General features: G+C 39.0%; 1 protein-coding gene and 1 non-coding gene across 3 annotated transcripts; both read right to left on the reverse strand.

Moving 5' to 3' along the window:
• Positions 1-566: 566 nt before the first annotated feature.
• TMTC4 (transmembrane O-mannosyltransferase targeting cadherins 4) lies at positions 567-83,664 on the reverse strand. Of its 2 annotated transcripts, none has more exons than XM_054574355.1 (18): positions 83,372-83,664; positions 80,239-80,454; positions 76,385-76,500; positions 75,055-75,271; positions 68,515-68,602; positions 44,591-44,688; positions 39,675-39,767; positions 39,282-39,446; positions 38,293-38,495; positions 36,826-36,997; positions 36,608-36,739; positions 25,307-25,386; positions 25,038-25,145; positions 24,789-24,930; positions 10,915-11,029; positions 9,786-9,898; positions 4,881-4,950; positions 567-1,832 (listed from the first exon to the last, which is right to left on the reverse strand). In XM_054574355.1, the coding sequence occupies exons 2-18, from the start codon at positions 80,398-80,400 to the stop codon at positions 1,684-1,686; spliced, it is 2,223 nt and encodes a 740-aa protein (XP_054430330.1). In that variant the 5' UTR covers positions 80,401-80,454; positions 83,372-83,664; the 3' UTR covers positions 567-1,683. The 2 variants fall into 2 exon arrangements, with proteins under 2 accessions (XP_054430330.1, XP_054430329.1); XM_054574354.1 differs by having other exon boundaries at positions 568-1,832; positions 83,486-83,664.
• On the reverse strand, positions 76,072-76,174 carry LOC129071232 (U6 spliceosomal RNA). The gene has a single exon (XR_008529232.1). It is a non-coding gene; the product is annotated as a U6 spliceosomal RNA (small nuclear RNA).
• Positions 83,665-144,179: the final 60,515 nt, after the last annotated feature.

The raw sequence follows: 144,179 nt of genomic DNA on the forward strand, positions 1-144,179 counted from the left end.
AAGACAGTCTTCCAGTTGAGTCTCCTTAGGGAGGAAACCAAGGAATGAAGAGGGTGTCTGTCTGAAGGTGGAAAAGAAGGAAGAAAAAAAGAGAGCCAGCATGGTGCATATCCAAAATCTGCAGAGTTAGAAATAGTTTTTCTTTATCCTTAAAAGAAAAGTACTGTTTTAAAGAAATTTGTTTAAAAAAAAAAATCAACAAGCATATAGCGTACCTATTATCTGCCAAGCTAAGCATTATAGGAACCTAAATAAGAGTAAGACAGCTCCTGCCCCTAAGAGATCTATATTTGTTACTGTTATTTGGGACCATTTAAGAAATGTTTGAAACACAGCACTTTCTTTTCTGATGTAACTGAAGCATCTTGAGTTATAATTACTGATTTACAAATCTTACGCAGATCTGCACTCCCTCCCCCCCAAAAAGTGTAGAGAATCAAATTCATCTCAGTGTGGGATCTATCTACCCTATTCTCTGAACCTGGGTAACTCTAGAGTGAGGTTTTATTAAATGGTCCTAAAGTTAAATAGAAGCCATGTACTAGAAAGGATTAATTGGTCATTTTAATTTCATTTTAAAGGGAATGAAAACACAATCATGAACTTATCTATTAAAAAGGCAATATAACATTTTTATCAGTTTGTATAATAATTTTACTGCATAAAAAAATTAGAGATCACATAAATCATAAGGTCAACAACATATATAGAAGAATGAAACAAAACATGATTATTATGATCAAATAAAATGGAAAAAATAATCCAATTCTTAAAAATACCACAAATGTGTTTTCTTTTCAGAGAAAATTTACCTCTAGTGTTTCCTGGATATAGTAATGACTGTGGTTCCATTAAGCCAAATGGAAAACTGCTTTACAGTTAAAAACGTAAAAAAGCAACTTAACATAGATGTGTAGCCCTCTTAATACTGGATATAACAAATAAAGACATCAGGGTCCCTGCTTTTGCGTAAAGCATAGCTTGGATTTTCTATTAAAAGTAACAATTCATGAAGAATACTAATAATTTTCTATGTTATGAAACAAGTTGGAGAATCCAAAAATTATTGCAGGAGTGAACATCTTCCTATGGGGGAAAAAGGTATATAAATACACTAAATGTTAACATTTCCATTTTCATTCAGTTACTTGCCCTGTTCAAAACACAAAAGCATAATAAATATTTCCTTACAAATGATGTTCCTAGTACATTGTTTAAAAAAAAGATTTAAAAACCAAATATCTTAATTTACCTTTTGTTGTCATTAAATAAAAAGTCTAATATACAGACACATTTGATATTTATATATTGTAGGAGTTAGTTTGTCATTTCTTATTCAAAGTAGATGTTTAATAGTACTAGTCTATACAACACGGCTCACATCCAAAATGCAGGGTAAGTTCTACTGTAAGCTGCTCAAGATGATTTTTTTCTCTTTTTCTTTTTGATTAAAAAAGACATTCTGAGAATTTTAGAATTTATATTTGAATGGTCTGAAAAAAAAAACAACCACGTCAAGCGTTCAAGAGAACATTGCTGGTGCTGTAATCTTTTTGCATGTCTTTGTTTTCACAGAAAGAAAATACAATAAAATAAACACTTAAGACTTTAAAATGTTTAAATGTAACTACATAATATTCATGCATACACACATATAAACTAAAAAAAATGGAGGAAAAAGGATCAGACATCTTTCTTTTGCATTTGTTCCATCTTTCTTCTCAGGAGACCATAATTCTCCTTAGTCCCTGATGCAGTGGGGTCAAGTTGAAGAGAGATTTCATAGTGTTTTTTGGCCAAGTCTAGATGTCCCCAGCGATGATAGAGCACAGCTGAAATAGCAATAGATGAATTTCATTGGAAATGTCTCTGACTAACTTGCAGTGTTCCCAACCATTTGTACAAAGAAATAATAAAGAGCCTCTGAAACCATTTTCAAAAACCATTTTCATTGTTTAAAATAATATTGTTTATGCCACAATCTTTATTTATTGTAATCACACTCCCATGTGATTGTTTAACCACCCCCAGTTAGTCCTGGAGTTCTTTGTATCATTAGACATGACCCATCTCCCTACAGCAACATTATTACATAAAGTAAAAGGAAGAGGACATTAAGCTTCTCAATTCTGCCATGAAATTTCCAGGAAGCCAGACTGAATAGGGCTGGGCTCCCACACTGCTTGTAGTCCTGACTCTTTAGAGGACCAGTTGTTTACTTTAAATAAAGATTCCCCTATACCTTTTGGCAAAATAATGGCTTGCTTGTTGTCAGCTGAAAATAAGGGCTCTCATATCAAAACCTGACCATAAAATGATAGTTAAAATAAATCTCAGTATTAGAATGGTGAGCCTCTGGAGATTATAATGATTTTGTAAGTAAAACTAATTTTCTAGATGGGAAAAGAGCAACGATCTATGTGTCGACTTTTTGCAATGAGAAGCTACGGTCTGTAGGAAACAGATTTGGTAAAAAAGAAAGAAAGTCACATGACTGGGCATTCCAAACATCAACATACTGTGCTCTAAAAATATTAATTATTGAGATGTGTAATGGAATAAAGGAATTGTAGGAAATATATTTTTGTAAATGCATTTTTAGCCAATGCATAGGAGAACATAAAAAAGCTAAGACCAGGCTAGAATGGAAGGTCCACTATGGAAGGTGAGAAAAGGATGTAAGTTAGACAGCAAACTTCCAAAGCACATCTCAGTTTAACCTTGTTAGGATCCCTCACACAAAGAATGAATATCTGAGTTTTATCATTGGAGTGGGTGATTTGGGGGGTTCTGATTATATAATTAAGATTTCTGGCTTCTGGACAAGATGGAGGCATAGGTATATACGCTTCCCCTCACTGCACAACCATTAAGAAGGAACACAACTAACTTAAAAAGAAAAACACCCAGAACTGCCAGAAAATCAGCCAGAAAAATCAGCCAGAAAAGCACCCAGAACTGTACAGAAGGCTGACAACCAAGGATTTAAAGAAGATATATTCATCCACACAGGTAGGAGGGGAGGAGATGGGGAGTCTCAGTGGCGTGATGTGGTGGTGGTGAGCCGGTGGTGAGATGGCTAGGTGGCAGCAGCCAGCAGAATGGGCAGTCCCACATTCACAAGCAATGGATAAAAGTCAGGGAGACATCTTGTGAGCAAGCAATCCCAACCCAAGGCCACTCCATGCTGCCCAGGGCTCCAGTGCTGGGGAAAAAACAAAGCCTCATAACTTCTGACTGTAAATCCAGTGGGGGTTGGGGTGGCAGAAGAAACTGCAGGTTACTCAGGAGAGCCTAGTACATAGCAAACCCACCCACTCTGGGAACCACAACCAGGACAGCAGCTAGAGGGCCACCAGTTACATATGGGAAGTGGCAAAGTGACTGGAAAAGGGCCAAGTGCCAGAGAAGCCCCCAGAAATCAGCCGGTAGTGGCATTGTCCCCTCTTTGACCCCCCCCCCGCCGGCACAGAACCACAAAGCAGTGAGGCAGGTTTCCCCACCCTGGCGAATACCCAAGGCTCTGCCCCATACAACTTAATAGTTGTGCTAAGACAGGGAATCAAAAGCATAAGGGAAGAAAGGAAGGCTACACTAAGGGAAATAAAGATAAAATCTATAGAAAACTAACAGTGAAGAGAAAGAAGTCAGGATTCAAATCAATGACTTGGAACATAAGGAAGAAATAAACATTCAACCAGAACAAAATGAAGAAACAAGAATTCAGAAAAATGAGGAAAGTTTAAGGAGACTCTGGGACATCTCCAAAAAGGCCAACACCTGAATTACAGGGATGCCAGAAGGAGAAAAGGAAGAGCAAGAAATCAGAAACTTATTTGAAAAAATAAAGACAGACAACTCCCCTAATTTGGTGAAGGAAATAGACATACAAGTCCAGGAAGCACAGAGAGTCCCAAAGAAGATGAACCCAAAGACGTCCACACCAAGACACATCATAATCAAAATGCCAAAGGTTAAACATAAAGAAAGAATCTTAAAAGCAGCAAGAGAAAAGCAGACAGCTACCTACAAAGGAGTTCACATAGGACTGTCAGCTGATTTCTCAAAAGAAACTTTGCAGGCAAGAAGGGACTGGCAAGAAGTATTCAAAGTGATGAAAAGCAAGGACCTACATCCAAGATTATTCTATCCAGCCAAGCTATCATTTAGAATGGAAGGGTCATTTACCCAGACAAGGTAAAGCTAAAGGAGTTCATCATCACCAAGCCCTTATTATATGAAATGTTAAAGGGTCTTATTTAAGAAAAAGAGGAAGATCAAAACTATGAACATTAAAATGGCAACAAACTCACAGCTATCAACAACTGAATCTAAAAAACAAAAACAAAAAACAAAACTAAGCAAACAACCGTAACAGGAATAAAATCACAGATATGGAGATCATTTGGAGGGTTATAAGTTGAGGGGGTAAGGGAAAAAATGGGGGGAAAGTTGCAGGGATCAAGAAGCACAAATTGGTAGGTACAAAATAGACAAGGGGATGTTAAGAATGGTATAGGCAAAGGGGAAGCAAAAGAACTTATATGCATGACCCATGGACATGAACGAAGGGGGTGGGGATCACTGGACAGAAGGAGGGTACCAGGCAGAGGAGGTCAAAGGAGGAAAAATTGGGACAACTGTAATAGCATAATCAATAAAATGTACTTTAAAAATGATTTGTAAATATGATTATTATTTAGCTACCTTTTTAGTGTAATAATTTCTTTTAAAAAACCACATTTTGAAACCAGGTTATAAAGGACAATACAGGCTAGATTTGAAAAACAACTCTTCCAACATCGATTTTATAGAAATATACCTATTTCATCAAAATTACATAGAATTTCAATATGATTCAAATTGAAAAATTTCCTTACCCAAATTGCCATGGTAACTTGCAGCATTTGGATGAGCTTTAATTGCTTTGAGGAATAATGCTTCAGATTCCTAAAAAAAGAAATACATAAAAGGTAATGGACACGATACAACAACCACTGCACAGTTTTATTGCCTTTGATTTTCAAACTCTTAATATGCGCTTTTTTTTTGTACCATTGCATCCTTCGTCCAGAAACACTTGGAAGGAGCGTCCAGAAACACTTGGAAGGAGCGGCAGGGCCACATCCTGTTGAGAAAGCCTTGGAAGGGCGATTAGGGAATATGTGACAGGGCTACAGTGACTGGGCAGTAGTTGGTGGATGTGAAGCAGTGAAAACGAATGCATCTATAGAGAGAATGAATGTGCTAATGAGCTCTGCCACCTCCCTCAATGAAATGACTGGAATTCTGTGACTTCAAGCAAGTAGTTTGGTTTCAGGTGCAGTGGAGGGTGAGTGAAGGTCAAAAGACACCCATCGAAGTGTTATTTTCAGTCAGCATCAATGAACTCATTCCCAGGATACTTAAGGTAGGATTTGGGGCCTATTTAATCTTCCTCAACAATTCACAACCCCCTCAACAAGCTAGAAGCACTGGAAAAAAATGAGCAGAGAGAATGAGGAAGAGACAGCCAGCCGCCTTTCACTTAAGCCGTTGCAGCATTGTATACGACCATGACTAAATTCCCCTGATGTGTGGGAACTGATTCTTCTACAGACTTGCAATTCTTTAATATAGCAGTCACTTTCAGTGGGGTCACTGAGAAGCACAGCCAATTGTTTGCTACCTGATCATTACTGGCCATGGCTGGCTGGATGGTCTCTTTCTACCAAAATGCTGGGAAATACAGATGCCTAATGGTTCTCAGTAACCCCTGCCAGGGACACCTATTCACACCATCTACATCCTGTTCACAAAGAGCCAAGTACGCTTTAATGCTCTCATCGTGTCAAATGTTTTAATCAGTGTCAAATGCTAACTGTACAACTGAAGTTGGTGGTTTGGGTAGAGGTTTGCTCCTTCTGTCTGTACCCTATGTGTGTTTTTTTCAGGTGGGCTTCCCAATCCAGGATCCTGCATTTTATGAAGTGTAAGAAGACCAACTTCCTTGCCCCATGGTGGCCTGTGGTACTCCTGAGAAACAAACTAGGAATTTGGGTAAATATCCCTGAAACCACCACCTTTTCAATAGAACTGGCAGAGGAAAATGTGTATTTTAGAAGTACTGTCCAAGAGGAACCAAATAAAGACATCAAAATAACAACATATAGGATGTCAGGAAACATCATTCTCAGAACTCAGCTCAGAGTCAGTGCCTAAATTTCAGGTTTCAGGAGCTGAAACTCCTTTGAGGAAGCCCAAGATTTTCCTGCTATCTTAGGCACACTGAAAAAAAAAAAAAAGAAAATCAATTGGATTGTATAGAACTGTAGTGGTTTCTAAGTAGCAGTGCTGTTTCTGATGATTTTCAAATATTTCCATTTAAAGTGTAAAATTTGAGAATTAAGAGAGCAAGGGAATCCAAATCTACTCTAAAATGCTCCTCTATATGCAAATGTGCTAACTAGAAAAAACTGACAGAGATAAAAATCAACTCAGGAGTTCTTGGAGGATGCTAGATACGTCACTTGATTCTTTTAACTAATTTCTCAAATTCCCATAAGTGTGGACATCATTTAGGATGATGTAAAGCCACAATCAGGTTTAGGGGATGTAGTGGGATTCAGGGTGGTGTACACAGGGAGGGGCTTAGGGCTTACACCTCATTAGGAGGCTGCTGCTCTTGGCCAGGCAGGGCCTGAACCCTGGGGGATGGATGAGGAGGCTGGGTGGGAAGGAATGGGAGACATAGGATGAGTGAGGTAATGGGGAGGAAAAAGTGGGTCACAGTTTCTGAGCCTGGAAGACAGAAAAATAATAACATGTTGACAATAGAGGAGGTGTCGGGAGGAAGAGCAGGTTTAGGAGGCATGGTGAGTATGGGTTAGACATGCTCCTCTCAGGAAGCAGTGGTGCAGCCTTGAGAGGATGCTCAGCAGCTCCTGGGAGGCAAAGCAAGCCAGGGCAGGAGGCCTCTAGAATACAAATGTCTGTGGGTATTCAAAGCTCATGAAATGTTCATCTATTAAATAGGCTGTTCAGTGGCCCTGTTCCAGAAAGCAATGAACTGTTTATAAAATAATCTTCTGTGGAGGTGTGCAGATGCATACAGACGCAGGTAACATGTTGATTTATACCAAGGGATAAACAAACTCACATTTTAAATCGGGAATGTTTTTTCATCAGCAGAAAGGGAAATAATGTTATTTTCTGAAGTGTATTAGACAAAATGTATTTGACAAAGGTTTAGGGCAACATGTGAGACAGAGGAAGGCCTTGCACAGGAACAAGTGAGTGTATTTATGTGTTGATGGAGAGGACGAGGCAGTCAGATGTCATTTCAGCCACATGGGCTGGCAGGGCAGCATCTATAAACCAAGGACAGTTTTACGAGGGACATCCTGGAGCCTGCTCCAACCAAGGAAGGTGATGTAGGCAGTCCAACATTAAGCTGAAACCACAAATCACATAGGAAGAGAGCAGTTCCCTCTTTAATTTGCCTTCCTTTCTTCTGGTTCATTCCACACAGAAGTCTCTGGTTGTGATTTGGGGGTCATGGCCTCAATGTCTGCCAGTCTCCCTTTGAAGCTAAAAGAAGATGAACCTCAGGTTCAGAACCTTAGCCAACAGATCTACCTGAGATTTAGAAAAATTATTTTCAGTTACCTTACAGTTATAGTAATAGTGTTTCCACTTTAATATATTTATCTATGTTAAAAATTTAAAGAAAGATAAGTAAGTAAGTAAGACAAGTAGTATGTAGATGTAGCCCAAGAAATTCATGAAAGTGTGGCATAAATATCTGGAGTTGGGGAAACGGCACTATCAATATAACCTGCTTTAAAACTCAATGGAACAATTGCTTGTCAATGGAACAAGCAATAAAGAAAGAGGAATTAGTCTGAGAGGCAATATTTTAAGTATTAAAAACATTACTTTTGTATTTCTGCTCTACCACATTAGCCATAAATTGGAAATTAAATGGCCACAAGTAATATAAATTCTAATAGGTTTTAATGATCCTTAGAATTTCATTGAATAATCACTGAACTAAAATTTTTATGTGCGTGTGTATATATATATATATATTTACTATTTAATTGTTATAAATTATGTTCTTGTGCATGTTTTCTTATCACCACCTCCATTGTACAGATAAATGAACTGAGGAGTGGTTAAGTGATTGCTGTTAGGTAAAAAGGGCTGCTTGCATAAAAAGATACCCCATAATCACATGGGTATAATGAGAACACTCACTCTGCACATTAAAGTCTCAATACAAATTCTAGAAGCTTGAATGTTTCAGAGCCAAATGTGCGATGCATTCAGTTATTTACTAATGGGGCATTTTAATAAATGCCCATCACCCAGCTATAGAGCAATGGAGATGGAAAAATAGGGCTTAAGACTCTGAATTCAAGAAGTCTCCAGGCTCACTAAAGAGATTCATCAAAAGTTAATGAGGATCTAAAAGAGCAAATGCTTAGGAAGAAAGGAAGTTGAACGAGCAGCAGACATCTGTCCTGATGGAGATGATGGCTGAGCTGGAGGGACTGTTCATTCCACCCCTACAAGCCACCACCTCATGTGCCTTTCCAGAGCATTCCCACCCAGGGCTCACAAGAACATGCTGCAAGCAGCTGACCAATAGTAAGAGGTATCATTTCTTTATCAGAGAAAAAAACTAAATAGTCGTTTAAAATTCCAAATCTTGAATTAAAAAAATATTCTAAGTGAGAGCTTGGTGATGCCATGGCTTACAGTGTAACATCACATCCCTCCTTTTGGCATCTCTGGAGTAAAATCTAGAAATGCAAAATGTATACCAAAGCTATTAAACAACCTGACATTCAAAAGTGAGAGAAATACACGAAATATATTACTGTTGTTATAGGAAATGATATGTAATGAGCAGAACAGGAGAAGTAAATAATATGGACAAATAGAAATTAATCACTGTCTTTAGGCCTCGTGTGATCAAAATCAGATGTGGCCTCTGATTTTGAAAGAAAATATTTCTCTCAGGAAAGGACTAAGGCACTGCTTCTAATGTGCTTTGTAACGTCTGTGTTAGATAGTCAGGATGTGGGTTAAAAATGTACATCCCCTGACCTTATGCAACCAGCTAAGTCCCTCTCATGGAAAGGATGGGAGGCACCTGCATTCTAACCCACTCCCTTGGAGATTCTAAAATACAGAATTAAAGCTTAAGATCACCAGCATTAGGAACAGAGTCCTCTTCAACACACCTTTTGATTTGCAGTCTATTCCTGGCCAATTCTGAGAGTCCAGTTAGATAGAGCTCAGATTAAATATCTTGTGTTTTTTATTGGTCAGAAATTTCTAGGGCCTTGCAGATGACCTGTAACTTAACTCTAGATGAGGGAAAACTTGGAAGCAGCAAGAATCAGTCCTGTATTCAACATGGGCCATTATTCCTTTTTTTGTGGGAGATGGCACCCACGAATAAACCCAGAGCTCCATTCCAACTGTAAGGGGTTGGATCACACAGCTTCGTGCCAGGGTCGGGGCTGAGGCACCTGCTAGGATACATCCCTTCTTTGGCCCTTCCCTCCCACATTTGAGCAAAGGTAGTGAATTCTGATGAGAAAGAACACGGAGTTTGACCCTGAAAATCCATCTTTTGGTCAACTACTTCAGGAAGCAAATTGACCAAGCCACACTGGTAAACTGCTGTCACTGTTTTGGCCTAATGCTGAATTTAACTGGCCAGAAGAAACATTTATGGCTTCTGTCAGATGTTGGCATTAATTTCAAGAAATCATGGCCAGCAGTTTACACACCTTGTATTTCTGGGATTTTCCCAGCACATTTGCTAATGAGAACATCAGAGAGTGATCATTAGGAATTAATTCCAGTGCCTCTCTTCCAATTGCTTCAGCTTGGGCTAAATTACCTGTAAGTAAAAAATTAAAAAATGAAAAACATGTACTAGTATTTTTGTCTTTCTCTCTAACAGGGCTTATGTGCATTATAAACAATGGTTATTAATAAACTACTTAATAAAATCAATGTAAAACGTTCAATACACACACACACACACACACACACACACACACACACACACGATCCTATCACTTGCAAAGCCAATGCAACCCAATGCAATTTTGGTATAATAAATAGCTTTTGATTAAATTTTGTATAAAACCTAATTTTAATTTTCCCCCAGATACCAATTACACCCAAATAGGAGAAAACAAGTCTACGAAATAAGATAATCACAGTAACACACTAATAACTGAATATTTATCATATTGAAGTATATGTTCTGTACTTTCATTAGAAACAAGTGGGTATCTATCACACTGATGGTTTACTAGCTTTACATCTTGACAAATTAAAACTATCATTCCTTTTGAGGTGCTTGGATTTTTAAAACTAGAGGAGTAGAGTAACTCCTAATTGATTAAATGTGCCAAGGGCTAAGAAACCAAATCATCAAGTTTATTTTTAGCATTGTATCCAAAATAAGGATCTCTGGGTGTAGGTTTGAAGGCATCCCCTTTGAGTACAGTCCATGAATTTCAGAGCACATACCTAACACCTTCCATTTCATAAACCCATTAGCCACTCTCACTCACTTCAGTTACTTCCCGCGTCCTGGATGATGGGCCCTGCTCGATAACAGGCTTCAGAGAAATGAGATATTGGCACACAGTTCCCTTCCTTACTCCACACCAATTTTAAGCAAAGTGTCCTTTTCCCAAACATATTCTAACATGTCAAAGGAATCTCTATTTTCTAGAAGGATAGACATTTTGTAATGCAAAATAGTAAATCCTATAGTAATTTAAAAAACCCCTAATACACACTGGGAAAAAACCCCCCATAATAATCTAGATTACCTAATTATTCAATGCTACTATATTATGATACAATTTCCTCTGATTTACATAATTCCCCTTTCTGTACCTGTGTTATCAAGGAGTATGATCATGTTGTTCCAAGCCAAACTGTGCTCCGGTTTCAGCGCAGTAGCGTTTCTCCAGGCATTCAATGCATCCACATGGCGATTTAGATCTGCATACTGAAAGTAAACCATGGATCAAAACAATTAATTTTCCAATTGTTTTCTTCATCTTTCCAAGATATAACGGAAACCAAACCCAGAATCAAATAAAACCTAAAATGCATTTATTGAATTTCTAATTATTTCTAGTAACTCATTTAATATTCAAAATAATCCCAATGAAGCAGATAGCTATCTCCACTTTACAGATAAAGCAACTGAGGCACAGAGAAATTAAGTAACTTGTCCCAAGTTGTATATTTGGAAATAGTAGAGCAGGGATTGGAATCAGATGATTTAGCTCCCAAGCCTACAACATCTTAACTATAACCCATAATTTAGTGATTCCAGGTGTCAATATTTTAGACTACCGAAAAGAGAGGAGCTAAAAACCTAATCATTAGGTTTTTTTTCTGGAAAGACTTCACATAGTCCATCTTTGGTAAATTATTATTTAAGGAAGCTAAATGTGTCAAATTCATCTTGTGCCTCTCCCTGCCTACATCTAAGCTTCACAAGACACAGATATTGTAAAACCCCTGGGCATTCGGAGCTTGTTTGCCTCCTTTAGAAAGGAGAGAACTGTCGCTTTCTTTTGACAGGCAATTGTTGTCTAACAGTGGTAACAGAATACAAAAAAGCTGGCTCTCAATTTGTACAGTTAACAAAAGTGTGCCAAGGGAGAAGGTGATGGATTTTTTAGCAGGTGACCCTCTTGCCCTGTTTAACTCAGTTCAAACGCACCTCTCATCTGAATGAACCTGTTTCCTTTAACTCTGCAAAAAGTGCAAATGATAACAATTTATCAGTGTTAAAGGCTATTTCCTTACTTACTGTCAAGCCTGTTACTTCCTTAGACAATGGGAATAGTTTGGCTTGCCCTACGGCCCACACGGCATCTAGGTGGCATAGTATGCAAAAAAGATTTAATAAATTATGGAAACATTTACAAATATCCATTTGCTAAAGAGATGTCAGAATTTCCCACGAGACTCAGAAACTCAAGTTACTGTATCTTACCCCTTAAATGAGGAAATATGAAAATAATTTAGGCTGCTAATTATACCAGCATTTAATTGTCTCTCTATATTTGATGTTCCTATTGATTTCTCAGTCAATTCTCTCCAGCAAGTGACATGCATTTGAGTAGACATAATCTGTGGTAACAACACAGGAAAACTAACCTAAAACTTCATTTATGCAACAGTAAAATTCTTCACATATTTTGCTATTTATTACTATTATCATTATTACTATTATTGAAAAATAACAACAGACCGAAATTTATTTTTATTTTGTGATCTTCATCCTTCTTATAGCTTCTCTACAAAGTGAACAAGTGCTTTAAGGAAAGCAGAGAAAAATGGCAGTTTAGCAAGAACTACCCATCCAGAATGTGGATAGATGCAGTGCCTGTTATTTAGCTATTAGTTCTATGCCTGTTCTTCTAAACTCTGCAACTGTATTTCCCCGGGTCCTTTGCTCCTTGGCTCCTTGTTAAGTTTCTGCAATCAGGTTGTGGGAAAAGGGGTGTAGCCCTTCCCCTCTACTTCCACTCTCTCCTTTCTATCTTTTGGTAGTGTCTTTGAAGTAGCCATGTCCCTTCCTTCACAGTCTGGAGGCAGGAAGCAGTGTTTCTTCCTTCATGACCTCAGCTCTTGAAGAGTGGTGGCACCTGAGATGGTGGCCCCTTCTGAGCTCTTTCCTTCTGGTGGCAGCACTTCCTTCCATTTGTTTCCCAAACCCTAGGATTTCTCTTCACCCCCTGATTTAATTTCACCTTTCCATTTTTGTTCTTCCAGCCTTCCAACAACTGTCTAACCAATTCCCCATATTAAATCTTCTCCACTTAAATACTTAATATTTCTCTGTTTTCCTGAATGAATCCTGACTTGATACAATTAGTCCTTGCATGATGAATTGTTTCTAGTAATATCTCCAATCACTATTATTTCAGTTCTCTAACAGCAGTAGTATGTCCCAAATAATCCAGCCCAGCTCTTGCCAACTCCTATTCACAAGAGAATGGCATTACATTTTTTTATTATCTAGTTCCAGAAATCAAAATACATTTGTCCCCTGTTACTAAACAGTGACTAAAGCAGGATTTTTAAAAAAGAAACTTTCAAGTTATTAAGTTCCTTTTTTTTGCCAATATATGTGTTGGTTGAGCTGTTAAAGATTAAGCTCTTAATGCTTTTAAGCTGTCTAACAGGAAAAAGCTGGATAATTAAACAACAATGGAGAGCAAAAATCTTTAAATAAGCAAGAACAGTTGGCAAAAGGAAATGTAGGAAGACCATTTCACAGTAGCGGAATTAGTAAACAATATACACAGAGAGCCAAATGAGGTCTCAGTCTATTTAATAGTACACATGATCTTCTACATGAAAGTCGGAATGAATTCCAAAGACTATAGCACATGATAAAACCCTGTATTTTATATTCCATCTTCCTTTCTTGGGATGTAACTCTTACAGAAGGCATATTTAGTATAAATTCTCTATTTTCCAAATCCCAAGGAATTGCAGTGACAGGCAGCTACTACGGGGAGGGAATAAGACTGTTAAATATTAGGGCTTTAAAGCATACCCTTAGAAGGCTGTAGTCAGACACTAACTTTGCAGGCAATGATCTAAAAGAAAAGCTATGCCCTGACTGCTGTGGCTCAGTTGGTTGGTCACTGTCCTGCAAAGCAAAAGGTTGCAGGTTTGATCCCCCTATTTGAGAGACAACTAATCAATGTTTCTCTCTCACATCGATGTTTCTCTCCTTCTCTTTCTGACCTCCCTCCTTCTCTCTCTAAAAATAAATAAATAAATAAATAAATAAATAAATAAATATCTTTAAAAGAAGAGTTACCTCAAAAAAAAAAAAAAGAATGTAAAAAGAATTCATATCAAGTATGGCATAACATGCAAGTACTAGTTTAAAAGACACAATAGAGACTATAACCCCTGCAGTAACCACCAATACAAGGACTCAGGTAACAATCAATTTGCTCTGCTCCAGACCCCAGCTAACCCCTATTCTCACTTTATCAACTTTGCAAGGGTCCACCCTGCTTTATATGTGACTGAATTTTTTGGTCTCCACTTATATCATTATGGTGAAGTTTTACTGTCTTTCAAGCCCCTCTCCTGGAGAGAACAATGTAGGATATCAAAATATGCCACCCCAAATATACAACTTTGACATAAGGATTACTGCACTGAATGCATCTGAGATTCAACTAATGGGGAAAGAAGCTTTCCTGATCTAACTGAGGGCAGAAACTGAGAAGTAAGGACTGCCATAAATTTCATCTCCTGGTGAAGATTGATGGCCATGAAGAAGACAGACCTGCACAAACCTCACTTTATTTGTCCCCCCCCATGTATTTATTTATGCCACCCTTGGAAGCCTAAAACCTCTTTGTTTTTGTCACTACTCTGCAAATTTATTGTTGTCAACTCAAAGCCCAAGTTCAAACCATCCCTTTAAGTTTCTCATCACTAAGTTTCTCCCACATGTAGGCAAGCTGCACGTGTTAATAATCTGGTTTTGTTTTGTTAATCAATCTGTGGTCAGTTTAATTTGCAGGGCCTCAGTCAGAGAACCTAGGGCGGTAGAGGAAAAAGTTTCCTTTTTTGACCTAACATCAGTTTGTCACTAGAATAGTTTTAGCTCTCCTCATATCTTCAGATTTCAGAGAAAACTGTTTCAAAGCACAGAATTTTAAAACATAAAATGTAAAAAAATGCACACAAGGTCAAATGGCTCTGGAGAAAATTACATGGGACAACAGGAATATTTTGCTATCAATCTCCCTTGTTCAAATATCTTGCTGTTCCATGGATTCACTCACACTGCGTCCAGCTTCCTTCCATTTCCAGGGAGAAATAACTCCTGTTTTCCACAGTAGACTAAATATATAGAGATGGTATCTTTCTGTGATATATCATAACCAAAACATGTTTTCAATTTTTTTAATAATAAAAACACAGAAGCCACTTCACTTAAAAATTTATAACAGAAGCAGCATGTGCCTATTAAAAGTGAAGAGTGCTTAGGCCACCTGGTAAGTCCCATTCATAAAATCCTACCTCCCCAACTCACAATATCATGGCTACTCAGCCCAGAAACAAAACAGTGAGGACCAAACATTCCCATCACGGTAAAAACGGAAGTCTGGTTTTTCTATACACTTAAAGCAGTACATGTTTTCTAGGTTGCTCTCCCCGGAGAGTCTCTTCTGCTTTCACCTGGTTAGTTTGTCTGCTCAAAGTTCAGACAGATCTGCTTCCCTAAAGCAGGACCAACAATTGGGTATTACAGTCACTTAGGAAATTTTGTTGGTTTGTTTGTAAATACAAATCCCTTATGGAGCTTTTGATTCCTTAAATCTGAGAAAGAGTTGGATAACTTGGATGTACAACTGGTTTTGAAAACCAGTGGTTTTGATAACACAATTTTACAAGAACATGAATGAGGCTTCAGGAATTAAAATGGGGATAAATAGGAATCTCTTTAAAACAACTTCATTGCAATCATACACTGGAGGTTAGGCTGGATAAACTCTAGAAAATTATATGTAAATGTCCTTTAAAAATCACATTACTATACATTTTTCTGGTTTGATTTAAAATGAGCAGAAAGTTTTTCTCTTAACAATTTTATTGAATATAAAAACTAAACTAGGAAATATATATTTGGTTTCTTAAAATTAAAAGGTTGATGGGAGAATATAACAATCTTATTTAAAGGATTTTGCTATTTGTGGGTCTTTTTTTCCCAGCTTTATTGAGATATAATTGGCATATAACACATATAAATTTAAGGTATATAATGCAATGATTTGATACACATATACGAGGTCTGTCCAGAAAAAGTCCATGCATTGTTCTATAATGAGAATGGTTTGCGTGACATCGATGTAACCTGGCAGCCAAGGAGAGTGGACTGGACTGCACATGGGTGAACAATGATGACTCACTGCACTAGTCAGTGGGGGTTGTAGATGCCATTGAGTGAGCATGTGTACTGTGTGGCTATCGTATTAAAAAATGAGTAGAACAATGAATCTGCATTAGATTTTGAATTAAGTTTGAAGAGTAGGCTTTGAAGCTCCATGGAAAATGGATGATTCAGAGGGCTGCAGCTATGGGCAACTGGTGATTGGAAGCTTCATCATGAAAACACACCCATTCATGCATCACATCCAATGTAGAGTTTTTTTGGCAAAACATCAGATCATCCAGGTGACTCAGCCCCCCTACAGCCCAGATTTGGCATCCTGTGATTTCTGGCTTTTCCCAAAACTAAAATCACCTTTGAAAGGGAAGAGATTTCAAACTATCGATGAGATTCAGGAAAACATGATGGGGCAGCTGATGGCGAATGGGAGAATTAAGGTGTCTACTTTGAAGGGGACTGAGGCATCATTGTCCTACGTACAATGTTTCTTGTATCTTTTATCTTCTTTGGTAAATGTCTCTATTTTTCATATTACATGGCTGGATACCTTCTGAACAGATCTCATATATTGCAAAATACTTACCACAACAAGGGTAGTTACCACCTCTCATCTCACATAGATGCCATTTTCTGGTGCGTGGTTATTTTCTTTTTTAAGAAAATCAAGAACTATAATGATTAAGCTGTGCATCCTCACAGAGGCTTTTCAGAAGAATGACAGAATCTATTTCAACATCATTTATCAATATATGGTTTCATATTTTAAGATTACTGAACTCATTGTAGAACTACTGCTAAAGCATTTATCTGAATCAAGAAATAAATTATTAAAAAAAGAAAATCAGAGCAATCAAATCTTTATATTCTGTTAATAACTAAAAAAAAGTTACTATGAAATTATTTTCTACTTCCATCAAAATAACTGAAAACACTTTCAGATAAATCCCATGCCATCCTGAACTTTCTTTTGTGGGGAGAACAGTTATCCACAGGAATACCTTGGAGTGCACGGAGCTGTCCCTGGAGGAAGAAGACAGAAGCTCAGAAATCACATTATGGAAATCCAAGATGGAAGCAGAGTAGGTGGAGGCTACACTCCCTCCTCCCAGGACCAACCTGGAACTGGAACTAAAATACAGAGTAATCAACCTGAATAACCAACTGAAGACTAGTTAAAGAGAAGTCTTATAACCAAGGATTTACAAAAGCAGCCACATTGAGACTAGCAGGAAGGGCAGAGATGAGAAAGGGCTGGCTCCACTCCCATGGGTGGCGGCTGAGATTCTGCAGTGATATCTCAGATGTGAGGGTTTCCCCTGAGAAGCATGGGGTCTCAAACCCAATCCAGGATCCCCAGCTCAGAGCACCAGAGCCAAGAAATGCCCAGATAACATCTGGTTGTGAAAATGAGAAGGGATTCTGTCCATCAGGGAGAGATGGAAGTCTGCTAAAGACACAGGCACCTTCTCAAAGGGCCAAAGCACAAAATCTCATTATCAGCCACTAATCCTGGGCTCTAGCCCAGGAAGGATGAAGCAGACTAGAGTCAAAAGAGGAGAGACTGGGGTTTGTGGCTCTGGGGAGGGGGTGCTGAAGGGGCTCCCACCAGGACACCTCTGCTAAGTCACTCTCCCAAACTGCAGATGCTATCTTTCTAGGGTGGGGCACTCCCCTCCATATGGCATTAGCCAGAAGGTAAGCGATAGCTCCATCCTATGGACTCCTTGTAGCCCCACCCTGCAGAGATTGTGCCCTGCTGAGGAGTCAGCTACCTGGGTTGGGGTATCAGTAATTGAGTTGTGTGGCTTTAGGGTGGGGGCCATTCCTCTCACTTTCCTATGAACCTGACTGGTGCCTCCCCTCACGGGAGATGTGCTAGCCCCACTCTCTGGGCTCCAGTGGCCATACTGATTCCTAGTGGTTCCACCCTGCCGAGGTCTGGGCAAAATCAGGGACAGACTGAGTTGTGTGGTTCTAGGATGGGTCCATTTTAACCTGCATGCCTAAGCAGTGCAGAGCTCTCCCTTCTCCTGGATACTTCTTGGTCTTTTGGGCCTGATAAACTCTGCTGGCTTCATCCTGATAGTGCCCTGAAATCCCACCCCGCCACAAAGGTGTGCAGACACTGAGCAGGTGGCAGCTAGACTAGGTATACCCTGGGACATTTGCTGAGTGGCCTAAGACCCTGAATTGGTACTGACTTTGATCCTGTACTAATCTTGTGAACAACAATCACCCCTACCTAGTGACTCACTGAGAACCTACCTCACACGACTTGGGAACTGCCAGAGGCTCTTTCAGTGACTTAGATTAACAGGCAGCTGACAGGCAGAGGCAGGAGGAGGTAGATCTCCGGTTGCCTTGGGACTTGCTGACCTGCGTCTGAGCCCAGTGCTAAGAAAAGCTAGCCAGGCCCAGAAGAGAGAGCCACAAACTGTGGATTGCTTTGTAAGAATACTTATATCTGACAAAATAGACTTTAAAACAAAGGCTATAGTAAGAGACAAAGAAGGACACTATTCCAAACAGGTTGCCCAGGGCCAGTCACAGGCAGTATCTGTTATTGGACTGCACCAGAGTTCTACCCAAGAAGGTCCCAAACCAACACACACAGTGGCCAGCTTCAGACAACATCAGAGCAGAACCCAATTGGCTTCACAAGTAGCATATCCCAAGGGAGATCTTGACAGGCACCAGGCCTTGCTGGGGCAAATTCTACCTCATATGGTCAGCACCTACATAGCAGCTCGTACACCAAGGTACAGATCAATCCTCAAAGTAAGCCACCCGAAGGGTCAACACCATGCACAAAAAGGCCAACAGAAATGAAGACTCAAAATTATATCATGAGGGCCCACATAACCCACACAAGGGACATTCCTGGAGCATCTGGCTCAGGTGGTCAAGGAGCACCACTGGGCCCCAAAGGGCCCCTACAACATAAAGCCACCCAACCAAGACTGGGAATCATAGCACATCTATCCAATACATAGGAATACCAAGGGGCAGCCAAAATGGGGAGACAAAGAAATATGCCCCAAATGAAAGAAAAGGAGAAATCTCTAGAAAAAGAATTAAATGCAATGGAAGCAAGCAATTTACCAAATAGACAATTTAAAAAAATGTTTATAAGAATGCTCAAGGAACTCGGGACTTTAACAAAGAAATAACAACCATAAAAGAACATAGAAACTGTAAAAAAAAAAAAAACCAGTTAAAAATAAAGAATACAACATCTGAAATAAAAGAATACACTAGAAGAGATAAAAGATATGTTAGATGAAGCAATGATTTGGAAGACAAGGTAGCAGAAAACACCCAATCAATGCAGCAAAAAGAAAAAAAGAGTTAAATAAAAATGAGGATGGTTTAAGGGACCTTTAGGACAACATGAAGCATAAAAACATCTGCATCACAGGGGTACCAGAGAAAGAAGAGAGCAAGGGAGGGAGGACCTATTTGAAGAAATACTGACTGAAAACTATCCTAACCTGATGAAGGAAAAAGACACACAAGTCCAGGAAGCACAGAGAGTCCCAAAAAGATAAACCCAAAGAGGCCCAGCCCAAGCCAAGACACAAGGAAAGACATAAGGAAAATGAAAAAGTTTAAAGACAAAGAGAGAATCTTAAATGCAGCAAGAGAAAGGCAGTTAATTACCAACAAGGTAGTTCCCATAAGACTGTCAACTAATTTTTTAACAAAAACCTCTCAAGTCAGAAGCTTTTGGCAAGAAATATCCAAAATGATGAAAACCAAGGACCTACAACTAAGACTACTTTACCCAGCAAGGATATCATTTAAAATTAAAGGAGAAATATAGAGTTTCTCAGACAAGAGAAAGCTAAAAAAAGTTCATCACCACCAAACCAGAATTATAGGATTGTTAAAAGGTCCTATTTTAAAAAGAAGAGCCCTGGCTGGTGTGGCTCAGTGGACTGAGTGCTGGCCTGTGAACCAAAGGGTTGATTCCCAGTGAGGGCAAATGCCTGCATTGCAGGCCAGGTCCCCAGTTGGGGGCGCATGAGAAGCAATCACACATTGGTATTTTTTTCCCTTTCTCCCTCCTTTCCCCCTCTCTAAAAATAAATAAAATCTTAAAAAGAAGAAGAAAAAAATACAGAGGAGGATAATTAAAAGAATAAAACATCAATAAATACATTCCTGTCAATAATCACTTTATTTCAGAGAGAAAAGAAGGGAGGGAGAAAGAGAGGGAGAGAAAACTAATGAATAAGAGAAACATCGATTGGTTGCCTCATGCACACCCCCAACTGGGGACCTCGCCTGCAACCCAGGCATGTACCCTAACTAGGAATCTAACTGGCACACTTTCAGCTTGCAGGCTGATGCTCAATCCACTGAGCCACACCAGTCAGGACTCAATAATCACTTTAAATGTAAATGGCTTATAAGATCCAATCAAAAGACATAAGGGTAGATGAATGGATAAGTAAACAAGACCCATGTATATGTTGTCTACAAGAGATCCACCTCAGAATGAAAGATACACACAAACTAAAATAAAGGAATTGAAAAAGATGTCATGCAAATGGAAATTTTAAAAATACGCTGGGGTAGCAATACTTATATCTGACAAAATAGACTTTAAAACAAAGGCTATAGTAAGAGACAAAGAAGGACACTATATGATAAGGGGAGCAATCCAACTAGAGATATAAACCTTGTAAACATTTATGCATCCAACACAGGAGCACCTAAATATGAAAGTAAATCCTGATGAACATAAAGGGAGGTATCAATATAGTCACAGTAGCGGTTTTTAACACCCCGTTGACATCAATAGATAGACCTTCCAGACAGAAAAGTTACAAGAAAACTGGCCTTTATTCACACTCTAGATCAGATGGATTTAATTGATATCTTCAGTGCATTTCACCCCAAAGCAACAGAGTACCAGAAAATACATCCTTGTCAAGTATACATGGAACTTATTCTAGGATAAACCACATGTTAAGGCCACAAAAGAAGTATCAGTAAATTTAAGAAGACTGAAAACATATCAAGCATCTTCTCTGACCACAATGCTATAAAACTAGAAATCAATCACAATAGAAAAAATGGAAAAACACACAAAGTTTTGGGGAATAGATAACATGTTACAAAACGAAGAGTGGGTTAACAATGATATCAAGGAAGAAATCAAAAGATACCTTGAAACAAATGAAAATGATACAAAAAGCCAAAATCTAAGGATACAGGGAAAGCAGTGCCAAGAGGGAAATTCATAGCATTACAGGCTTACCACAAGAAACAAGAAAAATCTCAAACAATCTAAAATAAAGGAGCTAGAAAAAGAATAATAAACAAAACCCAAATAAGTAGAAGAAATGAGATAATAAAGATCAGAGCAGAAATAAACAAAACAGAGTCTAAAAAGACAAATAGAGCAATGAAACCAAGAGTTAGTTCTTTGAAATGATAAACAAGATTTACAAAGCTTTAATGAGACTCATGAGGAAAAAGAGAGTACACAAATAAATAAAATCAGAAATGAAAGAGGAGATGTAACAACTGACACCAAAAAAACACAAAAGATGCAAGAAAATATTATAAACAACTATACGACAACAAATTGGACAATCTGGATGAAATGGATAAATTCCTAGAAACATACAATCTTCCAAAACTCAATCAGGAAGATTCAGAAAATCTGAATAGACAGATTACAAGTAATTGAAGCAGTAATCAAAAAACTCCCAACAAACAAAAGTCCTGGACAGGATGGCTTCACAGGAAAATTTTATCAAACATTCAAAGAACTAACTGCTCTCCTTTTCCAGCTATTCTAAAAATTCAAGTGGAGGGAACACTCCCAAGCTCATTTTATAAGTCAGCATGTCATTCTAAAACCACCTAAAGACACTACAAACAAAAAAAAATTATAGGCCAATATCCTTGATGAATATACATGTTAAAATCCTCGAGAAAATATTAGCAAACCAGATTCAGCTATACATTAAAAAGATAATACACCATGATCAAGTGGGATTTATTCTAGGGATGCAAGGTTCGTATAACATCCACAAATCTATAAATATGATTCACCACATAAATACAAATGAAGGATTAAAATTATATGATCATATCAATAGATGCAGAACCAGCATTTGATAAATTCCAGCACCCATTTATGATAAAACTCTCAGCAAGGTGGGAATAGAGGCAACACACCTCAGTGTCATAAAGGCCATATAGGACAAACCCATAGCCAACATCATACTCAATGGGCAAAAACTACAAGCATTTTGCTTAGGATTGGGGAGAAGATAGGATATCCACTTTCACTTCTCTTGTTCAACATAGTACTGAAAGTACTAGACACAATAATCTGGTAAGAAGAAGAAATAAAAAAGCATCCAAATTGGAAAGGAGGAAGTAAAACTGTCATTATCTGCAGTGATAAGATACTGTATATATAGAGCTCTAAAGATTCCATCAAAAAAGTGCTAGAACTGAAAAATGCACTCAGTAAAGTAGCAGGATACAAAATAAACATCTAGAAATATGTGGCATTTTTTTTTTACACAACAATGATGAATTAGCAGAAAGGGAAACTATGAAAACAATCCATTTAAAACTGCATCAAAAAAAAAATAGTAAGAAAAACACCTAAGAATAAATTTAACCAACGATGTACAAGACCTGTACTCAGATAATTATTAAGACACTAAACAAGAAATTGAAGAAGATACCAATAAGTGAAAGCACACATTGTGTTCATGCATAGGAAGAATTAAAATCATTAAAATGTCCATATTACCCAAAGCAATCTACAGATTCAATGCAATTCCTATCAAGATACCAATGATGTATTTTACAGAATTAAAACAAATATCCCCCAAATTTATATGGAACCACAAAAGACCCTGAATAGTCACAGCAATCTTGAGAAAGAAGTACAAAGTTGGAGGAATCATGCTACCTGATATCAAACTATACTTCAAGGTCATAATAATCAAAACAGCATGGAACTAGCATAAAAACAGTCATGCAGAACAATTAAACAGAATAGACAACCCAGAAATAAATCCATATCTTTATTGTCAATTAGTATTTGACAAAGGAGACAAAAACATACAAAGGGATAAATACAGTCATCTATTCAATAAATAGTGTTGGGAAAATTAGACAGATATGTGCAAAAAAATGAAACTAGATGACGTTCTTACACCACAGACAAGGATAAACTCAAAATGGAATAAAGACTTAAATGTTAAACTAGAAATCATAAAAAACGTAGAAGAAAATGTAGGTAGTAAAATCTCAGACACTTCACGTCAAAATGTTGTTTTCTGATCTACTGCCTCAGGCAAGGGAAACAAAAGAAAAAAATAAATAACGGTACATCAAACTAAAAAGTTTTCGCACAGCAAAGAAAACCATCAATAAATAAAATAAAAAGACAGCCCACTGAATGGGAGAATATAGTTGTCAATGATACATCTGATAACAATATCCAAAATTTATAAAGAACTTATAAAATTCAACACCAAAAAAAATCCAATTAAAAAGTGGGCCAAGGACCTCAATAGACACTTTTCCAAAGAGGAAATACAGATGATTAACAGATGCTCAGCATCACTAATTATCAGAAATACAAATTAAAACCACAATGAGATATCACCTCACACTGGTCAGAATGGCTACCATCAATAAATCAACAAACAAGTGAAGGAGAAAAGGGAACCCCTGTGCACTGTTGGTAGGAATGCAAATTGGTGCACCCACTATGGAAAGCAATATGGAATCATCTCAAAATATTAAAAGTGGAACTGCCTTATGACCCAGCAATTCCACTTGTGGGAATGTACCCTAAGAAACCTGAAACACGAATTTGAAAGAATATATGCACTCCTATGCTCATTGCAGCATTATTTACAATAGTCAAGATTTGGAAGCAGCCCAAGTGCCCACCAGTAGGTCAGTGGATAAAAAAGCTGTGGCACATTTACACAATGGAATACTATTTGGCTGTGAAAAAGAAGGAAATCTTACCTTTTGCGACAGCATGGATGGACCTGGAGAGAGTATTATGCTAAGTGAAATAAGCCAGTCAGAGAAAGACCAAGTACCATATTATTTCACTTACGTGTGGAATCCAATGAACAAAATAAACTAACAAAAATAGAAACAGAGTCATAGATACAGAAAACAGAGAGACAGCTGTCAGAGGGGAGAGGAGTTAGGGGGTTGGGTGAAAAAGGTGAGGGGATTTAAGCAAAGAAAGAAAAACTTCATAGACACAGACAACAGTATGATGGTTACCAAAGGGAAAGGGGGTGAGGGGAGGACTTGATCTGGGGTAGTGAACACACAATACAATATACAGATGATGTATTATAGAACCATACACCTGAAACCTATATAATTTTATTAACCAATGTCACTAATCAATTCAATAAAAGTTGTAAAAAATCACATTATGGGTTTTTAAAAAAATTCTCAGTATTTATTTGTGTTTTAAAAACAGAGAAACTGATATTTACTAGGGAGTTACCTGTTGGATTACTGTTTTTAGGGCACAAGGGACTTTAAAAATTCTAATTTATTCCTTGGCTTGCCCTATTTCCTTTGAGCTTTCTTAAGCTTGGCTAATTCATGTTAGATTGTTCTTTAATTAGAGCTTAAAAAGTTAAATATAAGGAAATCAAAAAGCTACCTCCAAATATGATAACCCTAAGTGAAAGAACTTTATAAGATGGCAAATGCTAGTAATGGTGTTACTACCCTCAATTTATTATAAATGAAGAAAAAAAACAAGCTTTTCTTTCATAGCCACAGGCCACCTTACACTTACCAAACGCCCAAGGTTATAGTAACAATCTGGGTATTTCCGTCTGTGTTTGATTGCTGTCTGGTAACTTTGCTCGGCAGCTTCAAACCGTTTCAGGCTGTTCTGCACTATGCCTAAATTCATCCATGCAGCAGCAAAGTCTGGCCTGGATGAGCATTTGAAAAAGGTAAACAAGGAAAAGGAAGGCTTAGACCCCCAAAAGGAAAGAGCTCATTTCTTTGTACCTAACATAATTATAAAAGCAATGCTTACTGTATTTGTACAGCCAAAGACAGCAGCTCCTCTGCTTCCTGTAGCTCATTCCTTTCTTTTAAAATATTTCCAAGATTATTCATGGCATGAACATACTTAGGATTTAATCTGAAAGTGGAGAGAAAAACCAAGCCATCTGTTAATGCCCAGTGTTCTTCACTAAACTCTCAGGAATTGGCAAAGTATCTTACAGTAAGGATCTTTAAAAGGACAGGTTTTGAACCCTAGAAAGTTAAAACAAGACACATATATAAGTGTGCCTGCAGTACCTCACAGCTTCTCGGTAATATCTGATGGCAGCTGTTTGATTGCCTTTATCAGCCAGGTTTTTGCCAACATTGTAGTGAACCTGAAAAACAGAGATTAAAATCTTGGTCATTAGCTGATAGACTTCTTTCTTTAGAGCTGGGATACTTATCATATCTTCTAACTGACAACAAAAAGTAATGGTATTTTAAAAAAAACAAACCAACCAGAACTTTAGCTAAAATCCTACAGATGCGCGCCAGGGGCTTGATTGTGCTCTAATCTTCCTAAGAAAAGAGCTGAAGAAAGGGAGGTAATAAGCAAATGATACCAGTAAAGTATAAGAGAAACATATTTAACCAAAGAACTCACCAGAGAAAACTGGAAAATTAGGAAGCTGAGCTGGTTTTATGGCTGAACAAACTCTTGACTTCCCCTCCTCTCACATACCTATCCCCCATTAGGATGATCACCATTCCGTTTTCTATGAATTTGACTATTCTAGGTACCTCAAATAAATGATATTGCATAGTATTTGTGTTCTTGTGACTGACTTACTTTACTCAGAATAATGTCCTCAGGGTCCATCCACATTGTAGCATATGCCAGAGTTTCCTTCCTTTTTTAAGGCTGAGTAATATTCCATTGTATATATAAACCGCATCTTCTTTATCCATTCATCTGTTGGACACTTGGGTTGCTTTCATCTTTTGACTACTGTGACTAATGCTGCTATGAGATCCTGCTTTCAATTTTTTGACCCACAGATGGAAACCTACTGGAAATTCTCAGGATACCTTAATGTAAGGGCATTAGGGTGGCCAACTTATTATATATGTCAATTTTCTAATCATATTTACAGCCGTTTTTAATTTTTAAGGCTTTGAAGTATGTGGCACTTTGTATTGACTCTGTGATATTCTAAATTCTTTTAATAATGAAAAGGCTCATATGCCACAATTAGGTATTTCCTTAAGGAGTCAGGAATCAACCTGGCCAACAATGCATATATATATGTAGTATGGGAAAAGCAGATTTTTAGCTTTAAGTATGCAAAAGTTTATTCTTTTATAACTATTTATTAATTATTGTGTTATTTTCCATACAAAAAACTATAAATCTACTTTTGCCCCATCCTGCATATCTATGTCTATAGAACTATCTAGCTACCCAGAAGTGGAATCGATGGATCCTATGGTAATTATATTTTTTAATTTCTGAAGGACTAAGATGGTTAACTTTATGTTAAGAGAATTTTACCTCAATTTTTTTTTTAAAAGAGAATTTTTAACAATTTAATGCTAAGTAGACTAGATGAAACAGGACTCACAGATAGAAACCTAGTGGAAGTTCCAAGGATATCTTAATGTCAGGGCACTAGGATAGCCAACTTATGGGATTTTCTCAAGAGTACATGGGCTCCAAATAAATTACAAGGAAAGAAGCTGGGACCTAAACAAAGGCCAGGGCAGCAGAATCACACAGACTCATGAGGACTATTATCAAAAGTATGTATTGATTACCATAAGATCCTTTCGGAGGCTTACAGTGAAAGGGTCAATAGCAAAGTCAGAAGAGATGATGCTATAGAAATTCATTCAGTTAGGTGTATTAAGTGACTAATAACAATAACAGAAACACCAGCAACAGGCAGGTGTTAAGAGAGGGCATGAACCAGGTGCAGGGATCCGACTGAACATATATAGTCTTCTCTTTACAACATCTCTAACAGGCAGCTGCTATCACCCTCCCTTCTGAGGGACTGCTTCAGTGTTGTTAAGCATCTTACCCAAGGTTCTGGTGCTAGTTTTGGATCCAGGATCCAAAGCCTATCACAACTCATTTATTGGGGCACTGGGTAAAGATGGAGATGAATGCTCAAGGTGATTTCTAGACCCACTCATTTATACCATCAATTCTTTTCTTAAAGTAATATAATGTTTCTTTTTTTGTGTTAAGGGCTGAATTGTGTCCCCTGCCCAAAATTCCTATGTTGACAAGCTAAACTCCAGCAGTTCAGAATGTAACTGTATTTGGAGATAGATTCTTTAAAGAAGTCATTAAGTTAAAATGAGGTTCTTAGCCCTGGCTGGTGTGGCTCAGTGGATTGAGCACCGGCCTGTGAACCAAAGGGTCAACGGTTCATATCCCAGTCAGGGCACTTGCCTGGGTTGTGGGCCAGGTCCCTGGTGGGGGTGTGTGAGAAGCAACCACACATTGATATTTCTCTCCCTCTCTTTCTCCTTCCCTTCCTCTCTAAAAATAAATAAAATCTTTAAAAGATAAAATAAAATGAGGTTCTTAGGGTAGACCTTAACCCAACCTGTCTGGTATCCTTACAAGAAGGGAAACTTGGACACACAAGGAGATACCAGGGATGCATGCACACAGAGAATAGGCCATGTGAGGACACAGCAAAAAATGTGGCCATCTGCAAGCCAAGAAGAGAGGGGTTAGGAGAAATCAACCTGGCCAACACAATGATGTTGGACTTCTGGCCTCCAGAACTGTGAGAAAATAAACTTCTGTTCTTTAAGCCTGTGGTACGTTGTTATGGCAAACTAATATATCGTGGAATGCAATAATGGTTTAAACAATAATATTCAAGTAGCACTACATTCAAATACTTCCAAACCCCTTCTGAAAATATGAGCACATTCTGCCTCATCAATCTTAACCTACAGTTAGTGTACATTTTCATAAATACTAATATTTCTGAAAGGGTAGGAAGCAGTACAACATTCTTTAAGCACATATGTAACAGATCTTTGTTTATTAACTACCAATTTTAAAGTCCACATATTTATTTGTACCAAATCTAACAAAAGAAATCACAGGCAGGGATACCATGGGCGATAGAAATGAGTACTGTTCCACAGTACACTGTATAATTTAAACTTCCTGAACCATTCATTGGTATTATCATCTTCAAATAATAGCCTGGAGACTAGTTAATGCTATGGTCAGACTCACGTTTTGAAAAGTATGCTCTAAATGGTTTGATTTTGTGCCTCCCTAAACCCCAGCCAGGAAGTGTTACTTCACCTCGGGTCCCACACACAAAAGAACCAAATCTGGAGAATCCATCATGAGAGTGATGCACTTCTGGCCCCAGAATACAAACACAGCTCTATGGCAGACTTCAACATAACACTCCCCACCTCTGCCGCCCCTGTGCTCCTAGTGCTTTCCTTTGTTATGGGGAAATTCTGTTTTCTCAATAAAAAGCTAAAACAAGATTCAAGTTTCCTCTGAAGCATCACAGTGTTCAGTTAGACACCTGCAATGCCAGAACCCAGAGGGAAAATAGGGGGAGGAAGAAGGGGAACTCTGAAAAGTCAGACTGCAGTTATTTCAATGAAACTAGTTAAAAATCTGATAGAGCCCTAGAAGGCAGAGATGTTACTATTAAGAACTGGTAAACAGGTTTGCCCAGAGGCCAGCCTTATCCTATGGGTTTTATGGAGGGAAGTATTTGAACAGAAAACAGCTGTCTTGATAACTCACTGAAAACAAACAAAACAAAATAACCTTAGCACAGTTTACTTAAAACAATGTTTAAAGAATGAGTGATTTTTGTTTCCATAAAAGATAAAAGGTGGAAAAAGGCCTATTTATCCTTGGATTTTCCTCCTAGGCTTTGTGATTAATAGCTGAGGCAGTGAACCTGCAGAGAAGCCACAAATAAAACCAACCACTGCAACCCAGTGACATGTAAATGCAATGGAAGTCAAAGAGCAATAATGGAAGGTACTTTAACACGAGTGCTAAAACCAGATTTGTTTCAAATACTCTGCCAAATGGTTGATGTTAGACTTAAAATGTTTTAATTACATAATGATCCTATAATCTATCCTCAGTCACTCCTTAAGGGAATACCTAATTGTGGCATATGAGCCTTTTTATTATTAAAAGAATTTAGAATTGTATCACAGAGTCAATACAAAGTGCCACATCCTTCAAAGCCTTAAAAACTAAAAATGACTGTAAATATAATTAGAAACTTGGTATTTCACCGTAATAGGCTCAAGGAATTTAATTTCCATTTGGCTCAATTCAATCACTAATATTGAGTACATACCATATGCAAGGGGTAATGTCAACGCAGACAAGGCACCTGTACTACCTACCTAGATATTGAAAACTTTGGAGAAAAATGAGCCTCAAGTTGTAAATATGGGCCTAATCTTCAGCCAGGTGCCAATTGCTTATTTAATATTCAATGAATAAAAAATGTTTCTCCTGTAGGAGCTGAATGATACCAGTGTCTTCCTAAATGAGGTCTCTTCCCCGAAATTAACCTAGCACTTTTGTTTTTTTGGTTTGCTATTTTTTATTTGAAATGTTTGCATACAGGGGAAGGGGCTTGGGGGACTGGGTGAAAAAGGTGAAAGGATTGAGAAGTACAAATTGGTAGCTACAAAACAGTCATACGGATGTAAAGTACAGAACAGGAAATAGAGTCAATAATATTGTAATAAATATGTATGGTGCCAGCTGGATACTGGAAGTATCAGGGGGAACACTTTGTAAAGTATGATTATCTAACTACTACGCTGTACACTTAAAACTAATATAAAATAATAATATATGTAAACTGTCTTTGAAAAAACATTTTTGAAAAAACATTGGCATACATATTTACAAGTAAAATTAGTTTACAATTTTTCCCTTTTTCATATTGGTCTTGTGCAATATTAAAATCAAAGTTATGTCTATAAAATTAGATAAGAAGATTTCCCTAGTTTTCAGTTGTTCAGAACAATTCATGTAACAAAAGCTACTTCTTAAATATCTGATGAGATTCTCCTATAAAGATTTCTGTACCTATCACTTTTTATAAAAAAAAGAAAGTAAAGACAATTTTATTACATTTCAATTTATAGTGGAAAGTGAAAAAAAAAAACCACAGACCCATTTTGCCCATACTGAACAGTATCACTGAAAAATGTTCTTAGAAAGGATCATTTTGAATTACAGTCCAGATGGAGGTGTAGGCAGACATGCTTCACCTCCTTATGCAACCATAAAAAGAATACAACTAAATCTAAAAACAAATAACACTCAGAACTGTCAGAAAATTGAACTGTATGGAAGTCCTTAACTAGCTGTGACTCAGATAGACTCTGGACTTGCCAGAGAATTGGAGTGTGTGGAATGGGCAGTGGCTCAGAGCAGCAGCAGAGCCAACATACTTTTTTCAAAAGGGGAACTGAGGAGCACTGGGCAGGGTCTTTGTGCAGCTGCCAGGCCAACAAAGGAAGAGAATTGTGGGTACAACTTGCTTCTACTCGGTGCACCTCACGGGTTGATCAAAGGGGTGCAAAACAAAACATGGTGGTTTAATGGTGCCAGCCCAGCACAACTGTGCAGAGAGTGCGGGCTGCACAGTGCTCTGAGGATGTGGGCTGGAAACCAGGCACCTGTGATTATTGAAGTCCAGACTGTGCCCCGATCCTTGCTGAACCATAGGAAAGGGAAAATGAAGACCAAACCCCCACTGTGTGCAGAAGCTGGGAAGACCTGCAAAATCGGGGGCTTTTTATTTTATTTTTTTATTTTATCTTTTTTTTTTTTCAAGAGTAAGACATTTAGACCTGGAGCTGAAAGAAAACCAGAGAGAGATCCAGAAAGAAGTCAGAAGGCGAACACCAACAGGTGAGACAAATTTCACCTTGTTCTTCATCAGGACTTGCATTTTTTTTCAGTTTTTTTGTTTGTTCTTTTCCCTTTCATATTGCATTTTAATTTTTCTTCTTTCACTTCACTCGTGTTCCAAATAACTCACTACTCTTGGTCTTCTGCTTATTCTTTTTACTCAGATTATATATTTTTTTTATCATATTGTTATTACAAATTCCACATAGCATACTTCCCTGGTCTTAATCCATTTCACCATATTCCTGAGCATTATTACCTTTGTTGTAAACTTTATTTTCTCTCACATTACACCATGTTCCTAACTCTTACACTCACTATTTCTCCTCCACCTAACCTAACATAGGCACTCTTCTCTCTTAAGTCAGCTCACATTCTTTTTCTCCTCTCCTAAGAGTCTTAGTTCTTTTCTACCTTTTATAAACAGTGGATAGTTGGGCAAAATACCACAGTTATTGCTATACTTCTCCAACAGAACTCTTATTTGTTCACTGTTTGTACTTTAAATCCCATAGAACACTCTTTCACTGGGTCTTATTTCATTAAGCCTTTCCCCTGACCCTGATCAGTTGAGTGAGGAATTTTATTTCATTCTTTTCCCCCTTCTCTCAACCTGGCTTTACTCCTTACTCTTATTAGTTTGTTTCCCTCATCCTCTCAAAATCATTTTTCTTTATGGTAGACATCTTGTATTCACTTTTTGCTTCTATACGATATTCTTATCCCCACTCCACCTTTATTAACTTCAGTCAGCTGTCATCACTATGGACCCTGCTGTGGGTTTCCTGCAATTTTGATCCGTTGGTCTAAAACCTTTTCAACTTTAGTTTAAACTTCATAGTATATACTTCCCCTTTCTTACCCCATCACCTTTTTGCACTTATGTTTTAAATTTTGTTCTTTCCCTTTCTTCGCACCAGTTCTGTACCCACTCTTATCAAGTCTTCCTCATACCACTCAATAACATTTTCTCCTCTTTTAGTCATCTCATAGTCCCTTTGTCATGGCTTATAATATACGTAATCTCTTTTCACCTTTATTAATCTTTGCTCAATTGTGGATGAGATTGCTGATGTGTTAGTGGGGGTTCTTTTTGCTGGTGTAGGATTGGTTGTCTGGTAACAATGCTTTGTTAATGAACATCTGTACAACAGCATACAAGACAAGGTGGGAGTTTTGACTACCAGTAGGCCCACTGGAGGGGAGAACCCACCAACAAAGAAGCCACCAACAAGTAAAACTGAAGTACAAGAAGAGAGCCCACACAAACAGAAGAAAGGCAACCCTAGAGCATCCAGACAAGGAGATCAAAGAGGCTGCACCACTGAGTCCCATAGAATACCTACCACAGAAGTTCACCCCAAATTTATATGGAACCATAAATGACCGTGATAGCCTCAGCAATTTTGAGAAAGAAGAACAAAGTAGGAGGGATCACAATACCTGATATCAAACTATATTACAAGACCAGTGTAATCAAAACAGCCTGGTACTGGCATAAAAACAGACAAATGAATGGAACAGAATAGTGCCCAGAAATAAACCCATGCTAGTATGATCAGTTCATATTTGATAAAGGGAATAGGAACATAAAATGGAGTAAAAATGGCCTCTTCAACAAATGGTGTTGGGAGATCTGGGCATATACATGCAAAAAAATGAAACTTGGACCACCAACTTACACGTATTTAAAAATAAACTCAAGACAGATAACAGACTTAAATGTAAGGTGTGATACCACAAAAGTCCTAGAGAAAAACATAGGCAGGAAAATTTCACATATACCACACAGAAATTTTTTCACCAATACACCCCCTAGAGCAAGGGATATAAAGGAAAGAATAAACAGATGGGACTTCATCAAATTAAAAAGCTTCTGCCCAGCTAACAAACATCAACAAAATGCAAAGGGAACCAACCGTATGGGAAAATATATTTGCCAGTATTACCTCAGACAAGGGTTTGATCTCCAAAATATATAAAGAATTCACAGGACTCCACACCAGGAAGACAAGCAATCCAATTAAAAAATGAACAAAGGACCTGAACAGATACTTCTCCAAGGAGGACATACAGATGTCCCATAGGTACATGAAAAAATGCTCAACATCACTAGCCATTAGATAGTAAATTAAAACCACAATGAGATACCACTTTACACTGGTCAGAATGGCCATCATTAATAAATCAATAAACAAGTGCTGGAAAGGTTGTGGAGAAAAGGGAACCCTAGTGCAGTTTGTGGGAATGTAGACTGGTGTAGCCACTGTGGAAAAAAATATGGAATTTCCTCAAAAAACTAAAGATGGAACTGCCTTTTGATCCAGTGATCTTACTGCTTGTACTATACCTTATGAATACTGAGTCACCAATTCAAAAGAACCTATGCACCCCAGTGTTCATAGCAGCACTATTTACAATAGCCAAGTGTTGGAAACAGCCTAAGTGAGTAAATGAGTTGGTCAAAAAACTGTGGTACATTTACACAACGGAATTCTGCCCTATAGAAAGAAAGAAGGAACTCCTACACTTCGTAGAGCATGAATGGAACTGGGGAGCATTATGCTAAGTGAAATAAGCCAGGTGGTGAAAGAAAAATACCATATGCTCTCACCTGTAAGTGGAGCCTAATCAACAAAACAAACAAATGAACAAAATAGAACCAGATACTTGGAAACAAAGAACAAACAGACAGTGACTAGAGGGGAGGACTGAGGGAGATGTGGGGAAAAGAGGGGGAAGAGACAAGCAAAGAAACATGAATAGAGGACTCATGGACATGGACAATGGGGTGGATTGTTTGTGTGAGTGTGTGGGGGCAGTGTACACCTAAGCAGTGGGGAGAAAGGTGGGACCACTATAATTGAACAAGAGTAAATTTAAAAAAAAAGAAGAAACAAAGAAACAAGAATTCAGAAAACCGAGGATAGTATAAGACAACTCTGGGACATCTCCAAATGTGCCAACATCCGAATCATAGGGATGCCAGATGGAGAAGAGGAAGAGCGAAAAATCGAAAACTTATTTGAAAAAATAATGAAGGAAAACTTCCCTAATTTGGCAATGGAAGAGACATACAAGTCCAGAAAGCACAGAGTCCCAAACAAGTTTGTTGGACCCAAAAAGGACCACACCAAGTCATATCATAAATTAAAATGCAAAATGTTAAACATAAAGAGAGAATCTTAAAAGCAACAAGAGAAAAGCAGAGAGTTACTTTCAAAGGAGTACCCATAAGACTATTAGCTGATTTCTGAAAAGAAACTTTGCAGGCAAGAAGGGACTGGCAAGATGTATTCAAAGTGATGAAAAGCAAGGACCTACAACATAGATTACTCTACCTAGCAAAACTATCATTTAGAATGGCAGGACAGATAAAATGCTTCCCAGACAAGGTAAAGCTAAAGGAGTTCATCATCACCAAGCCATTATTAGATGAAATGTTAAAGGAACTTATTTAAGAAAAAGAAGATCAAAACTATGAACATTAAAATGGCAACAAATTTACAACTATCAGCAACTGAACCTTAAGAAAAGAAAATAAACAAAAAACTAAGCAAACGACCAGAACAGGAACAGAATGATATGTATGGAGATCATTTGGAGGATCATCATCTGGGAGGGGGAGAATGGGGGAAAAGGTGCATGGATAAGAAAGCATAATTGGGAGGTACAAAATAGACAGGAGGATGTGAAGAATAGTAGAGGAAACGGAGAAGCCAAGGAGCTTATATGCACAGCTCATGGAGATGAACTGAGAGGGGGGGCTGCTGAAGGGAAGGGGGGTACCAGGCAGAGGGAACCAAAAGGGGAAAAACTGGGACAAATATAATAACATAATAAAGTATACTTAAAAAAAAAAAAAGAAAAGACCATTTTGAAGATAAGGTCTTTTAAGGACATATGTTTTAAATTAAAGAAAGAAAACTACACACACTGACACATAATAACTGTGTGTGTACCCATATGTGTACACCCTGTGTTTTCTAGCCTACAATACATGAAGTCATGTTATTAGGAGAAACAGACAGGCTTAAAATCACATATGTCCCATCTCCTCCTCCACCAGTTACTGGAGTAACCTGGGCACTGTGCCATACCAGATCTCTATCTAGCCCCTAGATTACTAAACTAAACAACATCAGTTCCATCTTTCTATGCCTCAGTTTCTCCCATTTGGAAAAACAAAATCAAAAACCTATATATATCTCTCTCTAAAACCTGAGCAGGAAGATAATGGAGATTAATTATAGAGCCACTATAAAAAAATCTCAGTTCTTCATATGGAAGAACTGTATAAATAGAAGGGGAAAGTACTGCTATTGAAACACAAAAGTAAAAATAAAGCAAATCTATTAACATTTACAAAATTAAATTATAGGCAATTTATTTTTAGTAGCATAAAATAAATGGATAGGCCAGAAAATCAAATGAACAATAAAAGTTTGAAGTAATTCACTCTTTTGCCTAAATCTCCTAACTATAAAACATGAACAAGGTTTTTAATCTAAGAAAAAAACAAACAAGGAGTCAGGATCTTTTATACTATCCTTCACTTCAAGGTCACAATAAGATATCAACTATCTGTTCATACAATTTTACCTGAAATCATTGCTTTTTGTTAAATGTAGAATGTAAAAATGAGATAGAACTCCAGAGAGCTCTTTTTTTACCTCTTGAGGATCTCATTTGGAGCATCCTAAGAAGCTCCAATTTTGATGACCCAAGAGAGAATGAATCATGACTTAGTAATAATAATGGTCTATATAAACAGAAATTCTTCTACCCTAACTCCTTGGTATCCCATTTTAAACAAGTAACATTCCCTTCCTATCATTTAATATGACAACCGAAAGTAAAATCAACCTAAGAAAGCTAATATTTCTTGAACACCTACTATGTTCTAACTACCATATTAGGCCACTTCAGATGCAATATTTCATTAGCGCCTCAACGCAAACCCAGGAGATAGGCATTACTGACCCCCTTTGTAGATAAGGGCACCGGATATTCAAAAATGTTTGGTTTCACCCAAAGAGACAGAGCTGGTTAAGCTGAGGGCTCAGATTCATGAAGAATCCAAGTGAAAAAATACCTACCAGATTGTTTCAACAAAAACACTGCCACTTTTAAAGTCTATACATTTATTTTTACCTAATCTAACAAAAGGGGGCACAAGCAGAGAAACCACAGGTGATATAAACGTGTATTTCACATTTATCACCACACAGAATGATTTAAACTTCCTGAACCAAATTATTGTCCATCTTCAGATTATGGCTTGGAAGCTAGTTAATGCTATGGTCAAAGCATGTATTTTGAAAAGTGTGCTCTGAACGTTTCAACTGTGGGCCCCTTCAGGCTCCAGGCTGGATGTATGGTGTTAGGACCCCTGACACCACTTCAAAGGGTGATTGGACCAACTGGATGAGTAAAAACCTCATTTAAGTAATCTCTCATTTCACTGACATTGTCTGGTTTTAATAATTTCTTTTAATTATTTTGGCTAAGTGGAATTTTAATAAATTTTATCAAAATAACAAGAAAGAAAAACCCAAATCTTATGCTAGATTCCTGTATGAAGGCAAACATTCTTCCTAGTCAGCTGTGAAACTTAAAACATTTCCTAATAATGTCTTTCTAAAGAAACATGGCAGCCAACACACCTTAGCATTGAGAGGACACACAGACAGGGCACTTCGAAAAAGCTGCTCTTCATTCCTCCACTCGCCGCTGCGAATCATGCATCTCAGCGTGTTTATGAACAAAATTCCCAGTACGAGAGTAGTGATTAGTTTCTTAAGGATAGAGAGACATGGTAAACGTCATGAGGAAAATCTGTCCAACCACCTGGGTTATGAATGTCACCACTCTTGGCCAGTACCTTTTTCTTAGTGTGTTTACTGAAAGTGCCAAATCCAAAAGTCAGCAGCATGCAGTACCCAGCGCTGGGGAGGTAAAGAACTCTTTCTGCCACTACGAAGCCCACTCGGAAGAATAGGTTACTTGCAGGAAGAAATGGGATAATTAGGAATCCCAACGCCAATGTAAGGATCCTGGAAAATGAGAAGTACAATACTTTATATGGCTGTTTTTAGACTTTTCAGGAAAAATATACTACTCAACATTAAAATAATAATAAATGCCTTTTTATTTTCCATGAGATCAATTGAGAACAGGTATCAGCAGCAGCAAAACTTGTTATCAGTAGAAAGGGTTTAGTCTGGTAGTTGTAAGATAAGACATAAAAATCTTACTGAGTCACTTAGCATCAGACATAAGGATAAAATTCCCAAGTCACACAATTCATATTGTAAGGTTAGAATGACTACATTTGTGAAGCTTTATTAATTTATCTACTCCTAACTCACCTCAAACCATATAGGTATTGAATAGCTCAGTGGATACTGGTCCCAATTAGTCTAATATAGTTTTCATGGGGAAAAAAGAATCCACAAACTTAACAGGTATAATAATACTTAACTAGTTTAAACTTTGCAAAATCTGAAATAAACTAATATCATTTGGGGGTTATGAAGTAGAAGAAAGCTGAGCAATGAAACACTTCTGGAACTAGGTTATCATTTCTAATGTCTCATGTAATGTAAGAGAATGAATTGGGAAACCAGGTGAAGTGTGGTGCCTCCTTCCTAGACCCTGTGCCTACAGTATTTTAAAAACAAAATGTAATTGCACATGTGTAAATGAACTGGGACAAAAATTTGTTGTCCTTTAGAATTCCAAACAAATTTAAAACACAGGTAAACTTGAAACTTAATTTATTTTGAGAAATTACTCATCTAATTCCATAAACACTTATGTGTAAAGGAAATCATCTTAAGTAGTTTTCTTTCTCATGAAACATTTGTTTTTTCCTCCAATTTGTTTCTCAATAACCTTGTTCCCCTCTTTTTGGTAAGAAAGAATAGTCTCTTTGGGGCAGCAGTTTATTTTGTACCAAACGATAACAGAAGGAATCACTATAGCATGTACCAGGGTTTTCTGAAGGAGAATTGTGAAATAATGGGCACAACACACATCAGTTACACTTTCTGTTCTGACCATAAATTACTCTTTATCACCTACTGAGAAAAGGATCTCAAAATGCTACTTCAGAGGAAAGGAGGAGGGAGATATAAAGCCATACCCTCCTCCTTCAAGTTCACTCCACTAGTTGAAACCAGCGATAAGATTCCAAATGGATGAACTCATCCTAGTCATAAATATGTATTAGAAATAAATGTCCCTAGACATTACTTCCACAAAATTGTTAAAATGATCAGTGCTGGATTTAGCAAAATGCTTCTGACTCAACCCAGTGTGGAAGTTAAAACTCAACACTGTCTCTTACCTTCTCTTGTGACTGTCTTCAGAGCACAGGGCTTGGCATATTAGGCCAATTAGGCAGAACCAGAGTGCGGCTGGTGCAATTACCCTCCAGTCACCAACTGACTTAATGAGGGGGATGCAGCCCATCGACCAATCAAAGCACAGCCACCAGGGGCACAGCAGCAGCCAGGCATTCAATGAATAGTAGTAATTATAGTTTATGGCCTGTCAGTCAAAAGGAAAACAAACATTTATTTAATGCTAAACTTGAATATGTATATATCCTAACTTCACTTCTATGGCATCTGTATGCTTCTGTTCAAGGAGAGCAGTTGTATAAAATAAAATGTTGACACTTTCTACATTGAACATGTGGCTATAATTTGCAATTTATTAAATGCATTCAGATTTTAAATGAGGAAAATGCAGCACAGACACCAGACTCTGCTATACAGTTATATTTCTGGGCAAATTATGTTGATTTACTTACTGATGCCCAAAGTCTGTGACCCAGGAAATCTGAGGCCGAGAGGTCACCTATATGCTTAACAATATAAGAATAGGATTACCTTGGTTCTCTTGATTTCTGTCTCTATGAAATGCACTGCTAAGAACTGACACCCTTGCCTTCAGAAAAGGCAAACCTTTGCAGGAGAGTCTTGACACCATTAGACTTTTACAGACCACCACTGATACTGCTATATTTTATCTTAATCCTGCCATGCTAATTTATTTCCTTTAAAACAAATGTCATGGGGTTAGGAGACACTAATGAGGCTGGCAAGAAATCTGACATTAGAAGGAACTCCCTTAATTTTGATTAGAATGGAAATACGAGAGACTTCTATTTGCTCAATCCCCTAACAATAGCCTGGTTTCATCCTAAAATATACTTCCTGATTGCAAACAAACACAGACGTTTCCATTTATTAGGGATTTAGTGGGTGTTCTGAGAGTGAGATGAGGAGGGAAAAAGGACCTGGGAATTTTGCAGACAGACGCAGAACTCACCCTGACCAACATGCTGTCGGCAAAAGAGGCAGGGTTGTCCACCTCGGTGAATGGTGGCGGCCCGGTGCCCATGATTTTCCAGCGCATATAGAGCACCCCTGCTCCCCCCAAGGCCACGAGGGTCATTCTGAAAAGGAGGCCCCCATTTCTGAGCACGCCAATGTTCTGAAAACATACCACAAAGCCCCTGATGTCACAGGTTTTCAAATAAAAATGTGGGTAAGTCAGGTACAAATGTGCAGCAATTCTATCTGAACTGTTTGACACTGTGCTTTTAAAAGCCTGGGTATTTTAGAATTCAAAATAGTAAAAAATACTTTGAAAATGGCATTTTAAATTAGCTGGTACTTGACATTTTCTATGTTGGGGCTGGAGACAAAAGTATATACTTACCTCTAATGACTTGTCCTTATGTAGTACCTTCTGGACAATTTCCAGAACATTTAATTTGCCTATCACCAAGATGTCAAAGACTGCATTTAAACCCTATGGAAGCAAACAAGGCAATCGATGAGAGAGCCTAATTCTGATTAGACAGCAATTATATTGTACAATTTTATTACTAAATCTAGACAAGGGATGTAGTAAATTAGGTAATTGTGGAAGACTTCTTCAGCTCTTAAAAAAAATTGTTCCTATGAAATTAGCTCAGAGTAATATATACCAATTTTATTATCTAGTAAATTCTTCTTAGTCCTAACTAGAAATTTGGACCTTTTCAGTGGTACTTTATTTCCCTTTTTTGCTTTGATATAAGACAGTCACTTAGTTGACATAACAGAATGGTTACCTGGGCACTTGTTATGCCTGAAAAGATAAAGGCAGCCATCAATCTTGAAAACCCAGCCATATATAAGTGATTATACCTCAAGAATCTCAAGTGCTGACTGACTTGGGCAAGTGTAGCAGAAACAGGAGCAGAACATATACAATGGTCTCTGATGGGCCATTGGAGATCTCTCAGCTTCATCTCAGCTTCAGGTTCCTAATTGTTCACCAGCTTTCTGTTCTGCCTGGGCATACAGCCAGAGTGCATTTCCCAGCTTCCCGTGCAGTTATACATAGTCATGTGACTGAGTTCCAGCCTATGGAACATGGGTAGAAGTGAGAGCGTCCCCATTTTGGAAGTTTGGTTACAAACCTAGACACCCTCTGCCACTTGGCATCCCCTTCGAGCTGGCTGTGATGGAGATGATGGGGATGACCAGGGTGACTTTGGGGAACTATACACGGAAGATGGCAGAGGCTCTGCCAGCCTGGGTAAGTGTATGGAGGACAGTCACCTCTGTCATGGGAAGCTCTGTCCACGGTACTTAGGTGAATGATAAACAACTTCAATTCCATGATGCCACTGGACTTTGAGAGTGTGATACTGAAGCTTCACCTATCCTAACAGCTTCTAATATCACCACGACAGTTTACTTCTAGCAGGTGAGGGCTGCTTTTGCAGCTATTACACCTATAATTATAGGCTGAAAGCTAGATGAGGCCTGAATTCTATTGTCTACTGTGCAATGGACTTTTTCCATAGATGTTGTTGCTGCAGAAAATGTCATCTAGCAGAACTCTGCCCAATCTGGATACAGTAGTCAGAATATACACAGTGTATTTGGATAACACTTCCCCTAAGTACTTTGGTTTTTTTCATATGGGGCTTTGTGGCAAAGAAGATCATAAATCATCAGATGCTGGTGGTAATTCATGGTTTTCAAAGCAAGGATGACATTTCTACTTAACCTTCTCCCAGAAATGCTGGGAGCCATTAATTATCCAATAATAACGGGCCAGTGCTGGGTTAATCATTTCAAGGAATCCTGATTTTATTCACCCATGTGATACATGATTTTTGTGGGTCACAAAAGACCATTTCTGCCTGGGTATAAACTATTTTCTAGAAGGCAGATGCTCCCCATTGAGCTGCCACTGCCACTTCCACTGTCTATTTACACTGTTTGATTTTCTGCCTGTGAGCTACAGGACAATCATCAAGGGATGACAGAAGCAAGCTATCATGAAGACTGAGCCAAACATAAGTTGGACCCTCCTTCCTCCTTTCCATTTAAATGCATCATCAAAATGTCTATATTCTTATCAAATTTTTGAAAACAGTTAAATTTCACTATATCTTTCTTCACATAAATTCAACCTAATTCCTTAGGGCTTTTTACACATTAATGGGAGTTATCTTGGGACCTTGTTAAAGGAAGATTCTGATTCAGCAGCCCTGGGTGGGGTCTCAAACAGTAAATTTTAGTAAGTTCCCAGGTAATGCTGATGAGCAAGAGTTCAGAGTAGTGCTTCTCAAGAGGGTGATTTTGTCAGAAATATTTCGGGTTGTCACAACTAAGAGGGTCCTACTGGCATCTAGCAAAAGGAGGCCAGGGATGCTGCTTAACATCCTACAGTGCACATGACAGCTCTCCATAAGAAAAAAAGATCCAGCCCTAAAGTCAGTAATAGCAAAGTTGAGTAATATTGGTTCAGAGAAAACTTTTTAAAAGTAACTCATGAAATTCAAGTATCTTTGCACAGTAATTCTTTCTATACCATCTTCTAGCTAGCTAACCTTGACATTATAAATCAAGACCAATAAAACCACTGATCTTTACCTTGACGTGTGTTAAACCCTAAATGGCTCTGACTGCCCTTTCCTTCCCAAGGTATTCCTACATGGGCCATCACATCTCACATCTTTGTTTTCAATTTCTCTACCTCTGCTCACATCTTTAATTTCTAGATTTTCTTCTAAAAATGTAAGGCAGAAAACTGGCTAGAAGAGAGAAACCTGAAAGAGGATTTCAATGCTTTTCCCTTCCTGGGGCTTCAGCCCAGATCAGACATAGGAGGTGTGTGCCTCTACTCATCAGAGGCCCTCTCCTCTCCTCTTTCACATTTCCAGTCAAAGCCAAGTATAACATGACATACAGTCAATACTTGTTTAATCAGGACCAGAACCATTAATGGGTCAGTTCACTGTTGTATTTAGGACTGCCAAAATATGAGAGTATCCAAGAAAACTCAAACCATTCCTTCATCTTTTTCTACAAGACCTCTCCAAGAAAAATAATTGCTATTCTTTAAGAACTTCCCACTCTCAGAACTGCTGGCAGAGGCCTTTGTTTCTTTGGTGAGCCCTCCCCACATAGAGCAGGCAGACGGTGCCATATCTGAGACCCCATCAACCTGGCTAACACCATTCACTCTCCACCTCCCAGTGATTCCCTGAGGCCCAGCCCCCTAACTTTCAGGCCCACCCAACCGTTTCCAGTGACTTTCCCACACAAATGGTTTGTCACTGTTCATGCTTCGGATTTTCATAAAATCTCTCAGACAAGCAGCATCTGGCTTCAGCACGCCCCTTAACTACCTCCTGCTAAGGGGCCCCAGGCCCAGCACTACCAGCAGCCAGCCTTGGTTTGTAGCTTGGCCTTGCCTGGGCAACTCTAAGTCCAGCAAAAGTAGCAGCCATCTACAGACCAGTCTGTAGCTTATGGTAGGTGGCCCTAGAAAGAACATAGGCAGCATCCGACTTTGACCTGCACCTATTGAAGGCTCCAGGGCCAGTGTACCCAGTGGACAGCTTTAGACCACGTTAAAGTATCAATGCCCAACCACCTCCACAAATGACACACTGAAGGGGCAGACTCAGCGGATACCAGAACCCCACTCAAGTAACTCCTGCTTTGTGGGATCAGCCCCTGCACAGATGATTCTTCGTGGGGGTTGGAGGTCAGTGGTTGGTGGTCGAAGGTAGCCCTTGCAGCTCATCAGTCTGGGGGTAAATCCCTCCCATTAACCTGCCAACAGCAACTGAGACTAAATTACAGGAGGGGGATGTACACAGCCCACACAGGGTGGGGGAGCAATGTACCTCAGTGTGGGTGATCTGGGAAATAGTGCCACTGGGCCCTACAGGACACCTACTACATTAGGCCACACTGCCAAACCAGGGAGACATAGCAGCTCTACCTAATATATAGAAACAAACACAGGGAGACTGCCAAAATGAGGAGAAAAGAAACATGTCCCAAATGAAAGAACAGAGACAAGTAATCTACTAGATGCAGAGTTCAAACACTGGTTATAAGGATGTTCAATGAACTCAGTGGGAACTATAACAGCATAAAAAAGGACCAGTCAGAAATGAAGGATATATTAACTGAAATGAAGAATAACTTACAGGGAATCAACATGTAGTAGATGAAGCCAAAAATCAAATCAGTGATTTGGAATATAAAGAAGCAAAAATCACCTAATCAGACCAGCAAAAAGAAAATAGAATCCAAAGATATGTAAGGAGCCTCTGGGAAAACTTCAAGCATACCAACATTTGCAACATGGAAGTGTAAGAAGAAGGAGAAAAAAAGAAAGAAATTTAAAGTATATCTGAAAAACAACAACGAAACAAAAACAAGAAAAAAAAACTTATTTGAAAAAATGACAGAAAACTTCCCTAACTTGGTGAAGAAAATAAACATACAAGTCTGGGAAGCAGAGAGAGTTCCAAACAAGATGGACCCAAAGTGGCCCACACCAAGACATAGCATAATTAAAATGCTAAAGGTTAAAGACAAAGAGAGAATCTTAAAAGCAGTAAGAAAAAGCAGTTAGTTACTTACAAGGGAGTTCTCATAAGACTTCCAGTTGATTTCTCAAAAGAAACTCTGCAGGCCAGAAGGAATTGTCAAGAAATATTCAAAATGATAAAAAGCAAGGACCTACAACCAAGATTATTCTACACAGCAAAGCTATCTTTTAGAATCAAAAGACAGATAAAGAGATTTCCAGATAAGAAAAAAGCTAAAGGAGTTCACCACCACCAAAACAATATTATATGAAATGTTAAAAGGTTTTTTGGAAGAAGAAGCAAGAGGGAAGAAGAAGAAAGAAGAAGAAAAGATAAAGATATGAACAATAAAATATCAATAAATACACATTGAACCTAAAAAATGAAATTAATGAACAAACAGAACAGAAACAGACTTAAAGATATTTTGTGTTCTCTTTGACAGTTGCCAGATGGAATAATGTATGACAACTGTAATTGAAAAATAAAAATGATAAAGAAAAAGAAACTTCCCAATCTCCATTTCCATCAGTTTCTAATGATAGTCAACTGAGGCAGTCAATTCCCATACGAAACACCAGGATTATGAGAGCGCGAGTGGTTGGTCCAGAAATGTCTACAACTGTAGGACAGCAATGGGGTACAATAGAGGAGGTCACACAGGCAGGCCCAGCTCAATATGTCTCTATAGGAGAGGAAATGATATGTTTAGAGCGGGCCCTGATCATGTCTCAGGTCTTACCAGCACAGTGATTCCTTGCTCTTTGCACAGCATGGCCACAGCTCCCAAAAGGATACTCATCAACACCCAGAATGTAGAATGAGCTCTTTCCCTGCTACCTGTCAATTAAGAGAAATGACAAACATAAAAGTCATACAACACAGCTCAGTCTTGTTAGCACCAGGAACTACTATTCTAAGCATGCACTTTACATAGCCACAATTTAAAAACAGAGTATGGTCTTCTGACAGCATTTTTCTGTGGTTGTGTGTGTTAGATTACTGCATTTCTGGTTAGGCAACACCCTCTACATAGTACACACATCACCTCTCAAGGCATACCCTAGCAGGTGCCCAGGGCCTTTGGGAGGCATTGGAACAAGGCCCTGGCTGCAAAGACATCTCATCTCACAATCCACATGGTACAAGTTCCTTCTTCCCAGCCTGCCAACCATCTAATAGGCCATTTTGACAGGTTATGTTGAGAATTCTCACTGAGAGTGTAACCACTGCATCTGGTTGCATAATGACCTCAGCAGTTACAAACAAAGGGGTGATGGGAATGCCTGAGGAGCTCCGAGTCACTTCTGCCCCTGAAAGAGAAGTCTGGGCTCTCTGAACACGAGGTGGTATACAATGGGTCTGCTCTGCTCCCTGCGTGGAATGGCCCTGACCTGTGAAGATGCAGGACCACTGACTAAGGACTAGCACCCACCTAGCACTTGAGGCAGGTGAAGGCGCAGGCCAGCCTGGGCTGCAAACCTTTGTGGGAAATTCAGGCAACAAAGGGAAGACAAAATATCACTAGAAATGTGAACACTGTAATAAGAAGCTTGAGTGGGGCTGAGCTCAAGTAATAATCCACAGTCCCTAAACTGCTTTCTGAGGAGGGAGGGTCTGGCTATGCACTGTTCAATGGGTGGTATCTGCAATTTGAGGGCCTGAGCTGAACCTCTTAGGAGGAGAGGGAAAAAAAAATGTCATGCTCATCTCCATTCTTTCTCTGTGAGGCCTTCACCTTCTCTTCTCATCTCATCTAGATAGATGGTGAACAAACACCTAAAAAAGACACAGCTTTGAAGTGGGGTAAAGTGAACCTGCTTGAGGATGAAATCATTAGTTTGCCTGTGGTGCCTATAAATCATGGTTCACTTTTGCTTAAAATCTGAACTCCTGGTCTACATTTCAGCTCTGCCATCTACTAAGTGGCCCTGAGCAAATTACTTATGCTGTCTCAGTGATATCAACTATTAAATGGGGGCAACATTAACTATATATTCTCCATTTGAGAGTGAAAAATTATATAGAAGTATCTGGACATCAGTGTTAAAAATTATATAAATATGCTTGTAAATGCAAAACATATCTCTGAAAAGCACATAGGAAATCAACTATATTAGTTTATGAACAATTATAAGAAGAAAAATTTGTGTAGGGAAGGCTTACTTTTTGTTTTATAACCTTTCATACCTCTAACATTTTCTTAACTATATGCATGCATTAAAAACCATACATTAAAAAAAAAAACACACTTGATATAGTTCTGGGACCACAGAAAGCATTCAATAAATGTTACACATGAGTCAGTGAAACTGCCCCAGGTTCCAGGGAGGTGCCAAGCTCGTTATGCAGGGAAAAGTTATACTTTGGTTCTCATTGAACTGCTTGATCAGAAAACCAAAAATTAAATGTTTGGGAAGATAGGGAAGGTGAGAATGAGGGAGGAAGAGGGAGGGAGAGGGAGGAAGAGGAAGATTGAAAGAGAGACACAGAGAGATACTGAAACTAATGCTTAAGTGTTAAACTCCTGTGACTATTGAAGAACTAATCAGCAAAGTCCCGGGATGGAAGCCCTATTTGACATCCAGGCTTCCTATCAAGGAACAGCCATAGATCCTGGGGTGGGAGGCCCTCCTAACCTCACACATTCTAGTGTAGGTGGTGACTCCTCTCAAGACAAGAAGGGTCTACACCCAGCTGAGCAAAATGTGAGCTGGACTAACCCTGATATGACCGACTCCTGCTCTGGTACTGCCAGGCTGCTTGAGGGCCCAACTGGCTTACTGGGAAAATGTCCTCGCCCACAAACAGGCTCTGGTAGCAGGAGACATTCAGGAACCAGGCAAAAAGGATACATGGGCTAATATTTTCTGAAATTTTTAGCTTTTTTTGGTAATCCCTGTATATCAAATTTCCAGGTTCAATGTACAAAGAAACAGAATAGATATAATATAAAAAATTTTTTATTTTACTATTACAGTTGAAGCACTTTAAGGCTTTCCACAAGGCCTAGTGATCAACAGCAAAACCTCATTAATTTAGATTCTATTATTTCATAAAACACAATGAGCATTCTTGTTTTAAGCATTTCTGATCTCTCCTGTTGACTACAGGATAAGTGACCCTTCTGAGAATAATGTCATGTAAGGCTTTACTGACCTGGTCACATGAAATCTCTCTGGGTTTTCTGGGACTGTATTCCAGGCACACTAGCCAACATGCTCTCACTTTGCTTTGGATTTTCTGTTCTCTTTGGCAACAATGCCCCTGGCAAAATCCAATCCATTTTATACAGCTGTCAAATGTCACTTAAGCTGTGAAATCCCATCCCCACCCTCCTGGGCAGCCTCCTTTATCAATTCACTAGTTTTATTCCACAGTTAGAAAAGTCAATGGACCTATTGTTTGCATGTCTGGTGCCCCTGAGAACAGCATCTGTTTCACTTACCTTAATGCCCCTAGTTGACACCCTAGATTAAAGTAGGCTCAACTGTAGTACCCTACACTACCTTTCTCACAATCTACCACTATATTCTTCAGAGTTTATTACAAATACTACTTGATTTTCTTAATTTTCCCCATACCGGGCCTCTTAACCTCAGCATTACTGTTTGAGCTGTTAATTCCTTGTGTGTGGACTGCCCTGTGCATTGCAGGATGTTTAGTAGGACCCTTAGCTTTTCCCCGTTAGATACCAGTAATATTCCCAATCCTCAATTGTGATAAACAAAAACATCACAGACTTTACCAAATGTCATGGGGTAATGTGGGAAAACAGGAGACCATTGCCCTAAACCAATGCTACTCACAACGTGTGGTCTATTGACCTGTCCTTGGATCTGATCTGTTAGAAACTCTCTTAGGCCCCACCCAGGCTTGGAGAATCTGAAAGTGGAGGGTGGAGCCCAGCAATCAGCCTTTTAGCCAGGCTTTTAAGTGACTCTAATGTAGCCAAAGGCAGAGGAGCATCACCCTAGATAGGACGCTTGTTTATAGCTCATTCCTGCCCACGAGCCTGGCTTGTAGGAGTAACTTAAATTTTTAGTGACAGAATCTGTAGCATCTGCCTGACTCTGGAAAGACAACATGTAGTCATTGAATGAAATAGCTGTCCACCATCTACCACAAGTGGCTATAAACCCACAAATCATAGAGCCACAAATCATAGAGCCACAACACAGTAAAAGTTAGAGGAGTACTTCTTAGAAACTGTGCATATAATTTCTTTTGCAGTGATGGAAATGTTGGAATCCTTTCCAGAATGCTTCCAGCAGGGGCCTACATGGCCTTCACTTCAGCAACTTGGAGAAGGATATTAACTTTGTATGACAGTCTGTTGCGTTTTTAAACATTTGTTGTTAGAATATTCTTAGAGTGAGCCTACGCTTGCCTCCCCAAACATCAGGTCTTGGCTCTGCCCTAGAGCATCGTCTCTCCAGGTGGCACAGTACCTTTAAGCCAAGTTCTCTCTACTGAAAACCATTATATATCAGAATATTTAGGTCCATCAAGCAAACGAAGAATAATTTTACTGAGGGAAATAACTTACATTTCATGTATATAATACCAAAAGATCAAAATTACGAGCCACAAAAAACCCAAAATCCTGTTAAACATGATTGCATTTGTGTGTTTATATATTTATTTTATTATATGTAAACATATTTATTGGAATTTATATTCTTTGGGCATTTGCTAGTAATCATTAGCAGATAAGTGTTTGTAGACACCAAAATCTTAAAAAAATATATATGGCCAAAATAACCTTAAAGCTAACATATTGGTTAACTCCTTTTCAATATGATTTTGAGAAAGGCCCCCAAGTTTTAGCAGCACAATACAGGGATCCATCTGGCAAAACAGGTGATCACAGCTTACAATGCCACACTTTCTAACATAACATGGATGGCCATGACATAAATGAATGGCAGATGACACCATTAAAGCTTGTCCTCTCCATTTTGATGTATGCATGGTTCATTTAGCTCTGGTCTCCCATAGCACATCTTCCAGAGTCCGTGTCAAGCATTTTCAGGATTTTCTCATATTAGCACTTTTTATGTAAAGTGGTAGGTACCCTTAATGATAAATGAACACATTAATTACCACAGCAGGGAACCCCTCTACATATAAATAAGGTAAAAGACATCTCCACCCAGGTTCCCATGCCCTCCTAGGTCCCATACAAGGCTCTGCTTTAGGCCTAGCACCAGGAGATAGGACTGTAGACCCCTGGCCTTAGCCCACTCATTGTTTTCATGTCCACTAAGCATTAGGTTCAGTTTTTCACTAGAAACCAAATGGACCTTTCCCTGAATTACCTGCATTTGATTTTTTAAAAGCATCTCCTCCCACTCCCATGATTTGCGTTCATACCTCTTCACAAATCATATGATTTCCTAACATAATGTTCCTGATTCTTCACATTACAAGCAGGTCCCTTAATCATTTTACATTTCTTCCTAGAAAATCTGAATTAGCTTGTATTTTACTTGACTGTAACATGGATTAATTTCCCCTGTATTTTGCAGTGTATAATGCACACTTTCTTGCCCAAACTTTTGAGGGAAAAAATAAGGATGTGCATTATACATGGGTATAATGACCGCATACCATGGGTATAATAATAGATCTAACAATTCCATGTATACTGTGCACAAAAACATGGGTGCGTGTTTTATGTGGCAAAATACAGTCAGTGGCTTTGGATAGGAAAAAAAATTCCCAGTTTCTCCATTAAAACACCCATATGACTACTCTTAAAAGTAGTACTCCATTAAGACAAAGTTAAATTACTACAGATGCAGCCCTGGCTGGGTAGGTCTGTTGGTTAGAGCATCGTCCAATATGCCAAGGTTGTGGGCTTGAGCCCCAGTCAGGACACATTCAAGAAGCAACCAATGAATGCATAAATAACTGAAACAACAAATTGATGTTTCTGTCTCTCTCTAAAATCAATAAAAGAAAATAATAAAGTTGTAAACAGGAAAAAAAATTACTACAGATGCAAAAGTCATAAACTCATCTTTCACTTGCCTGGAATTTAAAATGGCTTTCTCTTTAGAGGGCTAATTCAGAAATTTCAATGAATGCAGAAAAATTACATATAGAAAACACAGCTCTGGCTGGTGTGGCTCAGTGGACTGAGCGCCAGCCTGCAAACCAAAGGATCACTAGTTTGATTTCCAGCAAGGGCACATGCCTGGGTTGCAGGCCATGTCCCCAGTACAAGGCATAAGAGAGGCAAGCACACATTGATGTTTCTTTCCTTTTCTTTTTTCCTCCCTTCCTCTCTCTCTAAAAATAAATAGATGAAATAGAAAGAAAGAAGAAAGAGAGAAAGAAAGAAGGAAAGAAAGAAAAAAGAAAGGAAAGAAAATACAGCCTTCAGATTTACTGATAGCCATCTTCCTACTCACTGTATAATTTCACCACATTTCTCAAAATCCAAATTTCTGTAGGGGATCCAGACTCCCAAATTCTCTATCATAATTCTTCTGGATGAGTCCTGCTCTTTAATTTTCTCTTTTGATTTTGTTCAAACACACCCAGTATGAAAATGTATGAAAGATGAAGACAATTGTGTCTCTTTGCTGACATTTCTTCAATTTCAGTGATGATTAAATATTAAGTATCACATCTCAACAGATCAGAAACAGAATTTCAGTAGTCAGTTATAAACCAAGTGATGGTTTCACATTCAGAAAACCATTGTAGACCACCACTGTCCAGAAAAGTAGGCATTGCCTTGGCTAGGTGGCTCATCTGGTGTCTCATACACCAAAAGGTTGAGGGTTTGATTCCCTTCAGGGCACAGACCCAGTTAGGACACATACAGGAGACAACCAATTGATATTTCTCTCTCATATTGATGTTTCTTTCTCTCTTTGGATAGGAAACTTTACAAAAGAGTAGGCATTATAGTTAATGAGCACCTGAATTTTATCTAATTACTACTGACATGTTGTAAGTACAAAACACTCACCTGATTTTGAAGAGTTTAGTATAAAAAAGAATGTAAAATATTTCATTACTTTTATACTGATTACATGTTGAAATCAGTCATTTGGCTAAATAAAATGTATTGTTAAAATTCATCTTCCCTGTTGCTTTTAATGATGTGACTGCCATAAAATTTTAAATTACATATATGGCTCATGTTGTATTTCTACTGCACAGCACTATCAGGGATGTCCAACTTGGGGCCCACAGGCTGCATGTGGCCCGGGATGGCTATGAATATGGCCCAACACAAAATTGTAAATTTACTTAAAATATTATGAGATTCTTTTGTGATTATGTGTCATAATGTATTTAATGTGTGGCCCAAAACAACTCCTCTTCTTCCACTGTGACGCAGAGACACCAAAACATTGGACACCCCTGGCATGTGCTCAAAGACCTAGCTCATGGATGAAATGACTGACACATGGCTATGTCTGAATTGCAAATTTGCTTTTTAAAACAGAAGATATGAAATGATTTTGCCTATTTAAATCCAACTGCTCCCCACTTTGAGTTCCTATTAGATTAGCCATTCAATATTTTATAATGTGTCATAAGGCTAAGCATTCACACACACTTCAGTTTTTCCAAAATCTAAACTGGAAAATTAAGTAACATTTATGAAATATTTCATATCAATCAGAAGCGTCTCTTTACAAATGTGCACCATATATGTGCATGATAAACCATGGCACTAAGCATTTCCAGTACTGGGGGTGAACAAGAAAGGATGCATGAAAGTTAAATAATCTACTGGGAAGCTAGTCCTGAGCTTGGGCACAGCCCAGCCTAATAGACATTTTGTAACACAACCTACTGTAGTACAGATTTACCCATGTACTTTCCCAAATTAAGATTTTCTTTGAGTTTTGATTTGTCAAGGTGACTAACACTAATAATTGCCAATATATAGCATAATCTAGGTGAATTTGGACTTTGTGTTTTTGTGACTATGTTCTTATTTAATGATTAATGCAAATCAATCTTTTATTTCCAAGTTTGAGCATTTTAATAAAACAACTAAAACAGATAATGGTAGGCCACCTTGCCTATAGTTGGTACTCAATAAATACCTGTTCAATCAGTAAAGTTTCATTTATTTCCATGTCTAGCAGAAATCATATTTAATTATTGTATTTGTTATGCAATTATGAGATGTACTTTAATACCAAGAAGTTAACAGTTTGTTTAATGTGAACAGATTCAGCCAGAACTCAAGTCTTTTCACTTTTAATTTAGTGAAACTCCTCAGGATAAAAAAAAATTGTGTGAGACACTGTTTAAGAAAATCAATTATTTTTTTAAAATTACATAAGAAATATTAAAAGGCATAGGAAAAATGACTACTTAATTTTAAACCTGAAAGTAACTATTAAATAGTAAAAATAAATCCTGAGAGGCAGACGTCATCTCAAGTACAGTTACATTTATGAATATTTTATTCAAAAAAAAACTTTCCCAAATAGGGAATTCTAACTGGCGCACAGCTCTGTGTAAGCATCTCAGGATGTTACCTTTACCCAGAGTTTTCTATCTCACCTCCATTCAGTCTGCTAAATTTTAAGTACCAATGACCCAGGAGAAGAGAAAAAGAAAAAACAAACCACAAACTTTTTTCACCATGAGATATCTCTCATCACTTAAGAAGACAACTTGCTCCAAGATAATTATGCAGCATTAGAAAACATCAACAGTTTATGATCCAGAACTGAAAGAGATAGGCCTAGAAAACATTTTCCTTGTTTGTGTATATGTCACTATCATCTAAGACAATTCAATCATTTAGGTAAATGGAAGCAAAGATTAATGGAGTGGAGGAAGCACAGGGGAAAACAAAAAACAAAAATGTACTAATAGACACTTGTCAGTGCTAATGCCCAGAAGTGGCAACAGATGTGGTCAATTTAATGAAGCACGTGCCTCAGATTTGGCGCTATTTTCCAGTGGCAAGATCTTTGAGAAAAAGCATCACATTATATGAGTGACCCTCTTCACCACTCAATGCCTAACATCTCTGCTGCCTTGAAACTGGCACATCGTGTTGCATGTGGGAACCAAGCCACCCTGACAGGTGGCCCTGACTGTCTCTGCCAGAGCCACACAATGAGCATCAGATTCTCAGTCCAAAAGCTGGTGATGCCAACCAATCCTTCCTTCCCCCAGAAAAATGAAAGAAGTCAGACACTGCCTTTCAAAATACAGGACCATTCTGGGAAAATCAAGCAATGCAGAAACCAAAGGAACATGAAAACAGAGAAAAGAGAACACACATGAAATATTGCTCTCACAATTCAGTCAGCAAGGGCCACAAATCCAAACGTGAGGGTCCTAAACCAGGTAAGTTACTCATTTGCCCTATTTTTTTAAAACTATCATTACTCAATCAAATACAAATAGATGTCTTAAATCAAAATGAAAATGAGGAAATGATATCCCAAGACTAAGAGTTACTGTATTTAAGCTGCCTGAATTATAAGGAGAACAATATAGCAAATAAAGTTTAAGAATTTAAAACTGAGATTTAAAATTTTTCTTTTATAATAAATTAGAATTTAAAATGGCTGTTCTATGGGAGGAGGAACCTGGAAGTCCCGACTCCTTCTCCTTGCCGTAGTCTCCATTGCGCGGGAAGAGGCCACACCCCCAAAGAGCCAAAAGCCGAAAGGCACACATAGACACCCCAAAAACACCCAGTGCAGGCGCGCACACTTGCGCCGAGTGACCGGCGAGGGTTGGCGAGCGTGTGGGTGACCCGCATGGGCTGGCGAACGCTTGCACTGGCCGGCAAGGCCTCCCACAGATTGGCACCCATACGGCCTGCGAGGGAGTGCAAAGAGAGGCAAGGGCAGGTATAAACTGACCCGCCCACCTGCGATTGCAGAGCGGCCCACAAAATTAGTAGAGCTGCCCAGAGTCCCTGGAGAGACCTCAGACAGGATTAACTGGAGAGTCCTGGAGCTGACTTCCTCCCATTTCCCTAGTCCCCATTTGGCGAGGGCAAGCAATGCACCCAAAGAGCCAAAAGTGGGGAAAACACACAATATAAGACTCTAAACTGACCAGTGCCGGGGAGCTCACTGGCCAGGGGGGCCAGATGAGTAAGCGAGGTCGCGAATAAGCCCCCTGGTCTGGGGCAAGCACATGTGAGCTCAGGCAGGCGGGGGATCGTGCTGCGCCGGGAGCGTACTCAAGGAGGCGGCATGAGAGTGCAGAGAGATCCCCAAAAATAGCCCAGCCCTGACCGAAGGGGTCACAGGACTGCCCCAAGCAGGAGTCAGACACAGACAGCAGACTCCTGGAAGGCTCAAACAAACAACCCAAGGTCCTATAGGGTCAACAACTGACATGATCAGAGGCAGGCCCAGAAAGAAAAGTAAAGGACAAAAATACTTAACAGACTCTCACAAAAATGGGAAGAAAAAGAAGTTCCCCCCAAATGAGTGGAAAAGGGGACTCCCCACAGAGAGAGCTAAAGGAAATAGAGGCAAGGGAACTATAAGATATGGAATTCAAAACAATGGTTCTAAGGAAGCTCAATGAGCTCAGCCAGCTCAAAGAGAACTATGAGAAACTGCAGAGAAACTATCAGGATCTTACAGCAAACTATATCAGCCTGGAAAAAGACATAGAACCTATCAAGAAGACAAAAGAGGATATGAAGAATACCATTTCTGAATTGAAGAACACAGTAGAAGGAATCCAAAGCAGGCTGGATGAAGCCGAGGATTGAATCAGTGAGATGGAGGATAAGGTAGAAAGAAGCTCCCAGAAAGAACAAGAAATGGAAAAACAACTCAAAAAGAGTGAAGAGGCATTTAGGGAAATGCAGAACAACCTGAAACGGAATAATATCCGTATAATGGGGATACCAGAAAGAGAAGAAGAGGAGCAAGGGAGAGAGAACCTCCTCGAAAAAGTAATGATGGAAAATTTCCCTTATTTGAGGAGAGAAAGGCTCTCGTGGATCCAGAAGGCACAGAGGACCCCACTCAAGAGGGACTCAAGGAAGCCCACTCCAAGACACATCATCATTAAAATAGCACCTACCAAAGACAAAGAGAGAATCCTCAAGGCAGCAAGGGAGAGGGAGAAAGTAACATACAAGGGGGCCCTGATACGCCTAGGAGCTGACTTCTCAACAGAAACACTACAAGACAGAAGGGAATGCCAACAAATATTCCAAGCCATGAAAAGCAAGGGCCTATAGCCAAGGCTGCTCTACCCAGCTAGGCCCTCCATTAAAATAGAAGGGGAAATACGGAGTTTCCCAGACAAGAGAAGACTAAAAGAATACATCTCTACCAAATCAGCACTCCAAGATATGCTAAGGGGACTGGTTTAAGCAGATGAAGGAAAAGAATGAGACAGAGAGGAACACAGGTACAAAGAGAAAAGATGAGTACGTTTCTATCAGTAATAACTCTCAATGAGAATGAACTAAATGCCCCAATCAAAGACACAGGGTAACTGAATGGATAAGAAAACATGACCCACACATATGCTGCCTACAAGAGACCCACCTCAGAGCAAAAGACCTACACAGATTGAAAGTAAAGGGATGGAAAAAAATATTCCAAGCAAATGGGCATGAGAAAAAGGCCGGGGTTGCCATACTTGTATCAGACAAAGTAGATTTCAAAACAAAGGCCATAAAGAGAGACCCAGAGGGGCACTTTATCATACTTAAAGGAAGAATCTATCAAGAAGACATCAACATTGTAAACTTATATGCTCCCAATATAGGAGCCCCCAAGTTTATAAGGAAATTGTTGGATGACTTCAAAAAAGATATAGACAGCAACACACTGATAGTAGGGGATTTCAACACCCCAATGTCATAAATGGACAGATCTTCCAAACAAAACATTAATAAACATATTGTGGCCATGAATGACACACTGAATCAAAGAGACTTAACTGACATACATAGAACCTTACATCCCAAAGAAGAAAAATACACATTCTTTTCAAATGCTCATGGCAGTTGTTCAAAGATAGACCACATGATAGGACACAAAGCAAGCCTCAGCAAATTCAGGAAAATTGAAATACCAAACTTTTTCTCGGACCACAAGGGATTGAAACTGGAAATCAATCTCAAAGAGAAACTTCAAAAACTTGCAAACTCATGGAGACTGAACAGTAGACTATTAAACAATGAATGGGTCAATAAGGAGATAAGAGAAGAAATAAAAAAATTTCTGGAAACAAATGAAAATGAACAGACAACAGTCCAGAACCTATGGGACACAGCAAAGGCGGTCCTGAGAGGGAAGTTCATAGCAATACAGGCTTACCTAAAAAAGATAGAAACATTTCAAATAAAAGGCCTAACACTACAACTTCAAGAACTGGAGAAACAACAACAAATAAATCCCAGAGTAAGTATAAGGAAGGAAATAGTCAAGATTAGAGCAGAACTGAATGACATAGAGACAAAAAGAACAATTCAGAGGATCAACCAATCCAGAAGCTGGTTCTTTGAAACGATAAATAAAATGGACAAGCCTTTAAGCAGACTCATCAAGAAAAAAAGGGAGAGGACATAAATTAATAATATCAGAAATGAAAGAGGAGAAATAACAACTGATACCACAGAAATACAAAGGATAGTCAGAAACTACTATGAACAATTATATGTCAAGAAATTTGAAAATCTTGATGAAATGGACAAATTTTTAGAAAAGTATAATCTTCCAACACTGAAGGAGGAAGAAACAGAAAGCTTGAACAGACTGATAACAGCTGGGGAAATTGAAGCAGTCATCAAGAAACTCCCGGCACACAAAAGCCCAGGGCCAGATGGTTTCACAGGAGAATTTTACAAAACATTTAAGGAAGAACTAACCCCTGTCCTTCTCAGACTATTCCAAAAAATCCAAGAGGAGGGAAGACTCCCAGACTCCTTCTATGAGGCCAGCATCACCCTGATCCCCAAACCAGATAAAGACCCTACAAAGAAAGAAAACTACAGGCCAATTTCGCTGATGAACATAGATGCTAAAATCCTCAAGAAAATTTTGGCAAACCGCATCCAGCAATACATTAAAAAGATTATCCACCACAATCAAGTGGGATTCATCCTAGGCATGCAGGGATGGTTCAATATACGCAAATCAGTAAACATGATACATCACATAAATAAAAGGCAAGACAAAAACCATATGATCATCTCGATAGACGCAGAAAAAGCATTCGATAAGGTACAGCACCCATTTATGATCAAAACACTCAGCAAAATGGGAATAAATGGGGCATTCCTCAACGTAATAAAGGCCATATATGAAAAACCTACAGCCAATATCATACTCAATGGGCAAAAACTGAAAGCTTTTCCACTAAGATCGGCAACATGACAAGGATGTCCGCTCTCACCGCTTCTTTTCAACATTGTATTGGAAGTCCTAGCCACAGTGGTCAGACAAGAGAAAGAGATAAAAGGCATCCAAATAGGAAAGGAGGAAGTAAAGCTATCATTGTTTGCAGATGACATGATAGTGTACATAGAGGACCCTGTAGACTCTACCAAAAAATTCCTCAACCTAGTAAGTGAATTTGACAAAACAGCAGGATACAAAGTCAACATTCAGAAATCAAAGGCATTTTTGTACACCAGCAATGAAATAGAAGAAGAAGAAATCAGAAAAAAAATACCATTCGATATAGCAAGAGGAAAAATAAAGTACCTAGGCATAAATTTAACCAAAGATGTAAAAGATCCGTACGCAGAAAACTATACAACATTGAAGAAAGAAATTAAGGAAGACACAAGTAAATGGAAGCATGTACCATGCTGATGGATTGGAAGAATTAATATCATCAAAATGTCCATACTACCCAAAGCAGTTTATAGATTCAACGCAATCCCTATTAAGATACCAATGACATATTTCACAGAAATAGAACAGACATTTCAAAAATTTATATCGAACCAAAAGCGACCCCAAATAGCCTCAGCAATTTTGAGAAAGAAAATCAAAGTAGGAGGGATCACCATACCGGACATCAAACTCTACTACAAAGCCACTATACTCAAAACAATCTGGTACTGGCACAAGAACAGACCCATAGACCAGTGGAACAGAATAGAAAGCCCAGAAATAAGCCCAGGTCTCTATGGACATCTAATATTCGACAAAGGGGGCAGAAGCATAAAATGGAGCAATAATAGCCTCTCCAACAAATGGTGTTGGGAGAGCTGGACAGCTACATGCAAAAAATTGTAATTGGATCATCAACTGACACCATACACAAAAATAAACTCAAGATGGATAAAAGACTTAAATATAAGTGACAACACCATCAAAGTCCTAGAGGAGAACATTGGCAGGAAACTCTCAGATATCCCATGCAGCAATTTTTTCCCCGATATGTCTCCTAAAGCAAGGGACATAAAGGAAAGAATAAACAAGTGGGACCTCATCAAAATAAGAAGCTTCTGCACGGCTAAAGAAAACATCAGCAAAATGAAAAGGGAGCCAACCCTATGGGAAAATATATTTGCTAATGATACATCAGATAGAGGTTTGATCTCCAAGATATATAAAGAACTCACTCGACTATAGTCCAAGAAGACAAAGGATCCAATCAAAAAATGGGCAAAGGACTTGGGCAGACGCTTTTCCAAGGAAGAGATACAGAGGGCCCAGAGGCATTTGAAAGGATGCTCAGCATCACTAGCCATCAGAGAAATGCAGATCAAAACCACCATGAGGTATCACCTCACACCGGTCAGAATGGCCATCATAAACAGATCAACAAACAACAGGTGCTGGCGAGGCTGTGGAGAAAAGGGAACCCTAGTCCACTGTTGGTGGGAATGCAGACTGGTGCAGCCACTATGGAAAGCAGTGTGGAATTTCCTCAAAAAGCTGAAAATGGAACTGCCTTTTGATCCAGGGATTCCCCTGCTGGGACTATACCCTAAGCACACCAAAACGCCCATACAAAAGAACCTGTGCACCCCAATGTTCACAGCAGCACAATTTACAATAGCCAAGTGTTGGAAGCAGCCTAAATGCCCATCGGTAGATGACTGGATCAAAAAGTTATGGTACATATACACAATGGAATACTATGCAGCAGAAAGAAAAAAAGAACTACTAAATTTCGCGACAGCATGGATAGAACTGGAGAGCATTATGCTAAGCGAAATAAGCCAGGGGGTGAAAGACAAATACCATATGATCTCACCTATAAGTGGAACCTAACCAACAATACAAAGATGCAAGGAAAATAAGACCAGCAACACTGAAAGGTAAGGAAACCAACAGAAGCAAGAGGGAAGGATGGGGGAGGTGCGGGGGTGAAAGGAAGGGAAAGGGAAGTCCAGGAATGTATAGCAAGGACTCAAGGACAAAACCAAAGGGGAAGGGTTGAGGGAAGGAGGGAGGGGGCAAGGGAAAGTGGTGGGTGGAGGCAGAGACAAATGTATTTGAAAAAATAAATTAAAATAAAATTAAAAAAAATAAAATGGCTCTTCTAGTTATGTAGCAAATTCATTCCCATCATGAAAAAGATTCTTTACTCCCCCCTATAAATGAGAGTAATTAAATTTCTCAGTTCTCATTCCCATGAAACAAGTATTTTAAGGTATTAACTTAGAAAAATTGTTTTGTCTATTCTAGTAAGAGAGATTATGTCCCCAATCTGAGATGAGGTTTTAAGAGAGAGAAAAATGTTGACAAAATGTCACATCATAAGAATAATACTTTTTGTTTTGGGAACTAAGAAATAATAACCAGTGCACCATCAGCTTCATCTGACTTAGTATTTTTCTTTATGAGAAAATGTATGCTTCCTTTATAAGGACATTTTTTTTTCCTAAAAAAAGATCCTATTGCAAAAGATCTTGATTGAGACATTCTATTTAAGCACCACACACACACAAAAAAGCAGAAAAATGTTATGTGTATAGATCTTTTTCATTTTCTAAAAGTCCCAGGATTCCAGCGGTGAGTAGAGAATTACTTGTTAATAAACTCAATTAAAAATTGTCCAGAAATTTAAAATATAGATATCACATCTATAAAGAAAGCCAATGAGGTTGTCAAAAAGAAATGTATCCTTTGAAAGTGCTTTTTAACTAGTTAAATCATTAATTTCAGGGTACTCAATTTTTTGTTCCCTTTTAAAAAAATATTAAATCTGTTCCTCTACAAAAACATTTCTTGCACTTCAAGTTCACATGTAAGTAATGCTAGACATTTCTTTGAATTTATATTCAAATCCAAAAATAACAAAGACCAGGTCACTTTAAACATAGGTTTAAATAATAAATAGTATTATTATTTGTATCCAATAAATATTGAACTGAATTTCCACCACAAAAGAGCTTTGATTCTCAGTGGAACACTTATAAACATATGGACAACACGAGCAACTGGAACAAGAATCCTCATGGCAATGACATGTGTTTACTACTTGGCTTTTTGTACAGTCCACACTAACTAGATAGGGGCAAATAAAAATGTGTGACTATTTCTTAAGATATATCAAAGTCCAAATGAAAATACATATACCTAATCTCCATTAGTATCAAGAGCTCTTCTCTGTTTGACTCAAGGAAATTTAGCAGAGAGTAGATGAAAGAAATTAGCAATATAAAGTGAATTACCATATGATCCAGCAATTCCACTTCATGGCATTTATCCAAAGGAAACAAAATCACTATCCTGAAATGACATATGCACCGCCATGTTCATTGCAGTATTATTTACAATAGCCAAGACATAGATATAACCTAAGTGTCCACTGACAGACAAATGCGTAAAGCACACATGGCATGTATGTACAATGGAATATTATTAAGCCACAAGAAAGGAAATCTTCTCATTTGTGACAACATGATGGACCTCCAGAGCACTATGCTGAGATATGTCAGAGAAAGACAAATACAATGTAATCTCACTTTTATGAGTGTAAAAACAAAAAAAAGGAAGAAGAAAACCAAACTCATAGGGAGAACAGATTGGTAGTTGCCAGAGGTGGGGTGGAGTAGGGTGGATGAAAGGGGTGAAAAAGTACAAACTTTCAGTTATGGAGGGTGTAATGTAATGTACTGCATGGTGACTGCCATTGATACCGTACTGCATATTTGAAAGTTTCCAAGAGTAAATCTAAAAGTTCTCATCATAAGAAAAATAAATTTGTAAATATGTGGGGGGATGGATGTCAAGTAGACTTAGTGTGGTAATCATTTTGCAATATACGATGAGGTCTGACCAGAAAAAAATCCAGCCATTGTTAATATAACAAGAATGGCTCACATGACATTGATGTAACCTGGCAGCCAAGGAGAGTGGACTGGAATACATATGCATGAACAATAATGACTTCATTGTACTAGTCAGTAGGGGTGGTAAATGCTGTTGAGTGAGCATGTTTACTGTGTGGTCATCACATTCAAAATGAGCGAATAGAGCAATGAATCTACACCAAATTTCCATTAACCTTGAACATTATTCCATGGAAACTATCCAGATGATTCAGAAGGCTGCAGCTACCAGCAACTGGTGATTGGCAACTTCATCATGACAATGTGCCCACTCGCGCATCATGTCTCGTGCAGGTTTTTGGCAAACATCAAATCACCCAGATGATTCAGCTCCCCTACAGCTCAGATTTGGTGCCCTGTGACTTCTGTTTTTTCCCAAAACTAAAATCACCTTTGAAAGAGATTTCACGCCATTCATGAGATTCAGGAAAATACGATGGGGCAGCTGATGGCAAATAGAAGAACTTGCGAGGTCCCAAGGTGCCTACTTTGAAGGAGACGAGGGCATCATTGTCTTTTGTACAATGTTTCTTGTATCTTCTTCAATATATGCCTCTATTTTTCATAGTGCATGGCTGGATACTTTCTGGACAGACCTTGATGCATGTATCAAATCATTATGATGTACATGTAAACTAATTTACATATCAATTATATCTCAATAAAATAACAAAGTGTACCTTCCAGGGCAAACAAAGAAATTCGCAGTTTAGAGTCACAGCCATCAATTCTGCATAAACACACCATGAAAAGAAGGGGATACCTATTGAGTATACACTGTGAGATGGACATAGAAAGGAAAAATTTTACAGGAAAGTATAGAGAACCAGAATATTCTGTTCCTTGAACATTCTGAATAATGGAAACTTTATTTTAATCCAACTATACAAGATCCTAAGCACTTCAAGGGCAGGAACTGTGTCTTTCTAGTTTTTGTATTCCTGACACAGGGCCTGGTACAAAGGATGCTCTCAATGTTTGACTAATTATTGGTGAAAGAATGAATGACCAAAACTGATAATTGTGTATGCCATTTTAGAACAGACTCAGAAAAGTGTCTTATAAATTCCTTAACCAGAACTATTTTTGTATATGGAGTTCTTACTGCTTCTTCTCTGTGGGGGTATTATTGGTGTGTAAAAACCTTGCTCCTGCTAAAAAAGATTCAGCCATCATATTGATGAAGTTGGACATTAACATGATGTTTAAAAATTATCCCAGAAAGTTATTAACTATAAACAAAGAAGTGGTTTCTATTTTAGTATGTTTAAAAAGGAGTATGAAAAATTCTAATACAGAAAAGAAATGCTGAAAACATAGTACTTTTGTCAACAGAAACTAGAAAAAGTTCCACCTGACTTCATCAGCACTGGTCTGGGAGGTAATGAGACAAAGGGGGATTTAAGGGTTGTGAAGGATCAGAGAGGAAACAGCAGAGTAGCTGGCAGAGTGACGGTTCTGCTCTGATGGTGCTGGGCCAAGTAGAGCAAGGGGGAAGGAGCCGGGCTTCCAGTCACAAAGTCCTGCCCTGTTCTGCTGGATCCTGAGTAGATAAAGCAGGTGGGGCTCAAGACACAGAATCTTGTTAAAGAGGGGACAGAGAACTGCCTTGTGTGTAGGACACAGGACTTCCTCCAAATAAGCTAATTAACTGAGTGCAAGACCCTCTCTTAAGAATCCCCATTGTTTGCACCTCCACATCTGCAACCAGCTTGGGAGGCAGAGTTCAATCTTTCCATCATCATCTGGGGGGACAATGAGTGGGAACTGAAAAGAGCAGTGAAAACCAACTCAAAATGATGGAGAGTGCAGCTTGAGGAATAGGTGTTTTCAACCCACTTTTAACTCCCAAGAAAAAAACCATTCTGATATAACTCAAAGCCTGTATGGGCAGGAGGACATAGAGGACAGAAAGGAAACAGAAGTCCATTGCTAAAAATAACTTTCAGGGTCAAGACACAGAGGCCTAGATGTATGTAGAGGGACAACCTCCTATAGCTTTATATTTTCCAAAGACTAAATAAGCTGTTGGTGACTGCAATGAACCACAGCAGTCCAGGCGCAGGTCCACAGGCTCCATTTTAATCCACTCTTTCCTTTTCCTAAAGGGAGTTCAAGTGAAGAGAAGAACAGAGCCTGGGCAGGTCAGGCAGCCTGTAGACAAAAGGCCAACAGGAAAACCTCTTCAAAAGCTTCCTTATCCATCCATTTGTCTTCTAACTGTCCTAAGTACCTTCAACCAACTGAAAATCTATTCATATTCTTAAAAGGGTTCCCACAGAAGCCACATTTACCACTGGTATTGGTGTGCAAACATAAAATATTTCCAGGTTAGCTTTCTCAAAAACATTTGCATCCTTAACATGAAAGGCCTATAATAATCTTTTTATAAAACCTCTTTCCAATTTTAAAGTAAAAATGCTATAAATGTTAAAAGAATGCTCCTGGACTAAAATAAAAGGTTATATTGCTCCTAATAGTTAATATAGTTCCATTAATACTAAAATATACTTAACTAATTTTTCATGAATCAAACTATTAGTTGAAAATCAATCACACATTAAGCACTTTTCCCTTCGGTATTAGTTTTCAAAGGCTTTATTTAAAAAAAAAAATCTATCTTTTGAATAGATGGCTCTCAGAAATAATTCTATAATTCACAAATGAATTAAAAACAGATACATATATCAGAATATGCATATATGTCAATTGTAATAAAAAAAAGGTTAGTAAAAGGACCCTAGAAAACACTATAAAATGTATTTAGTTTCTCACCATTCTGTGAGAATATGCCATTAAGGAGGTTAATAAATGTATCACCTTATAGATATTTCAGTGTCCTTTTAATTTTTCCATTATTTCATAAGAATAATCTTTAGAATTAAAAAGGTTTTATTATACCTATTAAATAGTGTGTCCCACATATGTTAAAACTATCAACATTTAATATTTTCTTCAAAAAGCACCTCTGATGTTTAAGAAATCTATCTGGAATAGGAAGTAGTCACTTTAATGGGTGTTATAATTAATAAAATGATATCCATAAAACTTTAGAGTTGTATTTGAGAAAAGCCAATAGACTTCATTTTTAATTTTCTTTTTAAAAAATTTTATTTATTTTTTAAATGTCAAAATCCATTATAAAATATTAAAAAATTTAAATACATTATAAAGTCTCAGCAATTAAAACAACATGATATCAGCATAGAAATAATCAAGTAGATCAATGAAATAAAATGAGCATTCTAGAAACAAACGTATATATCTAACAATGTAATATATGACTAAATTGATATTTCAAATCCATGGGGAAAATAATGCTTATTCAACACATAAAGTGCATGGAGCACTATTACTTGAATTAAAACAAATATAGAACCCTATTTCACACATTATACAAAAAATACTCAGGTGAGTTAAAAATCAATACATAAAATCTAAGGAGTTTTAGGAGAAAATACAAAATAATATTTTTCTTACCTTGAAGTAAAATGTTCAAACCCAGAAGCTATAAAGTAAAACACTGACAATATGACTACATTAAAGACTATACAGTAATATACATATTAAAAAAGATAAAGGACAAGTAATAGAATAGGAAAGTATTTGCAACACATCAAAAAAAAGGGTTAATAGTTTTGGGGTGTTTTTTAGGGCTTGAAATTCCACAATTACTCAAAAATGGATGAAGAAAACAAAAAGTAATTTAAAGCTTTTTTAAAATAATAGACACAGGCAAGAAATATACAAAAACAGGTTTAGTTTCTACAAACAATAAATTAACAATTCAAATAACATGTCATTGTCACAATCAGATTAATAAGCATTAAAAGTAATAGGTAATATCAAGTATTGGTGACTGTGAAAGGAACTGGGTATTTGTAGACTCTTTTTCTGGATCTTAAAGGAGTCTCTGTAGACTATTTTGCAATGCTGGTTTGGTGCAGGTGTATTCTTTTAACTTTCTTTTGTCTGGGAAACTCCTTATTTCGCCTTCCATTTTAACTGAGAGCCTTGCTGGGTAGAACAACAGTCTTGGTTGCAGGTCTTTGCTTTCCATGACTTAGAATGTTTCTTGCCATTCCTTTCTGGCTTGTAGTGTTTCTGTTGAGACGTCAGCTGCTAGCCAATTATCGGACTGCCTTGTATGTTACTATCTGTTTCTCCTTTGCTTCCTCTAGGATTCTCTGTATGTCTTTGATATTTGCTATTTTAATGATGATGCGTCTTGGAGTGGGCCTCATTGGGTTCCTCTTGAATGGGACCCTCTGTGCTTCCTGGATTTGTGTGACTTTTTCTCTCCTCCAAAGAGGGAAGTTTTCCATCATGACTTTTTCCAACAGGTTCTCTGTCCCTTGCTCCTCTCCTTCTGGTATCCCTGTTATACAGACATTATTACGTTTCAGGTTGTCCTCCATTTCCCTAAGTGTCTCTTCATTCTCTTTGAGTCTCTGCATTTTCTCACTCTTTCTGGGAGCTTTTTCCTATCTTATCCTCCAGCTCACTGATTTGATCTTCTGTTTCATCTAGCCTGATTTTGATCCCTTCTACTGTGTTCTTCAATTCAGAAATTGTATTCTTTATTTCCTCTTGTCTTTTATTGATAGTTTCTACATCCTTTCTCATGCTGATATAGTTTGTAGTAAGTTCCTTGTAATTTCCCTGTAGTTTTTTGTAATTCTCTCTGAAATCACTGAGTTCATTGTGCTTCCTTAGAACCATTGTTTGGAACTCAATATCTGGTAAGTTTACTTGCCTCTGTTTCATTTAGTTCTCTTTCTGGGTGTTCCTCCTTTCCCTTTGACTGGGGGATGTTTCTTTGTCTTTCCATTATTTGTGAGACTCTTCTTTTTTGCCTCTGCTTCTTATATTGATCTGTCTTGATTTCCTGACTTTGTGGTGTGAACTTCTATGGTTGGAGACCATTGTTTTTTCTTTCTGGATCTATCTCTGATGATGTCAGATGTTGACCTTGTCTGACCTTAGGCAGTCTGTTCAAGAATTCCACCAATCTACTGTCTGTGGCTGTCTCCTTCAGTTGTTAATCTAACCATTCTGCACTCAGCAGTCAGGCTTAGACACCACAGGGAGGTGTAGAGTCCCTCCTAGGGGTGAGATTATTGATCCCTCTCCTGCTGCTGACACTCAAGGGAGTGGTCTTCCTGAGCAAGATGGCTGCTGCCATATGGGGGAGGAGTCAGCATCGAGATCCTGTCAGCTTCTCTCTCAGCTCTCTCCTCAAAGCCTCCTTCCCCAGTCTCTCCAGCCCACTCTGCCCCTGCCTTTGCCGGTGCCCAGAGTAAGTGGCTGCAAATAAAAATTTAAGCATTGGCCCTTTAAAAGGCTCTTTGCATCTCCAGCCACCTGCCTCTGGCAGAGAGTAACCCTGCTGCCTTTCCCAGCTGGCTGTTTTCTGTGTACTTTTTGGGCTCTCGTGCTGTATGCTGGAGATCCCCGCTTATGATTTAGACCCCACTCTTCTCAGGGGGATCCAACTGGCCATTTCAATATCCCTCTGGCACTGGTGCTGGTGGGCACCCCACCTGCCTTCTCAAGTCTCTACCACAGTCCTTACCAATTAGTTTGTGCTAACGCTGATTCTTCTGTCTCCAAGGTTATAAGGCTCCTCTCTTGCTATTGTTCAGTTGTTTTTTCCAGGTGATTTCTCCACAATTTAGTTATAATTCCAGATTGGTCCTGGGAGGAGGTCAATGTGACTTCTATTCACTCCTCTGCCATCTTGATTTCCCCCATTTTTAATTTTCTTCAGGGAAAATATGACTACTGGTAAATTGTTATCTAACTTCAGATTTAATTGCCAACTTAGGAATATGAATTACCATTGTCTATGATGAACAAAGCAGTGATGGAATAAACGGATCCCTTCCCTATCTCCCACTCCCACTACTGGTTCACAATCTTACGGAAAAGCTACACCATGGTATAGGATGTCCTCAAGCTGGGGCAGGAGGAATTTCCCACCCCACTAGACCACTGGGACCATGAGGTTCTTGGGCATTGTATGTATGATTATCATTCTTGGGGAGATCCTGATCCCAGAAAGAGCTGGACATACCTTATGGCTAAATTAACTTTCAGTCTCAGGAAGAAAGTCACTACCACTATTCTCTGTACTTGAAGCTGTTCTAGTCAGCTATTCCCAAACACTCTGTTTTGTTAGAAAAATGATGAGTCAAAGGAAAAAGTGGTGGTTTTATCTGAGTAAGATAAAATAATAATAATAATAAAATGGTGTGGGGAGTGAAATGTTATTCTTGTGGTTTTGTTTTTTTCTTTTTTGAATTTCCCTACCATTTAAAACTGTAAATATCACGCTTAGTTTGTGGGCCAAATGAGAACAGGTAATGGGCTAGAATTGGCTCTTAGGCCCATTTACCAGCTCTGAGCTCTCCCATTTTACCAGCCCCAGCACACACAAAATCCTGAATAAGTGACCTGATTTTCATCATTAATAGATTAATTCACAGGAGACATCAAAGAGCATGCATTAGTATATGACAATAATATTAAGGCCCTGGCAGCCCTGGCCTGTTCCAAGCTTTGAGAAACACCATGGAACAGGCTCAACAAAGCTAGAGTATAACTGCTTCTGCTTCAATCACTCTAGCATTCCATAGGAAATCATGACCCTCACTTTCCCTTTTATACCCCTCCCCAACAAAAATATAAATAGTTGTGCTATATAAAGAGAGAATTCTATAGTCCATTAAGTTCTAACTTCTTCAGATACAGAAATTGAATGTGTAACTGTTATTGGAGTTAGCATGTGCAAATAGCTATATAAGCTAAATTCATCATATCCAAATTCTATGATAAAACAATTTAGGACATGATCAGAATCCATAAAATGGGTAGAATTAGACAGGGATTCTGCTGTTTCAATAAATGTACTTATGCTAATATCCACACACATGCACTCCCTACCCCATCATAACTGTTACTGCAATGCCAAGAGTTACTTTCTTTGTAAGTATTAATAATGTTCCAATGAAAAAACTAGAACCTCATACTCCAGGTGCATATTCGCAGGTATACATTTTAGCATTTTTCTGTTTTTTTTCTCCATGTGTTTTTAATAAAACAGAACCAAAAGCTTTTTTCCCCCCTATAATTTTGCTGGAAATAAAATCACAAAAACCAATCACAATTGCTTCAGTGCCAAGAGCAGAAACTCTTGATTTCACCACATAATAGGCTGCTCCCATATGACTACTGATGTACAAGCTTTGTATTATTAAGAAAGCAATGGAGTTAAAAATACCTAGAGAGCTTATACCTTTTGACCCATATTCCGTCAAAGTGATAAACTTACATAAAAAGATCATTTACCATCATAAGATTAAGAAGACAAACGTCATGCTTACTTTCTCTAAATGCTTTGCAGTAGCCGAGGAAGGATAACAGAAAGAAGAGGGCACCCATGAGGTCTGCACGGCCGACAACACCAGCAACCTTAAATGAAAGGGAAGAAAAAAAGATTTACATTTAAAAATTTTGAAAGAGATAAACTTAGAAAATATAAAAGATTTCTTAGAAGTAGAAAACAAAAACCTTATTAAACTCTGTCATCTATTAAAATAATCTGTGTAACTGCAACATCCCTGTGGTCTTACCTTCAACTAGTTTCTTTAATTGCGTTTGGTCAAGGACTGTTTCTAAGAGAAAGTTGGATTGCTTGCACCTATTGGTGGCTGTTCTGTGGGCTGGACACAGTCAGCAAGGCACCTGTGTGGTGAAATCCCTGTCATTTAGCACCCCATCCCCAAGAGTTGCAGAGACCTATGCTTCTGATGTCCCCAAAGTGGATTATCTGGCTTAACAAAAGTGGATTAACAAATTGGAAAATGTTATTGGCTTAAAGGGCATGATATTTAAAAAGAAAATTTGATGGAAAACATAAAGGCCAGGTGGGAAATAAGTGTTATAAGTCATCAGGCAGAGCCCTGGCTAGTCCAGCTTAGTTAGGTGGAGTGTCATCCCATAAACCGAAAGGTTGCCAGTTCAATTCCTGGTCAGGGCACATGTCTAGCTTGCAGTTTCCATCCCCAGTCAGGGTGCTTGCAAAAGGCAACCAATGTTTCTATCTCACACAGATGTGTGTGTGTGTGTGTGTGTGTGTGTGTGTGTGTGTGTATGTGTCTGTGTGTGTGTCTCCCTCTCTCTTTCTCTCTCTTGGTCCCTTCCCCTCTCTCTGAAATCACTAAGCATGTCTTCAGATGAGGATTGAAAAAAAAAGTCACTGGGCATATAGACAAAGACAGGGATAATTGCTCTAAGCTGCCTCTGCCATCTTTTCCTCCCTTCAGACCAAAACTGATTAAGTAGGTTAACCTGGAAAGCAAGATGCTTCAAAAGTGATTGACAAGTAAGGTGAAAACAGAATAAAATTTCTACCATTCCTACCCCAATTTTCTACATCTGACAACTGTCCTTCCCCTCTTTCTATTAGTGACAATGAAGCAATATGAAATTTGTGTTTTATTTCTTTCAGGCTAATTACTCCAATAATTGTTCTCCAAAGGTTTTGTGGCAATGAAAGATGCAGAATTCCACTCATGAGTATCAGGCTAGTTTATGTGGCATTCTTTACTAACTAGCACCTGTATGTGACATATATCAAAGTTTTACTGATTCCTTAGGTATCACTTTAATGGCCTGTAAGTTCACATTTTCTTAAGGGGCATATATATGAGATACAGAATAAAGACTATTCTATAAGTGGAAATAAAAGAATGTACAAAAAATATGAAAAGTACTACATTTACACATAAATCCCAAGTGTGTATATAAGCAATACCTATAAAAGCTTTTTAGGGCTTTCCCACTATACTGGTTAGATACAAAACACTGAGGGTGATTATACATTCTGATCATGAACTCCTGTTGCAGGTGCACATGGCACCCCAAGGTGTCCTGCAATCTCTGCGATGACTGAAAGAGCTGATGAATCCAATCTGTGAATGCACTCACATCCAAGAAGGAAGCTAAGGACAAATAAAGACTAACTGGTCTAGAATGAATATGCCAGTATGCCAGAGGGTTCAACAGTGTATTTGTTTCATTAGTGAAGTGAATATGCAACGAGAATTTTTGAATAGTTTGACCTGTAACACACTCAATAAGGGACACTATAATCAGGAATGCATGAAACCAAATAGAGCACATAGTAGGTGCTGGCTCACTGTTAGTTCTCTGCTTGAATCCTGAACGGTGCTCTTATAAATTTGAGGAGCAGAAAGGAATGGAAAAAGCTCAGGGTGAGGCAGATATGGGCTCCAACGGCACCTGGGGAGTGGGGTATAGAGCAGCTGATCCTATGGGTCTCCTGCCAGGACAATGAGAGTTGTGGCTATCTACAGGGCCTGAGGATGGCCTGGAATCCTAAACCCTGAGGGAGAATAAAGTAAGCAAAGGCAACCTAGAGAAACTTATCCAAAGGGTCCTTAGATCATGGAGGTCAGGTGGAACCTGGGGAGAAGGACAGGGAGGTCAGAGAAAAAGGTTCCTTGAAATGAGTGAAGGGGAGGGAATTGGTTTGGATAAATACAAGAATAGGGGCCAAAACAGCCAACCACTTCTTACCTGTGTACAAAGACTTATAGTAAAATGAACTTTAAACATCATAAACTTATTTTTAAAACAAATATTCTTCCTTTGGCTAACTGGTGGAGATACTATCAAGTTTAAGCAATGTGCATTACACTTTCTGACATAAAGAAAAACAAGTTTTAAAAACTATGGCAAATATCTTAAACTAAAAAAAGTATTTAGTCCTTACAATAAACTTTTGGCATAGTAATTAAAGAGATTTCATAGAAAAGGTTGTAGAAGCCTACCCAAGCAGGCACTACATCTAACTGGGAAATGGGCATAAGAATGGAGAGACTTTCTTGTTTTATGATACCTGCATAACATGTATTTTCAAGCAAAGTTCTTTACAAATTTTATTTTTAATTTTTACAGATAGCCTGAAACCACTCATACCAGGATTTTGAACTTGTTCAGAACAAATTTCCCTAAGGTGTGCCACTCTGGCAGGTGGATTAGTTTGAGCTGAAGGCAGCTGAGACCCTATGAGCTCAGAAGAAACTTCTGCTCCTCAACTATCCAGAAGAATCTAAATTGGGGCCTTGCCCATAATGAGTTATTACCAGAAATAACTTTTTATGACCCATCTATAGGGCAGGGCAAACTTCTAATTACTGAACATCTGCACTTCTTATCATCCTGCGAATTCCCCTCCTCCCCTCTAATGCCCCCAAGGCATTGTACATCATTTCTCCATTCTCGATGCCATATAGAGCTCATTTTCCCTTTCCGTCTCTGAGCTTTCACGTATGTGGGATCTTGACCTTCTCATGTATATGGGGTTCTCATACATATGTATGTAATTAAATTTGGTTATTTTATCTTATTAATCTGTATCTCAGGTTGATTTAATTATTAGAGCAGCTGAAAGAACCTAAGAGCAAAATTTCTTCCCCCATAGTTTTCTGGAAAAATCACTGCACTCCCCCGATACAAATCCATAAAGCAGATCGCGTCATTGTTTCCCCACTAAAAGCAATGTACACAGGGGGCCACAGGAAGGAATCAGAAGAAGGTGACAGGGAGAATGTTTCCCCATCCAACTCTTTCCACATTAAACTCTGGGTTCGTTGGAGAGGCAGATTAAGGAGTCCTGAGCTGCCTGAATTCCAGCAACTTGAAATCTTCATCAATACTTTGGGGAAAAGGAAAACTTACAGTTGCACTGTGTCTTTAGGGAACTCCCAGGGACTTTCCTTCTTGGTCTCCAAAGAGACAAGGGGCTGTGCAAGCCCCTCTCTTAGCTCTCCTCCCTCTTCTGGTAACTGGTCTATCAGAAGCTTTATCCAGCTACAAATACTCCAGAGTGATTTGGGGTGTCAAGATTGAAAAATGAGACATTTATATGAGTTCGGAAACCAATAAAACAGATTACAATTATTTCACTACCATTTGGGGACCATGAGGAGGGACATCTTCAGGGTGTGACTGACTCATGTCGGCTTACCTATTACCATCCCTGTTTTGAAATGGCAAGTCCTGTGTCCCACAACCCCCTTAGCCTTAAACAAAGTGGATAGCTGGTCACCACAAAGATTGGAAAATGTAGGTTCTTATTTGCAGTGAGCAAAAACATTTCCAATGTTAATATTAACACACAAAACACCTAAATGTTAATGTAAAAAATTTATATTACTAAATCTGGAGAGGTCTACACTGCTACAGCTTTTCCTTAATAAATGTAAACAGAAGCAGCACAATTATTCCCAAATCCTCAATCCTCATCCCAGATCCACGTTCAGTTGGGGTGAGTGGTGGAGATGCTGTGCGGAGAACCGTTATTAGAGATCCTGGCCAGGCCCACAGTACAAAGCTGTTCCCTCGGTCCTGGCCTGGAAACTCTGAGCTGCTCTCCTTCCATCTGGTTCTTTGAGTATTCCTGCTTTATGCTCACTTTTAAAGCTGGGTTAAAGGTAGAGTAGAAAATAACAGAGGTGTAGGTAAGATGAAATTGAATACCGACTAGTTGTCAAAACAATGAAAGGTGAATATACAAATTATCTGTCTTAGGAATACTAATTTTTAATGACCCATAACTTTTCCTTGCAATATGAGTTTAAATGGCTTTCCTGGGATGAAAAGGGCTGGGAAAGATTAGGAAATTTTTTTAGATATCCCTTTTTCTCCCATAGCTAAACTTCTCTTGGCTTATTTTTAAATATCTCAAATGCAGAATTTTAGTGGTAACACGTTCCTAGATTGCATATCCCTGGGGCATGTGTACGCACATGCACATCCATGGCCAGTTGAACTTGTTGGCATTTCCAACTTTTCTATAAACTAACTTCTCAATATTTAAAATCAGAATTTTAGAAAACTTTGTTTGGTTAATAATTCAAGAATTTATTTTGCTTTTAAGATCGCACAAAATTAGATAAAGACCAAAACTGTAAATCAGTAATCTTACCTAAAATTGTCTTATTTCTGATCAATGTGTATACTATTTCTGAGTCCCAACAAACATTTAGACTATAAAAGAACGCATACAGAAACAAATTCTAATTTAATCACACACACACACACACACAGAGCTTACAGCAGTTCCCAGCTTGCCAATACCTTAAGTCCTCCAAATGTGCTGAAGTAAAAAATTATGAGAATTTTTTTAAAGCTTAGTAATAAAATCAGAAGAACATTCCGAGAGCAATTCCATAATCCTCTTAATACTAAAGATAGGTAGTTTAATAAAATTAATAAAATGAGATCCTAAAGGCAAGAATTCTGCTCAGAATTTTGAGACTTAATTTCAGGATGCTCCATACAACTGGTTAATGTATAAGTATTTAAACACATATGAGATGCAGAAATCTGTTGTGGATAAGTAATAAAGTACATGTAGTATTTTACACTAGGTACTTCATACTCACATAATAAATGAATAAAATCAAATCTTTTACCTCAGCAAAGATTTTCAAAAGGTTCCCATGGAGGAGGGGATAGCATAGTTCCTGAAAACCCCACACAGTTTGTACCAAATATATTCAGCAGCAGCTCAGTGGAATAAAGGTACAGGTTAGGCCCCTGTCAGGAGCTGCCAATCTACCTGGGCTGAGTCTGTCAAGGGGAGGCAAATAACACAGAGGAAAAGAAGGGGAGGAGAAGGAAGGTAGGGAGAATTTCTGAGTAATTCCACAGTAGGACTTAGGGACCCACTTTCTAGTTCAACTCAAAGCATGCCGTCATCGCCTCTTTACAGACCTTGGACAGCAAGATATTAAGTTCCATTTCTATATCTACAAGCTACAGGATTGACCTGGAATAAGTTGGTTTTTTGTCCTTCCAGGCCTTTTCCTCTTCTGTAAAGTAAAATTGTTATGCTGCCAGAGTTTCTGTGACAATCATGATAGCATGAGAAAGTATTCTGCAACTTATAAATCTCTCAGCCAACACAGGAAAATTGAGCATCAAACCTTTCAAGGAAGGAAAGTAATCTTAGCCTCTGGCTTGTAGACCCCAAAGCCAGGAAACATTCAACATTCATATCTTTACAGTGGGGTCATATAAACGAAACAGAAAGTACTGGTTGGCCAAAAAGTCTGTTTAGTTTTTTCTGCAAAAGACACATTTTTCATTTTCACCACTAACTATTGATTTGGATATTTTGAATATGTCGGCTATCTCCCATGTCGCATAACATTTGATTGTTCTCAATTAGTAACTCAATTTGATCACTCTGAACTTCAACTGGTCTACCCGACTGTGGAGCATCGTCCAGTGAGAAATCTCTAGCACAAAATGTCGCAAACCACTTTTGACATGTTCAATCAGTCACAGCACCATCTCCATAAACTGCGCAAATCTTTTCTGTGTTTCTATTGCATTTTTACCATTCTTGAAATAATAAAACATAATATGTTGAAAATGTTGCATATTTTCTTCCATCTTCAATATTAAAATGGCTACACAAAAATTCACCAATTTTGATGTTTTTTAAAATGCACACTGATGTGACAGCTGTCACTATATAATCTAACAAAATTGTTTTGAATAAAGTTAAAGACAACTAAGCACTACTAGAGCCATCTTACAGGAAAAAAAGAAATGAACTTCTTGGCCAACCCAATATCATCAGAGGTCATATTATACCACCATTATAAAGTCTTCATCAGTATGAGACTCTGCATCTTTCCACAAGAGAGGTCTACTGGGCCTACACACAATTGTTTCAAACATCTGGCAGGGCATAGCCATGTATACGAGGTATTGCCTACAGCTCTTTGAGAATTTAAAGGAAGCCTGTTTTAGGAACCAAACTGACATATGGACAGCCTCTTGACCTTACACAAGTGCAGATGCCATGAGCAAACAATACTTACACACTCAGTGTGCACCGGATGCACTGCAAACAGCAGTGCGGCCAGCAGGGATGATCTGGGGGACAGGTTCAACCTCCGGCCTTTACTGCTGTACTGCAGGCCGCCAAATAGCACTGAGAAGACATCCACCATGAGGACAGAGATGCCACCATGCAGAAGAATGTTGACTATGTGGAAACTCATGGGGTGGAAGCCTCCTGACAAATAGTAGTTAATCCTGTAGCAAATGAAGGGTGTGCAGAACCATGTGAAATAAATGCAAACCATCTCAAGGAAAAGGTTGGTAAGTAAAAATATTAAAAGGAGAAAAGAAAGATTCTGTGCGACTTTGGTAAAATAACAGCAAGATAAATAATGTCACCAAACTAAGAAGACTGAAGAGAAGGCAGGGACATAATTAACTGCAGAGGGGGAAATAGATAATAAGGTAACCTCAGAGAAGTGGGACAGAAAATATGTGGAGGCAAAGCTAGACCAATTTTAAAGTGCAAAAACAACAAGACTGCATTCCCAAAAATATATATCACACATTACTCATGGCTGTCCCATAGGGACCTGGATATAAGAGTCATGTAACTTGCTTATCCCCCCACCAAAAAAGTACTTTATAGTTTGTCTACCAGCCTCCTGAACAATGAATCACTTTCTCATTGTCAGAGATTCTTATTTCTGACTGCTTTTCAATTACCAGTGATTCCAATTCATCATTTACATACTTCTTTGGGAGATCTAGACACAAGTATTTAATGCATACAAGAAACAGCTATGAATGGAAACTCTGTAGTGAATAAATCTATTTGATGCAAACAGCTCCCTGATTAATGAGGAGGGGCAGGGAGAGAATTAGATTATTTTTAACTTCATCTTGTTTTTGCCTATTGACTTCATAACAGTAGGAAGATTTATACCTTTTTTTGTACTGAAAAAAAATGACAATTTCATCTGATACCACACATTACCTTGACTCATATAATTTCCTGGGTATTAACCAGTGGAGGGTCCAACCTCCAAGAATTGTGCAAACTAGAGGACTTCACCAATTTGTGTATCATCCTTGAACAGGGGCCATGCTAATTTTCCCTGTATTGTTCCACTTTTAGCATCTTTACTGCCAAAGCAAGCTCTGCAATAAAGTTTCCTCATACATGTTCTCTCCATCTTCTGTGACCTAACTCCTAATATTTGGAATTATTCAGTACCCGTACATGTTGGAAACCCTAGGAACCGATTGACTCACAGACCCTGTGAACTTTGTCGTATACAGCCTCATACATTATAATGCACAAGTTTTGGGTGACCCTCCAGTACAGCCCATACTGTCATACCTCACCTGAAAGTCAGGACTGTGAGAGGTCGGTAGGACTTGTGACTGGTGTTGCTGCTCAGCCTACTGCCCCAGAAGTCATGATGCCACAGGTCCCCAAGGGACGTTTCTGCCTGGAGGTCCTGTAGGAAGGAACACAACCAGAGGACATTCTGGACAAGGGAGCCATGACTCCTTACCCCATAGCTAACAAAGTCCTCTTCTTTAAAGTTCCTCATACTTCTATTCTCCAATTCTCCCAACAATCCTGGGCCAAGGAACCGCTGTCATTCATCTAGGACACAGGCAGGCCTCCTAGAGGGTCTACTGAACCCTCTGACATGTTCTTCACATTGATATTCCCAAAATACAAATCAAGTCACTGCACACACTCCTGCTTCAAACAATGCAACAGTTCCCTCCCCTTCCAGGACAAAGCCAATGTTTTGACATGGACACCAGTCCAGGGTGCTCTGGCTCCCACCAAACTCTGAAGACTCATCTCTTCGACTCAGTGATCCTGCTAATGGTCTTCATCTGTCCCCACACAGCTCTTGCTATCATCTATCTGAAAGGCTTTGCATGTTCAGGTTTCCACCCAGATAGCCACCCCTCAACTCTTCACAACTCAGCTCCTCAAATCATTTATAGTTCAGCCACTGAGCTATGACCTTCTTGAGCTGATGCAATTTCCCTTCTGTGGGTCTTGTGGCATCTTGTACCTATCCTCAGAGCACCTGGCACACTGGTGATTTATACTCATATAACTATTATCTGTCTGCTTCACTGGCCTAGGGCTCCATGAGGCCCAGATACATCTATGTTTGCTGGGAGTACATAGAAGGTGCTTAATCTATCCTGAAGAATGGACCATATAGCCAAATAAGATCACTCTTACCCTCTCTCATATCCAATACATATGGTAATTTACAAAAATATCTCAGTTAAAACATGAATGGATAAATGTGCATTTTTTAAGTTTTCCATTTTTTTCATGAGCTAAGCAGATAGTAATATTAAAGAAAAAACAATTTTTAAACACAAAGATCACTAAGTCTTTAAAAAAATCTATCTTATTATCAATACTAAGCTAATTTAACTTTGTACCATAATTCGGATGCTTAAAAATGCATTTTTTTACATTTAAATATGTAACTATACTGTTTAAACTGTGTCTAACAACAAGAAAGGCAGAACAGGTTACTGTGGAGTAACAACACAATATTAACTTCTCTCTTTAAAGTATAATTAAACAAGAATATTTTAGGGACTAGAAATGATATACCACATGGTATATCAGTCCAGACTCTCTGTTGCAGTAACCAAAATCAATTCTGATTGGCTTAACTGAAAAAAGAATGCTTTAAAGGAGAGCGCAAGGCTCACTGACTCCCAGGTGGGCTAGAAAACCAGGTTCAGGGCTGTGCAGTCAGAAGCACACCCACAAAGCACACCATTGGACATCCTGTCGAGGTTGCCCGTCCGTCTCCAGACTCCAGCTCTTTGCATGACTCGGTCCTCACTCCAATAGTTGGTGTACATGATTGGAGAGCCTATGTCTGTGTCTGTTTCTGAAGTGGACAGTTTTTGCAGAAGGTGGGGAATGACCAAACAGAAGTGTGTCAAATCATGGCTGGCCCAAGAGAGCACCCAGTGTACATGACACACAGTGGAGTTTGGTGAGTCCTAGTTACTTAAGTGCTTGCTAATTCAAAGGAAAAGGCTTGAGAAGAGGCAAGAAATACAAAGTTGGTCACCTGATAGCTACTTGGAGGGGGCATTTCTCTTCCACTGGGTATCAGCTTCAGAGGGCTTACGTGTACTGACACCCTTTATAACTTGGTTCGGTATTTCCTGAAAGTCCTCTATTCCACCCACTAACTGAATTCACTCGGTTAAAAATGGAAGTCCATCTTCTTTTGCATTGTCTAGAAGTACCTGTTCAGTTGTGAAGGGGTTGGACATAGGGTCTTTTCTCCTATTCAAGCAGAAGGTAAACACCAGCAAAGCTCTAAATATTTGATTAGGTATAGCCTAAACAGAGCAGGGCACACTACAGAAAGAAAGGCCAATTTTTCCACATAATGATTTATGGAAAAGACATGGTATGTCTGAAATTTTTGCTAACTCTGTGTCTCAAAATCATCATCTTAATGAAAGAGAGCAACTTGACACTACAAGGACGCATCTGGAAAACAGTCTTTAATGCCAATAAAACCTAGTAACAGCCTGTTTCACATTACTATAGGCACAGTGCCAGGATAGAAAGAAGGGAGGGCTAGCATGTTAACAAAGGGGCACAGTGTGATGCTCTGGAAAACACTGCCAAGACAATGTGCAGTAGAGCCACAACATGGCTTCATCTGCCTTACTCAACACAGGAGGAAAGAGAACTATACCCACACACCAGGGCATCCCACACACAAGAGAGCTCAAGCTGTCCCCTGCCCTGCTTACAAAAGTTCTTCCACATGGGTTCTAAGTTAATGCTTTACAGATACTCCACTTAATAAAAATGGAAGAGTCAAGAAACTCTAAACAAAATAAGAATAGAATTTTCACAGTAAACTCTTATCCTCGAACCCTTGTTAGGAAAGCAGTTCTGTAGCTATTAAGCTATGGACATGACATAGTTGCTTAGAGCTACGAACTTATTTCTTTTTCTCTTAAGCATGGTTTAAAAAAAAAAACTGAAACAAAAACATCTGCAGTAACTGCTGAGTGAACTTGAGGAAAATTAAAGAACTTGAATTAAAAACAAATGAAGAACTTGAATTAAAAACAAGCATCAACAATGCTGTAGTTTGTGCTATCAAAAGAGAAAATAAGTTCCAATGCATTACAAATAAAAAAGCTACAAAACAGTCAACCCCTCTCCACAGAAAAAAATGTTTGTCATACTGACAATTTTTTCCCAATATTTTCAACATGAAAATGACTTTTTCCTCTTTTGGCAGAAACTGTGACTTCAAAAATTAAAGAGCATCCAACAAAAGTGTTAAAAAGAGTTGCTACAATTGCATCTACTACAGATAGAAAATAGTATATTCCTTCAAACTCTCTTTAATGGTTAAAGCATACACATAAAATATCTCCTGAGTAACCAGAATGTCACAGGACTCCATTTCCAGTCTGTCTCATTTAGGCCCTCCTTTTCTCTGGCTTTCTTGTTCTGATTTTCTTTTGGCTTGCTTAAATCTTTTTCTTCCCTTCCCACAAATTTCCTTCTTCTTCCCTATCTCTAGTTAGCAATTGAAAGAGTGCATTTTCCCTGAACCAATGGAGCACCCACTGGCAAACAAAAGTCGCTGAAATTTTGCACATTCAACAAATCTGGGTATCCAACACAAAATGATCAGGAACTGCATCACTCCCTGTCCTCCAGTGGTTGTCAGTAGCTGTCCTGACGCTATCAACGAAGGACAAAGAAGCCAGTTCACTGCCTGGTGCTGAGGCTATACCTTCCATGGGTGATCGGACTCAGCCATCGCTACAGCAACTGTATGATTTTCTTTTTTTCTGGGACAGTTCTGGCGTAGAGTTCTGGAGATCTGTCACAAAACCTACTCAGCCTGCAATGTCCTGCAACACCCTTGCCTTGAAATCTTAGGATAATGGTTTCTCTCATACATGTGCGGCTTGTGGCCTCATATCACATTGGGTGCACAGGCAGGGGTTGGAGATCCTGCTGCCATCAATAAAAGGGCTCTAAGTCAAGGAGACACTGTCTGAAAGAGATGGGAAATCCAGAGTACAATTGGGGCCCAGGCAAATGTTTAACCCAAATTTAGTAGGAAATAATTCAATACAAACTTAGATTATTACTGAGACATAAGCAAGTGGTTAACATACGTGTATCAGAAAGGAATTAAGATACAAACCTTATTGTTAATAATAGCTTCAGAGTCATCAAAGACAAAATCTCCATCATAGCTACGTGCAAAACATAAGAGGGAAACAAATCCCACTACTAACTTAGCCCTGAAAGGAGGAAGAACAGAAGATGGAATGATGTGATCCAAATCGGCCTCCAACTCGGCCATTTTGAAAACTGCAGGCTGTCAGCCTCTGGCTCCAGCATTATGCTGGTTAGAAATCTGTGAGAAAAATAACATGATATAATTATTCATTAGTGCATTGTTAGAATGTTTCTGCAGTAGAAATATTTACCTTGAGTTAGTAAGAGTTACACAGTCATTTATGCTGCAATTTTAGAGGATGTACTCTTTAAAAACTTTAAGTTGTGATTTTCAAACTCTAGTGGGCAGAAGTCACCTAGGTCACATAGATTCTCCTGGGCCCACCTGCAGCCTACCAAACTGGAAACCATTGGGTTTCTGATGCTCAATTACCCTTGAGAAACACTGATTCAATGGACTCCTATATTTATCAACCCCATAATGGAAATCACTTTTTTATAGTCCTGGAAACAGGTTAAAAAATTAAAAAAAAAATTACCATCTTATTGTATTCAATCAAGAAAAATCAAGAAATATTCATTGTTCTGTCTTAGCACATTGTATGTGGAGGGGCAGGGGAGGAGTATGAAACATGACTGTGATTTTGAGAACTCAGGACACTCATGACAGATAGATGAAAATCTGAGAGAGAAGAGTTTAATAGAGATAATGAGGCTGGGCACATGATTGATGGCCAAGTCAATGGTTCATACACAGACAACAGACAGAGGGAGGAGGGAATGTTGTAAACCAACTGGTTTGAGATAATATCTTGTTCCAGAAAGGGCTGAGCTATACCTGAAAGAGGAGTTATTCTAGATAAGGATATGACCTTCGATATCTGTGAAAGAGACAAGTTACAGATAACATTTATGTTTAAAGTTTTTTCAAACAAGCAAAATATTAAAGCCAGAAATTCCTTGTCTCAGCCTTGCTGCTTAGTTCTGTGGCCTTGTGCATGTCACCTATTTTCTCAGAGTTCACTTTCTGTGCTACTCTGCAAAACACAACTACCCAGCAATAGAGAGCTTCCTGTCTTGGAATTTGCCCAAATAAATATTAAATTACCTCCCCAAATCACATATTATCTGTCCCCATTCCTACTACACCCTTAATGGGTGCTTTCTTTGGATCTACCAAAATCATGTTTGGATCAAACTCTTTGGGTTCCAATCCTGTGTAAATTTGGACACATTACTTAACCTCTCTGGGCCTAAGTTCCCTCAGCTCTCACGATAACTTTGCTGACCTCACATGGTTATAAAAAGAGTTAAACAAGACACCCACCTAAAGTGTTTAGAAACACTGGCTTTAATAAATGCCATGGAGTAGTTAACTTTATTATAAGTACCTTCTCCAAGGAGGATGAAAGCACAGGCACAGACTATTTTCTTTTGAAAATTCCCTTTAGTACTTGGTTTATTGATACCAAGGCTCTTTGTCTTTCCTTTTAAAAGACCTGCCCCCATGTCTTTCACGTTGAGACAGAGAAGAATCCCAGGTCCCTTGATTGAGAAGACAGTTTGAATGTATTTGTTTTAAGGTCTCCAAGGGAATACCTCAGGTTATGGAATCAATAAGGAGTCAGCCAAACAGGCCCTCTGAGATTACAAGTATCTTTTTTGACAGGCTTCTGAATAAACATGGAGACAGAACCAAGAGTCCACAGACACATCATTGGATGGTAATAATGTCCCTTCCAGATTTTCAACCCAGAGATGAAAGGCTCTGCAACTCTCACTACTCGTCCCTCAAACTTCTCCAGCTGATGTAACTCGTGCTCTCCCCAAGTGCTGGGGATACTTCCAGCTACTACCTGCTGCCCACCCTTGCCCCCTTTTTTTCTTTTCCAATGAAAAGATAAACTACTGGTCAACTCAAAATTACAGCTGCAAACACAATACAGGACACCATGCAGGCACCAACCACTGTTGTCTACATTTCAGCTAAAGAAATTACTACTACTTAAAGTAAAGTAAATAAACAAGGCTGAATAGTTAGAAAGATACTGACTTAACATGGAGGGAATCAAGTGTTCTTTGATTTAGAAAGTTTACGTAGAGGAAAATGAACACTTTATACCAGTTTTAAATGCACAACAGAACTGTGAACATGACAGATGGCCTTGATGTTACCTGCTTTAGGCCCAAATATTTGAGTATTATTTCACAAAAGGTTGTCATGAGGGTCAAATGGCCCTACAGGAAGAATAATGAATCAGAAAATAATTTGTGCTTCTTAAATTAATTGGGGGGGCCTCACTTGTCATCTCAGATGATCTGTAACAAAAACTAATCATTTTAGTACTCAGGGAACAGCAGAGATATAAGCAAGGCACAATGTAGACCCTAACATCTGGGATGCTCTGCTGGGCCAGGGCCTTACTCCTGGGGAGTGAACAGGAAAGTTGAGTCAGTCTCAGAAAGATCCCCTCTCCTCTCCTACAGGGCCATCAGAGAACCTAGTCTGCTCAGTTCCTGCCGTCAGCATTTTCTCCATCTGGCTGGCTCCCCTTCTCGTAGCAGCTTCCCTCCCTTAGAATCCGAGGTTCCCACTTTGTTATGCCACCTGCTCGGCTTCCCCACACTCCAAGCCAGCGCAGGAAGTGGCGGCTGGGTGGCCTCGGGCCGATGAGTGGGGCGGCTTTCTGCCGCTCTGCTCCGCAGCCAGTTTGGAGTAGCTGTCATTCGCTGCGCTGCAGGGGTGCCGCCTTTAATCCAGGGCTCTCGGCCAAGTGGCCAGGCTGCACCCAGCCATCGCCGGCGCCGCGGCCAGCTGGCGGCCAGGCGCGGGGTCCTGAGGCCAGGTGCCGTAGGCGCCCGGTACACCCTAGGCCTGCGGAAGGGCTCGCGCAGTATGATCAGGCTGGGTGACCACCGCACCGGGCGTAGGGAGCGCAGGAGCCGATATCCTGGATGCAGGCAGGAGGAGCACGCACCCTCCCGCGTGCTTACAGCAGCGCGCCCGGGGCCTGCGTCCCCCCGGCCCCGGCCTCAATTGCAGTCCCGAAACCAATTCTTCCAGCAGCGCCGCCGCGGGGTCCAGAACGGCTCACCAAGCTTGGGGATCAGCGATAGAGGGGACTTGGCGTCCACTCCGCCGCCGACTTTGCTCGTCCCGCGGCGTGCTCGGCCCCACTCGACCCTGCGGGAGTCACCCTGCACGTTACCTGCAAGCAGCCAGAGCGGCAGCTGCATCTCCCTCCCGGGCGCGGAAACTCCCACAGCTCCGGTCGCCCTACCAGAGCTGGGCAGGGGGAAGGGCTGCCCTGACGCGCCCCACTCCCGCGCCTCGCGCTGCCCGCCACCCGCACCTCCCACAGCTCCCCACGCGTGCCGCCGCTCACTCTCACGCTCCTGCCTTAACCCGCCCCCCTAATTTCGGCCATTGGCTAATTCTGCCGTCACCATCGTGCTGCAGCTGGTTCCTTTTCAGCCCATTGGCTAATGCGCCGGGGACGTCATGTTAGCAAGGCTAGGGGCGGTGAAGGAGGCGCAGGGACAGGCGGACTTCGCCGTTGAGGAGGAAGCCGAGTAAGTAGTGCAGTCCGGGCGGAGCCATGGCGGAAAGGGCGGTTCCGCCAGGGCCCGGAGAGGCGGGCTGCTGGGGCGGCTCCGCGCGGTCCCCGCCAGCAGCTGGAGGAGTGTCCTTTCTCCTGCTGTCTGTCGGTGCGACACTTTTTTCTGTCTTGTCTGCGCTTCTCGCCGGCGGGACTGCAGGAAAAGGAACTGAATCGGAAACACCAGAACTCCAGACTTCTTTCCGTGTGGGAGGAGTTACTTCAAATGCTTGTCTCCACTTCTGCCTCTCAGAACAGAACTGAAATACGTGCTTCCATCCAAGGTCCTGCCGCTTTTTGTTTTTGTTTTCAGCAGATCCTTACCCGGGGCCCAGTGTCTTCATTCTCCTGCTGACCCACGAACCCTCCTGTGACGAGATCTGCCATCCGTCTTCATTCACTGTCACTTTGCCCAAAACTTCCAGTCCCAACCAGATTGCCACTCTGTCCCACATAACCTCTATTCAGATTACTTTGTCTCCTGCCTCAAGAAAAAGAAACTTTATCCATCCTCCACCGTCAAACCTACCAACCTACTCCTTAAAAGCACGGACTCCGACGACCTAACCCCCAGTTTTTTACAGTACCATTGAGTTCATAATAACAGCAGGCTCTGCCTCTTGACTGAATCTTTAGCACCATCAGCATTTAATCAGTCCCTGAACTCTGCGCACCTTTCCAGCTGTCACGCTGCCTCTCTCCCTAGGTGAAGTTGTTGAAAGAGCTGCCTGCCCTCATTCTTCTAGTCTCCCACCTCTCCTTCACTTCTTGGTTTCCACACACCACCGAAACTGCCTCCAATAACACCCATATTCACTAAATCCAACCCTCTCCTTCCTCATTTTGAACTCTTAACAAAGTTAATTCTTCCTCCTTAACACGCCTACTTCTTTTGGTGATAGCGGTACTCTGCTCTCCTGCTTTCCTGTCTCCTTGGCTTGTTTATCTGCCTCTTGTTGACCTCCAATTGACATATTTTAAAGGTCTCAGCCTTTTCTTTCACGCTACAACTTTTCCCTGCACGATTTAATCCACTGCCGACATTTTAATCAATATATCCCAAGTCTATAATTCTGATTCTTACTTTTCTGACTTCCAAACCCGTTTATCTAGCTTCCTGTTCCTCTTCTCCACTTGGTTATGTCAAACCACCGCCTTAGATGGAACACATCCAAAAAGGAATGCATGCTTTCACCTCTTTCCCCTCCTCTCTGTGACAGTGATGTGTTACCCTTGGCATCTGACAAACCACCAAGATTGTACTTGCTAAATGTCTATCAAATCTGTCCACTTCTTTCCATCGACAGCAATACATATAATGCTGTGCTACTGTGTCTTCATAACTCACATTCAGTGATGTCCCATTGGTGGATTGCAATGGGCCACTGTGGGATTATTTTCCAGTGGTCCCCAACCTTTTTGGCACCAGGGACTGGTTTTGTGGAAGGCAACTTTCTCCACATACGGGAGTGGAGGGGATGATTTTGGGATGATTCGAGCCCATTACATTCAAGCTCTGTTCCTGCTGTGCCGTCTGGTTCCTAACAGGCCTGGATGTTGGGGACCCCTAATTTACACCATGGAAATTGACAAACATTATGAATTAGGGTTTGATTTGTTGTTTTGCTAATTATCTCTAGATTTAAGAAAGTGATGGAGAAAATGTTAATAATGCAGATTAAAGTTAAAATGTGTTATGTTTAGTGCTGAAACTAAGATTTTAGTTTAATTTGTACAAGGGTGAGAAACAGTTTAACTGATCATATAGACTGACAAGTTTTCTAAGAGCAGATTGAGATGCAATTCCATTTATGAAATCATAGTTAAATTATAAGCATCACTTGGATACAGATACAAGCCTTTAGCAAAAATCAACAAATGCATCATTCCATAAGAATCCATCAACTATATGGAATTTGCAATAAATGATATTTTGTCATTATTTGTAAATTGTGCTACACTTCCTGTATATCAGTAACATAATATATGTATAGGTGTGTGTAGTGTATGTGTGTAATTTTCCCAGAAAACCAGTTCTTAAATACTTACTAGCACACTGCTGATTGATATAGTTAGAAGAACTGGTAGTGCATGGTGAAAATAAGTTCTCTTTAGTTTTATTAGTGTCTTTCAACTCTTACAGACAATGCACTCCTTATTTCCTGATGCCAGGATGATTCATTCTCACTGGGGTCCCTGTTGGCACTCCACTGCTCTCTGTTGCTCTTAGACTGAAGGACCAAAAGCTGCTTCATGGCTGGGCCCCTTGCCTACTGCTCCCAAACCAGTTCATTCTCCTTTGTTTCTTAAGGTCAACCACACTCACCTTTTATAGTCCTACAGTACACTGTGCTCCTTTCCATCCTGAGCTATTCACATACCTCTGCAGCATTACCTCCTGCTCTTCTCTGTGACACCTTGCTAAATCTCATTCATCCTTCAGGTCTCTGCTCAAATGTAAATTTCTAAGAAAAGCCTTCCCTGAATTATCTTTCCAAACACCTGTAGGTCCCTCTATATATACTCTCATAGTTCTTATCACAACTCTAACTAACTAACTAACTAACTAACTGTGTGCTCATTGTATAAAGTTTATCTCCTTCGTTAGAATTCCACAGAGGCAAAGATCACATCTGTCTTAAATGTACCCCCTGCAGTTGTTGTGCCCTCCACATAGCAGGCACTCAACAATGTCTCTCTGAAAATAGTACATTTCTGAAAGTCACTCTGCATATTATTGGCAGTGCTGGGGTTAGAATTGTAATCTCCCAACAATACAGTGGTATTCTGTTCTGTAAACTACTAACCAGGCCATGATCAAAATGATATCATACTATGTGCTGAGCACAGGGGCAAGCTCTGTGGAAAATATAAAGGTAAAACTGATGCTGATTTATATCTTTCACAGTCTTATGGTTTAATAAGTACAAGGTGCAGAGGATATCTCCTTGTTGCTGGTCCATACACTAATCACCACCTCTTGACTCCAGCCCCTTGGACAGGAGATCTAGGGTCACCACACACAGAAAGCATGCTGGTTGAGCACTTAATATATGTCAAGCACTGTGCTAAACCCTTTGCATATATTTTTTTTAAAAAATTGTCACAGAAACTCATTGAAGTGAATACTGTTACCTTCATTCTGCAGATGAGGAAAAAGAGGCTCAGAGGTTCAGTGTCAAATGGCCATTGCATTTCTTAATGGAGCCAAGATTGGGTGCACAACTGAGGGTGTAGCTGGAGATTTAAAGAACCTGATGTTTTGTTTCTTAGATTTCACCAATAAGTGAAATCACATAGTTGTCCTCTGACTTACTTCACCTAGCATAATACCCTATAGGTCCATTCATGTTGTTGCAAATGGCAAGATTTTATTCTTTTTATGGCTGAGTAATATTCTATGTTATATATTTGTTGTATCTTCTTTATCCATTTGTGTATCAATGAAAGATTAGATTGCTTCCTTCCTAGCTCCTTGTAAATAATGCTGCAATGAACAAACTCATAGATACAGAGAACAGACTGATAGTTGCCATTGGGGAGAGTGTTGGGGGGATGAGTGAAAAAGGTGAAGGGTTTAAGATGTACAAATAGTTGGTTATAAACACAGTCATGGGAATGTAAAGAATATGTATGCATACCCATGAATATGAATAGCCGTGTGGGAATTGTCTGGAGAGGAGGTGGTGGGTAGAGACAGGCAAAGGGGGAAAAATTTGGAAGCTGTAATAAAATAAATAAAATATAATAAGAAATATGCTCTGGCTGGTGTGGCTCAGTGGACTGAGTGCTGACCTGCAAACCATAGGGTCACCAGTTCAATTCCCAGTCAGGGCGCATGCCTGGGTTGTGGGCCAGGTCCCCAGTAAGTGGTGTGAAAGAGGCAACCACACATTGATATTTCTCTCCTTCTCTTTCTCCCTCCCTTCCCCTCTGTCTAAAAATAAATAAAATCTTTTAAAAAAGAAATCAAATACAATATATGAAATATAGCCAGTAATATTGTAATAACTATGTATGGTGTCAGATGGATGCTAGACTAAGTGGTGTGTTCACTTTGTAAGTTATATAAATGTCTAATCACTGTTGTACACCTGAAACTAATGTAATATTGCATGTCTACTGTAACTGAAAGAAAAGAACCCTGAAATGCCTAACAAGGTTGATACTTGGGTTGGAAAGAAATGGAACCAAGAAGATGGTAAATATTACCTTTTCCCCTCATTCCCTCTCCCTTTCTCTCAGCAGTAGATGTCAAAGTTGTGGGAGGGAGATGAGCTACTTGAGCCTTTTTGGAGGCTGGTACATAATTTTTTGAGGACAGGTGTTGTGTGTTCCTTGCCCAGATGCCACTCTTTAAAAGTCTCTGACTGGTATACTGCAAGGGCTGTTGCTGCTATCTAGTGCACACACTGTTCCTTGATGGAATTTTTTTAAAGTATATTCTATTAAGTATATTTTTATTGATTATGCTATTAAAGTTGTCCAAATTTTTCTCCCTTTGCCACCCTCCAGCCTGTACCCCCTCTTTCCTCCAGCAATTGCCCCCCACCTTAGTCTGTGTCCATTGGTCGTGCATGTAAGTTCTTTGGCTTCTCCATTTCCTATGCTATTCTTAACTTCCCCCTGTGATGGAACTTCTAACTGGGGTGGCAAGTAAGAAGGACACTCAGAGTCCCCTTATACTTATACTCTTCCCAGGGTCAAGGGGATCGGATCGACAGGGTCCTGCATATCAAGGGATTCTGTATACACCTGTGAAAGCTGTGCCCTGCATAACTCCAGAGGGTTCTAGTCACACAAATTGCAACACACCCTATCCGTACACATTTTAGAGCTCCGAGACTTTCTAGAAGTCAAAACATTTCAACCATCCCACCAAAATCTGCTACCAAACCAGATGAAAGTAGTTACTCCCCCAAAGCTCAAAATGCGTCATCTTTTAACAACTTTTGACATCTGATACTGAGATAGAAGAAAGAAATTCATTCTTAGCCAGCTCAACCTGCCCACTCTCCCCCACCAGCTAACATAAATGCAGTTAACAATACCTACCGCAGCTAAAGCAGAGAACTACCAATGGTAGAGTTTTAAGGCAGAGAGTGGAGCCACCTGAGAAGGAAGTGGGGAAAGCATTTGTGGGCAGGCACTAATATAACATGTTGTACCACATCCTATAGGTAATCATGTACTTTAATCATGCTATATCCACAGCTTGGAACTTTCTAGATGTTCAGATGTACTTACCTACTAACTCATTTACAACAGTAGCACATTTGCTTTACCTTGACCTTTTCCATCCTCTTCAGTAAAATATAATAAACACAATCCTCTTCCAACAAATAAACTTTCTGTAATTTCTTTCAATATCACTTGTAGCAAATTGTATTTCCTTAATATTTAAAACACATGTGTTATTCAATGAATCACTTATTTTAAAATCTTAAGCTTAAATATAAATGTCTACTTTGTAGATTCAAATATAGTAATGCCCTTGTCTATACGAAGTGGGATTTACTTAATGGTGGGCCAATTATTTACTTACCTCTTTTTTCATTCAAAAAAATTTTGCCAAATGCAAGTTATCTGCTAGTTACTCTCCCAGGTATTGATGTTTCAGAGCTCAGTAGTTCATGCCAGTAGGCATACGGGCAGAGAAACAATTACAGTCAAGTTTAGTGAGTGTTTCACAGAGGAATGTTTAGGGATTTGTGAGTTTGCCCAAGGCGCAGGAGGTAGGGTTGGAGAAGGGAGGAAAATAGGAGTGTGTTAGAGCAGTGCTACTCAGAAGCATGGTCCCTGGGCCATGCCAATCCATGGAGTGTTTGTTACTGGTCTGCAACCTGCAATGAGATCATTGTGAGTCATTAAAAACTTTGTAGTAATTTGATAATGCTTGAGGAATTTATTAATAACAAATTTGGGCTTATATTTTTGTTTTGGTTTAAATTATATGTTTCTTGTCATTTACTTTTACTGTATTTTTAAAAACTATTGAGTCACAACAGACTAGAAATAAAGACATAGGTGTTCTCCACAGAGGGTTTGAGAAATTTTAGGTTAAGGAATGTTTCAAAACAAGTGATACCTATGTTGGTTCATGAAAAAGTAATAGTTATTAATGAATAAGATAAATTCTGGGGTCATCCTAAGCAAATGAAGTAGATCGAACAAAATGTAGAGACATGAAATGTACGAAACATTTGTAGAACTACACATGGTTGGTTGGCTTGGTGTACAGGGCATCTGTGAAGAATTGTAAATAGGTGAGTATAAATGAATAATGTAGTGATTATTAGCACTACTTGCCAATTTTTTCTAGCTCTTTGCTTCCCAGACACGTGGTAGGATTGCTCTTCTCTGTCCTCTTTGCAATTACATATAGCCCATGTGACTTGTTTTGCCAATGAAAGGTATGCAGAAGAGACAAGTCACTTTGGGTGAACGATTTAAGAGCCGGAGTGAATTTACCACATGTCATTCCTATAGTTATGATGATCATAAAAATGTATGTCAATGTAAAGCCTCCATTGGCTTAGGTCCCTGAGAAACCAAAATGAGCAGTTCTCTTCCAACCTATGATGACCTGTAGCACAGAAAAATATACATATTCTTGTCTGTTGAGCTACTGATATTTTAGGATTGTTATGACAGCATAATCTAGTTTATTCTGACTGATATAAGCAGGTAAAAGCCAAACAAAAAAATCCTTCAGTGCCATCATGGAGTAAAGGTAATAAAATACACCCTGGTTGGTGTGGCTCAGTGGATTGACCACTGATCTACAAACAGAAAGGTTGCAGGTTTGATTCCCAGTCAGGGCACATCCCTGGGCTGCAGGCCAGGTCCCCACCTAGGATTCTGCAAGAGGCAACCAATCGACGTTTCTCTCCCTCTTTTTCTCCCTCCCTCCCTCCCTTCTCTTTAACAATAAATAAATAAAATCTTTTTTTAAAAAGGTAATGAAACACAATGGAAAGATTAATAAACAAAAAAATGACATGTTTTTTAGAAAGACCACTTTGGCAGCAATGTAAAAAATGGATTGGAATAGAGTAAGACTAGAGGCAGGGAGATGTCTAAGCAAATAATTATGATAGTACATGGGAGAAGGAATGCTTGTGAAATTAAGTATTTGGGGATAAAAAGGAGATTTGGGAAATATTTAGTAACTGCAACCGATAATGCTTAGTGGTTGATTATGTGTAAGAAGTGAAGTATAAAGAGAAATCCAGAATGATTTCCACATAGATTTTTAATTGATAGGGCCAATCATCATGGCAGCAAATATAGGAGGAGGCAGTCTGGGATTGTAGACAAGTGGTCACTTTGGCACAAACAGTTTCATAATCAGGGCTTACTGTGATGCAGTCTTCTTTCCCTAAATGACATGGGGTTGGGGCTGTTGACTGTGTGGAGGTTCAGAGGTTCTATTGAGAGGAAGGGATGGATGTTGAATAGATAGCCATCAGTGTGTTTTACCTCATGGCACTTGGAAGGGGATAACGTGTCAGGGGGGATTTTATTTGTAACACGTAAAATATTTTAATTTGTTTGAATGTTGAGAAGTAAGAACCAGAATAGAGAAAGCAATTGAAGATAAAAGTGAAAAAAAATATATGATATGGATCACTGTGTCTGAAGAGCTAAGAAGAATATATAATCCAGAGTACAAGTTGAAATAGATACTGTTTCCCCTTGAGTAGAAGTAAATTATATTAAAGAACATAAACCCCCCATTTATGGATTGTTTAATTTTTTTGAAATATCTTATATTTTCACTGGTTCACCAGAGTTCAACAAGTTAGCTATCTACTCTGTCCTTAAATTAGCTAACTATTTTCTTTTATTTCCTCTAAGTTTTACTCTTTTCAGGAAGTCCATGATCATCTCTATTTTTAGGATTCCCAGATTTCTCAAGAGTTGGTGAGAACTATTGTAGGTCAATCAATATTTGCCAAGTGCGGATTTGTTTTTTGTATAAATATAAAAAAGTCTTTGGAGAGTAATGTTGAACAGTTTTATTTAATCTTAAAACATTATATCTTACATAGTAGTTCCATAAATTTTCATTTTAACATACATTTTCAACACTAGGTGTTTAATAGTAAATTAGGCAAACAGGCCTATGGAACCTATGTAGTTATATTTGAATGTAAACTTTAAGTCCTGAAATAACTGGAGAAAACATTGTGATGTCAGAAAAGGAAGTAAAAATGTAGTGCTTACTCTGTGCCAGTACTGTCCTAAGAACATTTTGTATATTAGTTAATTTGGTCTATGCAATGCCTTATAAGGTAGATATATTATTGTCCCCCTTTTATAGATATGGACACTGAGGCATGGAGAGGTTAAGTAACAGCTGTCTGTTGTAGTGCTGGGTGAGCTCAAGATTTAACCAATTCTGACTCTTGACTCTACATGTTCTGGGATGGACATCAATCAAGAATTATACAAAGTCATTCTCAAAACCTGCATCTTTTTTTTTTTTTGATAGCACCTTTTTATTGTTTTCTAATTTTCAGAATCAACTAAAACCAAATGCGTTGAAAAAAATAACCGTCCTATCATAACAGAGTACAAATGCAAAACCTGCATCTTTATTTCTGCAGCCTTTCTTCTTTCTCAGTCATCCTTTGTCTTACCCCCAGTATCATGTTCCCTTTTCCTTATGCCAGTTGTCTTACTTTAAATATCTATTTAAAAGAAATATTATAATAATGTGATAAGAATAAAAATAGTTCATTTTCACTGAGAGCTTAGAATGTGTCAGGCACATGATACACGCTTTCTTTCATGGATTATTTTGTATGGTTCTAATAATCCCTAGGAGCCTGCCATACAAAATTATTACTGATTTTATAGATGAAGAAGGTGGATCTCAGAGGTGTTAAGTAGCTTGCTTGGTCAAAGGGCAAAGCTGGAATTGTCACTGGGTGATATGACACCAGGTCCTAATATTTTGAACCATTACCCAAGACTTTGCCATCCATTTAATTATTGTTTCTTAACATTTTTTTCTCCTTCAAAATATGTCTTCCTAATACACTCCCCTTTCTTTGGATTGACAAATTCTTGCTATTTAGCTCAAATTTTATGATCTTTGTGCAGACCAGCTCCTTCCTGCTTATATTTTTAGTAAAGGCAACATTTGCATAATTATCCTTTTTTAATGAATTACATTTATATTGTTATAACTCTTATGGAATTTGAAGGACACTCTAGTACCTTGTGATTGAGAATTTCCCTTTGTTTGTTTGGTTTTTGTTCATACTTCTTTCTACTTTTGCCTGGCTTTTTTGTTCAATATCTTCTTTCTTTCTGCCTTGACCTCCTGAATATTTCCCATTTACCGTTAGGACCTAGTTCAAGGAAACCTTCTTTGTGAAGTTAGCCTTTCTCAAACCTGCAAGTACAATTAAGCATGCCCACCCTTGGGTCCTCAGTGGATTTCACAAAGCTGTGAAAATCTTTCCAATGTATTAATTGTTCTTTCAGAGATTTGTTTCTTTATAATGTGGATAGCATCTGATTTCCTTTCCATGTCCTTGGGGCTTAACACAGTTGAAGTTCAAAAAAAAGTGTTGAATTTCATTTAACTTCCAAATTAAATAGTACTGTCTATGAGGAATACTCTAGTGTGCACAGGGATGTAAATAGGTTTAGCTTGGGGTAGAAAATACCAATGGGGTATGATCTTAACTATTGCAACAGATGTCACATTCCGTGCTCAATTAAGCACAATTAAAACTAAGAGGTAAGAGTTGAAAGGAGATTTTGCCTCAGTTTAAGCACCCCAATGTTCATAGCAGCACAATTTACAATAGCCAAGTGTTGGAAGCAGCCTAAATGCCCATCAGTAGATGACTGGATCAAAAAACTATGGTACATTTACACAATGGAATACTATACAGCAGAAAGAAAAAAAGAACTACTAAACTTCACAACAGCATGGATGGAACTAGAGAGCATTATGCTAAGTGAAATAAGCCAGGGGGCGAAAGACAAATACCATATGATGTCACCTATAAGTGGAACCTAACCAACAAAACAAAGATGCAAGGAAAATAAGACCAGCAACATGGAAAGAAAAAGAAGCCAACGGAGACAAGAGGGAAGGAGGGAGGGGTGGGCGGGGGGAAAGGAAGGGAAGGGCAAGTCAAGGAACATACGGTAAGGACTCATGGACAAAGCCAAAGTGGGGAAGGATTGAGGGAGGGAGGTGAGGAGGGGGCAAGGGAAAGTGGTGGGGGGAAGGCAGAGACAAATGTATTTGGGAAACGAAATTAATTAATTAAAAAAGAAATAACTTTCTAATAGTAAATATCTAAAATGGAACAGGTTACTTTTGAAAAATCATCAAATCCCTATCAAATGCAGTCTACAAACACAGGCTGAACAAGTCAATGACAAAGGTACTGAGAGAGGAATTCTCTTCTGTATTGAGAGAGACACTGAATAAGTTAATGTTACAGGGATGCCTTGATCTTGACAATTATGATGCTGTTAAAGAATAATTTCCGAAAAGTTGAAAACATGATTCCCGTACATGTATAGCATAAAGAAGTGTTAAAGATTTTATTCAGCTAGCGAGATGGTAAAACTAGTTTAATAAAATTAAAGGAAAATATACATTCTGATAGAGCTTCTCTGAGTTTGAGATTAAAGTGGTTAATGTCCTGTGTGTATATTACATGTCGTTGGATCTGCTTTGACTACTGTTGACTGCCTCTGAATGAATGATAGTCACAATGTCCTATTCTCAACAGCCCTGCTCAGCTTCTGTAGACTCATGATTATGGCTTCTTTTATAGAGTCAATTTGTCTCCTATTTGGTCCTCCCCTTTTTCTCATGTCTTTTATTTTCCCCAGCATTATTGTCTTTTCCAAACAATCCTGCCTTCTCATGATGTGCCTGAAGTAGGATAGCTTCAGGTTTGTCATTTCTGCCTCCAGTGATAGTTTAGGTTTAATTTGCTCTAGAGCCCACTTGTTCATCTTTCTGGAGGTCCAGGGTATCCACATCATGTTGGAGGTTAATGTCCTCCAACATTAATGTAGCCTTTAAGATTATCCTTTTTACTATACAGACAATTGTTGCATCGCTACTGGACAAGGCTTACAAGTTAACATGTAACTTTATAGACATAGAGCTCTTACCTAATAGTAAGTAGAAAATGCAAATAACAGTCCTCTAAAAAAAATTAATGCTTGGATGAGCCTGTTAAATAATGCCCCAGTGTTTTAGCTTTCTAGATCTGTTGTAACAAATTACTACAAACTGGATGGTATAAAACAACAGAAATTTATTCTCTCACTGTTATGGAGGCTAGAAGTCTGAAATCAAAGTGTCGTGGGTGTTGGTTCCTTCTGGAAGCTGTGAGAGGGGATCTGTTCCATGCTTCTTCCCAGCTTCTGGTGCTGGATGGCAATCTTTGGTGTTAATTGGCTTGTAGACACATTATGCCAATCTCTGCCTTTGGGTTCACATGGCATTTCTTTTCGGTGTGTCTCTCTGTTTCCCTGTCATTTCCCAAATATAAGGACACCACTCAGATTGGATTTAGGGCCCACTTCAGTATGACCTCATCTGTTGGTAAATGCCTGTAGCGCCGCCAACAGGTGAGAGGGCCCCAAGGTTGGAAATAATGAAGGAGGCCTTGGGAAAACAGGCCACTGAGGAGACAAAACCCATCCCCCTGGTCCCGCTTGGTCCTGTGATGGTCTATTGTTGATAACGGGTAAGTTCTTTCATGAGGAGAGATGACCTAAGACAGACATCAGCTGGTATGGGCAGTGGGGCAAGGACTGGGGGGAGGGGCATGGAAAAAGGGCAAAAAGCCCTGCATCCCTTGGCTTGCAGGGTCCTCATTCTATCTGAAAGAAGTCTCCTTATCTCTTGGTGGCTCTATCCCACTTGTCTGGCTCAGGCTTGAAACAATACTAAAGGCAGGTACAGCCTTAAACCGGATTGGGCGGTTCCCGGGGACAATTAGGCCTAGAAGTTAGTTCCTCTAAGCATGCTTTGTTCTTCCCTCAAAAGCTATGAAAATGGCTCATACTAGGAAGGAGGTTTACATTATTCATAGACCCTGACCTGAGGCAAATCTCTTGTGTTCTTTCAATTGTTATCTATGATCTCTACCTGTTTTCTGTAAACATAGTCTTTTGACACTGTTTGATGAGTTTGCTGTATACCCCTGTGCATATGGTTCTCAATAAAAGCCTTTGGACACATGGGTTCAGGACCTTCTCCACTAGAGGGAAGAGCCATGTCCCCTCTCCTGGCAAAGAGAGAAGTGTTTGCAATGACTTGTGTTTATTCCCCCGATCTGTGACAACGCTGGGACAGGCTCTGTGGAATTCAGAGCCCTGCTCCCTCCTCAGCTGGCTCTGGACAGTAACCCTCAGATTTAGGAGTGCCCAGTGAGGCACTCCGCTGCCACACTCATCTTATCTAGTCACATTTGCAAAGGTCCTATTTCTAATCAAAGTCACATTTTAAGGTTCTAGGAAGGGCAAGAATTTGGGGTTGTGGGGCACCAGTCAACCTAGTATACCCAGTAAGACAATAAAGGGATACATACCTACTTACCTGCTCTGTTTGGCTTTATTTTCAAGTTTTAAAGATTTTTTCTTAACAATTACAGACACACACTTTCTCCATCTCTCAACTGATGTCTCATATTTTGACAGTAGTAATCCAGCTGAGGCCGGCTCTCTATATATTGATATAATTAATACAAAGGAAGGTACTAAGTATGTCTAATAAAAAAGTAAGGTGTAGATCACATAGGAATTCTTGACTATAATGATAAAAAAAGGGGGACTTCCGGCCAAGATGGAGGCATAGGTAGATACATTTTGCCTCCACACCTAACCAAAAGAAGGAAAATGACACATTTAAAAACAAAAAATAACCAGAACTGCCAGAAAATTGAACTGTATAGAAATCTGACAACCAAGGAGCTAAGGAAGAAATATCCATCCAGACTGGTAGTAGGGGCAGAGATGGGCAGCTGGGGTGGAGAGGACGTTCAGCAAGGCAGTGGCTGGAGGACCAGGTGGTCCCATATTTGCAAGCAGATAAACTGGGGGAACAGCTGGGGAGTGAGACAGACTGTACAATCCAGGGTTGCAGAGCAGGAAAAGAGAGCCTCAAAACCTCTGGAAGCAAAAACCTGTGGGGGTTGCAGCAGCAGGAGAAACTCCCAGCCTCACAGGTGAGTCTGTTGGAGAGACCCATAGGGTTCTAGAACATACACAAACCCACTCATCTGAGAAACTGCACTAGAAGGGCCCGATTTGCTTGTGGATAGCGGAGGAAGTTACTGAGAGCTGTCAGAGAGCTGATCGAGCGGCATTGTTTCCTCTTGGAGCCCTCCCCCACAGTCAGCGTCACAACTCAGTGACCTGGGTTGCCCCACCCTGGCGAATACCTAAGGCTCTGCCCCTCCCAACTAACACGCGCACTGATACAAAGAAATATGGCCCAAATAAAAGAACAAAGATCCAAAAATAGAAGTAAGAGATGAACAGATAGCCAACCTATCAGATGCACAGTTCAAAACACTGGTAATGAGGATGCTCACTGAACTGGTTGAGTATGGTCACAAAATGGAGAAGAAAGCAAAGGCTATGCAAAGTAAAACAAAGAAAAATACACAGGGAACCAATCGTAAAGGGAAGGAAACTGGGACTCAAATCAACGACTGGGAGCAGAAGAAAGAGATAAACATTCAACCAGAACAGAATGAAGAAACAAGAAATGAGTCTCCCCATTTTTGGAGTCTCTCCAAAAAATGAGGAGAGACTTAGGAACCTCTGAGACAATTTTAAACCATCCAACATCTTAATCATAGGGGTGCCAGAAGGAGAAGAGGAAGAGCGAGAAATTGAAAACTTATTTGAAAAAATAATGAAGGAGAATTTTCCCAATCTGGAGAATGAAATAGACTTCCAGGATATTCAGGAAGCTCAGAGTCCCAAATAAGTTGGACCCAAGGAAGCACACATCAAGGCACATCATAACTAAGTTACCCAAGATTAAAGATAAGGAGAGAATCTTAAAAGCAGCAAGAGAAAAGGAGAGGGTTACCTACAAAGGAGTTCCCATAAGACTGTCAGCTGATTTCTCAAAAGAAACCTTGCAGGCAAGAAGGGGCTGGCAAGGAGTTTTCAAAGTCATGAAAAGCAAGGACCTACATCCAAGATTCCTCTATTCAGCAAAGCTATCATTTAGAATGGAAGGGCAGATAAAGTGCTTCCCAGATAAGGTCGAGTTAAAGGAGTTCATCATCACCAAACCCTTATTATATGAAATGTTAAAGGGACTTAGCTAAGCACTGAGGAAGAAACTTGGAGCAGAACTGATAAAAAGCTGTGGAGAATAGAGTAGGCTCTGTAATTGCAGTGTGCATTATATGAATGCTCAGAAAGGATGATAAGAACTCCTGGAATTTGGATTGAACTTAATTTGACAAATATTACTGTGTGTTCATTTTGTTCAGTTGCTACAAGAAGAAAAATAGAGCCCTTGCACTCAGGAACTGAATAATTAAGAGAAAAAATGAGAAAAACATGTTTAACTGTAAGATAAAACATATGAAGTCAATCAGAGAACAAAACAAAGTGAGAGTGGAAAGGAAGACTGAGATTCACATTCACTTGAGGGATCAGATAAAGCATTATGGAGGGATGGTTGCTGTAGTCTGGGAAAGATTTTGGCTTGTGTAGATACAGAGTATTCTGTACAAAGAGGACAGTTTGCATTGAGTCAGGGATGGGCGAAAAGCAGGGTGGTCTTGCATGATAGCAGGTAGGCATGATGAGTTTGAGTAAGAGTTGTGAGAGTTTAAGTGCATGTTTTGGAAGACCTTGAATTTAAAACAGAGGTGTTTTATTTATTGTCAAAATGGCCAGAAATTTATACATTTTGAGCACAAACGTATTGAAATTAAAGCTGCAGAAGAGCTTCAGGAAGATTCATCTGCTATTAATGAGTTAGAAAGACTGGCACAGAGGAGGAGCGTTAAGAGGATATTTCCATGATTCAGGCAAGAGGCTTTAAATAGAAAGGATAGTGGCTGAGGAATGGCAGAGTGGGGTGGATCACAAAGACCCTGAGGAAGAAGAATCAAAAGACTTTACAATTAGTTGGACATGGGATGGAGTAAAGAAGGTGACAGGATTAAAGATGACCTATTAATGTGCCTGATGCTTAGGAGACTGGTGGTACAGTACAAAATGAATACACTTATTTCACTGTTCTCAGAAACACTCCATTGTAAGAAATGGGAGAACATAAATATGTATTAGATACAGACTTACAGTTTTTTGCCTCCTCCAGAGAGCTCTCTGTAATTCTTTTCTCTGACTTTTGTGGTGTCCTGTAGTACTATAGAATCCTCATTTCTGCCTGGCTTGTTAAGTGAGGAGTTTAATACAGTTCTGTTTAGCTCTTAAGATGTTAACTCTTTGTAGATCAGAGCTTGAAGGCTCTTCCTTTTCTCTATGTATGTTGTAGTTGGAGAAAGAGCAGCTGAAAGATTTCTTAACATACCAACTTCTCAACTAAAACTAAAGCTGAAAATAAATTTTTAAAAAAGCTTAATATCCAGAGTAGGTCTCAGTTATTATTCTGTGAGAAATTATTTTCATGAGCTGTTTTGGTGCCTAACATGCTCCTGGAATTATTAAGGCTGATTTAAAGGGGAAGGTCTTGGCAAAGATTAAGAACAGAAGACAGAGTTTTAAGTTATAAGAGAAGCTTCAACTGCCCTCCTTTTTTGTTTAAATGAAAGCTTTTTAATAGGATATCCAATTAGACAAAACAGGATTTTATAACTGAGATGCTGCTAACGCTTGTCTAGGGTTAGACTCTGTAGCAAGTTCCTTTAGGGTAAAATTTTTGGGGATGGGGTGGGGTAGGGGAGGGAGTCACTTCAACTGCTCTCCCTGATGATAAAAAGATTAGATGAGTAGGACTCAACTATCCTAGGATAAGATTCTCTGGTAATTTTTTAAAAATCATGTTTATTCTATTACATTGTCTCAATTTTTCCTCCTTTGCCCTCCTCCACCCATCCCACTCCCTCCTCGCTCCCAAAGTCAATTCCCACCCTGTTGTCATTGTCCATGGCTCATTCGTATATGTTCTTTGTCTAGTCTCTTCCCCTTCTTTCCACCATTGTCTTCCTTCCTCATCATCCACTCTGGTCACTTTCAGTCTGCTCCATGTTTCCTTGCCTGTGGTTTATTTTGTTCGTTAGTTTATTTTGTTAAATAGATTCCACTTAGTGGTGAGATCATATGTTATTTATCTTTCATCGACTGGCTTATTTCACTTAGCATAGTATTCTCCAGTTCCATCCATGTTGTTGCAAAAGGTAGGAGTTCCTTCTTTCTTTTCTTTTTAAATGCAGATTGACTTTATTTATTTTTTTATGACAAAATCCATTATAAAACCTTAAAAAATTTAAATTCATTATAGTCTCAGCAATTAAAACAACATGACATCAGCACAGAAATAATCAAGTAGATCAATGAAATAAAATGAGCATTGTAGAAATAAATGTACATATCTAATAATGTAATATATGATTAAATTGATATTTCAAAACAATGGGGAAAATAAGGCTTATGCAACAAATAATGTTCATGGACCACTATTACTTGAATTAAAACAAATACAGAGCCCTATTTCACACATTATACAACAAATATTCAGGTGAGTTAAAAATCAATATGCAAAATCTTAAGGAGTTTTAGGAGACAATTCAAAATAATATTTTTCTTACCCTGAAGTAAAATATTCAAACCCAGAAGCTATAAAGTAAACATTGACAATATAACTATATTAAACACTTAAGGCTATATAGTAATAAACATATAAAAAATTAAATGACAATTAACAGAATAGGAAAGTACTTGCAACACACCTAAAAGAGAGTTAATAGTTTTGTGTTTTTTTAGGAAAAAAATTCTACACACCTTTAATCAAAAAATAGAAAAAAATACCAAAAGTCATTTAAAGCTTTTTAAAAATAATAGAAATAGGCAAAAAATATAGTAAACAAGTTTGTTTCAACAAATTATAAAGGAACAATTAAATTAACACATCATTGTCACAATCAGATTAATAAGCATTAAAAATATTGGTAATATCAAGTATTGGTGACTGTGAAAGGAACTGGGTATTCATAGACTCTTTTCCCAGTCTTCATCTAGTGCTTCATCTTCTTAAAGCAGTCCCTTTAGCATATCTTGCAATGCTGGTTTGGTGCAGGTGCATTCTTTTAGCCTTCTTTTGTCTGGGGAACTCCTTATTTCACCTTCCATTTTAACTGAGAGCTTTGCTGGGTAGAACAACAGTCTTGGTTGAAGACCTTTGCTTTCCAGAACTTGGACTGTTTCTTACCATTCCCTTCTGGCTTGTAAGGGTCAAGACATCAGCTGCTAGCCATATCAGGGCTCCTTTGTACGCTACTATTGTTTCTGTCTTGCTGCCCCTAGGATTTTATGTTTGTCTTTGATATTTGCCATTTTAATGATGATGTGTCTTGGAGTGGGCCTCATTGGGTTCCTCTTGAATGGGACCCTCTGTGCTTCCTGGACTTGGGTGACTTTTTCTCTCCTCCAATTAGGGAAGTTTTCCATTGTTACTTTTTTCAAGCGGGTTCTCTATCCCTTGTTCCTCTTCTTTTTCTGGTATCCCTATTATACGGATATTGTTATGTTTCAGGTTGCCCTGCATTTCCCTAAAATCCTCTTCATTCTTTTTGAGTCTTTGTTCATTGTCTTGCTCTTTCTGGGAACTTTTTTCTACCTTATTCTGCGCCCCCTTTATCCTGGGATCTACTATCTGTGGCTGCCACTCTCTACACAGCAGCCAGGCTTAGCACCACCAGTCCGTGCCAGAGTCCCTCCTGAAGGCATGGCTACTGTATCCTCTCATGCTGTTGCTGCTCAGGGGAGTGATCTGCCTGGGCCAGATGGCTGTTGCCATATGGGGGAAGAGTCAGCATCGAGATCCTGTCAGCTCTCTCTCAGTTCTCTCCTCAAAGCTTCCTTCCCCAGTCTCTCCTCAGGCATCTCTAGCCCACTCTGCTCCCCCCTTTGCTGGAGGCCAGGGTAAGTGGCTGCAAATAAATGATGCATTGGCCCTTTAAAAGGCTCTTTGCATCTCCAGCTGCCTGTCTCTGGCAGAGAGCAACCCTGCCATTTTTCACAGCTGGTTGTTATCTGTGTACTTTTTGAGCTCTGGTGATGTAGGCTGGAGATCCTCTCTTATGGTTTAGACCCCAATCTTCTCAGTGGGATCCTACTGGCCGTTTAAGTATCCCTCTAGTGCTGCCATCTGTTTGTGCCCTGCCCGCCTTCTCAAGTCTATACTGCACTCCTTACCAGTTAGGTTGTGCTAAAGCTGATTCTTCTGTCTGTCCGAGGTTATAAGGTTTCTCTCTCGCTATTGTTCAGTTGTTTGTTCCAAGTGATTTCTCCACAATTTAGTTATAATTCCAGATTGGTCTTGAGAGGAGGTCAGTGTGATTTCCACTCCTCTGCCATCTTGATTTTCCTCCAAGATTCTGTGGTAATTTAACAGGAACTATTTTAGATAGGCTTTTCTCCAAACCCTTTGTTGGCCGATATAGTTCCTGAGTCAGGAGATGGGTAGATTTGAATGGATGGGACTGAGATTCACCTTTCACATTTTCAATACTGAGATTCCACATTTTTGAGGCTTTTTTGATAAGTCAAGATGGCCGGGACCCCAGCTAGGGTCAGTTAATGGGAAAGGTGACCTAGGCCTCAAATGCATCTATCTATGTATCTATGTATCTCTCATCTATGTATCTCTCATCTATCTATTTATCTACCTCTCTATCACCTATGTATCTATCTATTATCTATCATCTATCTATCTATCTATAATCTATCTGTCTATCTATCATCTATTTATCATCTATCATCATCTAGCTATCTTCTATCTAAGCTAAGCTCAGCACAACCTTTTAATATTTGCGGTCTTCCTAAATCTAACTGTTCTTGTAGAGTCTCATGTTGAAAAAAAAAATGGCTGAGCAATGATGGACCTAAAGGTGCTAAGATCTGAATGTAGGGCACTACTGTACCTGAAACCAAGAAGCCATAGCAACCAATTGGGCATCCATCAGGCATAGTGGTAACCCTAGAGAGATGGTACTGGGCTTGATCTGCAAAAGTCAGATTTCTTGTGTTTGGTCCTTTGGGGATAAGCAATTGTACTTTAAATTCTTGGCAGGTATAAGGAAATTTTCGAGGAGGAGAGAAATAAAATTTATGATAAATAGGGCAGGTAAGAGATCAAGCAAGAAATAAGAAAAATAAAAGTAATAATGATATCAGTTTTCTTCCAAGTTGATAAAATGATTATTTTTCTTACTAGAAGTCATTCCCAGGCAAATAAATCTTTCCTTTTTCTCTTCTTTATATGCAAACTCTGGCTTTTTGCCTGTAATTGTGTTATTCTTACTTCTGGAAAAATATTCTAGATATATTTATCTGGCTGCTTGGACTTTTTGGCTTCTTAGAATCTTGCTTTGCCCTGCATGGGTGGGAGTAGCAGACACCTCGACTGCTCAGGGCTTTGGCCCTGCACAGTTGGAAGCCAGCTCCAGGAGGCAGGGTCTGACTCTGGGATGCAGGCCTCACAGGGCTCTAGCCCTTGGGACAGGTTTAATCTCCAAGATATATAAAGAACTCACTCGACTCCACTCCAAGAAGACAAACAATCCAATCAAAAAATGGGCAAAGGACCTGGGCAGATGCTTTTCTAAGGAGGAGATACAGAGGGCCCAGAGGCATTTGAAAGGATGCTCAGCATCACTAGCCATCAGAGAAATGCAGATCAAAACCACCATGAGGTACCACCTCACACCGGTCAGAATGGTCATCATTAACAGATCAACAAGCAACGGGTGTTGGAGAGGCTGTGGAGAAAAGGGAACCCTCGTCCACTGTTGGTGGGAATGCAGACTGGTGCAGCCACTATGGAAAGCAGTGTGGAATTTCCTCAAAAATTTGAAAATGGAACTGCCTTTTGATCCAGTGATTCCCCTGCTGGGACTATACCCTAAGAACACCAAAACGCCAATACAAAAGAACCTATGCACCCCAATGTTCATAGCAGCACAATTTACAATAGCCAAGTGTTGGAAGCAACCTAAATGCCCATCAGTAGATGATTGGATCAAAAAGTTATGGTACATATACACAATGGAATACTACGCAGCAGAAAGAGAAAAAGAACTACTAAACTTCGCGACAGCATGGATGGAACTGGAGAGCTTCATGCTAAGCGAAATAAGCCAGGGAGGAAAGACAAATACCATATGATCTCACCTATAAGCGGAACCTAACCAACAATGCAAAGATGCAAGGAAAATATGACCAGCAACACTGAAAGGAAAAGAAATCAACAGAGACAAGAGGGAATGGGGGGGGGGGCAGGGAAAGGGAAGGGAAGGGGAAAGTCAAGGAACATATAGCAAGGACTCATGGACAAAACCAAAGGGGAAGAGCTGAGGGAGGGAAGGAAGGAGGGGGCAAGGGAAAGTGGTGGGGGGGAGGCAGAGACAAATGTATTTAAAAAGTAAATAAATTAAAAAAAAAGAAAACCAAAAAAAAAAAAACATAAAACCCAGTAAATAATCTCATTTAAAATAGATGATGATGACACACATTCTGTTTATTTTCTCTTGGCATTTTCAAAAGTGCAGTTTGTGTTATTCTACATGATATTTGTTTTATAAAGTGCAGAGATGCTATCATCATTCCCAAGTAGTTGATACAAAAGGTCAAGTTATAAGCTTGAGCTCTTGCAATTGCTGTTATTATTGTTGTTTTGGTAACTCTTTTCAAAATTAGCTTTATATTTAAAATGCTACTTATTATATATTTAAAATGCAGCTTATTATAAAGCAGAAAAATAAAGAGAGAAAACACTAAAAATTCTACCTCATAATGATGACCATGTTGATGCATATAGACACATGTAAGTATAGGTATACAGCTTTATATTGTTCTAAAGAAAAAAACAGACCAAAAATTGAGTCACTTATGGTAAACCCTACGATAACTTGTTATCTAACCTAATTTTGGTTTCAGTCTCTCCCATCATTCTGGAATTTCCTGATCAATATTAAAGAAGTGATCTGCCTGATAAGATTCCCTGCCTCTCCATAAAGTAAAGTGAATAGACTCTTTTAACATTCTTGTCCCATGCTTTCTCTGCCTATAAAAACCTTTTATTTTGAACAGCTCTTCAGAGCCCCTTTCTATTTTCTACATGAGAAGCTGCCAAATTAATGAATCATTTAATAAAGCCAATTATATCTTTAAATTCACTCAGTCTAGTTTTTGTTCTTTAATAATGTAAATATATACTATCTATGTTCTGTAATGATTTGTCATGGACACCTTTCCATTGCCATAAATTGAGATCTAGAAATCACTTATGATCATTGGAGATCATCACATTGTTTGTATCACAATTTAGGGCCATTAGGTTGCTTCTAATTTATCATCATTATAAACAATGCTGAACATCTTTGTGCCTAACTTTTTTTTTTTTTACATTTTTGTAATTATCGCCTTAAGGTAAATTTCTTGAGGTGAGATTGCTAGTAACAATATGTAAACATTTTCCAAAAACATTTCTAGAAAGGTTATAGCCATTTATGTTTCTTTCAATTTACAAAAGCATATTTCTCAATACTTTGCCCAAATAGGTTTTGTCAGTATGTAAGAGTGGTCAGGCCAAATCATTGTTGAAGGCAGGGGTCGGGGAGAAAACCCCAAGGTGGAATTGAAGATTAAAAGCGGCTTGACCTCCCTGTGAAGGGTGGGGGCCCTGGGAGGAGGGAGATTGCCCAAGCCAGAAAAGCAGCTCATGATCCAGCAGAAGGGAACTTGTACAGAGCGTGGGTGGTTCAAGACTTTGCCCTTTTGCTAAACATGAGGGCTGGAAGAGGAGCAAAGGCAAATATGACCAACACTAGCCCTCATTGGTTGGAAAGCTTCATATTCCCACTGGCTTCTGCAGCACATGGGATTTTGGGAGAGGGCTTTTAAAGAGAAGATGGGCAGAAGCTCACTCTCTTGGTCTCCTGGCTTCTTGGCTGCTTGGACTTTTTGGCTTCTTAGAATCTTGCTTTGCCCTGCATGGGTGGGAGTAGCAGACACCTCGACTGCTCAGGGCTTTGGCCCTGCACAGTTGGAAGCCAGCTCCAGGAGGCAGGGTCTGACTCTGGGATGCAGGCCTCACAGGGCTCTAGCCCTTGGGACACTACAACCCAGTACAGCACAGCACAAGGGTCCTGGACTGCTTCTACTGTCACACTGACAGCAGTACATGGAGACATGAGCTGGGAAGTTCTTCATGGATGCAGCTACCCCTGCATGACTATCTGCAGTGATCTGGGGAGAGAGAGAGAGAGAGAGAGAGAGAGAGAGAGAGAGAGCGCTGCTGCAAGGTGATGGAGACTCTGGCACCAGAGAGAGATTGGGCCTGGAGCCATAGACAGAGGCCTCTTCCAGTAACAACCTTGGGTTACAGTTAAGCTATAATGGGGAACTTCTGCACATGGATTTGGACTTCAGCCTTCCTGGAGGGGGCAGGTTTTCTTTGCTCTGTGGAGAGGCCAACTTGGTCAGCTCAGAGCAGGAATGCTCCCAGCCCCCTCAGTATGGGAACCTTGTTAATGAAAACCTATTTTCTTCTCCACAAATCTTTGCATTATGTATATCCACGGCAAGAGTGGCCAACACCATGCTGCACAGTTACAAGTATATTTAATATTTGCCAGTCTTCTAGGCAAGAAAAGTTTATTTTTGTCTTATAAATATTACAAGGAAAATATTTAAAAATTTAAAATTTTTGTTTTCTGTACTACCCTAGGTGTATTCCCTAAAATCCCCTATTTCAAATATTTCTATTTTTATTATTCATAATGAGGACTTCTGTAACTTCAGATAATATGGTTATATGTATATATGTCTTTATTTACCAGTGTTAGAGATCATATTGACTTCCACTGAATTATGAAGGACATGTGTTCATGGTCCTTTCTGCCTCTGTTTTTCTACATCTACTCTTGCTATATCTAATTTTTTCACATTAATCCAGAGGTAAAAGTTAATATTTGTTTGAATTTTCAAAAAAAATTCACTCAAACAAAGCTTTAATAAACAGTGTACATTCCCCAAAAAGATAGAAGTTTATATTGAAGCAAAGCAAACATGGGCACAGAAGACATTCTCATTTTTAACAGCTCCATTAGCCTGTGGATAATTAAAGATGCCAACCCATTTAACATTCTCCCTACTAGGAAATGAAGTTTATTTCTGTCCCTTTGATTCTGGGCTGGCCTGATGACTGCTCAACCAATAGAATGCAGCAGAAATTAACTGGTGTCAGTTTCTTTGATGACTGGCAATTTCTGCTTCCTTTCTCTTAGAATGCTTGTCCTTGGGATAGCACCTCTTGACTTGGCCACCAGGATGTGAGAAGCTCCAGACAACTTGTGCTCACCCAAACTCCTAGCCAATTGCCAGTATCCACTGTCAGCTGTGTAAGGGAGCCATCTTGAACATTCTAGTCTAGTTGAGTACCCAGCTGTTTGTAGTTCCAGCTGCATGTGATAATACGAGAATGGGAAATACCGAATTTTGCCATGTATAATGTGAACTTTTTGCCCAAATTTTTGAGGGAAAAATGAGGATGCACATTATACATGGGTAGTGTTAGTTCTGTATCTATATAAATGTTTGTAATTCTTTTATTTATGCTTATGCATTAAAAATGTAACTCTAGGAAGCAATAACAATATATATATGCAAAATAATACCCTGGAATATGATAATATGTTTTGTTTCTAAATATAAGTAAATAAAAAATTGAATTAAAAATTAGATTGAAAGATTTTTTTCCTGAGGTTTGGGCCAAAAACATAGGTGTCCATTATACATGGAAGTGCATTATACATAGCAAAATATGGTATATAAAATGAACTTAGAGATTTAGCTAAGGAGATTTCAGTTGATCCCCTAGAGGTCTTCATACCCAGTTCACACAGTGTGGAGCAAAATAAACACCCAGGTGAGTCCAACCTTAAGGTAGACTGTTAGAGAGCAATACATACATGAATCAGCTGCCCACCACTGGGTTTATCCTTCCTCTCATCCCAGTATCACTCTCTTCTGCTGGCTCTTCAACCATTCTTTTCCCACCTCTAGTTCTCCCTGCCACCATCATCACTTCTCTTTCTTCCAAGGGGAAAACTAGCCAAATTCCTCCTCTGGTCTCATTTGAAATATCATTCCCCACCCTGAAAATGTTATGTTTGCTGAGCCAGCTTCTCAGTGGTTGGGAACTTACCAAGGCATTCTTCCAAATAAAACCAGTTCTCTCTCAAAGGAAAAAAGTGACAAGTGAAGTTTTTTTCTCTACTGATGAAACATGCAGAAGCTACACTCATCACTTCTCCTTTATTCACAGCTAAAGCAACTCGTTCTTCTCCTTTTCTGTCTTCTCTCCTTCTTTTTCCTTTTTTAATCCTCACCCAAAGATATGTTTATTGAGAGAGAGAGAGAGAGAGAGAGAGATGTGAGATAGAAACACTGATTGATTGCTTCCCATGCATGCTCCAATGAGGGATTGAACCAGTAAACTTTTGGTGCACAGGGCAATGCTACAACCCACTGACCCACCTGGTCAGGCCCTTCCTCTTTGTCTTCATTTTCTTTTTTCCTGCCCCCTCGTTTCTCCGTTCACCAGGAGGAGATAAAAAAACAAAAACAAACAAATACTATCAGTGATGAGACAACCCTGTTGCTCTTTCAGAGACCAATCACTGTTTCAATCGCCCCCCACAAAAATTACCTCACTTAAGAACTGTACACCCAGACTGTATAAATAAGTGTTAAGTGATGATGGGAATTAGTTAATCAACATATTTGTCAAGCACCTTTTTTCTGGAAGACACTGAGCTAGTCAACAGGGAAAGAAGAAAAGATATATAACATCAGTTCCTACTTTATTTCCTCTCCCGCTGTTGTTCTCAGCACCATGTTTACATTAAAGTAACTCTCATTCACTCAATTAATTGGAACACATGTACGGAGTGCCCCCAATGTATCAGGCACCATAGAAGTCACACATTTAGGAGGCTTTCTTCTGCTCTTACCATCCATCCTTGTATCTGTATACTGAAACAATGTACCACAAACTGTGTGACTTGAGAATAATAGATATTTGTTCTCTTGTAGTTGTGGAGGCCAGAAATCTGAAATCAAGTTTTTTGGCAAGAGCATTTTCTTTCTGAAGCCTCTAGCAAAACATCATTTCTTGCCTCTTCCCACTTCGGGCAGACCCAGGGGTTCCTTTGCTTGGGGCAACATCACTCTAATCTCTGCCTGTCTTCACAAGGTTGTCGTCCCCTAGTGTCTGTTTGTATCCAAATTTTCCTCTTCCAAGGACACCAGCACTATTGGATTAGGACCCACCCTACTGCAGTTGACCTTATCTTATCTTCATTACATTGTCAAAGACCATATCTCCAAAAAAGGTCATATTCAATGTGTGTGTGTTTTCTTTCTTTTGGTAGGTCGTGTGTTCAACCCACAACATTCTTCTTTCTCTTTCTCTTCCACACTGATTAAGCTTCTCCTCTCCTTCTCTGTCCCATTCTATAAGTTTTTCCTCTTCACACTTCTGTACCTTCCATCCTCATGCTCCTTCACCCAGACCAGTCCTCTCCTTGTTTTTCCAGCTGCATAGCAAACCCTATGTCTCTCCCAGTGGTGATGCTGGCTCCCTTGGAGGTGGGTTGCAGAGGCACAGAGTTGTATAAAGGAGGGAGACAGCTTAGGTAATGTCTTTAGGGTATTAAATGTCTCAGCAATTGCTTTCTGTCTCCTACTCTCCCATGGTCTGGCAATCTTGAATGTACTATGGTAAACAACCTGGAAGAAAAGAGCTGAAAAAAAAAAAAGGGAGATAGGAATGAAGAAATTCTCTAGATAATTATAGCAGGCATTTAATCTAATTAAATAAATATTATTCAACCACTTTATAGAACCTGCTAGAATGTTATTGGATTTCCATAAAGTGCAGCAATATATATCTAAATAAGTTGGAAAAGATTGCAGCTCTTAACTTTGGCAATAAAGCTGGTAATATATCCTTCAACTCCATCTCACCCATTTTATATTTCCTCTGGTGGGTCCTGCTTTATTGACATAGGGTTTGCTATTGAACAGCACAGCATTGGTGCCTAATACTTGAGTGATTCTAATTAGAGCAATCATAAGACCTGATGCATATAAGTGTTGATAAATATACTTTATCCAGCTGAGTCAGCTTGAAATTGAAGTATCAATCCCTCTGATGTCTATTCTTTTTCCTCAATCACACAAAAGAGAGAGGCCTTTATGGTCACATCTTTATTAACGGATACAAGTGTATTATCTCAGTCATTGATGGTCTATTCTCCAGTGTCTCTCTCACTTATAGGGTCAGTAGTGGACTTCACTGCCATGATTTCTGGCATCCTCAGAGGGAAAATGAGCATTTCAAAACAACTCTTGCAGGCTGTGAACCAACTCTGAGGAAGGTGAAAGTTCCGGTCTATTAGTTTGCTAGGGCTACCATAACAAAATACCACTGGAATGTGTGGGATAGGAGTAATGAGGCCTAAACCAATTTGCTTTCTTCTAAGACCACTCTCCTTGGCTTGCAGAGGGTGCCTTTTTGCAGAGTCCTCACGTGGTCTTTCTTCTGTGTGCAGCTCTGGTGTCTTTTTTTGTTTGCAAATTTCTTTATACAGAAACCAGTATAATTGCATTAGGGCCCACTGTAATGGCCTCAATTAAACTTAGTCACCTCTTCAAAGGCCATATTTCCAAATATAGTCACACTCTGAGGTTCTGGGGATTGAAGCTTTAACATGAATTTGAGGGGACACAATTCAGCCATAATAACTGAGTTTGCCAAGACTGGTTGGTTTGGGAAGGAGTCTATGACCCCTAGCATGACTTTATCTCCTTTTTCCTGTCTTTACGTACATCATCCTGAGCCTTGATTTGGTACTTCATTGATGAAGATTATATCAAAAGACCAGACTTTTATCTTCCTTGTTTACCCCTGAGTTTGTGGCTTTAATTCTCATGGTAATAAGATGGCTGCTATGTCACTAGCTACCAATATGCATTCTAGGCATATTGATAAAAGAGTACCAGGGAAGAGTGGAGGGGACCTTTTCTCAAAGACTTTTACCTGTGTTTTGGTGCCTGGGTTTGTGGCATGTGATCACTTCTTGTTGCAGAGGAGACTGGGAATCTGAATATTATGTTTGCTAACTTCTGTAGAGGGGCTTAATGTTGAAAATTAGCAAGTAGGTTCTGTCCTCTATTTTGGCATTTCTTCTCAATTACTTTAAAAGCATCTGCTTGATCCCTGAGGGGCTCAGTTTGAATTTAAGCAGCTTTCTTGCACTCTTGCCCATGGATAGAGGTCACAATCTGACCATTTTCTTGTCCAGCTTGATCTTGTGTGGCCCTGCTCACTTCCCAAGTTGCACCTTTATTTCTCTTGTCTTTTCATCCCTACTGTTGGTTCCAGTTCATAGAATGTAACTTCTGTGTTTGAATTCCTGGTTTCAAGTCCTGGTTTTATTCCTGCTTCCTAGAGCTGTACTACTCTCCAGGACACTGGTAGGGACTGCCCTAAACAGAATGTAATCCTGTTACATTTAAAGAGGTGTCAGTCTTGCTCATCCAACAACCTGGATTTCCACGTGTCACCTACCCAGTGACCCAGGGTCACTGAGCTCACTGCCATGCTGGGCTGCCTGCTCACCCTTATGCCTCATATGCACACCAGCTTCCGGGGCTGGGACTGGAGATGATTTGTGCCTAGTGCATTGGGGTCTTGTCCATTTGGCTGATGCACTATTATTGGCTGGGCCTACTTCCCTCATGTGTGTGAGTGTGTGTGTGTGTGTGTGTGTGTGTGTGTGTGTGTGTTAGGGAAGGCTTGTTGAAGCTTCTGAGTTGAGCCATGAAAGATGGTCAGGATTTGGGCAATGGGAGATGAGGTCTTCCCTAGTGATCCAAGCAAGATACCAGGTAGGAAAATATGTGTGGCAGGCACTGTCACTACTTCTGCAGAATCCTCTAGGTCCCTTTATCTTTTCTTTCACTCCTACCCACCAATTGCCTACACAAACTTTGGAGTGTTTTGCTTCCAATAGTTCTGTACTTTTGACTCTTGGAGGACTTCTCTTGGACTACTGGGGCAGGCTTTGCCTCCTCACACAGAGACCCAGAAGTTCCTGGAATTTGTATCTCATCTTCTCTGACCCCCACCCACCCAGCCCTTAGCCAACAATTTGCTGGTGTGGGAGTAAGGAAGGTCCTGCAAACTTTGCCTTTAAGGCTTAATTTAAACTTCAGACTTCTTCGTTAGGTCAGGCCCATGCTCCCTCTGCTTTCCTCCACAGGTTTGTGTTGAAAATCACACCCCTTCTTTGCTTTCTCCTTCCCTGACTAGCTTCCTCATTTAGTCATCTGCAAAAGATTCCTCTTTGCAGTGCCTCTGGGAAACCTAACCTGATTGTAGGAATGTGTATGGGGAACAGATATCACTCACTTTAACTGCAGTGGAAAAGGGAAATCAGGATGAAATTATAGAGCGCTTTTTATGTTGGGCAAGGCATCAGTGTTTTTTTTCTCTTGGGAATGAAATGTCACTAGTAGTCTTTCAGTTGTGAATGATCAGCTTGTGAGCGATGGGGATTAATAAAAGAATTATAGTAGAGGAAATCTGGAGACAATAAGCCAGCTAGAAGGCTATTTTTAATAATTCTGAGTTACCAAAGGCTTAAAGTAGGTTTGTAGGATGTGGCAGCAGGAGACGTGGGGTGGGGAAACATGTGAGAGGAATTTTGGAGGCCGTATTGACACAAAGTGGAAACTAACGATGAGGGCGAGAGAGAAGAAGGCATCAAAGTTGATGCCAAGTCCTGAGTCTTGGTGTGTGGGGAGATGGGGACCCCTGTACAAAAATCAAAAACACAGAGAGAGAAGGGCTGGTTTAGAAGCAAATGATAATTCAGTCTCTAACTATGGTCTGCCACACTAAAATCACACATTTTATCCTGGAATTAATATTTCTTTCCCTTGCATGTTTTTTTTCCCTTTTATTTTATTTTATTTTATTTTATTTTCTAGTTTTTATTTATTTATTTATTTTTAAAATTTATTTACTTTTTAAATACATTTGTCTCTGCCTCCCCCCCACCACTTTCCCTTGCCCCTCCTTCCTTCCCTCCCTCAGCTCTTCCCCTTTGGTTTTGTCCATGAGTCCTTGCTATATGTTCCTTGACTTTCCCCTTCCCTTCCCTTTCCCTGCCCCCCCCCCCCCATTCCCTCTTGTCTCTGTTGATTTCTTTTCCTTTCAGTGTTGCTGGTCATATTTTCCTTGCATCTTTGCATTGTTGGTTAGGTTCCGCTTATAGGTGAGATCATATGGTATTTGTCTTTCCTCCCCTGGCTTATTTCGCTTAGCATGATGCTCTCCAGTTCCATCCATGCTGTCGCGAAGTTTAGTAGTTCTTTTTCTCTTTCTGCTGCGTAGTATTCCATTGTGTATATGTACCATAACTTTTTGATCCAATCATCTACTGATGGGCATTTAGGTTGCTTCCAACACTTGGCTATTGTAAATTGTGCTGCTATGAACATTGGGGTGCATAGGTTCTTTTGTATTGGCGTTTTGGTGTTCTTAGGGTATAGTCCCAGCAGGGGAATCACTGGATCAAAAGGCAGTTCCATTTTCAAATTTTTGAGGAAATTCCACACTGCTTTCCATAGTGGCTGCACCAGTCTGCATTCCCACCAACAGTGGACGAGGGTTCCCTTTTCTCCACAGCCTCTCCAACACCCGTTGCTTGTTGATCTGTTAATGATGGCCATTCTGACCGGTGTGAGGTGGTACCTCATGGTGGTTTTGATCTGCATTTCTCTGATGGCTAGTGATGCCGAGCATCCTTTCAAATGCCTCTGGGCCCTCTGTATCTCCTCCTTGGAAAAGCATCTGCCCAGGTCCTTTGCCCATTTTTTGATTGGATCGTTTGTCTTCTTGGAGTGGAGTCAAATGAGTTCTTTATTTCCCTTGGAGATCAAACCTTTATCTGATGTATCATGAGCAAATATATTTTCCCATAGGGTTGGCTCCTTTTTCATTTTGCTGATGTTTTCTTTTGCCGTGCAGAAGCTTCTTATTTTGATGAGGTCCCACTTATTTATTCTTTCCTTTATCTCCCTTGCTTTAGGAGACATATCGGTGAAAAAATTGCTGCGTGGGATATCTGAGAGTTTCCTGCCAATGTTCTCCTCTAGGACTTTTATGGTGTTGCGACTTATATTTAAGTCTTTTATCCATCTTGAGTTTATTTTTGTGTATGGTGTCAGTTGATGATCCAATTTCAATTTTTTGCACGTAGCCATCCAGCTCTCCCAACACCATTTGTTGAAGAGACTGTTATTGCTCCATTTTATGCTTCTGCCCCCTTTGTCAAATATTAGTTGCCCATATAGACCTGGGCTTAAGAAATGGATAATTTTAGCAGAGTGTAGTATATGATCCATGGAGTTCTCATCAGGCTGCAGAGAGGAAGGGAAGCCACTGGAGGTTACTGAGCCTTCCTGTTCTCTGCTATGAAGCTCTCCCACTCCTCTGCCTGCTTTTGAGTCTCTGTCAAATGCAAGTGAATTGTCAAATTCAAGTCTGGCTACCTTGCCACAGCAAGTTCTGAATAAGTAACCTTTCCCTTTTGTCTCTTGGGTAGTCTTTGCTTCTTTATACATAGAGAAGGCAGAATAAAATAAATTCTAAAAATATCTACAGATTTCATGTATAGAAATAAAGGAAAGAGTAATTCATTCTGTCAGAAAAGATTAGGATTGCAATCTTGCAGTGATTAGCTGAAAAACATCCACTCTAAAGAATCCCCTTTTTAAATCCTTGTACACTAATGCTAAAACAACCTGTAGACTTTTCACAAAGGGAAAGATCCTTTTGGAGCTCCAAAGAGAAGAGCAGCCCTGATGGCTACAGGCTGGATACCCTCTTCTAGCTCAGGACTTGAAGAAAAAGTTGAATCAACTGAAACTGGCAGGGGCTTATCTAGACTTCAGGAATTCTCATTGGACATGAGCATAAAACACTTGTTTTTGAATGAGAAAAGCTGTATTTTCATTGATTTGCTAAATAACATTGTGTGATATTTGTGATTTTTCAGTCTGATCTCTCTCTATTCAAAGAGATAATAGATGCTGAAGTTTCTTGTTCAGAGAAGACTTTCGGTGGACTGACTTGCTTCCCAAACACAGACTCATTAAGGAGATAGGGCTGTAGATCCCTGAAGGGAACCTCTAATATGAGGGTTCTTGAAAACCTGAGGCTGTGGAGAAAGAGGGAGAGGTGCGATGAAGCTTTTCCCTATTCTTTTTGAGCCACACCCCACCATAGATTACAGAAAGTTGAGGTTGTAGGAGATGGGGGTCTGTGGAGTCTTGAAGAAGGGAAGTCTTGATTAATGGATTCCAGTGAACACCTGTAGACACTGAAGGACCCTAGGGAGAAGTGACTCTGGCTGTACAGCTCATTTAGGCAGATGGGATCCCACATATGGATGATCAAAGCAGAGACTGATTGTAGAACCATGACAAGCCTTCATAACCTTGTAATAGCTCCAGGGACTTGTCTATAAACTCTGAAATTGATTGAGGTTACACTTTCTACCAGCCTCACATTGGAATCAGAAATCAGATTGATTTATATAAAGAGAGGGGGTGTTTCTTGCACCTGAGTTTGTACACTGTGATTCACGGATACTTACATGAAGTCAACAAAGCCTTCATAAAAGGACCATATAATAAATACTTACAAATTATTTCACATGGTGTGTGTACTAGCTCAGGGTGGATTGTTTGTATGGGAACACTCATAGCTTGGGGATATGGAAGACAAAGTAGGGAAGGCAGGTCAGTTACCTAGCCACCTAACAGATGGTGTAAAAGAGCATGTTTGTTTACATGTGTGAAGATTTCTTTGCCCATCTGTCCCTTTGTCTTATTATAGATTTTGTAGCTATTCTTTGTATCAGGATTACACATGTTTGTGAATTGGGTAAGAAGTTAAATCCCTTAGGGAAATACACTGAGTAGAATTTGAAAACAGAATAGAAATGGAGAGTTAGTTGGGAAATAATGAAGTTTTTATTATATAAGTTCCTGGTGATTTTATTTTATCTGGGCGTAGAAAAAAAGCTAGAACATATTTCTTTTGGGGGAAGAATGTTTCAAGACAAATGGATTTAGGACACTATCTAGTCTACATCTACAAATTATAAAATCTGATTTTACTAAAAATATTTATTGGATTTCCAACAAAATCACTAAATGGTCTTGATTTATGCCTTACATAGGTGGCCCACGACTTTGCAGCCTATTATTGTTCATGTTCTTCTGCCACTAGCTGCAGCAAGGGAGAGTCTCTTTGGGGGTCATAGTGGGCAGAGATGGAAGCTGAGGTATGATTCTGGCAATTGTTGGTACCAGATCCTGGCAGGGCATGGTGGAAGCTAATTCACTAGAATGGAGGGTATTTTTTGCAGGGGGTGGGAGGCCAGTCAGTTCCTGAAGTGCTGTGTAATTGTAGCCCAACATCAGACTCTGGACAAGCCCCTAGGAAGGGAACCAGCAGTCTATAGAACCAAGAGTCCGCTTCTCAGATAGATGTTCTTGCAATAAGGAGAACTGAGCTCCTAGCAGGACAATGGGTCAGATTAAGGAATCAAGGCTGGAGGTAAATTCCATGGCTTGGTCTAGCAGAGAAAGTAATTCTTGGGTACAGAGGGCTTGCTCTGGTCACAAAAGATTTTAGATCTGCTTGGCAGCAAAGGAGACTTGGGTGGTGGTAGACAGAATGACCCCCACGCCGCCGAAATTTTAACACCCTTAGTCCTGGAGCCTGTGATTATATTATATTACATGACAAGTGGCCTTTGCAGATATAATTAAGATAGAGGGATTATTCTGGATCATGGGGGTACGGAATGGGGAATACAATGGGGCCACATGAGCCCTTAAAGAATAAAATGTTCTCTGGCTGGAGTCTAAGAGAAAGGGCAGAAGGGAAAGTCCATATATGATCCTAGTGTATGTCAAGATCTGACTTTCCTAACACAGGTCACCTTTGGTGATCTTAGCCTATCCTGAAAATTCAATTTTTAAGATGTATGTATGTGTATATGTATGTATATACACTGGTTACTTCCAAGAGCCAAAATCTAAAATTCTTAGAACAATGAAAAAGAGAAGCTTTTTTTTTAAAAAAAAAAAAAAATTTACACTGCGGAAAAATATAAAAACCAAGAACAAAATGAACTTGAAGCTTTGTCAGAGGCGGGCAGTCTCGGTGTAGGGTAGAATATACTGCAGATGTGGCAGCTGAGAGTAGGTGTAGGTAGTCCTAAAAGGAAACCCCTACTTGCTTGGGAATTGTAAGAAATGCCATATTAAGGAGGGAGGGGTAGGTGGGGGAAAAGGAAGGGAAGGTGCAAGTCAAGGAACATATAGCAAGGACTCATGGACAAAGCAAAAGTGGGGAAGGATTGAGGGAGGGAGATGGAGAGGGGGGCAGGGGAAAGTGGTGGGGGGAAGACAAATGTATTTGGAAAAATAAATAAATTAACTAATAAAAAGAAATGCCATATTATTATTTTCTTCCTATTTTGACATCCTCTTCAACTTAAGAGCTATTCAGGTGTATGTTTTTATTTTTTTAATTTATTTTAAATTATAGTTGACATACAATATTATATTCGTTTCAGGTGTACAACATAGTGATTCAACATTTGTGAACCTTAAAGCAGGTGTAAGCTTTAAAATTTTCAAGCAAAAATATTTTGGGATTAAAAGTTATATTGTAAGCATTAAATGGGGACAGTATGATACCAATTTTTTTTGAAAGGTATAGAGCTTTGTATGGTTTGTTATAGAGCTAATTTTTCAAAATATCAAGTGGCTGTTTGAAAGAATGTACATCTGCTTTGATGATACATACAAAATACTTTAAAAAATCTCATTAATTAGGTAACTAAAACCTTTTGTATTCTTGCTTGCTTATGTTTTAAAATTTTTGGTCTGCTTGAAGTATATAGTTCAAAAGAGGTATATTAAGACTACCTTCAAAGTTTTTTGCTCTAAAAGAACTTTAAAGTTAGTTTTTAAAAAAAATATTCACCATAAGTTTAAATAGTTCCAAAGAATGTGATTTCTGATTCATAGTAAATATAAGTGCCCTCATTATCCAAATCCAAGTTTTGTTTTGTTTTTAAATTTTATTTTGGTATTTATTTTTAGAGAGAGGGGAAGGGAGGGAGAAAGAGATGAAGAGAAACATTGATTAGCTGCCTCTTGCATGCCCCCAAATGGGGACTTGGCCCACAACTCAGTTATGGGCCCTGGATGGGAATTGAACTGGCAAGTTTTTGCTTTGTGGGGTGACACCCACCCCACTAGGCCACACCAGTCAGAGCTCCAAATCTGAGTTTTAGATGCAAGCAGTGCGTTCCAAGAATGAGGGATTTATCCAAAATCCAAATCCCTTTGTTTCCTGAGTTCAGATATGTCTGATATGTCTGATATCTATATAGGAGATACCTGCATTAACATTGTTAATAATCATGTTACTAACTTATAACTGACATACAGAAAAGTGAACAAAGCATAATTGTATAGTTCATGAATTTCTACCAGGGAACTCACCTGCATAATAAGCACCCAGATCAAGAAACAAAGCATCATCAGATTCCAAAGTCTCCTGGACTCCCTTCCAGTCATTCGCTGCTTTATCCAGGAAATACTGTTCTGACTTCTTACACCATTGGCTACTGAGCTTGTTTCTTAACTTTATATAAACACAGACATACATACATATAAATGGAATCACATAGCCTGGTTTCTTTTGCTCAACATTAATTTGTGAGTGTCAATTGTATCAACATTTTAAAGTAAATCTTTTAGTCACACTTTTATTTTTTAAATCCTCACCCCAGGATATGTTTTCTGATTTTAGAGAGAGAGGAAGGGGAGGGAGAGAGAGAGGAAAAGGGAGAGGGAGGGGGGAGAGAAAGGAACACTTATGCGAGAAATATCAATTGGTTGCCTCCCGTATGTGCCCTGACTGGGGATTGAACCCATAATCAGGTATGTGACTTGATTGGGGATCAAACCCACAAATTTTTGGTGTATGGGATGATGCTCTGACCATCTGAGCCACATGGCCCAGGCAAGTTACACTTTTAAGTTTATCCAATAGAACTTAAATATCATAATGATATTTACAAATATACACATCTTTCCTAAACATTGGGAAAAATTTTACTTACTCTTTCTCCTTGTCTGGAATTTTCATTTCACTTTTTCCACCAAATTTTATGCTTGAAAATATTTGTTGCTCTCCCTGGTAGAGTTTTTTTTTTTTTTTTTGGAGAAAAATTATGTTTACTGAAGAAAATCTTGTTTCCTATGACTACCGGGCTCTCAGTGTTAAGAACGTCTATATTTAGTTTTAATTTGAACTAGAACATAATTGATCAAAATAGTAGAATATTTCAAATTTTGTTAAGCATAAAACTCCATTTTATTAGAGTTGTTATTTAGTAGTTGTGTCAGGCAGACTAATAGCTACCCAAATGTGTCCACATCTTAATTTCCAGATCCTGTGAATTTTAGGTTACATGGTAAAGGGGAATTAAGGTTTCAGAAGGAATTACATTTGTAATCAGCTGACTTTGAGATGAGGTGATTATCGTGGACTACCCAAGTGGGCCAAATATAATCACAAAAGTTATTATAAGGGGAAGAAGGGGGCAAATTAGAGAAAGAACCAGAGAAATGGCAGCATGAAAAGGACTCTCTCTGATGATGCTGGCTTTGGGAATAAAGGAATTGGGCAAGTCTGGAATATGAGTAACTTTTAGAAGTTGGAAGAGGAAAGGAAATGGATTCTCTCCTAGAGCCTCCTGATGGAACTCAGCAGACACCTTGGTTGTAACCCAGTGAGATCCTAGTCAGACTTTTGACCTAAATAAAGCTGAAATGATAATTTTAACTTATTTTTTCAGCCACTAAGTTTGTGGGAATTTATTAGAGCTGCCATACAGAACTAATACAATAGTTGAATATACTTTACTGCTAAAATGAGATTGGGTACTGCATCAATTTATTTTTAATTCTTTTAATAGGAAGCAGAACAGTTAAAATACTTTCTGAGGTATATGGGTATAAAGAGTGACTATAGTTAGAACAAAAATGTCATGGTATGATTTAATGAAATCATTTTGTAACTGTCTCCATCTGCAAATAATCATGTTTTGTGTGGATTTTGTCAGAAATATCTTAAATGGTAGTACTTTCAGAAAAATTCCAGTTTCATATTAAAAATTGCATAACTTACAACTTTCACTATTTGAATGTTTTTCTTTCTAGCTACTAAAATATCCTAAGCACAAGTATTGAAAGCAGCAGAAAAAGTTGCTTGGGATATGAAAAAAAAAATTTTTTTTTGCATTTAATATTTCTTACAAAAGCTGTTTGCTTAGCTTTTCTGAGAAGTCTCCTTAAAGACTGATACATCTTTTGACAATGGTCTGGGATGTTAGAGGCAACATAGATTCAAAAAAATGTTTATAGATTTTTTGTTTGATTTGTTTTTTTTGACATCTAAATTTTTATTGTAAGTTTAAATTATTTTATAAGCTGATATTTTCATTTTTAAAAAAAAATTAAAATCATGTTTATTTTGTTATAGATGTCTCAATTTTTCCCCCTTTACAGCTGTCCATCCATCCCACCTCCATCTCCCACTCCCACAGCCAATTCCCACTCTGTTGTCCATGTCCATGGGTCATTCATAGATGCTCTTTGCCTAGTCTCTTCCCCTTCTTTCCATCATTGTCCTCTTTCCCCCTCCCCTCTGGTCACTTCCGGTCTGCTCCATGTTTCCATGCTTGTGGTTTATTTTGTTCATTAGTTAGTTTTGTTGAATAGATTGCACTTATAGGTTGAGAACATATGGTATTTGTCTTTCATCAACTGGCTTATTTCACTTAGTTTAATATTCTCCAGTTCCATCTATGTTGTCACAAAAGGTAGGAGTTCCATCTCTCTCTCTCTCTCTCTCTTTCTTTCTTCCTTCTTTCTTTTTCTTCTTTCATGCAGATTGATTTTATTTATTTTTTTAAAATATCAAAGTTAATTATAATATATTAAAAAATTTAAAACCATTATAAAGTCTCAGCAATTAAAACAACATGACACCAGCACAAAAATAATCAAGTAAATCAATGAAATATAATGAGCATTCAAGAGACAAACGTATATATCTCTCTAACAATGTAATATATGATTAAGTTGATATTTCAAATCAATGGGTAAAATAAGGCTTATTCAACAAATAAGGTGCATGGACTGCTATCACTTGAATTAAAACAAATATAGAGCCCTATTTCACACATTATACAAAAAAAATATTCAGGTGAGTTAAAAACCAATATGTAGAATCTAAGGAGTTTTAGGAGAAAATACAAACTAATATTTTTCTTACCCTGAAGTAAAATATTCAAATCCAGAAGCTTTAAGTAAAATATTGACAATTTGATTATATTAAACATTTAAAACTGTACAGTAATATACATATTAAAAAAAGTTAAAGGACAAGTAAAAGAATAGGAAAGTATTCGCAACACATCTAAAAAAGGTTTAATGGTTTTGTTTTTGTTTTTTAGGGGAAAAATTCTACAAACATTTAATCAAAAACTGGATAAAGAATAACAAACAGTCATTTAAAGCTTTTTAAAAATAATAGAAGTAGGAAAGAAATATACAAAAACAGATTTAGTTTCAACAAATAATAAAGGAACAATGAAAAGAACACATCATTGTCACAATCAGATTAATAAGTATTAAAAAATATTGGTAATATCAAGTATTGGCAACTTCAATAGAACTGGGAATTCATAGACTCTTTTTAGTCATCTAAAAGCAGTCCCTTTAGCATATCTTGCAGTGCTGGTTTGGTGGAGGTGTATTATTTTAGCCTTTTGTCTGGGAAACTCCTTATTACACCTTCCATTTTCATTGAGCGTCTTGCTGGGTAGAGTAGTCTTGGTTACAGGTCTTTGCTTTTCATGACTTGGAATATTTCTTGCCATTCCCTTCTGGCCCTTCTGGCTTGTAGTGTTTCTGTTGAGAAGTCAGCTGCTAGCCATATTGGGGCTGCCTTATATGTTACTCCTTGTTTCTCCCTTGCTGCCTTTAGGATTCTCTCTTTGTCTTTGATATTTGCCATTTTAATGATGATGTGTCTTGGAGTGGGTCTCATTGGCCTCTTCTTGAATGGGACTCTCTGTACTCCCTGGACTTGTGTGACTTTTTCTCTCCTCCAATTAGGGAAGTTTTCCATCATTACTTTTTCAAACAGGTTCTCTATCCCTTCCTCATCCTCATCCTCTTCTCCTTTTAGTATCCCTATTGCACGGATATTATTACATAATAATATCAGGTTGTCCTGCATTTCCCTAATTGCTTCTTCCTTCTTTTGGAGTCTTTTTTTCATTTTCTTGCTCTTTCTCAGAGCTTTTTTCTACCTTGTCCTCCAGCTTGCTGATGTGATCCTCTGCTTCATCTAGCCTGCTTTTGATTCCTTCTCCTGTGTTCTTCAGTTCAGAAGTTGTATCCTTCATTTCCTCTTGTCTCTTATTGATAGTTTCTGTGTCCTTTTTCATTCTGATATAGTTTGCAGTAAGTTCCTCATAGTGTCCCTGTAGTTTTTTGTAATTCTCTCTGAAATCACTGAGCTCATTGAACTTCCTTAGAACCATTGTTTTGAACTCAATATCTGATAGTTTACTTGCCTCTATTTCACTTATTTCTCTCTGTGGGAATTCCTCCTTTCCCTTCGAGTAGGGGGTATTTCTTTGTCTTCCCATTATTTGTGAGACTTTTCTATTTTGTTTCCATTTCTGAAGTGATCTGTCTTGATTGCCTGACTTTGTGATGTGAACTTCTATGGTAGGAGACCACTGTTTTTATTTTATGGATCTGCCTCTGATGATGTAAGATGTTGACTGTGTGTAACCTTAGGCAGTCTGCTTGAGACTTACAGGAATCTACTGTTTGTGGCTGTCTCCTTCAGCTGTTAATCTTGTCACTCTTCACTCAGCAGGTCACCTTAGACAGCTCAGTGTGGGGTGGAGTCCCTTCTGGGGGCAGGGCTATTGGGTCCTTTATGCTGCTGCCATATGGGGAAGGAGTCCACACTGGGATCCCTTCAGCTACTCTCTCCATTCTCTCCCCAAAGCCCCCATCCCCAGTCTCTCCTCAAGAGTCTCAAGACCTCTCTGTGCCTCCTTTAGCCAGGGATCTACTGTCTGTGGCTGCCACTCTGCACTCAGCAGGTGGCTTAGACAGCACAGGATGGGGTTGAATCCCACCTGAGTGATGTGCTATTATGTCCTCTGACACTGCTGCTGCTCAGGGGAGTGGTCTGCCTGAGCAAGATGGCTGCTACCGCATGGGGTACGAGTCAGCACCGAGATTCTGCTGGCCACTCTCTCAGTTCTCTCTCCAAAGCCTCCTTCCCCAGTCTCTCCTCAGGCATCTCTAGCCTACTCTGCCCGTTCCTTTGCCAGAGACCAGGGTAAGTGGCTGCAAATAAAAATTTATGCATTGGCCCTTACACGGTTCTTTGTGTCTCTAGCCTCCTGTCTCTGGCAGAGAGCAACCCTACCACTTTTTTGCAGCTGGCTGTTTCTGTGTACTTTTTGGGCTCTGGTGCTGTTGGCTGGAGATCCCTGCTTATGGTTTAGACTCCACTCAGGGGGATCCAACTGGCTCTTTCAATACCCTTCTGGTGCTGCTGCCCGTGGGCACTCCACCCGCCTTCTTGAGTCTACCACACTCCTTACCAGTTAGACTGCACTAAAACTGATTCTTCTGTCTCCAAGTTTACAAGGCTCCTCTCTCGCTATTGTTCAGTTGTTTGTTCCAGGTGATTTCTCCACAATTTAGTTGTAATTCCAGGTTGGTCCTGGGAGGAGGTCAGTGTGACTTCCACTCCTCTGCCATCTTGATTCCTCCCTCAAAAAGGTTTATAGATTTTTAAAAAAAGATGTTTTACTCCCACCATGCTGTTCCACTCTAGATCTAAATCCAGAACATCTCAACAGGGCTTACAATTTTTACTTTTTTACAAGATAACAGTTAACGGGAATGTGTATAACAAAGGAAAAACGGGCTCTGTGGTGTGTGTGTCGGGTGGGGGTAGGGGAGGCTACGAACCTGATTAATCATCAGAGAAGTCTCCTCTTTCTTTTGGCATATGGAGGGTTGTTTGTTTGGTTGGGTAACTACCCAAGTGAGGCATCTGCAGTCACCACTTCTCCAGGGAAGGAAGGAATGGTGTGAAGAAACAAAACCCACAGCCAACTGGGCATGGATGTTCTTACCTGGAAGGGTCTGGGTGGGATCCCTACGGTGTCTGCAGTGATACCATCAGCAAATCCTATCATCTTCCTTTTTAAAATCTGCCCCTGCAACCATTCTACAATTTGCCAGTGCTTCCACAAATACCACCATAATCTGAGCCCCCATAATATACTTCCTGTACTAATACAGTAGCCTCCAAAGCAAAGTGACCAAACTTCATCACTCTCAGACCTTTACTGTGATATTTTTCTTTTTAAAATAGATTACATTACTCACTTATTTGTTTATGGTCTGTTTCTGTAATGGAATGTAAGCTTCATGAGAGTTACTAATTGTTGTGTCTCTAGAGCATATGATAATGCCAGCCACAAAGTATGCATGTAAATCACACAATGTTGAACTAAAAAGTACCTGAGTCATATCTATTGAGTTCACTTATATGTTTTGGCTTATTTCTGCCATCTTAATTTCTGTTTCTCTTCCTATATTCTCTCATTGCTTTTAGCTGGGTTAGTCTGTATTTTTTTGTTTGTTTTTGCATATTTACCTTCTGTAAATTTGAAAACATATACCTTGTGTCTAATCTTTTAATGTTTTCCCTTAAATAGATAATATTGTCTAGAATGAACAGCTATCTAGAATTAATAAACTTTGTATAGAATTATCTTTATCTCTTGCTCTTCTCACTTGCACCAGAAAGATAAGAATTTATTGCTGTTTTAGTTTCCCCAATCTGAAATATCACCTGCCTACATGGAGTTTTACACTGCACAGGTTAATTTATTTAAATATTAAATATTTAATACTTATTTTAATGTAACAATAACTTTTACTATTGTGTTTATAACTTTTTGCTTTATATATCTCACCTCTTCCTCCTGGGATGTCCCTTTTCTCCACCCCCATAATTCTCATAGTGATTCTTCCAGGGAGGGATATTGGATAGTAAATTTTATTAGATCTTAAATCTATAAATGTCTTCATTTTATAGCACATATCAGCAAGCTTTTTGAAAACAATATAATTTTTTTTTTTTATTGTTCAAATAGATTTGTCTCCATTTACCCGCCAACACTTTTCCCTGCCCCATGCACTGCCGCCTCTCTCCCTCAATTCTTCCCCTCCTTGGCTTTGTCACTGTGTCCTTCACACCTGTTCCTTGATCTGACCCTTCCTCTTCCCCTCCCTGCTACCCTCCTCCCTTCCTCCCTACTTCCCATCCCTGTCAATTTCTTCTTCCTTTCAATGTTGCTGGTCATATTTTCCTTGCCTACTTGCTTTGCTGGTTAGGTTCCACTTATAGGTGAGATCATATGGTATTTGTCTTTCACTGCCTGGTTTATTTCACTTAGCATAATGCTCTCCAGTTCCATAGAAGCTGTTGAGAAGGGTAGTAGCTCTTTCTTCCCTCCCTCCCTCCCACCCTCCCTCCTTTCCTTCCTTTCTTTCTTTCTACAACATAGTATTCCATTGTATAAATGTACCATAGTTTTTGGATCCACTCATTTATTGATGGACACTTAGGTTCCTTCCAGCACTTGTCTATTGTAAATTGTGCTGCTATAAACATTGGGGTGCATAGGTTCTTTTGAATTGGTGTTTTTGGATTCATAGTGTATAATCCCAGCAGTGGAATCACTGGGTCAACAGGCAGTTCCTTTTTTAGCTTTTTGAGGATATTGCAAACTGTTTTCCACAGTGACTACACCAATCTGGAGTACCACCAACAGTATACTAAGGTTCCCTTTTCTCCACAACCTCACCAGCACCCCTTGTTTGTTGATTTACTTATGATGGCCATTCTGACCAGTGTGAAGTGGTATCTCATTGTGGTTTTAATTTGCATTTCTCTGAAGGCTAGTGATGATGAGCATCCTGTCATATGTCCCTGGGACCTGTGTATGTCCTCCTTGGAGAACTGTCTGTTCAGGTCCTTTGGCCATTTTTAAATTGCATTGTGTGCCTTCTTGGGGTGGAGTTGTGTGAGTTCTTTATATATTTTGGAGGTCAAACCCCTCTCTGAGGTATCATTGTCAAACATATTTTCCCATATGGTTGGCTCCCTTTTCATTTTGCTGATGTTTTCTTTAGCCATGCAGAAGCTTCTTATTTTGATGAGTCTCAATTGTTTATTCTTTCCTTTATGTTCCTTACTCTAGGGGATATATCGGTGAAAAAATTGCTGCGTGGGATATCTGAGAGTTTCCTGCCAATGTTCTCCTCTAGGACTTTTATGGTGTTGCAATTTATATTTAAGTCTTTTGTCCATTTTGAGTTTATTTTTGTGTATGATGTAAGTTGGTCAAATTTCAACTTTTTGCATGGAGCTGTCCAGCTCTCCCAACACCATTTGTTGGAGAGGCTATTTTTAATCCATTTTATGCTTCTGCTCCCTTAGTCGAATATTAATTGACCATAAAGACATGGGTTTATTTCTGGGCTCTCTATCCTGTTCCATTGATCTAGGTGTCTGTTCTTATGCCAGTATCAGACTGTTTTGACTACAGTGGCCTTGTAGTATAGTCTGATGTCAGGTATTGTGATCCCTCCTACTTTGTTTTTCTCTCTCAAAATTGTTACAGCTATTCAGGGTCATTTATGGTTCCATATAAATTTTTGAAATGTTTGTTTTATGTCTGAAATATGTCATTGGTATTTTAATAGGGATTGTATTGAATCTATAAATTGCTTTGGGTAGTATGGACATTGTAATGATGTTAATTCTTCCAATCCATGAACATGATATATGCTTCCATTTATTTGTGTCCTCCTTAGTTTCTTTCTTCAGTGTTGTATAGTTTTCTGTGTACAAGTCTTTTACCTTCTTGGTTAAGTTAATTCCTAGTACTTTATTTTTCTTGTTGCTATTATAGCAAAGGGGATTCCCCCCCCCCCCTAATTTCTGATATTTCATTTTTGGTGTACAAAAATGCCTTTGATTTCTGAATATTGACTGTGTATCCTGCTGTTTTGCCAAATTCACTTATTAGGTCAAGTAGTTTTTTGGTGGAGTCTATGGGGTTTTCTATGTACACTATCATGTCATCTGCAAACAATGATAGTTTTACTTCCTCCTTTCCAATTTGGATGCCTTTTATTTCTTTTTCTTGTGCAATTGCTGTAGCTAGAACTTCCAACAGTATGTTGAGTAGTTCAACATACTGTTAGTAGTAGTAAAAGCAGACATCCTTGTCTTGTTCCTGATCTTAGTGGGAAAAATTTAGTTTTTGCCCATTGAATATGAGGTTGGCTGTAGGCTTTTCACATATGGCCTTTATTATGTTGAAGTAATGCCCCCCTTCACTCCTACTTTGCTGAGTGTTTTTTAAATCATAAATAGGTGCTATACCTTATCAAATGCCTTTTCTGCATCTATGGATATGATGAAGTGGTTTTTGTCTTTCCTTTTGTTTATGTGATGTATTACATTTATTGATATGTGAATATTGAACCATCCTTGCATCCCTGGGATATATCCCACTTGATCATGGTGGATGATCTTTTTAATATAGTTCCGGATGTGATTTGCCAATATTTTGTTGAGGATTTTAGCATCTATGTTCATCAGCGAATTTGGCCTGTAGTTTTCTTTCTTGGTTGTGTTTTTATCTGGTTTTAGGATTAGGACAATGCTAGCCTCATAAAAAGAGTTTGGGAGCCTTCCTTCTTCTTGGATTATTCTGGAATAGTCTGAGAAGAACAGGGGCTAGCTCTTCCTTAAATGTTTTATAAATTCTCCTGTGAAATCATCCAGTCCAGGGCTTTTATGTGACAAGAGTTTTTGCTGCTTAATTTCACCAGCTGTTACCGATTACTGCTTCAATTTCATCAGCTGTTACTGATCTGTCGTTCTGTCTGCTGCTTCTTCATTCAGTGTTGGAAGGTTATATTTTTCTAGGAATTTGTCCATTTCATCAAGGTTTTCAAATTTCTTGGCATGTAATTGTTTATAGTAATTTCTTACAATTCTTTGTATTTCTGTGTTATCCCTTGTTATTTCTCCCCTTTCATTTCTGATATTACTTATTTGGGTCCTCTCCCTTTTTTTTCTTGATGAGTCTGCTTAAAGGCTTGTTGATTCTGTTTATCTTTTCAAAGAACCAGCTCCTGGATTGGTTGATCCTTTGAATTGTTCTTTTAGTCTCTATGTCATTCAGTTCTGCTCTGATCTTGGTTATTTCCTTCCTTCTACTTACTCTTGGCTTTGTTTGTTGTTTCTCCAGTTCTTGAAACTGGATGTTAGGTTTCTTATTTGAAATGTTTTTATCTCTTTTATGTAGGCCAGTATTGCTATGAACTTCCCTCTCAGGACTGCCTTTGCTGTGTTTCATAGGTTTTGGAGTGTTGTGTGTTCATTTTCATCTGTTTCCAGAAACTTTTTTATTTCTTCTTTGATCTCATTATTGACCCATTAATTGTTTAAGAGCATGCTATTCAGTCTCTATGAGTATGAATGTTTTGAGTTTTTTCCTTGAGGTTCATTTCTAATTTCAAGCCATTATGGTCAAAGAAAATGCTTGTCATGATTTTGATTTTCCTGAATTTGTTAAGGCTTGTTTTGTGTCTTATCATGTGGTCTATCTTTGAAAAGATTCCGTGTGCATTTGAAAAATAATGTGTATTTTGTTTCTTTGGGATGAGAGGTTCTATATATGTCAGTTAAGTGCATTTGATCTAATGCGTTATTCAGTTCCACAATATCCTTGTTGATGTTTTGTTTGGAAGATCTATCCATTGTTGACAATGAGGTGTTAAAATACCCTACTCTCAGTGTGTTGCTGTTTATATCTTTCTTGAAGTCCTCCAAGATTTTCCTTATACATTTGGGTGCTCCTATATTGGGTCCATATAGGTTTACAATGTTTATATATTCTTGATGGAGTCTTCCTTTGAGTATTATAAAGTGTTCTTCTGGGTCTCTTTTTATGGCCTTTGTTTTGAAATCTATTTTGTCTGATATAAATATTGCTACTCATGCTTTTTTCCCCTGTCAATTTCCTTAGAATATTTTTTTCGATCCCCTTACTTTCAGTCTGTGGATGTCCTTTGTTTTCAGGTAGGTCTCTTGTAGGCAGTATATGTGTGGCTCATGTTTTCTTTTCCATTCAGCTATCCCATATTTTTTGATTGGGGCATTTCATCTATTTACATTTAAAGTTATTTTTGATAAGTACTTACTCATTTTTTTCCCTTTGTACCTGTGATCCTCTCTTTGTCAGTTTTTTTCTTCATCTTCTTAAAGCAGTACCTTTAGCATATCTTGCAGTGCTGGTTTGGTGGAGTTGTATTTGTTTAGCCTTTTGTTGTCTGGTAAACTCCTTACTTTACCTTCCATTTTAATTGAGAGCCTTGCTGGGTAGAGCAGTCTTGGCTCTAGGCCCTAGCTTTACATTGCTTGGAATATTTCTTGCCATTCCCTTCTGTCTTGTAGTGTTTCTGTTGAGAAGTCAGCTGCTAGATTATCGGGGCTCCCTTGTATGTCACTACTTCTTTTTCCCTTTCTGCCTTTAAGATTCTCTATTTGTCTTTGATATTTGCCATTTTAATGATGATGTGTCTTGGAGTGGGTCTCATTGGCCTCCTGAATAGGACTCTCTGTCCTGTTCCTGGACTTGGGTGACTTTTTCTCTCCTCCAGTTAGGGAAGTTTTCCTTCACTACTTTTTCAAACAGTATTTCTTGTTCCTCCTCTTCTTCTTCTGGTATCCCTATTATACAGATATTATTATGCTTCAGGTTGTCCTGCATTTCCCTAAATGCCTCTTCTTTCTTTTTAGTCTTTTTTCATTTTCTTGCTCTTTCTGGGAGCTTTTTTCTACTTTATCCTCCAGGTTACTTATTTGATCCTCTGTTTCATCTATTCTGCTTTTGATTCCTTTTACTGTATTTTTCTATTGAGGTATTGTATTCTTCATTTCCTCTTGCCTCTTATTTATAGTTCCTATGTCTTTTTTCATGCTGACATAGTTTGCAATAAGTTCCTCATAATTTCTCTGTAGTTTTTGTAAATCTCTTTGAGCTCACTGAACTTCTGTAGAACCATTGTTTTGAACTCAATATCTGATATTTTACCTGCCTCTATTTCACTTAGATCTCTTTCTGGGGATTCCCCCTTTCTCTTCAATTGGGTGGGTTTTTTTTTCTTTCCATTATTTGTGAGATTCCTTTTTTTTGCTTCTGTTTCTTAAATTGCTATGTCTTGACTTCCTGACTTTGTGCTGTGAACTTCTATGGTAGGAGAGTTTCTTTTTTTCTTTCTTTTTTCCTTCCTTCCTTCCTTCCTTCCTTCCTTCCTTCCTTCCTTCCTTCCTTCCTTCCTTCCTTTCTTTCTCTCTCTCTTTCTCTCTTTCTTTCTTTCTCTCTCTCTTTCTCTCTTTCTTTTCTTTCTTTCTTTCTTTCTTTCTTTCTTTCTTTCTTTCTTTCTTTCTTTCTTTCTTTCTTTCTTTCTTTCTTATCTGCCCCTGATGGTGTCAGATGTTAACCCCATCTGACCTTAGGCAATCTTAAGAGACCTTCAGGAATCTACTGTCTGTGTCTGTCTCCTCCAGTTGTTAATCTAGTCACTCTGCCCTCAGCAATCAGGCACCACAGGGTGGGACTGAGTCCCTCTTGTGGGCATGGCTATTGGGTTTTTTCATGCTGCTGCCACTCAGGGGAGTTGTTTGCCTGAACAAGATCTGCTGCTATATGGCAGAGGAGTCTGCACCAAGATCCCCCTGGCTATTCCTTCAGTTCTCTTCCCTTCTCCTCCATCTCCAGAGTTTCCTCAAGCATCTCTAGTCCACTCTGCATCCCTTTTAGCCACAGATCTACTATCTGTGACTGCCACTCTGTACTCAGCACCCTGGCATGCGCAATGCCTGGCAGGGGCTGAGTCTCCTGGGGGCCAGGCTCTTGTGTCCTTTCACACTGCTGCTGCTCAGGGGAGTGGTCTGCCTGAGCAAGATGGCAGCTGCAGAATGGGGGATGAATCAGCACCAGGATTCCTTCCGCCACTTTCTCAGTTCTTTCACCAAAGCCTCCTTCCCCAGTCTCTCCTCAGGTGGCTCCAGACCACTCTGCCCCTTCCTTTGTTGGAACCCAGTGTAAGTGCCTGCCACTACATGTTATTGTGTTGGTCCTTTAAATGGCTGCACCTCCAGCCACCTGTCTGTGGCAGAGAGCACCTCTATGTTTTTTGCAGCTGGCTGTTGTCTATGCGTTTTATGGGATCTGGGCTTTGGGCTAGAGATCCTTGCTTATGGTTTAGACCCTGCTCTTCTCAGGGAGATTGAACTAGCTGTTTCAATATTCCTCTGGTGCTGCTACCCATGGGTGCCTAGCCCACCTTCTCAAGTCTCTACCACACTCCTTACCAGTTAGGTTGTGCTAAAGCCGATTCCTCTGCCTGTCTGGGCTTTTAAGGCTCCTCCCTCGCTATTGTTCAGTTGTTTTTGAGGTGATTTCTCCACAATTTAGTTGTAATTCCAGATTGGTCCTGGGAGGAGTTCTCTTAGACTTCCACTCACTCCTCTGCCATCTTGAAGTCTCCCCAGCACACTTTTTTATATGGTCAAAAGAACAACTCCATTAGGCTTGCTGGCCATATGGTCTCAATTTTAACTTTTTAACTCTACTACTTTAATGCAGAAGCAGCTACAGACAAAATATAAATAAATGAGTATGACTGTGTTCCAATAAAATTTTACTTATAAAAACAGGTGATTAGTCTACTAACCATATTTGCTGACCTCAGTTTTAGATGAAAATTTTTTTGGGTATAGGCTTTTAGGTTCAAAGTTATTTTCCATTAGATATGGAAGATAATTGCTCCCATTTTTTGCATCCACTGCTGTTTCCAACAAGCCCCATCTCAACCATAGTCTTTTTCCTTTGTAGATAACTAGTTTATTTCTCTCTGGAATTTTTTATTTTTTTAAATGAACTTTCTCTGTGGATTTTCAACTGCCAAATCCTCAAACTGTCTACTGAAAGTAACTTTTTGATAAAGCAAAGCTAAGTTTATTAAACCAACTGCTGGAAGGGAGACCATAACATTGAGAAGCTCTTGGCAATGTTTCAGAAGGAGAAAGTCAGGGGGAGGGTATTTTTAGGATTTGGAGTTTAGGGCTGATGTGATTTAAAGCAGGTCTCTGGAGGCAAGAAACAGATTGGGGTTGGGCACAGTTCCTAACTACTAGTTTAGAATTGGTGAACACAGTGAAGCTCAAAGCAAATATTGATATACAAACTGTTGTTTGATAAATGAGCTGTTTGTTCATGTGAAAACACAATTGTCCCAAGAGGACAATTGTTTGCCCAAATTGGTTTTCAGGAATTTCTTGAGGTAAACAGCAATTATTTATTTATCTATAGTCTTATATTCTGGGCAAGGATTTCCTGGAATAATTAAGTGATGTTGAAGCAGGTGGTTATAGTTGTTGGTCCCAATATTTAAGCAAGGTGGGCACAACTGTTCTCTATTTTTGGGTCTGAAGAATTAAAAAAATGTATCCTACTTGGTAACAAGTCCAGAGACTTCATGTGTTACATCAGTTCTGTAAGTTTCCAATAATTATTTCTTTAACTTTTATTTACTTTTCATTTGTTCTTTAGGTTCTTCTTTTGTAATTCCTATTACATGAAAGATGGAACTAAATGTCTTAATTTTGTCTTTTGAGCAAATTCTGTGGCTCCATTTTTCAATTGACTCCTTTCCCAGCTGTGCTCATTCCATTTTTCCACTTATCATATTAAGCTTTCAATTTCAACAATTATAATTTTAATACACAATAGCTTTATTTATTGGTTTTTTCTATTCTTTTGATTGCCGGCATTATTTTCTTAAATCTTTTATATAGTTGTGTCTTAAAAAGAAAACAAAACCCTTCTGTGATTGCACCATTCAATCTGCTTCTTTATTTATAAACTTTGTCTTTCTCACTTATTTTTCCCCCTCTGTCTTATGGTATTGTCTGTCCTCAAATATTTGACTTTTTACTATGTACTTTAATGTTAAGAGTTTCTGTTACAAGATATGCTGTAACAGCCTATGCAGACTGGTTGAAGAGAGTGTGGAAATTACCACTGAAGCTTGACCCTCACACCATCTTTAGTGAGCATGATAGGGGCTTCTGCGATATCAAGGTATCGCCTTGATAAACCTGAAGGATAAACCAGGATTCTGCCACAGAGTGCCTGTGCCCATTGTTTTGCGGAAGGTGAGGATCTGCACATTGTTGTCTGTTTCCATGCCCATTGAGGACATTTAGATTCCCTAGGGCTTACCTCCCTGCTGCTCTCATGCTGGTGGCTCTGAGTCACCTCCTGCTGGATTCCACTCCCTCTGTGTCTGGTGCATCCTTGAGTTATAACAGAATTCTTCTACCCTTATCCTGGTTGCAGTTTTTCCTCTCATTTATTCTTGCTTACTTTCTAACTTTAAGGGATTATTTACAGTTTATGGTTAATCCAAAGATGCCTTAATCACATCTATTAGTTTACTTTATGTTTATCTAATTTCTCTGATTTTCATATAGGAGGGATTGGCAGTCCATCATGGAACACTTACTTACTTTATATCAAATTCAGTTAAATTCCAAGCCACCATCTTATCTTGTTATCAAAAAGTTCATTCAGTTATTTGGAGTATCCTCATTATATAACAAGGTCCTGGGGGTATCACATATAAAGATATTTATCCTGAGAGTTGATCTTTGGTCTGCCCTGGTTACCCCTGGGAAGCCCATTGCCAAGGCCCATTTTTTTATTCCACTATTTCTCTATCACCATTGATACAGAAGTCTTTGCCTATGCTCTGCTGTATGTCTGGGGTCCAGGCTCTCTGTGCACAACAGCAGCCTTTCCCACTGAGGTTTAGCCATGTTCATTGGCCATTGTTAGGGACTTGATGGTGGGTTATAAGTTCCTGTCTCTGCCCCTGTTCTAGTTTCTTTTTTTTTTTAAACTGTAATTTAAATTTAGGGGGCTCTCCTTTTTTCATGTTTTTCCCCATTCCTTCTAACCACTGCCACCCCCATCCTTTTCCAAACACCCATGTCCTCCTTCCCATCCTCAGGATGTAATTTGCAGAAGAGTGATAGGGTTCCAGAAACATCTACTCCTAAGGAAAGGAAACGTAGATGCTTTCCTGGAATGGGCAAGAAAGAATCAAACACATAGCTTTCATTCTTATTCATTCCAGTTAGTATGAACCAGAAAACTCAGTGGTTTAAAATAATCATTCTATCATGTAACAGATTCTGTGGATCAGGAATTTGGACAAGGGAAAAAATGGGATTGTTTGTCTTTTCTCTGTGATGTCAAGATCCTCATTTGAGAAGATTGGAAGGCTAAGGGGTAATCTGAGGCTAGGGAATAAAACCATCTAGAAACATCCTCAGTTACATGTTTGGTGTTTGATGCTGGCCATCAGCTAGGATTTAAGCTAAGTTATTAGCACAAACCCCTGTGTCTTCTTTGCACAACATCTTTCCACATGGGCTTCTTCAAAGCATGGTAACTGGGTTCCAAGCACCAGCCTCCTGAGACAGCAAGGCATGAGTGTGTGGCATTATTAAGATCTAGCACTGGGAGTCACAAAGAGTCACTTCCAGTTACTATACTGGTGAAGTCAGTCAAAGGTCTACCCAGGCTCAATAGGAGAGGACAGAGTCTCTTCCACCATGGGAGCAGTGCTCAAGGTAACAAAGAACATATGGGTAGGATATACCATGGTGGCAATGTTTGGAAAACACAATCTGGCAGATACCAACCTTTGGCCACAGTGATGCATTTTCCTTCCACATGTGAAGTATTCACTCCATTCCCTAGGAACTGCCATATTTGTTCTTCCACAGAACTATCAAGTGATGGTTTGAGTAGGGGAGCTTTTGCATACCACATAAATCATCATCTTGTTCCTGAAATCCACCCCAAATAAACATGCCCTCTAAGTAAAAACAGTGAGCCTCTCTGCATATACTAGAAATGTCTCAAGGACATTAGATAAAAGACAAAGCTTCTATCAATAGTCTGAAAAAAGCCCCCAAATAAACATATAATCTGTTTAAAACCAGTGTGCTTGTATGCAAGTATGATGTCAAGGTCTATTCCCAGCCCACTTGTTTAGCCACATTACTCTCCTGGGGAGATACTCTGCAGCTACTGATGCACAGCAGTGAAAACAAACCCAATTTACTTTATCAAATTATCTTGCCACACATTATACACTGGAAACAAAAACATTAGCTTAGATATCTGTGGGTGATGAGATTATTGGCATTGTTTTTTCTTTTCAAATGTCCTGAACATTTTTCAATCTTCTACAGTAAACAGTATAAAAATCTACCTAGGACACTCTTTGTGACAGACACCATGGATATTCTACTCAATACCCATCCTTCTTTCCCCCTTCTCTGCTCCCCTCCTGGCCCTGGGGACTGACCCTGATATAATTGGTCCTCCTGCCATCTAGGTTCTGGATAGGTTTGGCCAATAGGAAAAACTGGCAGGAGATCAATGGCTGAAGGAGAGAGTTGTTGGGGTATTCTGTCACTGTTCCATCCATATCTTGGCTCTGCGATGACTGTGTCCTTTATGAATACAGCTCCTGCTGGGGTCCACCCTCATGGTAATAGGTCTCATTGGGCTTAATCACATCATTTGCTTCCTTCCTCTTTAGGGGTAGTAACCGCCTCTCATAGTTCTTCCTAGTTTCTTCCTATCCCTTGTGGGTTCTCTTAACACTACCCACACCTCTGTAAGTAGTGCTTACATTAAACTCTTTCCATACTTTCAACTAAATAGTCCCTGTTTCCTGCTGAGCTTCTGGCTGACCTATCATATTGCAGAAGTCATTTATTTCTTAGGCTTCCATTTATTCAATTGCAAAATGATGGATTGGGACTAGAGTTTGTTTTTCAAACTTTGTTCCATGTTAAGTGTTCTTTAAAAAGATTTTGCACCCTTGCACATTGCTGATGGGAAAGTAAAATTGGAATGTAAAGTAAATGGGAACCTAAAGCTGCTATAGAATCAGTATGACAATTCCTCAAAACAATGAAAAGTAGAACTACCATATGGTCCAGAATTTCTACATCTAGATATATGTTCAAAAGAACTGAAAGCAATGTCTCAGATATTTGTACCCTCATGTTCATAGTAGCATTAATTATAATACTCAAGGGGTGGAAGCTTCCCAAATTTCCATTGACAGATGAGTGAATAAAGAAAATGTGGTATATACATATAATGGAATATTACTCAGCCTTAAAAAGATGGGACCAATGCTACAACATGGATAAACCTTTATGACATTATACTAAGTGAAATAAGCCAGTCACAAGAAGACAATTACTGGGTGATTCCACTTTTATGAGGTACCTAGAGTAGTCAAATTCATAAAGACAGAAAGTAGGATGGGGTTACTATGGGGCTGAGGGGAGGGGAAAGTAGGAGTATTTGTTTAACGGATATACAGTTTCAGTTTTTGCCGGATGAAAAAGGTCTGGATATTGGGTGCACAAGAAGGGACTACACTTGACACTACTGACCTTGGCACTTAAACATGATTAAAATGGTAAATTTTATGTTATATGTATTTTATCATAATTAAAACTAAAAAAAGTGACTGTAATTGTACAATAAAAAAAGAAAAAATTTTGGATAATTAATTTTTATTGTATTTTTTAATTTTTTTGTTTTTAAGTCATGTTTATTCTGTTACAGTTGTCTTAGTTTTTCTTCTTTGCCCTCCTCCACTCATCCCACCCCTCACCCTCTCCCACAGTCAATTCCCACTCTGCTGTCCATGTCCATGGGTCATTCATAGATGTTCTTTGTTTAGTTCCTTCTTCTTTCCAACATTGTCCTCCTTCCTTTCCCCTCTGGCCACTTTCAGTCTCCTCCACGTTTCCTTGCTTGTGGTTTATTTGTTAGTTAATTTTGCTGAATCGATTCCACTTATAGGTGAGATCATATGGTATCAGTCTTTCACCGACTGTCTTATTTCACTTAACATAATATTCTCCAGTTCCATCCATGTTGTCGCAAAGATAGGAGTTTCTTTCTTTTTTTAAAATTATTTTAATTAATTAATTTATTTTTCCAAATACATTTATCTCTGTCTTCCCGCCACCACTCTCTCTTGCCCCCTCCCTCTCTCCCTCAACTCTTCCCCTTTGGTTTTGTCCATGAGTCCTTGCTATATGTTCCTTGACTCTCCCCTTCCCTTCCTTTTCCCCTGCCCCCCCCTCCCTCCTTCCCTCTTGTCTCTGTTGGTTTCTTTTCCTTTCTTTCTCTCTTTCTCTCTCTCTTTCTTTCTTTCTTTCAATGCCGATTTATTTATTTATTTATCTACTTATTTGCTTACTTATTTATTTAATGTCAAGATCCATGATAAAATATTAAAAAATTTAAATCCATTATAAAGTCTCAGCAATCATGACAGCTGCACAGAAATGATCAAGTAGATCAATGAAATAAAATGAGCATTGTAGAAATATATATATCTTTCTAACAATATAATATATGATTAAATTGATATTTCAAACCCATGGGGAAAATAAGGCTTATTCAACAAATAAGGTGCATGGACCACTATTACTTGAATGAAAACAAATGTAGAACCCTATTTCATACATTATACAACAAATATTCAGGGGAGTTAAAAATCAATATGTGGAATCTAAGGAGTTTTAGGAGAAAAGTCAAAATAATATTTTTCTTACCCTGAAGTAACATATTCAACCCCAGAAAGTATAAAGTAAGATATTGACAATACTACCATATTAAACATTTAAGACTATATAGTAATATACATATAAAAAGTTAAAGGACAAGTAATAGGGAAGTATTTGCAACACATCTAAGAAAGGGTTAATAGTTGTTTTGGTTTTTCTGGGGTGTTTTTTAGGGAAAAAAATCTATAAACTTTTAATCAAAAATGGATAAAGAATACCAAAAAGTCATTTAAAGCTTTTTAAAAATAATAGAAATAGGCAAGAAATATACACAACCAGGTTTAGTTTCAACAAATAATAAAGGAACTATTAAAATAACACATCATTGTCACAATCAGATTAACAAGTATTAAAAATATTGGTAATATCAATTATTGGTGACTGTGAAAGGAACTGGGTATGCACAGATTCTTTTTCTTCATCTTCGTAAAGTGGTACCTTTAGCATATCTTGCAATGCTGGTTTGGTGGAGGTGTATTCTTTTAGCCTTCTTTTGTCTGGGAAACTTCCATTTTAATTGAGAGCCTTGCTGGGTAGAGTAGTCTTGTTTACAGGCCTTTGCTTTTCATGACTTGGAATATTTCTTGCCATTCCTGTCTGGCTTGTAGTGTTTCTGTTGAGAAGTCAGCTGCTAGCCGTATCGGGGGCCACCTTATCTGTTACTCCCTGTTTCTCCCTTGCTTCCTTTAGGATTCTCTCTTTGTCTTTGATATTTGCCATTTTAATGATGATGTGTCCTGGAGTGGGCCTCATTGGGTTCCTCTTGAATGGGACCCTCTGTGCTTCCTGGACTTGGGTGACTTTTTCTCTCCTCCAGTTAGGGAAGTTTTCCTTTGTTACTTTTTTCAAGCGGGTTCTCTATCTCTTGTTCCTCTTCTTCTTCTTCTGGTATCCCTATTATATGGATATTGTTATGTTTCAGGTTGCCCTGCATTTCCCTAAATGTCTCTTCATTCTTTTTGAGACTTTTTTCATTTTCTTGCTCCTTCTGGGAGCTTTTGTCTACCTTGTCCTAAAACTCACTGATTCGATCCTCTGCTTCATCTAGTCTGCTTTTGATTCCTTCTGTGTTCTTCAATTCAGAAATTGTATCCTTTATTTACTCTTGTCTCTTATTGATAGTTTCTGTGTCCTTTTTCATGTTGATACAGTCTGCAGTAAGTTCCTCGTAGTGTCCCTGTAGTTTTTTGTAATTCTCTCTGAAATCACTGAGCTCATTGAGCTTCCTTAGAACCGTTGTTTTGAACTCAACATCTGATAGTTTATTTGCCTCTAGTCAATTTAGTTCTCTTCCTGGGGATTCCTCTTTTCCCTTCGACTGGGGGGTGTTTCTTTGTCTTCCCATTATTTGTGAGACTCTTCTTTTCTGCTTCTGCTTCTTAAGTTGCTCTGTCTTGATTTCCTGATTTTGTGTTGTGAACTTCTATGGCAAGAGACCCCCCCCCCTTTTCTTCCTTTCTGGATCTGCCTCTGATGATATCAGATGTTGACCGTGTGTGACCTTGGGCAGTCTGTTTGAGACTTCCAGGAATCTACTGTCTGTGGCTGTCTCCTTCAGTTGTTAATCTAGTCACTCTGCACTCAGCAGTCAGGCTTAGAGACACCACAGGGCATGGCAGAATCCCTCCTGGGGGCGGTGTTATTGGGTCCTCTCACGTTGCTGCCACTCAGGACCATGGTCTGCCTGAGCCAGATGGCTGCCACGGTATGGGTGAGGAGTCAGCACTGGGATCCCCCTGGCCACTCTCTTAGTTCTCTCCCTGAAGGCTCCTTCCCTGGTCTCTCCTCAGACGTCTCTAGCCCACTGTGCCCCACCTTTGCCGAAGACCGGGGTAAGGTAAGTGGCTGCAAATAAAAACTTATGCGTTGGCTCTTTAAAGGGCTCTTTGTGTCTCTGGCTGCCTGTCTCTGGCAGAGAGCCACCTTGCTGCTTTTCGCAGCTGCTGTTATCTGTGTACTTTTTGGACTCTGGCACTGCAGGCTGGAGATCCCCGCTTAAGGTTTAGGCCCCACTCTTCTCAGTGGGATCCAATTGGCCGTTTCAATATGCTTCCGGTGCTGCCGCCCTTGGGTGTCCCGCCTGACTTCTCGAGTCTCTACCGCACTCCTTACCAGCTAGGTTGTGCTAAAGCTGATTCTTCTGTCTGTCTGAGGTTATAAGGTTTCTCTCTCGCTATTGTTCAGTTGTTTGTTCCAGGTGATTTCTCCACAATTTAGTTGTAATTCTAGGTTGGTCCTGGGAGGAGGTCAGTGTGACTAACTCTCACTTCTCTGCCATCTTGATTCCCCTTGAAATAAAAGAAAAAATTTGAAATGTGTTTCATTTCTAAACAAAAGGGGCAGTGTGTTCTATGATTACATAGTGTTTACAAAAGCTAGATATTATAGTAGTGTTGTTTTTGTTTTAATATTTCAAAGTACACAAGTTCCCTGAGAAGCCTATAGTATAAAAACCCTAAGTTCATGTGTATGAAACTATATCCCAGAATAAACTAACCATGGAGACAATAGTTTTGAAGGTAAGCGAAGAAGATCATCTCTAGGGTTCACTGATGTCCTATTATTCTTTTCTTAGTCTGAAAAGTTTTACCTCATACACTATTACTCTGACACTTATTCACTGCCTCTTCCCAAAGTCAGGAATTCTCTTTGCCACAAAAGTGTCTGGACAGTGACAGATGAGGAAGAATCTTCTTCAGTTTCTAGAATCTGTGGTGGCAGTCTTGGAAGCCAAGAATAAGCTGTGTTTGTGTCCTTGGCCTCTCTGACTATCAGGTGGAAGAAAGCTTCTCAAACATATTCGAGGGTTGCTTGAATACTTTTTTTGTATGAATGGTATCAAAACCCAGGAATATATACTCCTAAGAATCATTCACATTCCATATGAAATATTACTGTATCTACTGTATTTTATTTGAATGTTCTATGGGCTGGGGGAATTTTTACAAAAGGTTTTTTCCTTCATACTTATATTTATTATACTAAGCATCTGATTTGTGATAATCTGATACAGAACTTGTTTAGTCTAACTGTACATAAACACAGTCTTTCTAGATTTTCTTCTAAAGGTAATTATTTGGTAATCAGGAAGTATCATCATAGATTTCATTTTAAAACAACACTTCAAGAAGTTCAATAAGAACAAAATCTAGAGAAATGATTAAACTTCATTTATAGGAAGATACTTGAACTGAAATAAGTATACCACTTCATTCTAGGCATTGAATTGGCCTGGTAAGCAACCAGGGAAATTATTTGACTCTCATGATGATATCCAACCTTCTTTTTCTTTACCCATCTCTCATCACATAGCCAAAAAAAAAAAAAAGAGGGTCATTGGCTTTCCCAGCCTCCTTGAGCTGATCATGTTCTACATACTTGAGAAAACAGGAAAGCTATCAAGGAGGTGTCTCTCATAGCCTGATTATTACTGCTTCCTCCTTCTATATTGTACAGTGGGGGTACAATGTTTGGGGCTGTGGCAGTCACCTTGCCAGCCATAATGAAAAGGCCAGAACATCACAGAGTGCCTGACCCAGTGCCTGAATGGATCAATTCTGGAACCATCTGCCTCTAGACTTCTTATTCTGTGTGATATGATAATAAAATTGCAATAAATTCAATTCAACAATATTTGCTGAGCACTGACAATGTTTTCAGCACTGTCCTAGGTACTTTAAAGACATAAATAAAGACACTTGCCCTTATGGAGCTAGATTGTAGCCACCCTTAATCAGATAGTGTTACCTGCAGTCTAAAGCATCTCCAAATGCAGGTGTTGGAGTGTAATCTTTTGTGGGTTGGATGCAGTGGTGTACTGGCACTGGCTCCTAGCAGCTTGCAAGAGATGATTGTTAAATTTCCAAAAAATATGAGAACTAGTTGTTAAACACAACCATTATTAAAAATTAAGTTGTACACATGTATAATTAAATCAATTATATTAAACAAACTCATCACTTTCTATTTCCTTTCTGTCTAACCTTTTGAGGTCACTTACATTTATTATTGTATTTATATAATGCAAATAGTATATAATGGTATGCTACTGTGCATCTCTTTCTAAGGCCAAGTTCAATGTAAAACTGGAAGCTTGAAATCTGCCATAGTAGGAGTCTTTATGCCATGAAAGTTGACAACTGCTACAGATTAGGGCTTGATTTATTGGTTTAATGACTGTGTAGAACGGAGAAAATATTAATAATGCAGGTTAAACTTTAAGATTGTGATGTCTGTAGCCATTACATTGTGGATAGCACAACAATTTGAGGAAATATTCTTCCAGCATTAGAAATTATCTGATCCAACAAAAGAGTTCATCAGGTCATTGTTGGTCAAGTGGAACTTTGATATTTATCTTCATTGTTTCATCTTCACCTTACTCATTAATGTGACACAAATATTAACTCTTATTTATCAGTTGCAACTCTGGGTTGACTACAGATATGAGAGCTTGGCGAATATCAAGGAAAGCATTCTATGAGAATCAATTGGCTATATGAAATTTATAATGAAGAATGTAGTATACTTTATTTTTATTTGTATATTGTGTAATACACATCTTTTAAAACTGAAATTTAAAAATTGGTAATGTATATACCTATGTATTAACCTTTCTCTTTTTGAGCGTCAGATCTTGAATATTTACCAGAACACCAGGGAATAAGGGAAAGTAGGGTAAGAAAATGAATAACAAGGGATGTTGCCTGACTGACCAACCTCAACCATTTGTAATATTGCTCTAGAACCCCTGTTTTTAGAAGGACACACATAAGCCAGTTGAAACTAGCACTGTGAGCAATTGTACAACCTGATCAGAGAAGTTAAGCTCATCCCACTGGGTAGTGAATCCACTCAAATATTCCCTCACCAGAACTATAGAAACTATGCTATGTGTGATTTGGACTATAAAACTATTCAAAATATATGACCCCAATAATTCAGTGTTCAGAACATGCTTCTGAGAGTTTGTTCTGGTGCTCAGGGTATAAAATATTTTCCTAACATACCCCATATGTTTTGTAGTGGCTATGCCCCATGGAGCAACTAGCATGTTGCAAAAACAAAGCATAAAATAAAAACACACAGACATAAAAAGGTATTCTGGGACTTCCTTGATCTGACACCTCTTTATGAAACAAAGACTTCACTGACATATTCTGTACATGTGATTAGGTTTTTGCTTTTGGGAAGGAAAGATAGAGTGAACAAACCCTAATTATTAAACAAGTTACCACAAAGTTCTATTTATTCCAAAAGATAAATATCTTAACAAGGGAAAAAACATGTAATATTTGCAAAATTCCTTTGATAAATTTTTTTTTGTCCAACAGTTTTGGTAACTAATGGATAATGAAGTCATTGGAGAGATTGCCCAGTAAACCTCATTAAATGAGGTAGAAGGGAGACTACTGGATTCATCGCGGCCCAGGTTACCACCGTGGGAGAAATAACAGGGTCAGATGCCTTCCATTTGTAAAGCAGCTGTCTGATTGATAGAACCTGTGGAGCTGGGCTGTCACGTGTCTGAAAATCTTCTTTGTTTATTGCTAAGAAGAGCCCATGCCTCCTTGGATGTGTGCAAAAAAACCCATTTCACCAGCAGAGGGCTGAAACCAGTGTGGATAATTTGTGAATATTGTTATTACTCTTAGACTGAGAATTAAAAAAAAAGAATAATCATTAACTGTTCTCAATTTCTTTGTGTGTTGAAACTTTCATCTCATAACATTTGCTCCCATCCCATTTGTTTTTTATTATTAATTTATATATATATTTACCATTTCAACCATTTTTAATTGTATTTTTTCCATTACCATTACTCCTTATACTCTCCCCTACCTCCACTCAACCTTCTGCCTCCCCACAATCACCACACTGTTGTCTGTGTCCATGAGTTCTCTCTCTCTCTTTTTCCTCAATCTCTCTATTCGCCCCCTGCACTCTGCCCCTATCACCTGAGCTGTCATCCTGCTTTCTATCTAT

The sequence above is a fragment of the Pteronotus mesoamericanus genome, unplaced genomic scaffold (assembly GCF_021234165.1).
Source record: "Pteronotus mesoamericanus isolate MK-2021 breed Mesoamerican mustached bat unplaced genomic scaffold, CSHL_Meso_final contig_26, whole genome shotgun sequence".
Taxonomy (NCBI): Eukaryota; Metazoa; Chordata; class Mammalia; order Chiroptera; family Mormoopidae; genus Pteronotus; species Pteronotus mesoamericanus.

Bases quoted from the DNA above. Each gene is read 5' to 3' on its own strand.
- TMTC4 (XM_054574355.1), bottom strand. From the start codon at position 80,400: ATGGCCGAGTTGGAGGCCGATTTGGATCACATCATTCCATCTTCTGTT. The intron at 36,998-38,292 runs GTAAGAGACAGT...CTCATTTTCCAG, and splicing joins GAAGACAGTCACAAGAGAAG to GATCCTTACATTGGCGTTGG. The intron at 11,030-24,788 runs GTAAGTGTAAGG...GTTTACTTTCAG, and splicing joins ACTATAACCTTGGGCGTTTG to TATGCAGATCTAAATCGCCA.